Here is a 144179-nt window from a genome sequence, read left to right on the forward strand (position 1 = left end):
CGACCTATATGCCACACAGCCATAGTCTAGAACTGATCTTGGGCGACTGTGGCTAAGTGGAGAGCAGGGCCGTCCTTCAATCAGGGGATCGGCGGTTCGATCCCCGGCTCTGCTAGTCGCATGTCGATGTGCCCTTGAGCAAGACACTTAACCCCAAAGTTGCTCCCGTAGCTGTGCCTACGGTGTAGAAATGTAATAGAATCTGAATTGTAAGTCGCTTTGGATAAAAGCATCTGCTAAATGACTGTAATGTAATGATCTTATCAGACCCATATACAGTGGGTATGGAAAGTATTCAGACCCCTTTAAATTTTTCACTCTTTGTTTCATTGCAGCCATTTGCTAAAATCAAAAAAGTTCATTTTATTTCTCATTAATGTAGACTCAGCACCCCATCTTGACAGAAAAAAACAGAAATGTAGAAATTTTTGCAAATTTATTAAAAAGAAAAACTGAAATATCACATGGTCATAAGTATTCAGACCCTTTGCTGTGACACTCATATTTAACTCACATGCTGTCCATTTCTTCTGATCCTCCTTGAGATGGTTCTACTCCTTCATTGGAGTCCAGCTGTGTTTAATTAAACTGATTGGACTTGATTAGGAAAGGCACACACCTGTCTATATAAGACCTTACAGCTCACAGTGCATGTCAGAGCAAATGAGAATCATGAGGTCGAAGGAACTGACCAAGGAGCTCAGAGACAGAATTGTGGCAAGGCACAGATCTGGCCAAGGTTACAAAAGAATTTCTGCAGCACTCAAGGTTCCTAAGAGCACAGTGGCCTCCATAATCCTTAAATGGAAGAAGTTTGGGACGACCAGAACTCTTCCTAGACCTGGCCGTCCAGCCAAACTGAGCAATCGTGGGAGAAGAGCCTTGGTGAGAGCGGTAAAGAAGAACCCAAAGATCACTGTGGCTGAGCTCCAGAGATGCAGTAGGAAGATGGGAGAAAGTTCCACAAAGTCAACTATCACTGCAGCCCTCCACCAGTCAGGGCTTTATGGCAGAGTGGCCCGACGGAAGCCTCTCCTCAGTGCAAGACATATGAAAGCCCGCATAGAGTTTGCCAAAAAACACATGAAGGACTCCCAGACTATGAGAAATAAGATTCTCTGGTCTGATGAGACCAAGATTGAACTTTTTGGCGTTAATTCTAAGCGGTATGTGTGGAGAAAACCAGGCACTGCTCATCACCTGCCCAATACAATCCCAACAGTGAAACATGGTGGTGGCAGCATCATGCTATGGGGGTGTTTTTCAGCTGCAGAGACAGGACGACTGGTTGCAATTGAAGGAAAGATGAATGCGGCCAAGTACAGAGATATCCTGGAAGAAAACCTCTTCCAGAGTGCTCTGGACCTCAGACTGGGCCGAAGGTTCACCTTCCAACAAGACAATGACCCTAAGCACACAGCTAAAATAACAAAGGAGTGGCTTCGGAACAACTCTGTGACCATTCTTGACTGGCCCAGCCAGAGCCCTGACCTAAACCCAATTGAGCATCTCTGGAGAGACCTGAAAATGGCTGTCCACCAACATTCACCATCCAAGCTGACGGAACTGGAGAGGATCTGCAAGGAAGAATGGCAGAGGATCCCCAAATCCAGGTGTGAAAAACTTGTTGCATCATTCCCAAGAAGACTCATGGCTGTACTAGCTCAAAAGGGTGCTTCTACTCAATACTGAGCAAAGGGTCTGAATACTTATGACCATGTGATATTTCAGTTTTTCGTTTTTAATAAATTTGCAAAAATTTCTACATTTCTGTTTTTTTCTGTCAAGATGGGGTGCTGAGTGTACATTAATGAGAAATAAAATGAACTTTTTTTGATTTTAGCAAATGGCTGTAATGAAACAAAGAGTGAACATTTTAAAGGGGTCTGAACACTTTCCGTACCCACTGTATATAACTTTAAAAACAGACCTGTCAGCTCCTACAATTAAAACCTTTTTACATGTATTTACCATTTTATCGATATGTACATTCCAGGTGAGCCTAGCATCAAACCACATTCCAAAAAATGTGTACGAGTCGATCCTTTTTAGCTCCTTACCTTATAAAATGAACCAGAACATATCGTTACAGTCAATTTAGCATTGTATCCTCATGTTTGATGATTCTCCAGTTTTAGGCAATTTAAAAACTAAAAACGGTAGAATAATCAAGTAATGTAATTTAAAACAATTTTTATTATTTCATAAAAAGGATGGCATTGTGGTGAAACATGGTTTTCATAATTCAATAACTGCTCCCTACATGGTTAAAGAGTTCTTTAGAATCCTGTAAAGAATTAGCTTCATTATTCTTCTCCTAGGTTGGTTCCAAAAATACCACTTCTTGTTGAGGAGGTTGTTCCTCTGTACAGGGCCACTGACTTCAGAAGTCATTTCAGGCTCTCAAGAGGACAAGTGGAGGTCTGTTTATCTACAGCGTTTCAAGGCTAAATATAATCACTGATATTTGTCAGTTTGAATCTCTTCTTTGCTAACTAGGACCTTATGACCTCACTGGGACCCCACTACATGAACAGACAGCAAACCAACCTACCTGTCTGTGGACTCTGTCTAACCAGGAGTCATAAAGGGGTGTGGCAGACAGATTCAACATTTCAAAATCTACACTTTCAACACTTCTCCATCACTTCTGTTCCCTGGTCACTACACATCTGTCCCATCGCATTTTGTGGCCTACAGGGGAAGCACTTCACATGTCCCAGTTACACTTTGTATTTGGAAATCCAGCTGTTTCAGTCTGTGCTGTCGATGGATGTCACATTCCCGCTGTTAAACCACATTGCAACAATCCCATAGACTATTATAACAGTAAACAATTATATTCCATCATCCAACAGTAAACAGAGCTTCTGTCATGTCAATGTAGGTCACCCTGGTAGTTGGCATGATGCCAGAGCATTTCGCAACACCGATGTTGCACGGCTATTGGAAGAGGATCCTCAGGCCCTGGTCCCAGAGGGAATGTACATCATCGGTGATTCAGCTTATCCTCTGTTGAGACAACTGATGAAACCCTACCGCGATAATGAGCACCTAACCGCCAGGCAGCAGCGCTTTAACCAAAAGCTCACTGCAGCTCGTGTGGCCATCGAGCTTTTGGCATCCTGAAATCCAAATTCATGAGGATCAAATGTCTGCACATGAAAGAAGTGGCAAATATCAGTGTAACTGTCACAGCATGTTGCATTCTTCACAAGATTTGTTTGGAGTCAGGTGACCAACTTGATGAAGATGAGCCAGGTCTTCATGGCAAACATGGGATCTGGAAACAGAGCTAAAGTAATGATGGCCATCTAAATAGACACAAATAATGTTATTGCGGTATCATACTTGTTTTTACTCACTAGTTGTCAGTCGATCAGCAATTTCCCTGCTCATTTTAACTCGACAGGTGCCTTTATCATCCCTCATGATAATCGTTACTTTGTCCATAGTTGCAGGTTTAACCGAGGTCCTGCAGGGCCCTTTATGTACCCGATTACTTGAGGAGAAAAGACCACAGCTGCTTGAAATGGAGCAGATCTACTGTGGGAACAACAGATTGTGCTTCACAATGATTGCTGTTGTGTGTGTGTTGCTGATTTTCCAGATGATGTCGTTCAAGAATGTTTTTCTTATGCTTTAATGTAATAGTACAATAAATAACTAATACATTTAACAGAACTAATCATCTTAACGAGCATATGAGATGTTTATATTTTATATTTAATCTCACAAATGTAACAAATGTATTTTCAATATGTTGAGGTCACACAAATAGGATTTTCCAAAACAATAAATCTACTTTTCACAGTGGTCTTTAAGTTTGGATGTCTTTTTATGCATTTAACTATGTTATTATTATAATTGAGGATATAAGATTGGGCATATTTTAGTTCTTGGATGTCATATTTATTTAAACATTTATATAAATAAATATATGTGAAGATAGCGTCATTTCTAAATCATACAACCGTAAATTTAAGAAATGAAAAAACGGAACAAACAGTTCAAACATCACAGCTACATAAATAGGCTACACGCGGAGGAAAAGCAACACTGCAAGTTTCCATCAGTGACAATTGTGCTCTTCTTTTAATACGTTTTCTGATGCTTCACAATTGTTAATCGATGGACACATTTAGTGCTCTGACTGAAAAAATGTTGACATCAAGTAGGATGTAGGCTTTCTCAATACATATATTTATTTACAGATGCTAAATAAATAACCTTATATATAATTATTGGTATTACATTATTATTATCAGCCACATCATTGCACAAAATGAGACTAATAGCCAACAATCTAGCGTTAAGTATTGCAATTACACAGAAAATTAGGATATTCTATTTAGGTGTTGTTTGTTCTCAATCTAAGAGCCAATCAGCTCTTTGATCCGAAGACAGCCAGATGTTTCCCATCATGCCCTGGGGTCATGCAGTCGGTGGAGAGCAACTCTGCAGCGCCTGGCTCCAAAATCTGCGGCCGCCTCGCTCTCGTGAGATTATCGTTGCCCACGTTTTCATGACGAACAAGTCAGACGCAAATCTACCCGGCATGCATTGTGCATTTATGGTTTATGTCGAACGAGCCTAATGGTGTCTACAGTTAATCTTAATTCGATTTCTGACAATAATAATTATAATAATATTTATTTACATAGCCACCATTCATACACAAAATGAAACTAGCATTGCTTCACAATTGAAATGGAAAAAGTAAAGTAAGACATATAATATATATGTATATATATATCAGTGGCGGGCCGTGCATTTTATCCCTGGACCTTCACTGCTGAAATACCACCTTATAACCACATGATGGCACCACAGCTCCGGTTATTATTCGTTTCTTCGGCTGTAACTATATAACGTTACGTATTTGTATTAAACCGTTTGGTACGAGGTTTACAAACCGAACAATACGTTTGAATAATACTAATGCATTTGGAAAATACAGAAGCTTAAATTGTAGGAAATACAATGTTTCCTGCGCTCACGTAGGAGACAGCGGTCTGTGTGACCTCTGAACCGGAACAAAAAGAACCACAACAAAAAACAGCTGGGGCTCCACAAGTGTTCCGGGAGGCTAGGCTAATGAGAAAACAACAGCAGTAACACACATTCTGCTACACACTCAAGGGCCATTCAGATATTAGATGTAAAAAAAACGAACCAGTTGACTTACCAAATGCTGATCACATCCTCTTTTCTTTGTTGACAAAGATTAATGCCACGGTTAAATCCCAACTCACAAATCCATTTCTCCTCCTTCAGCCATTGAGTGTTAAAAAACAAAGCTAGGTAAAAAATAATTACAAAATCTGCACCAAGCAAAATGCAAAAAATATCATAATTTCATGAATATCTTTCAATATGAACTCTTACTACTCGACTAAGCCTCTGCTGTAAGTTTTGTTTCACGACAGTCCCGCGCTCGCCCACTGACCAATCACAGCACAGAATCTTACTGAAGCGCTGCTGCTAATGCTGACGTAGTTGTAGGCCTGCAGTCCGCTCTGGCCGTCTAAGAATCTCAAACTAAAGATCTGATTGGTTGAATACTATGCCAATCAACAATATCGTCCCCATTCACTTAAACTGCACATGGAGGCACTGGTGAGTCTGCAGGCCCGGGGCCTCTCTTCTTACCTAGAGACACAGAGGTGAGGTGAGGTGATTGGATAAAAGCTCTACTTAAAACAAGCTGCACTGGAAGCAGAGCAATTGAGGAAGATAGTAGCTGTGTAATGAGAAAATAAGATAATGGGAAAAATATTTTTATAAATTATGATACATGTAGTGTATTTAAGAAAGATTATTAAATTATAAAATAGCTATAACTTTGTGATTCTGTTTAGGCCAGCAGAGAAGGCTTTGCAGGCCCTGACGGCCCGCCACTGATTATATATATATTATATGTCAAAAAGCAACATTTACTTTATTTTTTGGTACGGTGAGAGGGCAGTCTGAGGAGAGGTCTGCCATACATGCAGTGGTGTATAAAGTACCCAAAAGCCATATTTGAGTAAAAGTAAAGATACCTTACTGGAAAACGACTCCAGTAAAAGTGAAAGTCGCCTATTAAAATACTACTTGAGTAAAAGTCTTAAAGTATCTGATATTTACTGTACTTAAGTATCAAAAGTAATTTTCTGATATTAAATGTACTTAAGTATTGAAAGTAAAAGTACAAGTAAATGCTGTTAATAAAAAAGCAAAGGGTCAGAATTTTGAAGTTTATTCTTTTGAAAATAATTGGGTTGGCTGTGATCCATCCAGGAGCAACAATGTTCAACATCATATATTGTACATAAGTATACTTTTGCATCTACTATGAACTATTTTGGTCGACTGCTACCATCATAACTCGATCTGATCATCCACCAAAAGACTCAAATATCAAAACATGATCAATACTAAAGTATTACAAATCGTAATGCGGCGCTCTCTCGGCTCCTGTCAATCATATGGTGTGGTGGCTAGCTAACGTTCAGTTAGCTAACGTTAGCCAACTAGTGCTGCAGTGATTATAGCTATGATGACTCAAATCAACAACATCTCACAACTGTCAACACTTCCTCAGCTCACTAACTCGCTAGCGATCTGTCTACTACACTAATTGTCTCATTTGATTTCCGATAGCTAGCGAACGTTAGCCTAACATACACCATGTATAGCTACATTAGAAGATCAGACACCTGTCTCCCCTCCTCCCCCGACAAAGATATACTCCAATCCTGTGGGAAACACTGCTAGATATCTTAACAGGTTTGTGATAATTATGATAACTAAACATTAACGTTGCGGCTCATGGGATTCATCTTAATTTACCCCAATGTGTTTCCTGTGGTTGGATGGGGAGTTTTTGAATGCCAATATTTCAGTAGCTTCGGGAAAGCATAAGAGGCACTTCATCCGGTACGAAGAATCTTTCACTCCAACATAAGAAAACATTACTCGCAAATATATGGCCACGGTGTTGGTCTTCATCACGACCGTCGTTTGTTGCGGGAGCAGCAGGTGCTTCCATTTCTGCTTCCATCATGAAATCAGTCATCGTAGAGTGGAATTCTACTTATGTAGTCGCTCGCTAGCGAGCATCCTGGGCATCACTGGGAATTAAAAAAACGCGGCTTTGAGAGCAGTTGTTTGCAATTGCGTAATAACGTGATTAACCAATGATTTAACTTGCAAGCTAGGTCCACTGATTCGCCAAACCTGCTTGCTTGCAGTCTGTGTTCCACCACAGTCCCCGACGTTGGTCTCATGATTCATTTTTTTTCTAAAGATAGATTTTATTTTGTAGCGAGTAACGAAAGTTTCAGGGGAAATGTATCGGAGTCAAAGTATCAGTTTTCTTTGCAAAATGTAGTGAAGTGAAAGTAAAAGTCAACAGAAATATAAATAGTAAAGTAAAGTACAGATATCCAAAAAAACGACTTAAGTACAGTAACGAAGTATTTCTACTTCGTTACTATACATCACTGCATACATGTGTGCATTATGTCAACTAACTAATCAGGGGAAACTTCATAAACAATAATCTTAAAATTCATCCTGAAACTAAATTGAAGGTAATGCAGAGAATATTTTCTTTGTTCCAGATAAAACTCTGACAGTAGAAGCAAATATATGTTTGCCTGTTTTTTTTTCTCATGTGAAGGTTCTTGTATTTTTTTAAGTAAATAATGGAATGAGAAAAGAGAGACCAGGCTAGAAATGGTGTTTTGTGCATAGCCGGTGATGTATATACAATCAGAGTTTGTGCCTTAGTGTCCAATTTTTCTTTTTATATTATTTATTTACGTTTTTTTCTATTTTTCTGCTCTTATTTCTGTATATATTTTTTATTCTCTGCGGTTGCCCCCTGGAATGATAGTTTAAATGTCTGTATTTTGCCATTTCTTACTGACAACTTGTGAGATTGTACATGATTGACACAGTTTGAATAAAAGAGAAAAAAATAAATGGTGTTTTGCTGACTTTCATGGGCCAACACTGACCTCTAGTGGGAAAGGTGACGATTACAAAGAAAAGAACAGCAAAATGGGTAAATGTGGCTGTTTGATGCAACTTTGCCTCCTTTGTGTAGTTGTGTCAGGTAGTGAAATTGGCTACTGATTGCCTCCTATGTCCTGACACCATTTCCAGCTGCTCCCAAAAAACATGAGGCTGGATAAAAGAAAAGACAAGGGTTTTGCTGAGCAAAACCCCCTAAGCCTGTATGAAATAAATAGTAAAATAATATATAGGCTTGAAGAGCATGGAGGTTGTTTGCACATCTGATTTTAATGTTCTCTACTGACTGACAGATCTATTAGTAGTTTAGTAGTTCTCATGCGGAAAAGTTCATAATTCCTAGAGACTGCATCGTTTCTGGTGAAAAGGCTTCTAAAGTATTTGCAAACTCATCTTGGTGCGAGCTTCAGAGACACTTAAGAATATAATAGATACTAAATAGAAAATAGATCATTTACAAGCATGCACAATAGTAATAACAGGATTAAGGACTATTTGAACACTGATTGTACTTGTCCTGCTACTGAATGACACATGCCAACTTGTTGATGTCATTTTCTGTTTGTTTGTGAGTCTGTTATTTGTGCTTTTATGTGTGAATCTTTTATGCTACTGTCTTGACCAGGACCGCTTTGGAAAATATATTCCAAATCGCAATGTGACCATAAAGAATAGATAAAAATATGGATAGCTAAAAGAGGTAGACTAAAAACTCTGTGACAAAACTGCTAGAAGTGATGAAATATTACATTTTCTGCCTGCATGAATAGGTCAAAACAACACTGTACCTGCATCCCAGACTGAACCGTATCTCAGCGCCGTCCTCCTGGAGCTTATCATAGTCCTTTGTTTCATCCTGCCTAGTGTGGTCCGCTGGGAGAGGAAGTGAAGGCACATTGGAAAATAAAATTTCAGTGGTATTCTTTTGCTGTTTCTTCAAATTATTTTTATTTACAGAGCTCAGACAAGCCTTAAACTAACACCGACTGAACAGCAACCCTGATCATAAGGGTCTCTGAGAACAACCTCTGCTGCTCCAACAGGGGGCGACGGCAGCTCAGGGTTCCTTGTATGAACACTGTCCCAACACTGACAAGCTACATGATAGCATTTAGTGAGAGTGGTTGAATGAAATTATATTTTTAACTACAAGTGCTGTACTAAAGTACACGAGGCACCATTTGCATTCATGCTACTTTACTTTGAGTCAAAGGTGAATAGTAATGAAGGAACATGATCCCCAGCGAGTACAAGTGATGGACAGCGTGCATGTTTTCTTATTCTTTCACAATCACTTTTGAACATTAACGGAGCTCTAAGGCACAGAGGAATAAGATATATCATACTTTGGAAGCACATACAATACTTGTTAGTAGGACACATTCATTGTTGGTTTGTGTCTTTTCATGAGGTTTGTTTGACAATAAGACTTTTTAAGAATGCTGCCAGCATTATTCTTTAAATTTACCTGGATAATGACCAAGCTCAGGAAGGTTTATTCCATACATGAACTCCCTTTTGTATATAGTTGCTTCTTTCTTCAGAGGCAACAACACAAATCAGAAGATACAAACAATCAGAAGATAATATGGAGGCAACTGAGAAATCAATTCTGTAATTGAGAGGATGCAGAGATTTGTCATTTAGATTAAATGTATTACAACCATGACCATTTAATCAGTGAGTTTTAATACTTTTGAATCAGTTGAGGCTAAATCATAGAGTATCACAGAGGTCCAACGTGTCCTACAGATGCTCTGTCATCTCTTCCACAGAACTTCTACAACCTGTAATTTAATTAAACTCCTGCACTGCTGCGGTACAAACATGCTGGCTGTTGAACCACAGTGCTGCTCCACATGACCGTATGACTACTATTCCTGTGTGTAATGTTAAATAAATGGCAGATGTTAGCAGTGATTGAAAATGTTGAAAATGAGACACTTTCACACAGAAACACTAATGCATTTTCACACTGTGGTCAGTCCACTCATTGGATGTGTGTGTGTGTGTGTGTGTGTGTGTGTGTGTAAATCCACATTAGGTCCGCAGTGGTCTCGGTAGTGTCACATCCTACCCACGATTTATAAAGGCTAGCTTGACACTCCCACCACTCCCTCTGCCAACCAGAGGAGGACTGTCACCTCCCAAGTCAGGACTTCACCCTCTTCACTTTCTCCTCACAAAGTGGCACTCATCATTTCCTGCTCGGAGCTGAAAGAGAAAGGTAAGGCCTGTCATCATTTCTTATCTGCATGTGCTGTTATGAAGAGAGACTTTGGAGGGTATGAGTGTCACCAATGTGATATTAGGTATCTGTACATTATGTACATCACAAAACATGATCTCAGCCTAATCACTATCAAAGGGATTTTGGTCATACTCTTGTCGGTGGTTGTGTGTTACTTTGGTTGTTGTTTCATTTACTGCTTAATCTGCAGCTTTATATATGATATCTATGCATGCATGTATCACCAGTGTTTCTAGTAGCCTCTTCTAAACTTCATGTTAACGGGGCATTGGTTTAGCAACAAGTGACCGGCCATCAGGACAAAGAGAAGACAAGCTAAATATACAGTATAACTGCATACATCAGCCTATGTGATTATGGGTGAGCGAGGTTGTCTGCCTTAGCGTGAGGCCACAGTCTCTCTCTGTGTGTTTTGGCATTTTAAAGCTATGCTGTTAGTTAAGTCTGTAGTCTGAAATAACTCGTCTTCCATTTGAATTACTCCATGTTCAACTACTGAATGAGTTGGAAAGGATGGAGAAGATGTTCAACATTGTCAGTGGAGCTTTTTTTGGTTTAGGACGCATAGTTTCGTCATGTAAAGATCATTTCATTGCTGAATATCAGAAAAGTTTGAAAGTAATCTGTTGTCCAGAGGTTTTACATGACAAGTAAATGGGAAAAGGAGCACTACCTTTGCAAAGGTGCACCAGATTCTTTTTATACTCAGAGCAGAATGGGCTCTTTTGAGAAGAGGGCTTAACATGGAGCACTTCAGAGGGTGAATATAAATGTTTTTTGAACATTTAAGCATGTAAACATGCCCTGAAACCAAAAATACAAGTATCGACCTGACAATGTGCATGTTATGTCCCGTTTAACAACACATTATCTCACCAATGTGTCAAATAATGCAGCTTGTTCAGTGGCACTAAGCTTCAAACTACGTCGCTCTACCTACCCCTCTAACGACATATATATATGCATATAGTGTCTTTTCAAAATAAAAGTACGTCTTCACAGGAAATTAGGTTTAGGCAACAATCTCCTTTAGTTATGTTTAGGAATAGAGCATGGTTCAAGTTAACTTGACTGAAAGACTCACAGGACTACCAAGTGACTACAGAGTGACAAACTACTCACTGGACTAATGGCTGACGTGACAAACTATCAAGTTGACTTTTAGTTTTGCAGGGGACATGTACAGCGGTCTTCTGGGTAAAAGTCCTGAGTTTGTATGACCCATCCACCAATGCTGCTTGTGGGTGGGTCGCATACACAAGCTAAATGAGCATCGCTGTCAGACACTGAAGAGCACTGACCAAGCTGCGCTATTTGTCACGTTAGGAGTGAGAACGGGATGCCTTTAAATGACCATATCAGTGTTTTTGCTAGCCCTATTTGTGACCATACATTCTACATTCTACCCTGATTCAGTCAAAAGGACTGTTTTAGTAATTCAAATAAACCTAACTTACTACAAAACAAATACATCATTAGTCATCCAAATATAGTGCAAATCTTAAAAGAATCTCCAGAAAGTCGGACTTAGCAACACTGGGCACACTTTTCCATTAATTGCAGCAGAAGATGGCTGAACGAGATGGAACCATCCATACACCAACCTTTGTTCACACTGGGGGGTTTTTATATGTGAAAACTAAAAATACACATCAAAAAGGTGGATGGAAACACACTTTAGCACTCAGTCAATCATTTTTCAATAATTGCATTTGAGATTGTGTTATACATTTTACTCACTCTTCAAACAGTCATTGGGTCCTTTAATGTCATTACGAAATGAAATGAATACAAGTTGTGAAATCACAGCATAATGTAATAAGATACACAACATGCTCTGGAAAATGATGAGTTACAATAAACAGACTTCAACATGCAAAAACTAAATGTAAAAAAATGTAATGTAAATGTAAATGTAAAAAAAGAAATGTCTTCTGAAAAGGTATTTGATTCAGTTTCACCACATTAACAAAAATATATCTTGTGAGGCCCTACATCTTATAATAATAATACAATAATAATAATACAATGCAATACAATGAATACAATGACCAAAGAATATTCTCAGGCATCAGTCAGGTACAGTGGATCATGTAAGGAATATACAGTATGGCAGTGCTTGAGTTGCTCTCTGCAGTCATCTTTGTTTCGTGAACCAACCAAAGGCGCTGAGCAATCCCAACAACATCTGTGCACAAGGAATGTTCTGTGATGCTGCAGCCAGCGGGGATGGTTGATGTGGTTGGTATGCTGCACTTGTGGTATGCCAAATGTGGAGTGAGGTTTGGAAGAATTCAGGTTCACTACCTGCCTATCCCCACTGTGTGTCTTTTTAATGACTAGCATGCTTTAAAATGAAAGAGCACAGAGGAGAGGATGTATAGATGGATGCAAGGAAGGATCTTTTCGAGGACACTTTTAGAAATCGTGAAACATTTGAAACATTCCCCTGTGGCATGTTGTCTCAGTGTTATTCAATGTGGCCTCACAACCATGTGGTTTGACTCCTGGTCCTTCCCACCATGTTCTCCTAGGTTTTCTGTTACACTGTGACCGATCTGTCCTCAAACAAACACCTGTATACTAGGAAGCACCGGATATCAATGAGTGACACATGTATTTTCAGGAGCAGAAATACTGTTTTCCTGGATCTCATATGATACTTAGAGAAACCTGTATTGGCACAGATACCTTAAGAGATCTGGCTGGACTGATTTATGACATCCACAGAATTGAATGTAGCGTTTGCTTGGAGCTGCCGTAGGGCTGACCATTGGAGACAGTTGGCTATGAAAAGTTTGTGCAATCATAGTCAAATTTCCATCCAAATTTAGAGCACATTTTAACCAAATTCTTAGAAAAGAAAAAGAGAATTAATGCCATTTCTAATGTGAATATTGGTACACAAATATAGCTGTACACATCAGGATGGACAGTCGGTGGAGATAATTCTCAAGATGCCATCAATCCACTGCAGAAAAAGAAGGCGCAATGCGATGATGGCATCAGTTTTCATCAATGTTTAAGAATTTCCTCTCAACTAAACAACAAAATACATAATTTTGTCATTGCCTTTGAAATCAAGCCATATTAGTTTTCTGATCTGGCATCCCATTGTCAGGTCTTGTCTTTACAAATCACAATTATGTGAAATCTCGATCATGTGAAAGTGTCTTGATCTGCCATCGCTGTGGTTAAGGTTTGGTTAGGTCTATACTCATTTCTATAAACAGCAACGGGACAAGATTTAGGTAGCAGAGGCCTGCTGGTTTCCGTTTGAGTCTTGTTTGTAGTCCGACTAGTATTGACCAATTACGTTTGAGCGGGATTTGTTTGCTTGCATGGTAACAGTTTGTATGGCGAGCAAAGACACAAGCTGCGTCTCCATGCACCTGTTTCACACACACTTGAGCATAAAAAAGACCTGAGAGGAAAATGGTCTGGAATCGAACAGAAAATTTCAAAAAAGTCCTGAAATCTAGCACAAATGTTTCAACGCTTGGCTGAGGTGGAAAAGTCAAAGGCAACAGATTTGGCGTGGAACTGTTGATGTGCATGAAGCATGTGACTTCAATATCCATTGAAGCTCTGCTTCGCTGAGGTGGATTCAAATCTTCACCTCATTGCCCCACAAAGATCTGATGTTACCCTCCTCACATTAATACGTGAAACAAACAGAAATGTCACTTCTCCATCCATCTTTTTTCACTGTTTTCACAGTTATAAGTTGGAATGGTGCTCTTTTAATCACGTCATCTCTTTTGTGCCCTCTTCTGCTGCTGCGGTATAATGATTTTCAGACTGCAGAATTGGCGGCTGCTTATCTCAATGAACCAACTCCTAATAATCGCATGACGGTACTGGATGGATGGAAAAATACATTTTGCTGATATTCTCAAAATTCGGTTAAAACTTGAGATACATTTGGATGGAAACTTAGTCACTGTAAATACTTTAAAAACTCCTTTTACAAGTAAGTTATCACATATATGGCTTGGTGAAACTGGCCTAATTTATCAACTTGAATAGACTCACTTGGGGTTAATACAGTTTACAAAGTACATAATAAAGTGAGCATTTGGCCCACTTTAAATCAATGGCTAGGAAATGGGACGATTTCAAAACATGTCACGTTCCCCACATGAAACACAGTAGAGGCCCATGCAATCATCCCATATTGAACACATATGGTTCTTATGTCGAGCACACAGACTGCAATTAGCCCCTGCGGGGCCCTTACTGTTCGCCTATTTCAAGCCCATCTTGCCCACATGCAATTTATTTGGAGGGAACATGTCCATGTTGACTGTGCATTTAGACACTATGATGACTAAGTTAGTTAGTGTTGTAGATTAATTCATCAAATGTAGGCAGTGATGCAAAAATATTGGAATATATGGATCATTTATATATTTATTTATTGTACTTGGTAAAGCACCTTCTACAAGCAGGAAACCATACTGAACAGGTTTTTTTGTATTATTATATGCACATTGCAACATTTACTTTATAACCAATTGTTTTGGGGTTAACCACTGCAAACACATTTAATTCACATGTAGAAGTATCTTGGTGTAATATGGTTCTATAATAACAAGCCAAACGAGAGAGAGCGAGAGCGAGAGCGAGAGAGAGTTACTGGAGCTGGGAGGAGACTTTGTAAAAGAAAGGTTGTGGTGGTTGTTCTCTCTTCAGCTGACTGATCCTCCCCTGTCTTTAAAGCTTTTGCCAGCACACTGCAGCCATCTCTGCCATGCTTACATTTCTGTTTTCCCATCCCAGCATAGTGCCCACGGTGTTATTTTCTCCGGCCCAGCCTTGTGGTCTGTGGAACCATGTTTGCGCTGCAAAATGAACACAGGGAGAGCTCTGCAGAACACACTAGGCTACTAAACCATATGTCGCATGGCACAATATGAAAACTCGCAAAAGCATTTTACAGGAAAGAGGAGGAGGAGGAGAGAAGGACAGTGGGGACAGTGGACAGAATAAAAGAGATGTGGTGATTTCACAAGGTAGTCATATGTCATATACAGTATGTGCCAACTCAACATTATAACACAGTCTATTCATTGGACTTTATATGGACTTCCAATATAGTACTCGTCTCATCCTGCTATTTTGTAGAAACACATACACACATAATAAATACAGTAAAAATACACAAGTGTATGTATTTGTTGTAAGGAATACAAAGTCTTAAGATTTCAGAAACAAGCTTTAGAACTTGCATGTGATTGTTTGGACGTGATATGGTTTAATCAAGAGGTAACCTCTGCTGCTGAAAAACGAAGCCAACACGCAAGTGACAAAAACTGCAGTTCATCTAATGGCCACTTGAAGCTGGTTCGAAACGCGAAACTCCATAGACCTCCATGTTAAAATGGCCAACTTGAACTGAATTTTGATAAAGCTCACCCGCTTAAATCATATTAAGGCTTAAAGTTCTGCAGAATGAAGGGTGTGGCCACTTTGAGTGACAGGTGGGTGACGTCTCAGGTCTCCCAGAGCTAACTGTCTCCTCTGCTGCGTCACCCGGGACCGTCTCAGCGCCACCGACAATCCGGCTCTTTGCAACTTTTTGGATAGCCAGGAGTTTGGATATGTCGTCAATGCTAAAATGGCGACGACCGGTGTAGTTGCCAGATATGCTTGGCTTGCAGGTCGGATCGGGGTGCTGGCCTTACAGATGAAGTGACGGTTGTATATCTATATATATATAGTGAGGTTTCTATCTTTCTGATGTCAATCATGTTTTATTTGGCATTGTCTGGTGTTATTTATTCTTTGTAATGTGTCTTTGTCTGTTGTATACTGTGTCGTCTGTATGAGTTTTTGGGTAGCAAATGAGTTTCCCCACTGGGGATTAATAAAGTTTTGCTAATCTAATCTAATATGTGGGAGAGAAAAAACTAGTACAAAAATGTATTTCGTACTAGTCAAATGACCACAGAAAACAGTTCAATGTTCTACTCATATTCTATTTCTATGTTGTAAGTGAACTGACATCCCTGTTACAGGTGTTAAGTTTGATTACCAGGGCAACTGAACAGAGCATATTTAGATTACATGAATGCACCAATTTGAAACATCAACAAGTCAACAAAACAGTCACGTTCAGCTTTGTGTTAAATTACTCTTCCAATGCCCTCCTCTAACCCCTAACGGGACCCAATTTGGTCCTAGAGGGGGGGGCGACAGAGTGTACACATGTAGTACAAAGTACTTCTGAGAACGCATCAAAGTGTTTTTATAATATATCATATACCAACGTAACTAAGAAATTCTGATAAAATGGACCATGTAAGCTATTTGAATCACTCAAAAACATATATATACACACAAAGTACTACCACAATTTCACCTATTTTTCGCCAGGAGACGGCGAGCTATGTTCTCCGTTACCGATACCAGCCACCACCTACGGCACTTTCACAGACAAATCGCATATCAAAGAGCTTGAGGACTCCACACTGAATCCAACAATATCTTCCAAATTCTTCTCCTTCAAACCATTAAAAAGTTACAATTCTTCTAACACAGCCAAACAGCAAAAGAATTTAAACGATTCGCACCTTGAAATGGTTTTCTGGATGAAAATCGCCAAAAAAAATAAATTAATCCTTGAAGCCATGTGCTGCCGGTCTCTCTCCTCTGTTCTGTGAAAAAACTCTACGAGCGTCTATGAAGAAGGGGTAATCTTTTCAGTTTTGGCCAATGGGTTTGACCCTTGGGGGCGAGCCTCATGTTTTTGTATTTTTATAGGCTTAAAATTCTGTCAATCAACTCAAAGAACGTATCATTACACTCCTCACACTCTTCCGGATTCAAATCTGTGTCACATGCGCAAATCGGCCAATCACAGTCTCTGTAAGGTTCAGACTGAAAATGTTAAATTTTTGCTGTGTTATCTTCATTCAGCATTAACCAGTAACATATACACTGATATGTACACATCTTAACAAAGCTCACATTTTGTTGTGTTATTATGCCATTTAAATTATTCAAATAGACCTTGTAGTTAGAGAGAAAAGCTCTTTTCAGTATGGGTATGACATTTTCGAGTAGAGGCCTCAAAATAGGCTTAGGGGTTAAATAGTAAAGGAACGAAGGAAACTAAACTAAACAGTCTGTTGAAACTAGAAAACTCAGGAACTAAACGGATTCCTGTTTGTAGTGGCCCCTAGAAGCCTTATTTAAAACGATTTAATTTCATATTGGCCATTACTTAAAGACATTATCTATCAACTAAGGGGTTTGGTCAGTTGGAAACGTTGAACTGATGGGGGCTAGAAAAAAATGTCATGACGCCATTATTATCCTTGTTTTTTTAACACTAATTTAGCAAGGTTGGACTTGACCGCTCTCCCACGGAGTCATGTTGCTGTGGTCATTGTGGAGCGCAATAATGCTACTGGCCCCTCTGGAGGCTGCAGAGGAGGACAACGTCCGAGCAGGTAGGGATCACTCTAACTATAACAGTGCTCGACACTCAACTCTTGAGTCAGAAATGTAGATAGTCTTTGCTTTTTAAGATGTGTCTTTGATTACTTTGTGTGTGTGTGTGTGTGTGTGTGTGTGTGTGTGTGTGTGTGTGTGTGTGTGTGTGTGTGTGTGTGTGTAGGCTGTAGCACAGCTGTAAATGACCTGGTCTATATTGTTGATGGCTCATGGAGTGTTGGCTTCTCTGACTTTGAAACGGCCAAACAGTGGCTTATCAACATCACCAGCCAATTTGACATCAGCTCCCACTACACACAGGTAATTTAAACCATATGAAATGCCTTGTGCTGAGATTGTTATTTCCATTCATATTTAGCGGTAATTTTCCATTAACTTGCAGTTTGATTACGGCCCGTCTCATTTGATTATTTTCTCCCGTTGAATCAAGAACACTGTCTTTCTGTTTTGGTTGCCAGCTTTGATTGGAAAAAAGCATAGCATTATTATACCAGTATGCCCCATTCCAAGGGCCACAGAGCTTCAGTAAATCTGCACTACACCTACATTAGTTTTGTTTGTGTCTGCTGTAGGTGGCTGTGATCCAGTACAGCGACACTCCTCGACTGGAGATTCCTCTGGGGAAACACCAGGGTGGAGCGAAGCTCATCCAGGCCATACAGAGCATCACCTACCTGGGAGGAAACACACAGGCAGGACAGCATGTTTTCTCTACAGCTCTTATCTGTCCTGATTTGCATGCAGGTATTATAAGAATACATAACAATTCTGAACTGTTGGAGGGCTCAAAAATAAGGCTCTTGCTCTTCACTAAGAGCAAGCGCCTAATTTAAAGCCTAATTTAAAAATTGATGAATTAATCACCTCAGGAACAAATTAAATAGGAAAAAACACAGCTTGGTCAGTTTGTTCACATGAATAAAATGTGTAAAATATGAATTCAACATTTAACTGTGAAACCATTTAAGAAATGATCAAAACAAGTACATTTTATCATTCATTCTGATTTTTCATAATAACAGAAATCTTTATTTCAAAGTTCAACCTTTTCTAAAGTCTGTTTTTATGCCACTTGTTAGTTCCTAATGTCACATATTTTTCACGTCGTCACTTTTCATTATGACACTTCAAGGAGAGAACCGGCTCCTAGGAAGAGCGCTGGGCTTTGAAGCAAATTTGACAAAGTAGCCAAACGGTGGAATTACAATTTCCGGTTCTGTCACGTGATAGATTTATTTGGGAAAGAAATGTCTGTGGATACTTTTTTTTTTAAGGTTAATCCACTTCCTTGGATGAACCTATGACTAGCCCTTATTTAAATCATTAGAGAACCAAATTTTTAGCAGAACCAAGTTTTTATAAGTTGCTAAAGAGAAAAACCGAGGGTACAGGCCATAAGATGTGAGGCATCAGCAGGAAGAATGGGAAAACACCCAGTATGCCTTTAATGTTTGGATTGCAGCAAGTATTTTGTGTTTTATAGCCAAAAGCTAATCTAGCTAGCAGGCTATGAGCATCAGCAGCTTTTTGGATGGTGAGAAGGTGGTGACACTGGGGAAAAAATAACAGAAGGAAAGAAAAAGTGGCTCTTTGAAAACACATCAAGATATAAATATTTTTTTGTAATTGAGAAAAATGTCACTATGAAATAAAAAAATCTCTATAATTAAATCGTATGATATTTAATAAAATTCATTTTTTATTCAAATAAAAAAAAATGTCATGATAATGAATGAGTTTGAATAATTCTTACTTATTTTTATTGATATTTTATTCATGTGATTATTTACACTATGTCCATACATGACCTGGTTGCTGCACTAATGACTCCTCTTGCTTGATCGGGGCACTTGCATGCAGAAGAATGACACAGAGCTATATACTGTATAAAATGTTCCAGTACACCCAGAAACAAGAAACTAATAAAGTGGAGCAGGCCGGTTGTGGAGAGTTTTTCCTTCACTCCACCAGCCCATCACTGTTCTCTGACTGTCTTGCAGACCGGCAGGGCCATCAAGTTTGCCGTGGACCACGTTTTTGCCTCTTCCCACAGAGCCAGCCAGGTCAAGAATCGCATCGCTGTCGTGGTTACTGATGGCAAATCTCAGGATGACGTGGTAAATGTCACTTTGCTGTGTTCAAGTGCTTGAGTGAAACCAAGTCAAGTTTATTTGGGTGGCCCAAATCATAGTGGCAGAGTCATATCGAAGTGTGAAATAAAGAACAAGAAAATACTATCCAGCATGGGGTCTTAACACTTTGGCATTTTGGTGAAAGCTGTAATATTGTTAATTGTATTTTTGTCATACTGTTTTTCAAACATAAACACTCTGTCAAGGGTCTAAATGGAATGCCTCTTTACCATCGGGGGCTCATTTTCACCACAGCCTATGTTTCTTTAGGTGGATGCCAGTATGGAGGCACGAGCTCAGGCCATTACAGTATTTGCTGTTGGAGTTGGCAGTGAGATCACCACCTCGGAGCTGGTATCCATCGCCAATAGACCATCATCCGCCTATGTCCTGTATGCCGAAGATTACACTACCATTGAGCGTATTCAAGGTTCCATGGAGCAAAAGCTCTGTGAAGGTTGGGATATTTAGTTTATCTATCTTCTTGACATGTGTATCAGGCATGTTCTCAATTCTCCTGGCTTAAAATAGAAATATAGGACTCTCACAGATGATACGATTACAAAGTCGATCATTGATCTCCGGCCTAAGGTGTTCTGGTACCAGGTATACTTATGAGCCACCTTATGTTCGAACATGGTGTTTGTTATGGCCAAACCATGGCTAGCACAGAAGTCCAATAATGAGACACCACTCGGGTTCAGATCGGGCAAGCCGTTCCTCCCAATCACCCCCTGCCAGGTTTCTTCGTCATTGCCCACGTGAGCGTTGAAGTCCCCCAGGAGAACTATGGAGTCGGCAGGCGGCGCCCTTTCCAGGACCCCTCCCACCGACTCCAAGAAGGCCGGATACTCTGAACTGCTGTTTGGTGCATAAGCACAAACCACAGTTAGAGCCTTGCTCCCCGCAACCCGTAGGCGCATGGAGGAGACCCTCTCGTTCTCCGGGGAGAACTCCAACACAGCGGCGCTCAGCCGGGGGCTCGTGAGTATCCCCACTCCCGCCCGGCGCCTCTCACCTTGTGCAATTCCAGAGAAGGACAAAGTCCAACCCTTCTCCAGGAGCTTGGTTCCAGAGCCAGTACTGTGTGTGGAGGTGAGTCCAACTATATCTAGCTGGTATCGCTCCACCTCTTGCACCAGCTCAGGCTCTTTCCCCGCTGGCGAGGTGACATTCCACGTCCCTAGAGCTAGTCTATGCTGCCGGCGATCGGCTCGCCCAGGCCTCCGGCCTGACCCGCCGCCCGGGCTGCATTGCACCCGACCCCGATGCTTGTCCCTGTGGGTGGTGGGTCCACAGGGTGGCTGCTCCATGTTGTTTCTTCGGGCTGAGCCCGACTGGGCCCCATGGGCGAAGGCCCGGCCACCAGGCGCTCGCCGACGAGCTCCCCTCCTGGGTCTGGCTCCGGGAGAGTGCCCCGGTTTCCCTGGTCCGGGCGAGGTGGCTGAAGACCGTGGGCTGCTTATCATCAGTGTTCTTTTGAACCGCTCTTAGTCTGGGCTCTCCCCTGAGACCTGTTTGCCTTGGGAGACCCTACCAGGGGCTACTGCCCCAGATAACATAGCTCCCAGGATCACTGAGCCACTCAAACTCCTCCACCACGTTAAGGTGGCGATTTGCGGAGGAGCGAATCGCGATGATAATCGTATCATCTGATCTGCGGCCGTATGTCTTGGACACTCAGGTGAAGAGAGGAGCAGAGCTGTCAACTGATCACCATCTGGTGGTGAGTTGGATCAGATGGCAGGGGAACCGGTTGGAAAGACCCGGCAAGCCCAAACGTATAGTGAGGGTGAACTGGGAACGTCTGGCGGAGGACCCTGTCCGGCAGGTCTTTAACTCCCACCTCCGGAAGAACTTCTCACACATCCCGAGGGAGGTTGGGGACATGGAATCCGAATGGACCATGTTCAAAGCCTCTATTGTGGACGCGGCCGCTAGGAGCTGTGGCCGGAAGGTCATCGGTGCCTGTCGTGGCGGCAACCCGAGAACCCGGTGGTGGACACCGGAGGTAAGGGAAGCCGTCAAGCTGTCTGGCCCGGGGGTCTCCTGAAGCAGCTGAGAGGTACCGGCAGGCCAGAAGGGCTTCAGCTGCGGTGGTTGCGGGTGCTAAAACTCGGGCATGGGAGGAGTTCGGGGAGGCCATGGAGAAGGACTTTCGGTTGGCCTCAAGAAGGTTCTGGCAAACCATCCGACGGCTCAGGAAGGGAAAGCAGGGCCTACCCCAGGCTGTTCTCAGCAGGGGGGGGAGCCGTTGAGCCGTTGATAAGAGCACTTTGAGGAACTCCTAAACCAGACCAACATGTCCTCTGCAGAGGAGGCAGCGCCTGAAGACCTGGGGGGCTCACCCATATCCCTGGCAGACGTCGCTAAGGTAGTCAAAAAGCTCCTTGGTGGCAAGGCGCCGGGGGTGGATGAGATCTGCCCTGAGATGCTGAAGGCGCTGGACACAGTTGGGCTGTCTTGGTTGACACGCCTCTTCAGTGTCGCATGGGGGTCGGGATCAGTGCCCATGGACTGGGAACCACCACCCCGGTCTGGTGGTTCCCATTTTCAAAAAGGGGGACCGGAGAGTGCTTGAATTATCGGGGTATCACACTACTCAGCCTCCGGGGGAAAGCTTATGCCAGGGTGCTGGAAAGGAGGCTCCGACCGTTTGTCGAACCTCGGATTATATCTCCCAGGCCTGGGAATGCCTCGGGATCCCCCAGTATGAGCTGGAACATGTTGCGGGCAAGAGGGAAGTCTGGGTCGGCTGTTTTCTGTCCTGGCCCCACAGTGGTGGAATGAACTTCCCACTGATGTTAGGACAGCGGAGTCGCTGCCCATCTTTCGGCGCAGGCTGAAAACTCACCTCTTCAAGAAGTACTACCCTGAGCCTTCTACTTAGCACTTATTTTATTCGTATTAGCTTATTGCACTTATTGTAATCGTATTAGTTCGTTGCACTTATTGTATTGCGGGTTTGCTCGTTGCACTTATTGTATGTTTGTTTCTGCACTGTACGTTTGCTCTGGTTTATGCTCTTAGATACTTGTTTAGCAAAGGATATGCACTTATGACTTCTGGTGACTAGTAGTTCTCTTGAATACCGATGTTGAATACACTTCTTGTAAGTCGCTTTGGATAAAAGCGTCTGCTAAATGACTGTAATGTAATGTAATGTAATGTAATGGGTCAGCCTGCTTGGCCTGCTGCCACCGCGACCTGACCCCGGATAAGCGGAGGAAAATGGATGGATGGATGGACTCTCACAGATAATGTCCATCATACAGGTTTATGTTTTGGCAATGAGTTTAATTATAAATGAGTGGGACTTCTGGAGCCAGGGGCTATTCATTCATTATATTCATTCTATTCATTATACTATGTTGTGACTGACTGAGCAGATATTATTTCACATTTTTGATATTGGCAGAAGTTTCTTCTCACTTAGCATATGAGCTTCCTTATTCAGAATGACTTATTTTTTTAGCCCTGATAAAACCTTTTTGCAAACTGATCTGCACCAAACAGCAAATAGATAATTAGCAAATAATGCTACTGTAGCTGTTAAAGAAAGTCAAAAATGTATCGGCTAACAGCTAAAGCAAGGTACCTGTAGCGAAAGAGCAAGATATTTTTCTCAGTAGTTAGTGGAGGCCAAAAGAGAGACAAAATGTGAGTGAATATTGGACAAAATCCAGCCAGAAACATGACTGCCAATGAATACTAATGTTGTCGTGCTAGATGTGTGAAATATACATAACACATTGATCGCCCAAAAGGTAATAAACCTTTTCAAATGTTTTCAATAACGACGTAATCATGTGCCATGTTAGCTTACATTAGGTCAACATGATCTCATTTCCCACTGAAAATGACAAGGCAGACTTGAGGAAAGCGCAGAAGGAAGCAAAACATAACTGCAGACATTTTGGCCCGATATAGGAGAAATGGGACGGATGTAATTAATAACATTAATAATGGCTTCATCTTTTTAGTTTCAGTGCCCGTTCCATGTTTGAATTATAGTTCACTGTTAAGCTGAAGCTTTGACTTATTTTAAATTCAACAACAAAAAGTAAATTAAATTGTCCACAAATACAAGTCAATAGCCTACACCACCAAATAACGCTGAATGAATGGAGCCTTTTTTCTTTCTAGAGTCTGTGTGTCCAACACGAATCCTGGTGGCATCTCGTGATGAGAAAGGCTTTGAGCTGATGCTGGGCATGAACATTCAGAAGAAGGCCAAGAAGATCGCTGGCTCTCTGCTTTCTGAGGCAGCTTACGCTCTGACTGCCTCCACAGACATTACTGAGAATACCAGGTAGAATGTTGTAATGTAATGACAGAATTAAAAACCTATCAATTTTCCCCCTTTTTCATTTCACTTAATCAACTATTGTTTGTATTTAGTAACTTGACCTCTTCCTTGTATTAGGGATATCTTCCCAGAGGGTCTCCCTCCCTCCTATGTTTTCGTAGCCACCCTGCGTCTAAAGGGGTCTTCTAGCAAGATGACCTTTGATCTTTGGAGGGTGCTGTCTAAGGATAAGGAGATCCAGGCCGCAGTGACACTAAGTGGGAAGGACAAAGCTGTCATCTTAACCACTACCAGTACAACAGAAAAGGAGCAGAGAGTCACCTTCAAAGCCGGCTTTCAGGTTGGTATTAGGATTGAGTTGGATGTCCATGCGAGACCAACATGGCTTTTGGCTGGGCTTTGATCTCCAAGTACTGTGTACTCTGTCTCTTCCAATCTCGGGTTTCCCTTCTTGTTGGTTTCATTGAATGAACCTGACATGGATGACTTGCAGAGAGCCAAACTATCAGTTATTTCAACATAATTTTCTTCTTAGTTCAATACACAGCTTGACCAGTGAAGATGTAATGTGATGGAAGCTAGGCGGAGGCTCAAAGAAAACATTTCCTTCTCTAAACCACTGGAGTCCCCAGTGGAAAGTAGTTGGTGCATGTGTAGTCCTTGGAAACGGCGGGCTGTTTGTTTTCCAAAAGGCAGCCACCGGCCTCCATCCTAACACACACCTAGACTCTAGCGTAGAGTGGTCATCAGGGTTGTAATTATGTTAGCACATTTAATTTGATGTGACACAAGGTAGAGGTCTGTGTCATTTGGAAATGATGGCTGTGGCTGACTCCCAATGAAAAAATAGCTGCTCTGTTTCTCTCTCTCCCTCTGGATGGTTGGAGCTTTAAAAAAGACTGTGAAGGGAAAAGGAAGAAGTCTTAATACCTTGCTGCTTAGAACTATTTGTGGAGCATTTAGGGAGCACACATTTTTGGTCTTAATGACAAAATTAAATTAGATTTAGCACATGCACACATAAGACTGACAAAAAAAAGTTTGACAAATGAATGATTGTTTTCTCATGCAATGTTTCAGTCTTATAAATGAACAGACTCCCAGTAAATATTTCTTTGTATTTGAGATAACCTTAAAAAACAAAAGTATTTATGAAATATCTGTGCCTTCTCTTAGACTCTGTACGATGGAAAGTGGCATCAGCTCAAAGTCCTGGTGAGACCACGTCAGGTGACCGGTTTCCTTGACGATCAACTGATCCAGGAAATAATGCTGGAACCAGTTGAGCCCATCTACATCAATGGGGAGACACAGGTTGCTAAGAGGCGAGGAACAGACATCACTCTGCCTGTGAGTATAAACATCGCAACTAAGAGGGGAAAATAAAATACGTTCCTTTATTATATTTTGCCTCAGAGGGCTTTACAATCTGTACACATGTGACATCCTCTGTCCCAGGACCCTCACATTGGTACAGGAAAGAACTCCCCCAAAAAACCCTTTAACGAGGAGAAAAAAAGGAGGAAACCTTAGGGAGAGCAATAGAGGAGGGATTTTCTATCAGGATGGACAGAAGTGTGATAGATGTCATGTGTACAGAATGAACAACATAACAGAGTTACAACACCTTCAATGCATATGACAGAAATGATTCATATAATGAGAGTAGTGAGCAGAATAATGATGGAAACATTACGACTACTAGTAATAACAGCAGGAGTGGATATAGAAATAATGGTATCGGCAATAGTAATAGAAATATGACTACTAATAATAATGATAGTAGCAGTGGATGTCAGGCAGGACCAGGGTCCCAGATATAACCACGATCCATGGAAACCTGTGAGGCGAGAAAGCACAAAGACTCCGGGAAATAAGCAGAGTTAGTAATGTGCATTAATGAAATATGAATTCATACAGAAGGAAAGAGAGAATAGGAGAGAGGAGCTCAGTTTATCCTTGGAAGTCCCCCGGCAGTCTAGGCCTATAGCAGCATATCTAGGGACTGGTCTAAGGCAAAACTGAGCCAGCCCTAACTACAAACCTGAGCCAGCCCTAACTATAAACCTGAACCAGCCCTAACTATAAACCTGAGCCAGCCCTAACTATAAGCGTTATCAAAGAGGAAAGTCTTAAGCCTACTCTTAAATGTGGTGAGTGTGTCTACCCCTAGACTGAAACTGGAAGCTGGTTCCACAGAAGAGGAGCTTAATAACTGAAGGCTCTGGCTCCCATCCTACTTTTTAAGACTCTAGGAACCACAAGTAACCCTAAATTTAGGGAGCGCAGCCCTCTAGTGGGGTAATATGGTACTATAAGCTCCTTAAGATATGATTGTGCCGGACCAATTAGGGATTTGTAGGTGAGGAGAAGGATTTTAAATTATATTCTTGATTTTACAGGGAGCCAGTGGAGATAAGCTAATACAGGAGTAATAAATTAATGACAACTTGATTAATTTTACTCTTTATTTATCTTAGCTCATCATTTTATTTTTCAGCGTCTGAAAGCATTGTGGGTCTTGGCTCATACATTTAGTAATTTCATTAATAATCTATTACATTTTACCCAAACAACATTTCCAATTTTCCTTACCACAATTACATTTTTCATTGTCCTTTTATTCAGGTGGAGATTCAGAAGCTGCGTCTGTACTGTGATCCTCATCAGAGTGAGAGAGAAACAGCTTGTGAGATTTACTCTGTGGTAAGATCTCTACTGTCTCCTGTATCTACAACACCCTTATGCTCCAAACTCATCAAATACCGACATATGGCCCTCTGCGTCTGATGCAGATGCACAGAGGCAGCTTTCAGCATCTGTGTGCAACATGCCGGGCTAACTCCAATATAAACCCACGTGCATTATTATTAGACGGTCAAGCAAGTTAGTCTACACTGGGAAGGTGGGAGTGATAGCACGTGGTCAGACAAACACGAGACTTTCATCCAGGAGACTGCTGTTTTTGTCCCTCGCCAAACTGAAAGTAAACGTTCCCATTTCTATCACGTCAGTCATTAGTCACATGAGTCTATAGTCACGTGACTCTCATGGGTCGTTTGTCATCCACTAGTCATGTGTCATTAGTCAGTCGAGTTAACGTTTTTTTTTTGCCTTAACCTAACTTCCTGTGAAGATGGAAGTTTATTTTGAAAAGACACTATGCATATGATGCCACGTCCAAAATTGACTCTAGAGGGGTACCTAGAGCATCATAGTAGGGCCATTGATCAAGAGTCAGTAATTGAGGAGTTGGGAATGAGAATGTGTTAGTATCCACTGTAATCTCCACTGCAAAGGTCACATTATGTACTTCTGTATACAGCTGCGTGTAAGAGGCCACAATGATGATAATGACCCATTCTTTTTTTCTTTTGTCCTCTCTCTCATGCTACACAGGATGATGAAAGGGTAAGTGGAGTTTCTATCCTGTTTTTACACACTTTAGAGACAAAATAATACGGAGCAGGGGGAGGGGGATAATATTTCACGAAAAACATAATCAAATTTTTCAAGAAAAAAGCTTGGATATTTTCTGAAGATTAATGTTTTTGTTTATGAACATAAATAAATACTAATATCATATATTTTGAACTCTGCGTCTCAGTGTTTAATGGTACCATGTGATGAGGTTGATCCAACCTTGCCAAGTGAAGCAATTTTGTTCCAAAAACAACGCTATTTTTCTTAGCTTTTACTTAGCCGTACTACGCCATCGAAGCAAAGGTAATATCACACCTGACTAGATTCTGCATCGTGGAAATTACTGGCAACTTTCACAAGTCACACTGTTGATGTGGTCATGTTGTTTTATCTACCTAATGTGGAAGCTTTGAGTATGTTTTGTATTGTAGACATTTTGTCTGTCTGTGTTTCCTCAGTGTCCTCTGAATCGAACAGCCACAGTGGAGGAAGAAGACTGCAACTGTGTAGTTGGACCACAAGGGCAGCGTGGCCTGTCAGGTCCCATGGTAACACACGCTTCATCCTATAAAATTAAGAGGACATTTGATATATGACTTGTCTCTTTCCCTTAGAAGTTGTAACACAGTACCCGATCTCCTTACTATGATGTAACTGTACTGATACAACCCCACCTATTCCCGAACCACCTTAGCTTGCCCCTTTCAATGCGAAGGAGCAGCGGCTGTACTCTGAATTCCCTCCAGATGTCTAAGATCCTTGCCCTATCTCGAAGGCTGAGCCCAGCCATCCTACAAAGGAAGCTCATTTCGGGAGCTTTTAACTGTGATCACATTCTTTTAGGCACTACCAAAAGCTCATGGCTATAAGTGAGTGTTGGAACGCAGATGGACTGGAAAACCAAGATCTTTTTCTACCGGCTCAGCTCCCTCTACACTACAGCAGTCTGGTGCAACGCCTGCATCACTGCTGCCGACATATGGAATTGCCTATCTATCTCACGCCCTACTGTACCTTCACTCTTGAACAAGACTTGCCGATAGATGAACTTCATTGTTTGGAGTGGACTTAATCCCAACCCGGAGCATGCAATCCACCATTTTTCAGCAGAGAATGATGGCCTCATACTTGGAGGTACTAATTTTCATCCCGGCTGCTTCAAACTCGCTGCAATCCGCCCCAGTGCATGCATCAGGTTACGCTCTGAAGGAGCCAACAGAACCACATCATCTGCAAAGAGCAGAGTTGCAATTTCGAGGTCCTCAAACCAGACTGGGCGACTATGGCTCAGTGGTAGAGCAGGGTCATCCTTCAATCAGAGGATCGGTGGCTCGATCCCCGGCTCCGCTAGTACATGCTAATTCATCAATGTATCCTTGGGCAATACACTTAACTCCAAGTTTCTCCCGTAGCTGTACCTGTGGTGTGTGAATGGGTATGAATGTTAGTTAGTCCTGATTGGCCGGTTGCAGCTTGCAGTGTATGAATGGGTGTGAATAGGTAAATGATGACATTTAGTGTTAAAGCGCTTTGAGTGGTCCGAATACTAGAAAAGTGCTATACAAGTATTTACCATTTACACTCCCCTTACCTGTCTGCGCCTTGTAATCCTGTCCATTAAAATCACAAACAGGATCTGTGAAAAGGGACAACCCTGGCGGAGGCCAATACCCACTGGGAACGTGTTTGACTTTGTGCAGACTATACAGACACAGCTTTCACTTTGGTCATACATAGTTATACAGGTTATCCCTCTCTGAGTCATCGAACGGTTTGCAAGAACTTCCTTGAGGACAACCGAAATTCCTTCACCATAGTCTCCCGGAACCTCTCCTACACCATAGTTCAGGGTTTTTGCTTTGGAAACCACCACAGCTGCAGCTCTTTTTGCCAAATGGTACATGTCTGCTGTATATAGAAATGCCTGGGCTAGCTAAGCCTGAAAGGCCTCCTGCTTCAGTTTGACACTCTATTACCACTGATGTCCACCAGCAAGATCTAAGATTGCTGCCACAACAGGCACCAATGATCTTCTGACCACACGTTCCAGGTCCCTAGAGGCAGTCTGCGATTCCAGAAGTCAGCACGCCTAGAACCCTGTTTTTGCCTTGTGCCTGGCTCACAATGCCTATCTCTTAGAGGGGAGGGCCTACAGGGCGGCAGCTCCATGTAGTTATTTTGGGCTGTGACTGGCCAAGCCAGCACTAAAAGGACATGTCAGGGAATCACAAGAGTTAATATGGTATACCATCATAGCAGGCATCCAATAGTTAAGATCATTTTTGTCTGGAACAAAATGTTGGAGAGACTGACATATCATTGCCAGCCTAAAATAATATGCATTTATTAAAGCCTTTGTCATTTCTGCCTCAGGGTTTCAGAGGGGAGAAAGGGAGGGATGGACCACCAGGACCTGATGGTAAGCCTGTAAGTGCTTATCACTTTTTTATTTCATCACATTTTTATTTTTCATCATGTCATACTGCTGTCAACAGTCTTCAAGATACAAGTTGTATGCACATGATATAATCAGCTTATGTTCTAATTCTCACCAGGGTAATGATGGGAAACCTGGGGAATCCGGCCCTCCTGGATTACCAGGGATGAAGGTAAAAAATAAATTGCATTACGACAGCTTCAACTCGCCATTATGCTTTCTTTAAAATGCATTATCCATCAATTTGTCTTGCTATGCCGACACTGTTCAGTTTTATGTCTTTTATTAAAACAAAACAAAACAAAAAAGATCTTTATTGGCCTTCATCAATCGGCAATTGGTATTCCCATATATCTCTCAGGTCATCACACCAACAACATCTCCAGGTTTTGCCCTGTTCAAAGTTCACTACTTGCATGTGGTCATCGAACTTTCCTTGGCCTTCGATAATGGCGAGGTTATGGAGAAAATACTCCATAACCAATGGCGTTTTAACATGTTTTATAGCATTTATTCATTTTATTGAATTAGTTCCAGACTTTGATTGCATGCTCTTACCTCCTTTCTTGCCTTGGTTGGGCAGGGTGAAGGTGGCCCAGCAGGACTAAGAGGGGAGCCTGGTCTAAAAGGCATCACGGTAAATCTTTAAAGCAGTTGTATCAGTGTTGTGGCTTTCCTAATCTGCTGCCAGTACTGATAGTACCTGATTCTGCTGATACTGCCCAGGGAGACTGAGGGGAACCAGGCTTATCAGGAGAACCAGGACCCCCAGGACCCAACATGAGACTCCCTTAATACAATAATGGTTAAGACAGAAACTGAGCAAATATTGACGCAGTGCTAACCAGACTAATACATCAACACTTTTTTACTGTAGCCTACTAGTTTTTTGCAAGACACAGCTTTGGTTTGAGGGAGCAGACGTCTCTGGCCAGCCCCAGTTGGCCGGGCTACCTAACAGAATCATAAAAACGTGTGTCAGCACAATCATAGGGCTTGGTTAGTTTAGTTTATTAACTGGATCCCCATTAGCTGACGCCTTAGCGGCCGTTAATCTTCCTGGGGTCCACAGAAAGGACAAAACATAATACATACAAAACATGACGTGAAACAAACAGTTAAAAATAGTACAGTCAGATGCATAGTGCAGTCAAAGACTAGGATGTATATTGTCATAACCGACCATATATACACAGTACATCCATAATTTATACAAAGAAGGATCACGAGACTACAAAAGCAATGGAAAACGTCAAGTGGTTAATGGCTTAATGGCCTGAGGTGAGCCTTTAATTGTTTTTTAAATGACAGATTATTACCTGTATGAGTTATATGAGGAGGTAGTAAGTTCCAAGCAGTAATTGCACAAAAAATAACTACGTTTGAGGAGGTTTGTTCTTGGGGCTGGAGGTATCAAGTGACCTGAGCTAGCATTCCTTGTGTGATGGTTATGTCTGTTACACATGTACATTGTGTATTGTAACTGATTGAAGAAATATTCAGGTGTCTGATTAAATACTACGTTTCTGAAAAACATGAGAAGGCTACAGTGGAGTTTAATTTCCACTGAGAACCATGACAGACGAGAGTGCATGTATGCTGTATTAGTTCTCATTGAACACTGGAGTGCTAATCTGGCAGCTCGGTTTTGAACCAGTTGTAGTTTATTGTATTTATGTCCTTCTTAGTTGCTGCGGACCATATGAATGGACAGTATAGCAGGTGACAAAAGACCAAGGACTGTAACACCTGACAAACAATAGAGAGTGTTAAAAAAGCAAAGCACTTTCTAGTCATAGCTATGCCCCTGGCTACTTGAAGACTCTTACTCCAACATACACAACCCATTGGCTGTGAGTTGTCTGTTTTTGATAGACCTGGTGATGCTTTTGTCTTACTCATGAATTTGGGGTAGCATTGTAAAGCTTCCTGGATAAGAACCCGTGTCAAATATTGTGCATATTTAGTATATCTTCATTGATTCATTAATATACATTATATATATATATATATATATATATATATATATGTGCACTGTGCAGTATGTAAAAGTGGAAACTAACCAGTTCTGGCTACCAAACCCAATGTGCCCCCATATCAGGGGCACTATTCACAGGGACATAGGGACAATTCACTTTTTTTGTCGCACTGTTTTTGCCTTGAACTACTGGTCCAATCAATAGGGTAATTTTAACACAGATTACATTAGATTACATTACATTACAGTCATTTAGCAGACGCTTTTATCCAAAGTGATTTACAATTCAGATTATATCACAATTCTACACCGTAGGCACAATTTTGGAGTTAAGTGGCTTGCTCAAGGACACATCAACATGCGACTAGTGGAGCCTGTTGGGGGGGATCGAACCGCCGATCATTGAAAGACGGCCCTGCTATCCACTTCGCCACAGTTGCCCCACAGACATACAGAGCATTCATTATGATCATCTTGTTCCAATGATGAAGTGCTTTGTATTCCTGTTTTCTGGCATTACACCTCGTCTACCAGGTGGTCCTGGAGTGGTCCTTAAAAAGCATTTCCTGTGTCGCTTCAACTGAGTAACATAATGAGTGATAGATGAACATATGAGGCCAGATTTTCTCTTTTAACAAAGAAAGTATAATATAGTGGTTTCCTTTTCATCTCATATGATGATTTAATTATATATTAATAATAAGATTTGCCTTTAATGTAAAGCAATACCACAGTGGATGTACCAGCTCATATTGGTTCTAACATGGATACTATTTTGGGTTTGCGGTGAGTTTTAGTGTCCTGAGGTCTCATTTGTAAAACAGTGCGTAGGATTCACACAAAATGTTTGTGTGCATACAAATTAAGACATGTGCATATGCCAAATAATATTCAGAATCATGAAACCTTTTATACATTTATAAAAAACACCTGCTAAAACTTAATTTCCTTTTATATGTTGCAAATCAACTTGGAATTGTCCGCATGTGTAACCGCCTCATATCTCGCCCTCTACACGCCCACATGGTCAATGATCAATACATACACTTAGTCCTTTAGCAGTGCCTGTTCCATCATGCAGCATTATGCAGTATGTATATGTTTACAGCAATCAGAGTGATTGAAGTTGCCAAACTAATCGCCACAATCAGGGTATGCCCCTCCCTGGGATTTCATTTGAAAATGGAAGTTTGATAGGTGACCCAATTCAATAATTAATTGATGAAGTTGAGGGTGAACTTGGCCTGCATTATGATTAGGCTTGATAATGAGGATATGGAGTGTAATGATTGTGTGAGAGCTGTCGCAGTGTAGACACAGTCGTGTTTACTGCAGCGATTTTACACACAAAAAAACATATGAAAACTAAAATTATACATGGGGATATATGAGCTGTATAAGACAATATTATATATATTGAAAACTTCTGACACTCTGTTCTGCAATTGTTTAATGCTAATTGGTGTTGTCTTAGATTTCTACAACCCATGATGATAATTTCAACAGCTGCTCACTGCACAGTGTCAGCAGCATACAGTCTGCTCTCTGCGTCCGTTAGGGCTCACTAGCACAAGCCCAAAGAAAACTGCTGGTTTGAATGTTAGTGATAAAGTGGATCTATAAGTAGCCAATGATATGGAAGTAAAATTAAAAGTGTGAGCCCATAACACTTAATTTCTACATTCTGGCTTCAATTCACCTCCTCAACATACGTTGACAATTTCCCCCGTCTTCATAATGTGAAAACGTATGTGTTAAAGTTTACAGAAAGTTGAGCACATTCTTTCATCAAGTTAATTTTTATAGATCCCGACTTTTGATAAATGAGACCCCTGATGAATTAAAGAATACAAAACAATGACTACGGATTAGATAAAAAAATGTAATATATTGAATATCAGTACCAAATGTCATCACATTTCTTTTTATACAGGGTCTTGCTGGTGAGAGAGGTGAGCAAGGGCCTCCAGGAGAATCTGGACCAACGGTAAGATCCAGCTCTATTTAAATGTTCTGTAATTAAAATTCTGAAAATGTATTTAGCAACAAACAACTATTTGCTGTGTAAAGATATAAGTAATGTCCACCTCAGCTGAGAATGAAGTCGCTCTCCTTCTGTGTGTGTTGTTATCCGAGCTTCTCCTTTGTTTACATAGATGATTACAGTAATAGTATTGAATTTGGCTGCCGCTGCTCCAGTTTTCCTCTGAGAGTGTGTTTATCGTCCAACCAGGGGGAGCCAGGATTACCAGGGACTGCTGGACTGATTGGGACACCAGGACCAAAGGTCAGTGCAGACTGTTCCTACTGTAGTGACAATTATGTGGAAATACAGACATTACACTCATTGATAGTTAAACATTTAATTCCAAAACCTTAGGGAATGATACTGTATGCTGCTACAGGCTCTTTGGGGAAAACCTTCCCCCAGATATTGGCACCTTGCTGCAGGGATTTTCAGCCAAAAGAGCATTTGTGAAGTCTCACACTGAAGTTTTGGTGATAATAGCTAAAGTTGGAAGACAGAGGTGGAAGTAATTTTTCGCCTCCCACTGCTTGCATAAATGTGACTGCTGGACTGTTTATGAACATTATATTCGCACAGAACAGCTAGTGAAATAACTGGACAGATGTTTGATGTCTTGTGTGTGATGGGAACAATGGGTGAGTGAGAGAAGTTGAACTAGGCAGGGTGGTAATATGTGTATATGTACATTTCTGAAGTAGATTTAGAACATTTTCAACCTGTGTGGACGTGTCTGCCTTGAGCGAGTTTGCTTATTGTCCCACTTGCATCTTTCTATTGACTCTTTAAGAAAGACTGTCTGCACTGTTATTTGCAAGTGATCAGACGGGATTTTTCTGTTTAGATATCACCAACCTATCTGATGAGTTTCCATGGTAATGATATAGGCTGAAGATGCAGCTTTCCAACATGGAGGCATTGCCCCCTCTTGCTGTTGTGGAGGCTGGGATACCTTGCGATGTTGTGGGGAAGCAGCAGCAAGCAAAAACTATTTATTTCAGTGTCTGTTTGTCTCCTTTTGCTCCATAGCGCTCTGCTAGCAGCATGGACTCTGCTCAGCACTTCCACACTTTGATATCTAATTTGAGCATTGATAGCATCTGGATTGACAGGCATCTGTAGAAATCTGATTGGAATAGCATTTCAAACCACCTCCAAATGTGGTTTGGATCTAATTTTCAAATTTTCATTAGTGCTTTACTGCCCAAACTTACTAAGTTAGTTACTAAGTCAAACAATAACTCGGAAAAAACTCTCCACTTCTGTCAGTTAATTAAATTTACACCAGTGCAGGAGCACACGCCACATTCATAGTGTATATGGGATATGTGCTTGATGTAACTGGAAAAGAGCAAGTGGCTACATGAAAGAGCGCATGCACACATCTGCAAGCATGTGAGCATGCCCACCAGCTACAAGTGTGCAATGCTATTTAGAGTTTTCTCTGAAGTCCTTTGAGTGTTGTTCCACCAGTTTGACTCACAGCCAGCCAGCTCAGTAATTTGGACTGTTATCAAAATAAACTTCTTTCTCCCACATATCTGCTCTACTCCAACTGGAGGGTGGTGGTACTCAGGGAGCTGGAACAGCACACAGCTGGAGCACATGTGTGGATGGGGTGGGAGTGTGTGTGTGTGTGTGTGTTGATAACTGGGTCTGGGAAACATTAAGCAGATAACCGTTGTGACCAGTGTGTTCTGCATTTACCCATTCAACCACTCCTCAGATTTACTCAGCATTTTCTAAATACATTTTGGGGAAAACCAAATGGCGTCCATATTGTTTTGTCTTTTTAAAATCAACATATCTACAAAGCTTTAGTTTGAACATGTCTGCAGAATGTTCGCTCTTTATGTTTGACTTGTTTGTTCTCTCCTTACAATAACAACTACCTGATACATGGGGTGACTGTGGCTCAGTGTGGCTCAGTGAGCAGGTCGTCCTTCAATCAGAGGATCGGTGGTTTGATCCCCGGCTCCTCCATGTCCATGTGTCTTTGGGCAAGACACCACTCCCGTAGGCTGTTCCTGTGGTGTGTGAATGTTGTGTAAATGTTAGATAGTCTGATGGGCAGGTGGCACCTTGCATGGTAGCCCCTGTCATCAGAGTAGGAATGGGTGGAAGATGATATGTAGGGTTAAAGCATTCTGAGTGGTTAGAAAACTAGAGAACGCTATAAAAGTACAGTCCATTTATAATATTGAAGATCCTCTATCTCACACCCTTACCTATTGTTACTCTTAATGAACATAATACCTTCTGCTTCAATACATGGCGGGTAGAGCTCTCCCTCCCAGTATAATTAAAAGTGGCTGTTGGCATGTCTGTAGGAGGATTGTGTACATAGGGTGTGATGTGGAAAGGTCAGGGACACAGGAGACGGTGGAGCATAGGGCTGGTAGTCCACAAGCAGATCCTGTCTATCTCTCTGTGTCTTTGCTGGTTAAGTTTGAACAACTAGAAGCACATGTATGGCCCTTTGAGAGTTACTGTGGGGGAACTACAGGAGGCTCTCAGGTGTGTGTCAGTATAAAGCCATAGTCCTGTTGTTTATCATGGTTAAGAAAAAAACATGTCTCTTTAGCTGCTAAATAATCCACCATGTTCACCAGCTAATCTCCAACTTCATCTGTTTGCTGCTTGGTGGTTAGTGTACAGTCTGTCTCTTCAGCGTCAGTTTATTTCACTGAAAACAGCTGCCTGCTGCTGTGTGGAACAGCACTGATGAGATAAGAGTGAACCAAAACAATAAAGTTGTAGGCTGTAAAAACCCAAACAGTGCGCTGAAAGACGCTAAACCTACAGAGCTGAAGGGGAACTGTAAAGCCTGTGATAATTCTCCGTGGGTCTGTCTTCATTACCAACCCTGTCTCCTAAAAATGACATCCCCATAGAACTGAGCTGTATACTCAATTACATTTAGAGGGAAACATTTTCTCACAGATTACAGTCACTATAACAGAACAGAAACCAGGGGATTAGGACAAATACAGGGAGCAGAAGGGTTATTTACACTGATTTAATAAAATTAACTTCCAATACAAAACTTACAAGCCAGGTGAGTCCAAAAATGATCAACTGAAAACCCAAAGACCAGAAACTGGCAAAATGACAACCGAAAGAGGATCAGGACAACTGCACAAGGGACACAAACAGGAACATAGCCGACAAACAGACAACCAGCAGACAAGAGACAGGACTATAAATACACAAGAAACTAATCAGACAACAGGACACAGGTGGGCAGACACAAGGGCAGCCTGAACGCTGATTGAAGAGCAATGCTGACGAGACTAATACAACACAGGTGATCACAGAAAAAAGGAGGGAAACTACAGAAAACTGAACAAGAACAGCCTGCTCATGCCTTCTTTGACCAAACTGGACAGTTATGAATCACTGAAGCAAACATGAAGTATTTTGAGTGCACATGTTAGCTTTTCTCTAATATTTGTTGAAGACTGACACGGACATTTATTTTGGAGAAAAGTGAATATAAATACACCACAGGTGAGCTGAGAGCGTCACAGGTCTAACAAGGTTTCAATTCAGCTCCAACAGAAGAAACCAGTTGGACTGAGTTGTGAGGTCAATTTGAAGTATTTCAGGCAGAAGCTCAACATCACTTGGCTCGATCAAAACAACATGCTGAACATGTAGCTCCAATAAAAGACTTCCACAGCTGCGTTAGTGAATGTGAGTGTTTGTCAGGTCGTTCTGTTGACTGGTGGAGGTCTGGCTCAGCGATGGAAAGGATTTTTTTGACGGCTTTGTTTTAGAAACAATCAGGTCTTAAGCTTCAACTTCAAGTACTATCATGGTGTTTCTCATGGATTGGAGCTACACACGACTTGACGACAGATGACTTGTTGTCACATGGCTGAAGTTTCACACTTAGGTCACCTGACACAAGTGGTCATATGAGCAGGCCCAGGAAGTGCTTTACCTACCGTGCTCTGATATGGTTGACTGTTTTGAAAAGATCTTGAGGTCGATTGGCAGTCCAGTGTGATAAGGGTACAAAAATGGTGATATGTATTTATTTTGTTGGCTTGAAATTACTTACATTTCAGTAGGGATTGTTGAAAATCCACCACTTGTAATTTTATACCAGGAATACTGTGAACATGACCTCAGCGTCCACTTCACCATGACGGCGATGAAGCCTCACATCAGGGCCAGGGAACACTGAGGTCATGTCCTCTGTTTTGTTTCTGGGAGCCGAGAGATTTTGATGACCTGATGAGGAGTTTACATTCTACAACTTCCACATGGAGGTTATGTTTCAAGGATGATTCTTCAAAACAGCATTTAGACCACCATGCAGCATTAAGCCAGTTACCATAGAACTGACAGGGAGAGAACACCCAATCACAGTAAAGTAGTAAAAAAAAAAAAGATCCAGATGTTATCTGCTCACAACCAAATGTGGTCTCCGCCTGAGGATACAGATCATTGACTGTAAATAATTTCTGTCAACCCATCCATGACAGCTCCATTGAATGTTAATGAGCCCTTAGCTTAGATATACTCTATAAGCCTTAAGGCTGTCAGCATGCTCTTTAATCACACACTCCCACACACGTAAAACTGCTCTCTTTCATCAACATCAACTTTCAATTTTACTGTTGCATTTGATGTTTCACACTCAAGTCAAACAAGTTAAAAATGATCATCTTTGTGGTTGGTGTTGGTCTCTTATTATCAGGCACTGAGTTTCCTACATCCAAATTTATGGATTTTCACATGTCACAGAGAGATATAAATACTGTATATCACACATCCCTATAATTACCAGTAGTATAACTGTTACCTGTAAGAAGACATTTAATAAGATGTTTTTGTCTTCAAATGGGATTTTTTTACAAATCAGAGGGAAGATACTGGGTTTATTTTTAATCCCTGTGCTTGTAATTTAGTGGTAAGTTCAGAGACCTCCTAAATACATATGCAAGTTACAGCTTCTCCAGCCTGCAGGCTATCACACCTCATCAGTTGTTCAACACAAGTACCGATGTACAGAACTTATGGTTGAAGACGTAATACAGATGTGGTAAACACATTAATACATTGAATGCTCACTTTTGCAACAGATGAGAAAATTGTTAGGGTAAAACATATTTCTTTGGAAGCACAGAGCTCTGGGTCAATATGTGTTTCTTTTTAACCTTTTAGACTTAAAATCTGTCCGTTTGACTCTCAGAATAGGAGCAGGATATTTTATTAAAACAGTTTAAAAATATGATTTTTGTGTCTCTAGTTAAGAAGAGAGGCCCCAGGCCTGCAGACTCACCAGTGAATCCATGTGCAGGTTAAGTGAATGGGGACGATATTGTTGAGTGACATAGTCTTCAACCAATCAGATCTTTAGTTTGAGATTCTGAGACGCGCCAGAGCGGCCTGCAGGCCTACAGCTACGTCAGCATTACTGCAGCTCAGAATCTAGGTGCAGCTCTGCCATAAGGTGCATAGTGTGCTGTGATTGGTCAGTGGGCGAGCACGTGACTAAAGTGAAACTTATGCTTGCTAGCGGAACTTAGGTTGTAGCAGTCAAGTGGAACAATATGGAAGAACCTATGGCAAATTATGTTTTTTTTTACCTAGCTTTGTTTTTTTAACATCAAATGGCGGAAGGAGGAGGAGAAACGGATTTAGTGGCGGAGTTACTGGGAACGCTTTTCTCAAGAAGGACATTTCATGACAAACTGGACAGTAAGAAATGACCCCACAGCTAGCAGCCCTGACCCAGCCAGGAAAAGGATTTGTATTCAGCGTCGGAGAAGCATTGCACATGTTATGGCTGTGAATGTGTTTCATTTTAACTGAGCGTCGGTACTTTTGGAGAGACTCGAGTGAATCTACAACTCAACGACCACGTTCGCAGGGAAACAGCTCCACAACCGCAGCCCACCCTTCACTGGTCCACGGCCAAAGACGACGACCGAACGGCGGTCGGAGACGACGACCGAACGGCGGCGGAAGACCGATGACGACCAGCGAAATACAACTGGGGAGGCTCGACTGGCGTCGATGAATCGAGAAGGCCTTCTTACTGGAACTGATGTACTGGGATTAAACTCTTCGTCAACAAAGAAAGGAGGATAGACAGCATTTTGTAAGTGAAGTTCGTTTGTTTACCTCTACTGTTCACTTGTCTATCGTGGCGTTTTTATGAATAATATTTGAATGGCTCGTGCTCGTGTGGTGGAATGCGTGGATCCGCTGCAGGTCTGCTGGATTGATTTGTTGCTTTGTTGTCATACGAATATATGCGACTGCTCTTGTGAGTTTGTCATTGTGTTACATTGATTTGGAATGTATTGTCCGATAATGACGCAGCGTCCCGTCATGCTCGTATTCATGTATCTGCACTCTGCACTTCGTGTTTTGTATGATAGGTGTTGAGCTTCATGTAACATTTTATTTCATTTGTCAAATGTTGCAGTGTTATGTGAATATGCGGCTTTTACACGAAACAAGTAATAACCCGTAGCTGTGACATCATAATGAGGTTATTAGAAGTGTAGAACAGCACTGAAGGCCCAGGTATAAAATCCACGGCCCGCCACTGCTATATACAAACTATAATATGAAACTGTAGAAGTTCATTTTTCTGCAAACAAAAACTGTCCCCATCGGAATAATTTGAAACTATGTGAAAATCCGTCTGTGAGTTCTTTGTATCCATAACATTATCCATGTTTGTTGTTTTGCATTTGTATTTGTATTTGTAAAAAATATTTTTAGAAATCAAGATGAAAAGTGGGAGGTTGAGGTTGAGTTTAGTTAGTTGAGGTGAATGTGTTGTGCATGTGTTGATTTCCACAAGAAGCTCGGACGGATAGAAGAAGTAACTGAATAAACATCCAAACCATTTTGAAAAAACAAGCCGCATTGACTTCTCTACACAAGTCTCCTTATCTATTAAACGTGAACACACACATCTTGTCCTGCATCTTAGTTTGCTGAATTAGCGACCAAACAAACAGGAAAAGTGCACTGCTAACGTTAGCCAATTAGCTGCTCAGCTGCAGCACATTAAACAGGATGTAAACATACCTGCACATTTCACTTGGGCCTGCTTGGTTGCTGATATGGTCCTTACTCTACACTACCACTGGCTACATCCCCAGTTGGTGTACTTTGTCTCTCATTCCCCTCCTGGGGTCAGCCTGCCAGCTGCTGTCCATTTACCAAAGACAGGGACATGCGCCTCAGGCAGCTAAGATGAAAAGGTGCATATGTGATAGTTCCCCAAAGAACTTAATAATAAAGAAATATACATTTACAAATTATTTTTCACTACAAAACTAAATGTGACATCACTTTGACTTAAAAGTGCTCTTAAAGTGCTCAGTCACCTAACATTGTATATGATCAAAATAAACATATACCTACATTAATTAACCTCTTGAACCCGAGAGTGGGGTTTTAGAGGGGGGGGGGGGGGGGCTTTAGAGTGTACACATGTAGTACAAATCACTTTTGAGAACGAATGAAATGATATTTTTAAATATTTCAAAAATGTACATGACGAAGAGATTCTGATCAAATGGACCATGTAACCTATTTTAATCACTCAAAAACATATATATATACACAAAGTACTTCAAGGTACTACAAGTATTACCACAATTTCACCTATTTCTCGCCAGGAGAAGGCGAGCAATGTTCTCCGTTATCGATCCCAGCCGCGATCTACGGCACTTTCACACACACACTTCATATCCAGGAGCACGAGCACAACAAACTGCATCGAACTATCCCCTCCAAATTATTCTACTTTAAACCGTTAGAACGTTACTATTGATCTGCCACAGATATCAACTCAGCCCATCATCATAAACATTGAAACGCTCCGTACCTTTTAGATGTTTCCTGGATGAAAATCGAAAAAAAATATATATTTATCCATTACGAAGCCGTCTCTCTGCTGTGCTGTTAAAAAAAACTGAGTCTCTACGAGCTTCTATGACGAATGAGTAATAATTTCAGTTTTGGCCAATAGGTTTGACCCATGGGGGCGGATCACAGTTTTCGATTATTTTATTGGCTTAAAATTCTGTAAACAACTCAAAGAACGAACGACTACACTGCCCAGAGTCTTCCGGGTTCAAATCTGTGGGAATTGCGCAAATCGGCCAAGGTGTTAGGTTCAAATACATCACGTTAAACTGAAATTCTGACGAAAATGAGCCATATTTTACAAGTTTTCATATGGCCCAGGCTCTCACAATGATGCCAAACTTCTGTATTAGATAGATTGAACACTATTAGTGATAAAAGAAGTGAAATATAAAGTTAGATAGTATTTAAAAGTACAATAAAACAACTATATCGGCTGCTTCCAAAATCAGAATTGACGCTGGCTGACCAAAGCTGACCTGTACACCGGCATTGATTTCTCAGGCATACTTCACTCTATCAAAGCCAATTTTTGGACTGCTGACATGTTGTGATATGATTTTAGTGAGTTTAGGCCTGCCTGTGCATCATTTAAAATCAATAAAAGTGCTTTTTAGGCACACAAAAAAAAACGAACCTGAAAATGTTCAATTTGAGCTGTGTGTAACATTCGTTTCAGCATTTACCAGTAACATATACAATGATATGTACACATATTAACAAAGCTCACATTTATTTGTGTTATTTTGCCATTTAAATTATTCAAATAGACCTTGTAGTTAGCGAGATAAGCCCCTTTGCATAAGGGTAGGACATTTTCGAGCACAGGGCTAAAAATAGGCCTAGGGTTCACCTTGGATTCCCCTCCAAAAAATATCCACTTTGAGAACAATACATTAAACTGACAACATGTAATAACATCACTCATTAAGCTATTTAATGAGGTGATTAATGATGGAGATATTGGAGGTGCTGTTTTACTCGTGTAAAAGTGAGGCACATATGGAACATTCCTTGACATGTACTGAACCCCCACCCCTAAACAAACACACAGGATGTGCTATTTATAATGATGGAGTGCGCAGACATGCTGTCTGTGGTCATGACATAATTTGAGGTTAGAATTAATCAGCCTGGCTGCCAGTCTACTTTTTTTTTGCTCTGTTTTCTGTTATGGAGGGTGGACAGCCTGTAGTAGCTGGCATTTGTTTTTGAAGGTTCCACATAGGAGAGTGAAGGAGCATGGTATAACAAGGGGTGACAAATATATGGTCTATAAAGTCTGCTGAAATGAGCTTTTAATATTAATTTCAGTCGGAGACTACTACTAGTACTAGGACACGCTTTCAACCGTTTTTAGAGGGACTCGTTCTTTGGTGGAAAGTAGTAATTTCACACATTTGAGCGAACAAACCCTTTAACTTTCCAGGACATGTTGAAATGGTTGTGTTTGTCCTAAATATGATTTGCTGGTTAGACACAGTGCATAGTCAGCAACAAAAGGTTTGAGACCAAAGATTTGAGATACACGGCCGATAATCATCCCTCTGGATGTATTCTTGTGAGATGCCCAAACTACATCAACTGGATCATTTCTCTCTCTGTCTTCTTGTTTCCTTTCTGTCTGCACTATTTCTGCTAACACTGACAAATTGGCCTATCGATCTCTTCTTCTTCCAACTCTCACTCGTGAACAACCATCTGACACACTTGAACTCCCTCACTTGAGGCAGCAACTGAGCAGTAGACACTGTTTAGTTTGATCCCATTTTAAAAGGATCTTGTCAGACATGGACTTTTGTTATTGTATTGTTCTGCTAACTGTCTTTATCTTTTATTGACTTTTCTTTTAGATCCCCAACCAGGATTCATTCAAGTGTATTTAATCTCAGAGATGTCTAGCAGTCACAGTCTCTTCAGCCTTTAACAGTATGTGGCATGGTGAAGTAGCAGCATAGTCTGCTCACAGGTTAGTCTGGTCTCTGTGCACTTGTCTATTTTCTCTTGTTCTCGTCATCCAGAAATGTATGTCATCTTGTCATTCATTGGGCCGTGGTGGGCGTCTTGGCTGTGTAATTATGAGGTCTGTTGCTCTTATGGGTTCCTGTGCGTATAGTGCGGCGAGACACTTCAAAAGAAAACAGACACAGTGGAGAGCTAATTCAGTTGTTTCCTCACTGCCAACATGCAGAGCTCTGCACTTAAAAGAGTGAATTCAAAAAACTGCCTTGATCCTCATGGTGACATACTTACAGCCCTGCAGAGACCTGAACCAGGACTATAGTTAGACCATAGATAAAATCCAGGTTAAGAGGAAGACCAGGTTCAACGAGAGCTGGTCCAAAGGGGTAAACGGCAAGAGCCATTTGACTGCAATCACCTCACCGGATTTTGTTTTAGATGAACCGATTAACAGACATTATCATAGATTATAGGTTGCCGTGTTAGAGGGTGTGACAACACAAGGCTCTCCCCATCATGACTCTCTCCCAGTCTAGAAGTTCCGTGGAGAGTTTCCCTCAGGAGAAACGTACTGCCGTGTGGGACATGCAGAGTTTCATATATGAATATACATAAATATCTATATATTCAATTCACATTTCTTGACATTTTGAAGATCTGATGGTCATCATGTTTTCTGGGTCTAATAGCACATCATTTACGTCACTGTACTTTATTTTCTACTAAGCCGCACAATGAGGTGTTCAGTAAGAGGTACAGCCACATTACCCTCATCATCGCTGCCCATCACTGTTTGCGTCTGAGTTTTAGAATTTAGTTGATCTTGATGATTTTTTGAAAGATATCTTTGACATCTATCTTTGATTGTTCAGGCACCAAAACTGTGGACATGGAGTATGGCATGCAACAAAGGCCCCAGACTGGAATTGAAGTGTGGATATTATGGTTTATGGTATGCTCTGTTATGATGAGTGTGATTATATTCTATATTTTTCTTACTGTCAACAAATCCCATGTGCCGTCTTAAACAGCAATAATGTATCCTACTAACAAGCATTATGTGTGTATCCAGAGCCTGATAAATATTCTTCCTCTGTGTTATTGAGCCACACTTTCAGTGGGTACCATGAACATACACACTGTCATTTATTTTAACTCTTTCCCACATAAACCATCCTGCTGCCAAAATGAGTAGTAACCCACCTTTGAAAATAGTCCCCAACAAATGCACTGTTTTTTCATGTTTGCTAAAAACTACATTATCCATTTTTTGGGGGATAAATTATTAATCTTTTTCTTTAGTAAAAGTATATATTTACGATCCATTTATAAAAGACTCATGCCTTCAGAAGGAACCAGTGGCTTGGGGGTTAGGCCACAGACAAAGTGGAGTAGTAGAAAAGTAGAAAACACATTGTCCATTCTGTTTCTTTCTCTGAATTTACTGACAAAAGAAAAACTAAATGGCCTTTAAGCACTGGGACGTGTGATCATTAGTCTAAAGCCAAGGTTGAAATTGTCTTTCGTTCCCGACAGCAATCAATAAATCAAATGCTTACAAAAAAAAAGAAAAGATCCCGTATGACTGTAATAAGCCTGTAACTATTGAATGGCCTACCTGTCTACCTGTGCTGTGCACTCATTGCGCATCAATGGAGTCTTCCACAAGGTGCTAGCTTGAGAGCTGTGTAACAATAGCCATGTTCATTGTTTAGGTACACCATTGGAGGGAGGCTTGAAGGGACAGGCTGTCAGTGTTGCTGACTTGGCAATATTCTCACCAGATGTAGCCACTTTTGGAGCTAGTGCTGCAAGTTGACAAGAGTTGGCACACTGGACTGGGTTTTTGGTTTGGATCATTTGAAAATCTGGCATACTGTTGCTGGTTTCACCAATGATACCGACTCCTTTAATTGATGGCTGAAAAATCTTGTCAACTAAAGATGTTTTTTATGACGATTGTTGATGCCACGAAAGCCAGAGAAATGGAGAAGTGGTGTGTATGTTGACAAACTACAACACCAAGTTTGATATATGCATGTGACTTAACAAATAAATGGCTTGCAGTACCAGAATACATTTTACAGCTTGTTTCACATGTTCATTGCTAGTTGCGGTGTGTTAGCATGGTACACACTGGAACATGTTCACATACAGCTTGAGTCCCACTATATTCAAACAGAGGGGTTTCAGAGGGAAACCAACAAGTGGTTTTGGTGTTGAGGATGGTTAAAACTTTATTTGCATGCTGTGTTGTGGCTAAAAATGTGTTTGTTTGCTGCTGTTCATTTCTGTGTTAACGAGCTCCCGCCTTGCAAAATCTCCACACCACAGAATTCGCCTGGTGTTTGTGCGTCAGTATCACTGCCACTGATAAACTCACGACACGCCATATTCAAACAATTCCCTAAGATGCAAGTAGCACGGATTAACCACTTTCCCCTGTGTGTGACTTGATACAAGAGGGAAGTTTTACAGACAAGCAAAAGTAGCACATTAATGTGCATGAATCTAAACCACTGCAATCTCACTCCACAGGTATATGTTTGCATAGTGTACTCTGCTTTTACCAATAGAGAGGACAACTTCATTGTTACGCTTTTGTTTAAAAATGTGTCCGTCTTTGATGAGCAATTCATCCCCGGCTCCACTAGTCGATGTGTCCTTGAGCAAGACACTTAATCCCAAAATGCTCCAGTAGCTGTCTCTATGGTGTGTGCATGTGATAGAATCTGATGGGCAGGTGTCACTTAGCCCCAGCCATCAGTGTGTTAATGGGTGAATGATGACATATAGTGTGAAAGCGCTTTGAGTGATCGGAAAGACTACAAAAGCGCTATACAAGTACAGTCCATTTACCATTTACACAATTGGAGAAGCTTCAGAATTTTATCATGCAGCCAATGCCAGGTCAAAAATATGCCTGGAGAAAATTGTTGCATGTATTTCAAATGCAAAATAATCTGATTAAAAATTATATTTATTGTTTTTTTTACTTTGTGCAATAACAATAACTTTACTGTTATTGCACAAATGCAGTTAAGCATTTAACCAGTAGTGCAGAAAGCAATACATTGCAGAGTAATGTTTATATGTATAGTGGCATATATAGAAATGTGAATATGCTGAGACATATACAGCATGAACAGCATGAAAAGTGTGTAATAAATGGACTACAATACGTATGAACATGTTACAGTAGGCAGTTGTGTGCAGAGTGTAAATAGAAGTAATGATGGCATAGATATGATACAAGGTGGTATAAATCTAAATAATGAATACATGTGAGAGTGTACATCGTACAAGTATGCACAATAATACACTACATGTAAGAGTTTATATAGTGAAAATAAGTAAATGTTTGTGCAGTAAAGGGCTTAACTGATAAATTCACTCACAGGATAGAATCAATTATTTGCATTTTCTTTACGTGATATAAGTACATGTAGGTGAATCATATTTAATATGTTTTTCTTTTAATCATATTCTCTACTCTACAAGACTCTTGCTATCCTGTTGAACTCATCACCAAACCCCTCGTAAGGTGAAACATACTGACATGTCTGTTGTGTCTTCAGGGAGTGAAGGGAGTCAGTGGTGCTGCCGGAGCTCAAGGCGCCCTGGTGAGTTGATTCAGAATGCTGCATGAAGTGAGTGATTTTCAAATGTATACATGTGATATCTGTCAACTGGTGAAGGTTTCAGTTATTTGATAGTGAAGTTAAAACATCACTCTGTGATGAATCTGCAGCAATTACAAGTCAGAGAAAAATGATAAAGATCAATCCATTAATACCGGTTATTAGAGCATAATTCACAAAGTTACAGCTCCTGTTAACTCAGCATTCTGTACATATAACAAGCTACTGGTTTTTAAATGCTCCAATAAAGGACAAACATGAGAGCTCAGATTCATTGGTGCTTTTACACATTGCTGTGTGTGCTAGTAAACTCACTGCCCACACACACACACAAACACACACATACACACTGACAATACACAAGTGCACACACTAGGACACAGAATGGACAAAGCTGTCCTAAGCCTTTGTGTCTGCACACGGGCGATGAGCAGTCAGGCTCCATTAAAGCCGGAGTGGGGAGTTTAATTTTTGGTGTCATTGGGCAAAAGTTCCAAAATGATTTTTCAGCATATTGTAATTCAATTGGTCTGAGAGAAAACTAGACCTCTGCACCTTTTCTTAACTCTGTTTTCAGGCTTTAAAAAAAAATCTAGCCAGTGACAGGAGACCTTGGCCAATCATCAGGTATTTTCATAGAACAGATGCAATGCAATTGGTTCTGCAAAAGGAGATGCCAATGCATGTCCCTCAAACAATATCCGCCAAAAAAACCAACTAAACCTGATTGAAAATAATATTTGACCTTATTTCCATATAGAACAAACAAATATATATCTGAATATCCTTTGATGTTTGTTAAAAAACATATTTATCATAACTGCTGAAGGCCATGACAGGCCAATTGGAAATGCCATCATATTAAAGGGGCAGCACAACCACTTTTACATCTTGTGTCTGCAAGGGTCAGATCTCATCACTCTCACACCCCACAACAACATCCTCACTCTTTATAGGAGGCAGTGTGTAAAGCACACATACATATATGCACAAGAAAACTACATACACACGGGCCTGTTTCTCCTGTCTCTTCTAATTACACAGCCTTGAGTACTAATGTCCAGACACCCAGTGTCTGGATGTAGGTTACACAAACTGTAGAATGCAGTGGACACCCATGTTAACATGTGCATGTGTTAACATGCAGACCTCTGTATGTCCACAGTAGCAGACAGTATTGCGTGCAGAGCAACTCCAGACTGCATCCAAAACCAAACCCTCCCTTCCTAATCAAGCTGATGTTTAGATGGAACACTGGAAACAAAAAACTGTAAATGCAGGTTTTATGATTGTAAATAATTTGACTATACTACATCCTACTGCTTGTTATTGCCTTGTAACAGAGGCTGCATTGAACTGTCTTTGTGTTCATTCAGGGTGTTTGATTGTCACACAAACGTAGACACAAACAAGCAAACAATTCTTACATGTTTGTAGTTACAGAAGTATCCCTGAATAAAAGATGATGAGCAAAGCTGAAAATATCTGAGCAAACATTATAATATTACTAGTGTAGCTAGTCAAAGCTGGTTTAATCCAGGGAATGAGATCAGTTGTAACGTAATCCAGCATCCAGCGGCAAAAGTGATCTGTAGTCGATGAGCCGCAGCCTGTAAAGGCCGGCTGGGGTCGACATGATTGACACCGTCTGCAGCCCCGCCCCCGCTGTTGCACAGAGCACCACCACTCTGTTTGTTTTTTAACATTGAATGTGTCGCGTTTCCAAACTGTACTAAATTTGACAGAAACACACCCTGGGGAACTTCGTTCTCCAGATATGTGAAGGACGCACACAAAAAGTAAAAGAAACTAGTGCCACACAGCGCCACAATGTATGCTTCCGCGTGTTGTCTCTGTCTACCAAACTTCTTCTACAGACGATCAGTTGCCTCAGGTTTCACAAGTGTCCAACCTCTGAAAGCATGTCTTGAAATGGGGTATGTGCATATTGCGCCAGCTGGACAATTGATATATATAATAATATATATATATATAATATAAAACTTACTTTGGCCACTTGGGAGCAGTACAACAAGTTCTAATCACAACATTTCATTTTTACCAGCTTCTAAAGTCGATATGCGTGTTAGCAAACTATTAACAGACTATTTACTGTTGTCTGTGGAAGGAGAAGTACTCAAAAATGTTTCTAAAATGTTTTCCTCCCAATTTAAACCAGATTTTCTTCAGTTTGCATAGGTGGAGCCAGAGGAGCCCCCAGCTTAGAGTGCTATGTCTATACTCATAGAATCAGGAGTTACAATATGTAACTAATAATCTGTATTGATAAGCTGTCAAACTCAACTTTAAGGCCCACATTGATGAAAAGACGAAAAAGTGCTCAGAATAATGGAACGTTTGAACATCTACATTACAGTTCCAAAGCAACTGAGCAAACAAGATGAAAAAGACTGCGTGATATGGTCGAAAGCACCAGAACAAGCGAGTGGACACATGGCTCTGCCAGCTATATCCAGCAATGTATTTACTGATCCAATATCAGTAAATACATTGAGGCATGAACACACATGGTTACAACTGAAAGTTTATATCCAGATTATTAAGAATGAAGATAAAATACATCCACTGGGTTGAAAACATGAGATGACATCATTTAATCTTTTCAAACCCATCACTGTGTCATCCACAGGGTGTCCAGGGACCTCCTGGCGAAGTGGGCCTAAAGGGACCTCAGGTAGAGTGTGACCTGAAAATGACTTTTCAGAATTATTGGTGTCTTGAAGCCCTTTCCACAGTTGTTGTTTTCTCTTTATCTTGAACGCTTTTGTAGGGAGAGGGAGGCTTGCCTGGGCCACGAGGACTACCTGGAATAAACGGGACACTGGTTAGTATAACATCATCACTCTTTCAGTTTTCTTCATCATGCTGCAATGATTCAGTTTCCCAATATTGACACCTCATTTATTTTTAGCAAAAACAATTGCTGCAGGAATCACATCTTGTATTGCTGCACTAGAGGATTCTGCTAGTTTGTCGGGCAACACATTCTCACTTCCAGCTTGCAGAATACCGCCACTTGGTCAGTGGTCCACGCTCTAGGTCCTCCTCTAGTGTCAGTTTTGGACGTATTATGGACTAACTTTTATTGGACTTTTTCACTCGTTGTATGCATACAGTCTGTCGAAATAAACTTGCAGTGTAGGTTTATGGAGTTTTTAGGTTTATGGAAGTTACATGACAAATCTATGGCAAAATAAGTCACCAATGACTTGTTTCACAGGGGACATAAATAGCGGTCACCTGGGTGAAAGTCCTGTGTTTGTTTGACCCATACATGCACAGTTGCACACTTTATACTGAGTCTGTTGTTCTGACCGTCAGATAATGATGTGGATGGGTTTACATTTTAGTTAACTTGAAAGCCTGGTGCTGGTCTCATACAGAAGGGGTATGTGCTAAAAGATGTCTCAGTGCATTGGTATCAGCATAGTCTCAGTATGATCTTTCATCTATCAGCGTCTGAAACCCCCTTTCTGAATGATGAATCAATGTTTTTTGTAACTTTCTTAAACAGACAATCATGCCCACTTAACACAGCAATTGACCAGGAGTGCAAAGATGTGAAAATCCGGCATCGGTTGAACTTCTCTTTAAACCCTCTCTCTTAAAAAATGTTTGTGTGTACAACTGAATGAACACCTTTGAGGAAAGTTGCATTGCCTCCATTTCCATAGTTATTTGTTTGATATTAAAAACATGTGAGCAAGACACAGAACTTTTGGAGAGAGATTGGGGAGGCAGTAGGTTTTCAGCCAATAGTAGAGTTAGCAATGACAAGGACTGCAGGTAATTTGGCATTCTAAATTGGGAGTAGACAGGAAACAAATACCCAAAAAGTCAAACGAAATGTTAACTAATTAAAGGCTATTGACTATAGGCCCAATTGGCAGTTGTCAAATTTCGCCATGTCAAATAAACCAAGAAAAAGGCCCATACAGGCCCATTGGAAAGCCCATTGGCTTTCTGACCAATAGTCTGCCCTCCTTAAAGACCTTCAATTGTTAACCCACGGGATTAGTGTCTTGCATGCAGGGGTGCTGTGGTTGAAGTGGCAAGCTGCAACAATTTCCGGTGCACAAACGTTTTTAATCCGTCATTTATCGCCAGCTCCAGTGTATGTGCAAAACAGGCAACTAGGTCCCCAGTTCACCCGTCCGGGAGAGTTCAGCAGCCACAATGTATTATGCATTGTCGTGGATACATGCAGCCACTTTCACAGTAATACTCCACTGCATCAATTAGTTTAGCTGCAAAGTTGGCAGCCTGGCATAACATTAGCAAGTGCCCGGTCTAGAAAGAGAGAGTGTATGACAATGAGTATGAAGTCAGTAGTAGTTTCCTTCCAGCATTTTTCCAGCATTAATTGGTCAAAATTGTTATTGTTGGTTATTGGTTAAATGGATAATTATTAACATCCCTAAAACTGGTGGCTTGGCCCACATTTAATCCATAGGGGATCAACATATTTAAAGCATATTACAAATTGTTACCTATAAGTGAGTAAGAGGGTCCACCTGTTTTCACATTTGTCTTTGAGCACTGCAGTCGTATCTGCTAGACTACAATTCACATTACCGTCTCTGCAGTCAGCACATAATGAGATCATTAATTCAGCCCAGGCACCATATGAGTCCATTTGATTTACTTAGCAATGCCATTAAGGTGGTGAGTGGCTGTTAATTTAGAGCCAAAGTCAGATGAGTGTGTGTGGATTTACGGCTGTACACACAGTCAGGGCACCCCCCTCTGGTAAACAAGATTACACAGGGACAGATGCAATTACTGCAGAGCATTGTGAATACACAGACCTCCATGGTGATCCTTGGAAAGTATGTTTGTAGCTCTACTGTCCTCTTGTGGTCAAATTGAGACAGTACAGATAGATGGAGTGAAGAGTACAGTGAACACTGAATGGAAAGGCTTGTACTGTAACTCAGGACACATTTGCATTGAGGAAATGAATCGGTGGACGGCCATGGATCAACAACACCGAAAATTATTCAGAATATTTTCTGTATCCTGATCCAATATCAAAATATGAAACATAAATGGTTTGAATACAGATTTGATCATTTCAAATTTGGGTCTATTTTTAGACTGCATTTGGTTCATACTTTTTCTGTGGCACATAAAGTTTTGATAAAACAAACAAACAGCTAAAAGCTGGTATAGCCTGCTGCATAGATCTAAGTGCACAGAGGTCCACAACCACAATCTTCACCTCTTAGTCTTCATCCTCAGTAGAACAGAGCACTGCTCTATACAGACAAACACACACACACGCACGCGCACACACAGAGAGAGAGTGCAGAGGAGGAAATAGGATGATTCACCCCTTGTATTTTGTATCTTGGCAACCATACAATGACTATACATAGAGGCCAAAGTTATTGTCAGTTGACCCAACCAGCACCACTCAAATGTGCATACTCCTGGTTTGGCTCCTTATTCATCAATAAACGTTAAATGGTATTTCTTTGTCGCTTGAAATTGTGTATTTGAATTGCCTATATTATCAATGTGTTTCCCCAGCAACTCATCAACTTTAGTATTGGATTGATACTTTTACAAACTGAAAGGGCTTAAAATGTTCAGACACAAATCATTCAAACCCCTTAAAATAATTTCTAAATTGGGAAACTGTGTCTGGATCATAACAATATCAATAAAATGGGCTCCCACACACTGGATAAATGCTCTTAAAAATGTAATATTCACCATGTGACCAAGGAGGTCTATGTACACCTGATTCAACCCAGATGTGAACCCCAGCTTAACCCTCATCAGAACTCCATATCAATCCAATATCAGTTAATCAATAGGTTGCAATCAAATCTCTGAATAAAGGAATGTGATAAATATATAAGACAGTTTGGAAAAATACATAATCCAACATAACTGACCATTCATTAAATTCCTCCCCCAAACAGTGATTGTCCAATTATAACTTAGCAAGCATAACTTGACACAGCAGGCCTGTTGAACATTGGAGTTCTCCCAGGCACCAACCTCCGGTTCTGGGGCGGCCATGGCTCAATGGGTAGAGACCGCAAGGTCGGCGGTTCGATCCTTGGCTGCTACATGTCCTGAACCCCTAACTGCTTCTCAGCAGCCCACTGCTCCCAATAAGCTAGGGATGGGTTAAATGCAGAAGGCAAATTTCGTATATGCGTATATGTGCATATGTATATGACAATAAAATCCTAACTTTTTCTGCTGAGTGAAGCCGATGCAGAAGTGCCTTAAACTTGCATTCTCTCTACTGGCCAGCAGGGGGCGACTCCTCTGGTTGTATAGAAGTCTATGAGAAAATGACTCTACTTCTCTCTTGATTTATTACCTCAGTAAACATTGTGAACATGAGTTTATGGTCTCAATCTCTAGTTTCAAGTCTTCTTCAATACAGCATGATGTTCATTTAGTACATGATGGTCCATTTAGAGTGATTGTGATTGACAGGTCGCTGGCACTACCAGAGATGTATTCGGTGTCTCTATGGCAAACTCGAGGCTTCATTACGGCAGTCCACAAACCAATGGGTGACATCACGATGACTGCGTCCACTTCTTATATACAGTCAGTGAGTTCTCCAAAACACAAGAGCTAAAGCGAGAGGAATGGATTGCAGCCTGTTTGTCTCCCACATTAGCTGAGATTGTTGGCATTTCCAGCTAACTAGTTTACTATCTGATGTAGCAGCTGAGAGTTACTTCAGAGGCCAAGGGGCACATCACTAACTAACTGCATTTGCGCAATATTATCTATGTCTATCAAGTCACATTATGCCTTTAGCGAGTGGAGAGTAACACTGGCCATCCCTGACCCATCTAAAAGTGACAGTGGTACCTAGAGCGTTGTAGTTTAAACATAGGGCCACTGTTGGGAGTGAGAATCAATACTCCGTGACATAGTAACGCATATCTGTGGATATTAAATGTAGAGTGGCGATTGATATGTATTCAACACTTATATTGTGCTATAATATTTCATTTATGATGGGTACCCATATTGTTATTGTTTGGCTCGTATTACCTGTTGTCCCCTCAGTCAATCCGATTACTGGACAGTGGATGTATTTGCGTGTGTTTCTCTGGTGAAGGCACGTAGGAAGATAGAGCTGGGCTCTGGACACAGCAGAATGCTTTGTTGAATATGCAAACTAGCGTGTGTTTGCACGCTCAAAGCTTGCAAGTGTGGATGTGCATGAATTTGTTTAGGAGTGTGTGTGTGTGTGTGTGTGTGTGTGTGTGTGTGTGCATTTGTGAGTGGACCTGAGCCATCTCATTTCTCCCTCAGTACCTCCTGACTAAGCCGTCACGCACTCTGTCACATTCAGCCCAAAGCACTGTGTCTGTCTCTTTCATCTCATTCTCTCTACCCCTCTCATGCCCTTCCTCCCTTGTCCTTTCCCTCCCCTCCCTCTCCTTTTCCTTGTCTCCTTCAATATCTCTCTTCGTCCAGGGAATCCAGGGAGCCGAGGGGCCTCGGGGGCCGCCCGGAGAGATCGGCCAAGATGGTCCCAAGGTCCGTACATTGAACGTTATAATTAGTTATTATGCTAATAGACCGCTGCTCCCCAGCTGCTCGGCTATTCTCAGCCTCTCCTAATGCTGCAACCTCCCTCCCTGTTCTCTTGATGTTCCCGTAGAGAAAACTATGTTTTGCTGAGAGGGAGGCAACTTGTTTGAAATCAAATTGTTGGTGTTTCTAAATATGATATAAATGCTAATCTGTCATGGACATTCGATATTTGGACATTAGGTGTGTGTACACTTGTATTTCCCCCTTGAAAGAATACATTTGACTATTTTTTGTAAAGCCCTCTGAGGCAAATTTGTGATTTTGGGCTATACAAAATAAATTGAATTGTCGTCTACGAGATACGACTGCATTGCTCAAAGACAAATGTGGAAACAGGGGGACTGTCTTACTCAGTAATAGGTAACAATTTGGAATATGCTTTAAATATGTGGATCCCATAAGGATTAAATGAGGACCAAGTAGGCAGATAGCAACCAAATGAAACTTCTCCCGTGTGCCAAGCATACTATGCTATACTTGAAGAATCTGAATTCTTCTTCCACCACTATTGAAACTACATTGTATCTTTATTGTACCTCCCAGTGGTGGAAAGTAACTAAGTACATTGACGCAAGTAGACTATTTTACTTATGTAACATTTTGGGGCACTTGTACGTTACTTATTACAAATTTCTGCTACTTTATTCTTCTACTCCACTACAATTCAGAGACAAATATTGTACTTTTTGCTACACTACATTTATTAAAATCACTTGCTAGTTACTTTTTTAAATTAGCAATAAAAAATATATTCAATAAATACAACCTTGTATAATAGGTACAGGTAAAGTTAAGCCATCATAAGATGGGCAATTTACAAACTAGCAGTATATAAAGTTATTAAAATTAGCTCCACCTTTACCAGCTGAAACATTAAGTACAATTTGGAATGCTGGACTTTCACTTGTAACAGAGTATTTCTACACTGTGGTATGACTAGTTTTACTTCAGTAAAATATATGAGTGCTTCTTCCACCTCTGCTGATATTATTGTAGCTACTACAGACTCACTGGACTCACAACTATTTTGTATCATAATTGTAATACAATAAAATGTGAATAAGAATTGTAAATCCTGCTTTTGGCAGCACAGTTAGAAAAGCTGTCACCACCACTGATGCCTTGTGTGATTGGCCCATGCTGTTTAACAGGGAAGAGACAAGCAACATGACTGGCTGAGAGTACGGTGATTAATCACCACATACTATGATCTATTATCCCCTTCAGAAGAAACTTCTTTGTGCATGCTGTGCTGCAGCTACACTCTCATGTGCTCTCATCGACCTGTGTGCCGCGCTTTGTGATGGATGAATTAGAGCGCTACGATTTGTGTTACGGATTAGATTTAGGGACGGGTGTAATCAACAGACGGCTCTCAGAAGTATCGTCAGACAAATGTCTTGTGTGTTTTATTCAGGGGAAGTGTGGAGATCCAGGGGTCACTGGTCCCGTTGGTCCACCAGGCCAGAAGGTGAGTGGAGCAGCGGATTATCCGCCACATCACATTGGTTCCTTTCACCTCTGTCTTCACTGCTCTCCAGCACTGCATCCTGCTGTCTGTTTTCATTTCTATGTCTTTCTGTCTGCCTCCTTGTGTTTTCTGTAATACCTACTTTATTTATTCTTACGCTAGATAATTACAGGCATTTACATTATACCTAGTGTCGCTAGATAATTGTTTTTTTTTAGTTAGAATGGGGACAAACAGGAGGTAGCCTAGCAGCAGGGGGAATCAGCTTAGCTCTGTCCAAAGTGAAATAATACATCTATAGACACTTCTTAAACACACTAATTACTATGAATTCATCTAATTTGTTTAATCTGACCAAAACATCAATTTGTGAGACAATTTCGTGTCAATTTTCAGTTTCTTCGCAATTTCTCTCATGGAATAGCTTCATTTCTAACAACAAGAATAGACTGGCGAGTTTCACATGAAAGTTCTCTTTTTCTGGCCATGTTGAGAGTATAATCCAACCCACAAATGTGATGCTCCAGATACTCCTATGTAGATATTTCATTAAAAACCAGACGTTTCCACCTAGAATAGTCATTAACCACATTAACAATGTATAGTGTATTTCTGATTAATTTAATGTTATCTTCATTGAAAGAAACAGTGCTTTTCTTTGAGAAATAAGGACATTTCTAAGTGACCCCAAACTTTTGAACGGTAGTGTATGTGCTGTAACTATTTCTTGAGGAGCAACAGTGTATCCATCCACCCAGCACTTCAGTGCAGCCTCTCTGGCTGTAGTGTAGATACAGTTGGTGAGCACAGGTCGTTGGTCTCTGTACAGACAGGATGGTTCCTCACCTCATTGACAATACGACTTTTGAAACAGTTTCAGCATGTAGCTGTTGCCCCTGATTCTCCGGCAGCTTTCAGTGCATGTGAACGGGCCCCACTGGCTCACTCACGGCTGCCGTTCAGCCGTCACCATGTTGAGAGCCAGAATCAGTTTAGGTCATTTCTTCCTCTCTCTAGCTGGTCCCATGTTGCTGTACAGTTTAATAACTCTCCACACACGCTCTCGGCCACGGTTGTCTGTCTCTTAGCCTTCCGTTGCCAAAAGCATGCTCAGTATTTGCACCTTCATGCCCCCAGTAGCAGTTAGTCTATACTGACGCTCGCAGCGTTTGAACATTCAACATGGCGGTCGGCTTAGTGAGGGCACTACTAATTCCCCCCCCGGTGGATCAGGGTGCCATCAGGCTGACAGCTTTGGCCTTTTCTCTTTTCCAAACCAACTTCATTCTCCGTCTGTTCCCTCTCATCCTGCCAGAAAGTTCTTATTTCCCTTCGGATCCTGCTGATGAGTGACGGCTAGACATGTTGTGAGAGATGAAAAAGTCAACCATTGTGGTTTTAAATAAGAATCTGAGTTGTCTCTGTTGTGCTATTTAATTAGGTAACCATGGTTATTTTAAAGGTGACATCATTCGAAGCCTATGTTATTTAAGTTTTTTGAAAACGAGTAATGAGTAAAAGAAAGCTTGAAAAGTTTTCACTCAAACTTCTTTATAACACATATTGAACCAGCCTTGAGTACTGGCTAACAACATTTTCCTTAACTGCAGCAGCCTGGCAAGTTTTCACAGGGGATAGAATAGACAGTCACCTACACACACACACACACACACACACACACACACACACACACACACACACACACCTGGAAACTCAAGGTTAATATTCTCTTTTATCTGCTTCCTTGTTGGATTTCAAACAAAGACATGAAGGTTTTCCACCGCAAATGGCCAGTTTGAGGACTACAGCAGAATATGACATCAATAATCTTTCACCTCTACAGGGATCAACAGGGGAGTCAGGTTTTCCTGGGCTGCCGGGTGCCACAGCGCTGTCGGGGTTCAAAGGTCACAAGGTGAAAGTCAACACATATTAGCGTACATGGACCATTTCACATAAAATACCAGGATGCTTTTGTTTGGACTTAACGAAGTCTACAATTGGCAGACTTTATGAATGATTTATAGCTTTGACTGTGATGGGTTCATTTGCATGTTTTACTGTAGATGGTGACAGCTTACCATGATACATACTTGTTAATGTATTATTCATTTTTTGCTTAGGTGACATGATTAATTTTAATGGTGCTAAAGGTTGTCCTTCACACTTGAAAAGCAGTACTTCCAGGCTCATAAATCCCATCCACCCTGACCCTGATCAGTCTGTTTGACATGCTGTGTTTAGTTTTCTCTACAGTACGTATGTTGCAGACAAAGTGATGCTATTTTTCTCTGATGATTCCTCAAACAGCTTGCTGTTATTTGGACGTCACACTGTCAGTGTCATAAAAACAGAAGCTGAAATTCCTGTAAGTGTGACATGTTCTAATGTTCTAATGTTCCCCTTTAGGGGGAGAGAGGAGAGACGGGCTCTAAAGGATGCCAGGTAGGACACCTTACACTTCACACAGTTAACTGTTCAGTCACACCATTTCTGTATTAAGAAACAAAACTTTATTGAGAATTACTAACCTGCTATGAATTATGGTATCAACCCATTGTTGGTAAAGCAGACTGACCAGCTGATGAGAGAGTGATTCTAGAGAACAGGGTCAACGGGAGTAATCTGCTACTGGAATTAACACAAATGTCAGTGTTTAATAGTTCATTTAAAATGACCTATTATATTATATTCTTTTAATATATTCTATATCTATGTACAGCATATTTACAAATAAAATAAAATAATACCTCATTTGATCAGGAGATTTGAAATTAGGCACATTATGCCACTCGGCATGTTTAAACATTATTTTTGTGGTTATAGCTATATTGACTTTTGTGTGTACATGACATTGCTGTCGGGTGGGACAGAGCTGGATGAGTGGGTGTAGCCAGGTGATGGCTAGCATTCACCGAACAAAAAGTACCGATATATGGAAGATACTACAACATTTTACAACGTCTGTAAGAAGTAGGCGTCACACATGTTTATTCACTTAACTGATCACTTACATTTTCTTTCATTGTTTCATCTCCCTAAATAATGGTCTTAATGGCCTCAAATAATTCTCCAGTGTCATAGATGCAAAATAATAAAAACAGTCATATTTTAAGACACTGACTCCATATAATATATACACTCCATCTCACATCGGTGAAATATCAAACTTCTAAGAAACAATACAGAGGACATGCTTGGTGACATTAATGGCTACTATTGTTGTGCTGATTAAGAAATATTGTTTTTTCTTTTGCTAGCATATGTTATGGGGTTATGTTGCAGTGATTTGCATCAGCCCTTTGTGGTCATTTTGATACATGGTATGTCAGAGTCCAATGTCTTCTGAGTGTGAGTGGAAGAAGCAATCATTGCTTTTTGTTGTTGTTTGCTTGGGCCTATTCCAGCATGAACACATGAACACCTTAACATTGTAACAACAAGATGGGCCCTGTTGTACTTTTACTATTGTGAACAGAGCATCAGTCACAAATGATGAGCACTCTGATTCAGTTGCTTCCTTTTTACGCGCACTAATGGAAAACAGTGTGAGAGCTCTCAGGAGCAGAGGAAGGAGAGCGGTGTGTTACAGTGCTGCAGGAAAAGCCACACCAGAGATGACACGTCAGGTTTGTTAAAGGTCACCAGCAGCCAATTCTCCCTGGGTCTCTCTTACTGGCTGATAGTGGTAATCATGACCTTTTCTCTCTACACACACACACACACACACACACAGAATGAAGATATGGACCGGCACACTATAATACACACACACCTAAATCGCCATTATTGCACACATTCAATCTCACCCTTACACACACACACACACACACACACACACACACACACACACACACACACACACACACACACACACACACACACACACACAAACACACACACACACAAAGCCAAACCAGCACGTTTGTAAACAAACTTACAAAAACATTTAATCATGATGTATGTCTTTGCAGGGGGAGCAAGGCAGAGATGGAGATCCAGGGACTCCCGGTGCACCTGTGAGTGTAGAGTCACACTGCATCCACTGGGTGGCAGCGAAGCTTGTTTCAATATGTTTAACAGGGATCCTGGGTTTGAAATATGTGTGCTGGTGTGCATCTGTGCAGTAAGTTACGGGGACCAAAAAAGCGCACACGGATGAGGAAGAACATCTTCAGTCATCACTTACAAGGAGCTAAATTGTGGTTAGAGTTGTATTTTTTGTAAAGTCTGTCAGTAGTTAATAACATAAATCCTCTAATCCAAGTCACCATAAAGACTTTATATATATATATATATATTATTAATATATGATAATAAACTCTGAAAGTGACTTACAAGGTATTTTACAATATTAAAATCAGACAGCATATAAAAACACAAATGCAATAAAGTATTAAATAGAAAACGGTGTAAGCAAATAGCTGACACAGCAGGAAAGCACACAAGACTAAAACTGACTAAATGAGAAGAGACAACATACAGATGAGAGAATGTAACAGCATGGAAGCTGTGATTTAAAACATAAAATAAAATAAAATGTATTCTGAAAAAGTAAACTTTCAGCAGGGACACGAAGGAGGTAACTGACGAAGCTAATCTGTTTAGGAGAGTTGTTCCAGACTCTCAGGGCCCTTAAAGCGAAGCCACGCTTTGGTGCTTAGACTCAACCTCAGAACAACCGTGAGGATCACAGTGTCACGGTTCAGTCTTGGCAACAGTGAAAAGGATCCAGTGCAGACCAAGGCTGAATTACAGGCATTTAACGTGTTGTCGAGTTATCATGAAGTGAAGTTTGTGACGTGTTAGCGTATTTTACTTAGTTAATGTACTTATTCTCAGCCCAACCACGGTGTTTTTCCTAAACATAACTAAGTGATATTGTTATTTTTGTTGCCTAAACTGAACTTGAAATAGTTTGTGTGTACACATTACGAGCCACCACCACGTAACACGCTGTTTAGAGGTTGTGGTCATTTCCATTATTTCTGTGAGAACACGTTGATGTGCTGGGCGCTGTGACTTCCTGGAGTCCGAACTTAAAGTCTTTCAAACCGGCTATACCTTCACATGTTAGTGGTATAGATCTTCTCATGAATTATTCCTTAAATGTGGGAACAAGTGGCAGGTGTGAATTTCTTTTTCAAAAAGAATCAAAAACAGGTGCGCAGAGATGGATCAGGTGAGCGGAAAGAGCACAAGGGCGGCTTGTGGAAAGATGAGAACGAAATATTCCTCATGAATAATTTCACAAGGTGAAATAAGGCTTCATAAGGTGTGAGAAGCAGAATTGCAAAACGGATTCAATCCACATTGGTGTTATCATCCTCATCAATAATTGGTGATGAGCAAACAATGATATAAATTGCTGATCTGCAATGTCCAGCTTTCAAGCCAAGCTTTGTAATGTTCATGTTTTAATGGGAACGACACCAAATGAGGAGCATTTAAGAATTGATGAGCAAGTATTGATTACTGAAGCATCGATCTTCACGTCCCTAGATGGGGTTTAGACAATACATCCAGAGTGTGTGTGTGTGTGTGTGTATGTGTGCGCTATATTGCATCATGTTGAGACAGAGTTGTGTAGTCTTGTCTGTGACACTTGAGACAGATAAAACAAGTACATTTCTCAGTGTGCCATTTATTGTTCACGCTCTGTAGTTCCACAGTGTTGAGAGCAGCCCAGCCTCCATGTGACACACTCTCAGGGCTAAATGCATCAGCAGTGAATCACAAGTGTGTCACTGCTGGAATGACATATTTTTGTCTTTAGACAGACTTCCTGATACTTACTGGGTAAAATACATATGAGCCTACACTGCAGTTCAGGAGAGTGTTCTGTTCTCCTGGTTTCCCTCCTCGTTGACTGTCTACGGGGGGCTGTGGCTCAGTGGGGGAGCGGGTCGTCCTCCAATTCGTTAGGTTCAATCCCCAGCTCCTGCAGTCCGCATGTTTGAGTGTCCTTGGGAAGGATACTGACACCCAAGTTGCTCTTGAAGGCTGTGCCATGTGAATTACTTTAGATCCTGATGGGCAGGCGGCCCTTTGTATGGCAGCTTCTGTTGACATGTAGTGTGCAGCTTTGAGTGGTCGCAAGTCTATTTACCGTTTAGTGATATGGCATTCAGATTACAGTGTTAGGAGATCATTACAGATTGAAACAGGATCTTTGTAACAAACCTAGCTTGGCTAAGCAAATGTTTTGTTAGTTGGCAATACAATCTCATCAGTAGATGGAGTTTGCTCAGTTTCTATTGGAACTGAAGATATAAATAATTCAACTTTTCATGATTCTGAGTATTGCTAGGATGTATCATCCAAGTTGACTTAAAAGTCAAGGTTGATTGTGCATTTTTAATGATATACATAGAATATGACATAGAGGGAAATAATCACACACATACTGACATGCCTCTGGTGTAGACAGTCAATCACAGAAAAGGGTTACTGAAGGGAAAACTGACTGGGCCGACAAAGAGATATAAGGCCTCTGGGCACCGGAACTGGCTACCATTACTGCTTTTGGTTATCAGTGTGGATATTTAACTTAACAGTGTTTTACATGTGACCCTCTCAAGAGCCTTAAGCTTGCAGCTGTGTTTATGTTGAGCATGTGATTTGCATATTAAGCTCCAAAGGGCGGGTTATTGTGTGATGTTTCCATGCCTCGTTTTCTGTGTTAATGTCTCGGTATGAAAATTGCTGCGATCAGATGTCTCCAGGTTATCTCTAATGTGCATCAGAGGACATTTAAAGCTGAACCTTTAGCACCACTCAGCTTCTTTTGAGTTTTTGAGTAGTGGGGGGTGATGCGATTAAAAGCATTCTGTTGTATCTCCCGCGTTTGAGACTGTATGTGTGAATAGGGCCTTCAAGCATGCTAGCTGGGTGGAGCAGCATTTTTCTTTTTTTTTAAATGGTAGACTGGAAAAGAGAGAGGGGTGCAACAGAGGTCCCAAAGTAGAACAGAAACAGGGATGTAACCATCCAGCTACAAAGGTGCTTCAGAACAGTTTCTGTGCTGTGGGCATCACAATGCTTTAAAAAGTACTCCCCGATGATACTCATGCATGTCGTTGGACAAAGTTTTCTCAAAGCTGACTGAGAGAACAAAGGTTCATTTGTTTCCTACAGCACCAGGGTGGTTGAAATCACTTACCAGTAAAGAAGAACGTGAGGATGGAAAAGAGGAAGCATTTTAGAGGAAGCGGAACACATCCAGAGCTTTTTTTAGCAAAAATAAAAGGCTTTAGAGAATGTATTACAATGACCTATCTAAAATATTTTGTGAGCCACCGGTTTTGACAGAAAAGAGAACGGTTCTGCACCAGCAATGCAGAGCAGCGAGGTCCTCTGACATACTAACTCAGCCTTTGATATGTAAGCTGAAGTTTCTAACTGACTCTCTCGATTCCCCCCCCCCCCCCCCCCCCCCTTACTCCTCTCTTTTCTGTCTTCCATCAGGGCGAAGTGGGACCCATGGGAAGGAAAGGAGAGGTTTGTCAAATTAGACTTTGCAGTATTAGATATAATCCATTCTGTCTTATTCTGAAGCGCAGTGAGAGGCCCTGTCAAGCCTGCACTGCTGCTATAGAAGACTTCCAGAGCCAATACCTCCAGGACTGCGGAAATCTGGCCCCCCGGGCAAAACTATACATCACAAAAGCCCTCTTTTCTAAAGGCGCACACATCTGAAATATCAAACACATACTGTACTGTCTGCAGAATCACAATTTATGGAGATATAGCCTCCCTCAGTTGTGCTATAACATTTGTAGGATATCATCTGATAAAAGTCCACACTGTATTAACATGTGTTTTGATGATTAACAAAAAAACTTTGAAATGCTGTGTATAGATTTCATAGGTATATAAGACCACCTGTTAATCCCGCCCACTGCTTAGTTACTGTTGCTATGCCTCTAAAGCTTTCCATTCTCGCACAACAGACTTACCACTTGAAATATTTAGTCTTTTGAGAAATAATAGTTGTTCCATAGACTGGCGTTGGGAAAGAGATGTCTGTAAGTCAGCAGGTAATTTTTTTAAATAGTAAATTAACCTCCCAGTGTGAACACTTTGATTGAGCCAAGATCGAGCGGCTGGGAGGCGGGACTAAAGGAAACATTAGTGCGCTTTCCCACGGGGATGCAGAAGATTGCTGGAAGATAATTTAACACTCGGCAGTTGAGCCACTTTGGCTTCACATGTCACTGAGCATCTTTTATAAGAATGAACAGGAAGGAGTCCGCCTCCAACGCTCTCCCGCTAACGTTAGCTCACTCTGTTTGTGCGGAAATATTACATAGTAGATGTGCTTGTTGTGAACAATGATTTTGTATACGTTTGTAGCCACACAACAGTAACTTTACTGTACAGTAGATAGCTATCTAGTTAGCCGGGCATGCTAATGATTGCAATTTACATTAGAGCAGACAAATACACTGATCTTTAGACAGCTCTTGGCTTTGGGAAGATAAAAAAGAAGACACAGTCCTCTGAACTCTTTAAATACTGAATAGTTATTACGACAGAAAAGCTTGAAGTTGTTAAGCAATGTCCGGAAATGTTTAGGGCCGGGGATCAAATGATCCTTATGTGTGATATAACGTAATTTAGTCAATAAATACCTCAATTTCATATTCCTTCTGTGTCTTCAGACAGGAATGATGGGTGACTCAGGCCACAGGGGGCCTGAAGGAAAGAAGGGGGACATGGGCCACACGGGTACTGTTGGTCACAGGGGATTTCCTGGTCACGACGGGTTGCCGGGCCAACCAGGTCAACCGGGATATCCTGGGAAACCTGTGAGTGAAACTTTTTCTGACCATCTCTGAGCGAATAAAAGACAAATGGGCTGAAGGAAGCCATCAGTGATTTCCTGCCTGGATTGGGGCAGTTATGTTTGGGTTTAATGGGAGCGTTGCTGTCAGTTTGGGTGGGCAATGTGAAGTCAGAGAATTGTTGAGAAGATCCTGTAAATCTGCAGGCACACTCAATCACAGGTTGAGCCTGTTTTCCCAGTCCCACAGTGGATTCAGCTGAATCAAAGTGTAACTGTGTGTTGCAGGGCAAGCCTCCCTCAGATGAATATCTTCTAAAGCTCTGCACTGATGTTCTGCGTAGTAAGTATTTGTTTGTTTTAAGCCCTGGTCTGAAACTCCCTCCCAGCACACACCAAATGCTGCCAGCTACAGCTGTCTCAGATGTAGTGTAGCACATTTCACATAATTCCTTTGATCGAGTCACACGGGTTATAATGAACTAGGTTTAAACCAGGATATCTGGTGAATAATTGAAGTAATTATTCTCTCTGTGAAGAGTAGCGCAATGTTAAATAACCCAACATAAAATGGTATATTCAGTTATTTACCTTTGTTGACAAGAATGCAAATGTAATAATCAGTCCTACATCCCACCGTCTTTGTAGTTTTTAGCCTCATACCAAAGCAAAACTATGGAGCTTTCCATTTTTACATGCCTCCCTGTTTCCATTTCCTCTGTCTGCAATCATCATAGCTGCTCCCAACAATGATGCAAGAGGATGGAGGAATCACATCTATCTATAAAGCAAGGGATCTCTGTGTGTGTGTGTCCTTCGCATATCTTGAGAACCGCTCATCCGGTCAACTTCACACTTGGCGGGTGTATTAGTGGGGACTCAAGGATGTGCAGTGGTGAAGTTGAAGAATTTGGACATGTGATACATTCAATATTAATAAACCTTGAATACAGTGTACAGTGGGCTTATAGAGCATTTTTGCTGAAAACAGCTGCTGCTGCTGCAGTTTACAAAGTTAAAGGTTCTCTAAACGGAATTCAGAGCATTCGGCAGCTAGCAGCTAATGGTGCTAGCAGCACGAACAATACAAACAACACCAACAGTGCTGACAGAGCTAACAGGGTTTTTCTGGGGGCAAACCGATGGGTGGCACTACACTTCCTCCACGAAGCTGTCGGCCAGATGGGCGCTATGGAGAGCGAAGGTCATGAGCCGGCCCGGCTTTGTAAATGAACATCGAGAGTAAGCCAGAACAGTAAAGTTGCAGGCTGTCAAACTAAAACACTCCATAGAGCTGAGGAGAATTTTTGCTTTAAAATGTAGTCATTTTTTCCATTTTATTTTGTCATTTTGTTCAATTAGTAATATAAATACAATTATTTGATGAATGTAGATTTGGAGAAAATCACAGCATGCCTGATCCACATAGATTATGTCTGTTGCTCCAGAACTGATTATAGCTGAAGTCAATCCAAATCTATAATTGGTTTGTGGATTGATGATATAAGGTTGCTGCTGTGGATGACACATATTTGAAACCCACTTTCCTTAAATGAGCAGAGATGAACTTGATAAAGAACAATGTCCTTTGAGGAAGAAAAATCTGACGAAGTTGCAAAAATGAATTTTCATCCTGATTACACGCACATATGTTATTCCTGTCGGTAAAGGTAGTTTGCCCAATTTACAATGAATATATTGGCCAATCAATGGGCGTAGCTCTAATTGGAAGATCCTCTATGATGGTCGACCTTGATCAATTTTAGGGTAATAGACCGGAGGAGCACAGATAAGAGGGACCATATTTAGTTGACTGGAAAGGACACAATATCTTTGTAGCAAACAGGCTCCTGATTGGCTATGGATTCCCATATTATGGCAACAAAATCCCTTAGGGACAGTATTATATGGTCAGACTCTGTTATGAAAGTAGTTATCACATAATATTTAATATATTACTGGATTACTCAGCATCTTCTGGCTGTGCCCTGCAGATCAGCTCCCAGCACTGCTCCAGACTTTGGCCCCTCCAGCTAGGTGTGAGCCCTGCCAGAGCGTGAAGGGACCTCCGGGAGAGCCAGGAGCACCAGGAACCAAAGGCTCCATGGGTACTACAGGCTACCCTGGCAGGAGGGGCACTCCCGGTTACCCTGGACCTTCTGGAATGCAGGGCCCTGCAGGCCTCAATGGTGATATAGATTGATTGTCTTTAAAGGGATTAATCAAGTTCATGTTATCTGTATTCAATGTATTTAAGCCAGTGGTGTCTGACCATCTGTAACGGCAGTCTCCTTACTCTGATGAAAACAGGATAATAAATAACACAACTTCATAGAGAAGAGCGAGGACAAATTTGACTGTTGCTTTCATCAACAATTAAAATCAAAACAGTGTCAATAACTAACAAATTGGATGTGTTGATGTTCACTGTACCCCATAAAACAAGATCATTAAACAAGCGAACATCAGTGAAAGTCAGCCGAGCAAAAGACAGCAAATACTAAATGCAAACCCATCTCAATGAGCTGTCTTTGATTTATCACCACTTAAGACAGGCAGTGGCTAATCAGCTGAGAAAGATGCCAAACTGTACCACTCCTCTACTGTGTAACAGTTCCACTATTTAAGACAGGAGAACAGGAGCTCTAGAGCAGTGGTTCTCAACTGGTCTAGCTGCGGGACCCACCATCACCCCTTAATGACAAGGAAATCGAGGAACATTTTCAACATCTCAAATGTATTTAATGAAAAGATGGTACAGTTTGAACCTGAGCTGAAAATGTCCTCTGCAGTCGTAGTAGTAGGGAGCTCTCTTGTGCAGAGAAATTGTTCCTGTCAGTCCCCGTCCCACACGTTTCACGTAAACGAGTAAAACTGCTTTATTTGTTATGTCTGTAGATTCGTCCATTTGTAATGCAAAATGACCACTGTCCTTAATTCGAGCTGTGGTCTGTTGTTTGATGTCATCCGACACGTCTTCAATTCGTCTACTTATAGTGTCATTTAACAGAGGTATAGGGTTCAGTTTATCCTCTGCTGATATTAGCATTACAAGGCATTAACGCCAAATATTGTTAAGGAGTGTGATTAGACGGCACTCCATTGCATAAAAAAATCCCATTCAAAATAGAAGCACAGGATTATTAATTTATTTTTTTCAGGCAAAGGCTGAAAACGGCTCTAGAGGTATCAAGCTTGAGAGAAGAGACTAAAAGCTGGGCTTGGAGACAAGAGGTTTATCTTAAAGTCTGTGTCTCAAATTGGAGGCATGGAGTTTGAAAGAGATGTACATTTAGGATATCCTGGCCTCTGCTGCATTGATTTTTTATCCGTTTATTAGGACTCTAGCGAGTCTCCAAACTTAGTATCAAAATAAATCACTGCAGTACCCCTTTAAGCCTGGTTGGTTCTTTATGAACCACTCAGAGAACAGATTCAGTTTGAAATTCTTATGCTTGGGGAAGTGGCTATACACTAACAGCATCCTGCTGGCGACTGAATACAAAGGCTTTATAGCGATGCCCACGGCTCGGGTGATGGCAATCTTGATTGGCCTGTCTGGCATTCCATCATTTTTGTGAGGCTGAAATATCTCAACAGCGATTGCAATGACATTTTGTACAGACATTCAGGGTGCCCAGAAGATATATTCCTACTGACTTTGGTAGTCCCTTGACTTGTCCTTTAGTGCCCCGAGCAGGTCAGAGTGTTCTTCTTGTAGACGGATTGGCACACATTTTGTACAGACATGCGTGGTTCCCAGATGATGAATCCTAAATCACGTTAGTAATCCCCTGACATTTCATCCAGCACCACCAGAAGGTTGACTGTCAGTTTTTAGTGAAAAGTCTCTTGCCATTCCATTTAGTACAGGTATTCATCTTCCTCTCGGAATGAATTGTAAGTACTTTGGAGATGTCATAACTGTTTATCCAGCGCCTTCATTTGGTCATATTTGTAATCTATCCAATACTTTGGTTTACAACCAAACATCTGAAAAATGAATGACATTTCCATCACTCTCAACTGTACCTGTACCTGTAACTGTAACTTTGTATTTACTGCTAATAAGTAAATGTTAGCATGCTAAAGTAAGATGGTGAACTTGGGAAACCTTATACCTGCTGCTAAATAGTTGTGCAACGAATCATAACACTCCCGGTTCGGATCACGGATCAGAGTCACAGATCGGATCAGAACAAAAGAAAAGTGTAGTAATAGTGTTTTTTCTTCTTCCTAAAAACAATCAATTCAAATGATTAGGAAATACAAGATTGTATTTTCATTGAATAAAAAAAATCTTTAATCTTTAAATCTTTAAATCTTTAATGATGTATTATAAGCTAATTAGAGCTATAGTGTAAACAGCTCATCATTCATCTCTAACATCTATTTATGTTGTTGTGAAAACATCTCCTTCATACAACTAGATTTATTCATGTTTCTCACTAACACTACATTTTACAGATTACATGTGAACACATCATGATAACGTTACAATTTACCTTCACCCAATACTCATTTTCACTGAGCAGAGCCTGAACACATCATAATGTAACTGAATGGAACCTTCGTTTGTTAGCTGTTAGCAATGCTGCTATCGTTAGCTCTCCACCTGTCAATTTAAACACGGATTAGTTGTTTAATAATGTAACATTATCAGAGATCAGAGACTAGTGAAACATAAATGATGTTCTGATCACATATTTTAGTGAATATTGATAACGATAGTCAGTTAAACTTTATTTCACACTGCAGTGATTATTGTTGTAACAGTGTAATTAATCCGTGGTTCACATGTGTGATGAACCGTGAGGGAGGATCTGTACCAATCACGGATTAACCGTGATCTGTTACACCACTACTGCTAAACATCAACATATTAGCTTTGTCATTTTGTCTGAATGCTGAAAGCATTTAGGAAACAACATTAAACTAAACCTGTTAAAATTCTGTCTAATGGTTCATTGTGCACTGAAGCAACAGTGTCCATAATTTACATAAATGTTACCTAAAACTTCAAATAAGTGCTTCAGATAATTGGGTTCCTGCAGCTCTCAATCTGACAGCTCATCTATAGAAGCTCTAATGCTGTTATTTTTAAAAGTAGACATATTATGTCCCCAGGTGACATGGGACCAAGAGGGCTCAAAGGCAGCAAAGGAGAAGGTTACCATGGACCTCCGGGACCACCTGGACAGCCAGGTATGTAAAATGCCCATCTATAATATTTTCTGAAATAATATTCTCTGTCTTCACCCATTAAGCTATTTCAGCAACCTGTTCTGGCATCTGGCCTGTCAGATCAGTTTTAAAATTTTTAACAAAAATGCATCGAGGCTCTTTGTAGTGTTGCATTTTTAATAAATGTGTGGGTGGACCCTGTTGGTACTTAATTTTCAATGAGTACTTTTAGTGACAGCTTGGTAGGTGAGGTGAGGGAGATGTGAGGGCAAGTAACAGACAGTGCTGTATTTCTCTGGAAGCTATACTAGCTTATTAATTCATGAATAGATGTAATTCATCATCCATCTTTTAGTTTGACTGAAAGATGAGCTAATTTAATAGAACTTTCTTGCCATAAATGAGGCAGAAATACCAGGAACAGCTGTATTTTACCTTATTTTCTACAGGGATTCAGGGTCCTCGGGGCTTCGATGGAATCGGCCATCCAGGAAACCAGGGTATTCCTGGAAAACCTGGACCACTAGGAGAACCTGGTAAACGGGGCCACCCAGGGCTTCCAGGGGTTTGTGATGTTTCCATGTGTTATCAGACCTACAACCTCAGGGAACATTACAGCAAAGGACCCAACGTCTGATAACATAGTAGCGTGGGAAGGGCTGCTATGAAACAAACCCAAGCGTTTTGAGGAAGCGATTTACTGTATCCCTGATTTACAGAGATGTGTGTGACTGTTGATTTTTTCATGACAAAGTGTGTGTGGACAGCTACACTGGAGGCAGAAATAACCTTGTTAGTTGACTGAAAGTAAACAGTTCATCATTATGGAATTCATGCTTAAAGACGGTCAGCAGGCTAGCCACCTAGCTTACTGAGATACCAGGCTAACAGGGCTTTATACAATTTTAAACTAGCAACGTTTCAAAAAACAGGTTTAGATAGTGAGGTTTCAGTCAGATGAGAACCAAAATAGTTATAACTGAGTTGTGTTTATTTTTGTGTGAACAGCAAAATGACATTAAAAATAGCTACCTCCTCTTTTTCCTGATGTTGCTGCTGGCTTTGCTAACAAAATAAGATGCTTACAGGCCAACATAACCAGCAGGCCCGTCACATTTCAATGCAACATGCATGCACAGAAAATTAAACGAATATTAAACAAATTAAACAATATTAAATGAATTAAATAAAAATAAGTCTTAATGCATTGTAAACAGCCTAATAAGACCGTAGGCTTTTCTATGTGAGCTCATGTGGCAAACAATGGTATGAGACCTCTGACTGAGAGCAAAACTCAAGTAGACCAAGTCTCTTTTAATTCATTAAAAAAATATTTTTGCCCACTAGGAGCCCATATCCATCAAAAACTGCATATAACTGCATATTATTAACAGAAGTGGACATGAGTTAGCACTCATGCTGTGCTTGAAAGTGCAGTTCCCATGGCTTCACAAATGAGGTTCATATCAACCACTGAGATTATTCCTGTCTTCAGTGCGATTGTGTCTACAAATGATGTGAGAGGTACAGTCTACTCCTTGACAATGGATGGGGACATGTCACAATGAAAGAACACACAATGTCGACATGATTATCTTGTGAAAGGTTAGCTAACAGTTAGATCAGGCAGTTTAGTCAAAGAGAAAAAACGAATAAATATCACTCCAACTGCAACATTGCTAGTTTGCAGTGCATCATCAGTCTGCTGGAGCACCAGCAGTTGTGCTAATCCATCACTGTCTGTTTTTAACCAATTATTTCTTTCTTGGTTTGCCAATATTACATAGACTCATTTTGCATTGCTTTTCTGTGTGTGTGTGTGTGTGTGTGTGTGTGTGTGTGTGTGTGTGTGTGTGTGTGGATTACAGTGAATTCTTAGATATTGGTCTTATTCAGGCTTATATTTTGTTTCATATTGTATTCAATTCAGTAAGTAAGGGGAATTCAGTAAGAAGCTTTTTGCTCAAACTTTATCCACTTCCTCCCGGTCTGGATAAATTCAGTAGAATTACATTTTCACAGCATTAAGTCCATCAGTACAAAAGTCATGTGATACTAGCCACTCTCTTCTATAGAAATATAGTTAGATCGACAATGGTTAGTTAAAAGTGTTCCGGGAGTTGCGAGTCGCCATTCCCAATGGTTTATGGGGTAATTATGTCCATCTTACCTTTTTTCTGTTATGATTTTTTTTTGCTTCAAATTATGTTTTATGGTCACATTAATGTTGTCATTGGTTCCATGCTTAGAACTCTTTATAAAAAGTTGAGCTCAATTGGTACATCTGTAAGTGATGATGAAAAATTAGGATGATTACTGTGTGTCCGAAATCTCAATTTACTGCTCACTATAGAGCATCTATAATATAAGGACAGTTGACTGAGTGGTAACAGCCCTTCTGTCACCAAGTAGCACCTCTTTGAGACTCGTCTGTGGTACTGTTGCTGCTGCTCTGTGCAGTGTGCTGGCGTATGATTGGTTGCCTGGATACGCTTCAAAACATTTTGATTTCTATGATGTATTACTCTCATTCAGTTCAGCAGCTGCTTCCCCTGCTTGTTTTTCAGTTGTTTCTTTGACTGTCTCACCATGTTTACTTTTGTGAAGTTATACAGTTGGCCCACAATGTGACAGGGTAGATTTATTTTTGCTATTATCTATCAATGCTTTTATGTGACAGCATTTTTATGATGGCATGTTTAGAGCTGGTTGGGTAATTCAATCTATGGGCTGAACTACGCAGTGGGATGTAGGGTTAGCGAGATAACTTCAGGGTTAACCCTTGGTTTTCAGTTCAACAATGGAGATTCACTTCTAACCGGGGTAGATCACCATGGTAACTGATGCTGAACACCTACCCTGCTCTAGAACAGGTTATATTCCTGATAAGAAATCAACTGGTATAAAAGTACCACCTACTGACTATACATACTCTTATCATATATTCATATCATGTAGTTGGTTATGTGTGTCAGCATCTTGAGTGTGTGCGAGTCTCATTTGTGCTACTTTGCTTTGGTTACTTTTATGTGTACTGTGGATGATTATAAGATACGAAAGGAAACCTTTTTACCGCTTTGAATTATGTGCTCGCTCACAGACAGATTGAGAGACGCTGGGTTCATTAACCCAGTTGAGAACCAGCTTCGTAGGACCATTAAGTGGGATTGTGGTTGTTAAGGTTAGTTAAGCCAGATAACTAAAAGATAGCCTGGTTTTGTTGAACTCACTTCATAGTTCAGGCCCCTGGTCTATGAAGCCAGATAGAGCTGCTCTGTCAGATCCAGATTTAGCAACATTAAGATGCTAAGGTGTTCCTCTACAAGAATAAGCAGAGAAACAATCTGTTGGCAAGGAGCAAAACAAGATATTTCTCGATTTTATTGACACAAATTTACAAGACTGTTTTTCCATCACCATTTACAGAAAGTATCGGTTGTTTTATGGGAAATTGCTCCGACCCAGTTTCCCAAGAAGATAGACTCAATATTTCATCTATAGCTAGAACTGAAAAACATGTCATAGACTTAGAACCTTTCTAAACACCTTGTAGAGTAACAAACGGGTTAGAACCGCTCTCTGGGGTTCAAATGTTTGTTACTCTCAAACTGTAAAAACTGTAAACTGTCAAATAAAGCTGCTGTAAGAGCATTGAGCTGGAGTGTATGAAGTCATTCAAGTCTTAAAATGTGAGAGGAATTTAGGTGTGCATTGGAATTTTAGAGTGACTATTCTAGTGTTTCTTACTATTGTTGTTTTTGCCGTGAATCTTTTTTCAAATTGTTGATAGAAATATGATTGTAATGCATGAAGATACAATACAACTTTGCTGTATGTTGCCAAATAATGCATTTTGCTTACAGCTTTTTCAGTACCTTCTTTTGCAACCATTAAGGTATTTAAATCTAGTGATTTTACACAAAATAAAAGTCTAAAGCTATAGCCAGCAGCACATAGAGGCTGCATTGTTTGTCACATCCAACAGTACTAAATAGATTGATGACTACTTGATGATTTTGCTATTCCTAGAAACTTTCCCATTGTGTAAAATCCCAAGATAATAGCAGTAAAATAATAAAAGTTCATCATTTGGGGACCATGAATGTGCTAAAGAAATGTCTTTGCAATATGTACATTACATTTTAAGTTATCTTGTGTACAAAGTTTTATTTTGGCCTGAGGGGGCAGCTGGATGAAACGTAATGGAGAATGTCATGGGTTCATCCCCAGAGAAACATGAATTTGACATCTCCCAGCTATGTTTTAGATGTAAAATGTAAACACCGACCAAATATAAATGTCACTAACTTGGAGTTTGCATGTTCTCCCTGTGTCTGCGTGGGTTCGCTCCAGGTTCTCCAGCTACTCCCTCAGTCCAAAGACATGCAGCTCAGGTTAATTGAGAACTCTAAATTGCCCGTAGGTGTGAATGTGTGAATGGTTGTCAGTCTCTATCTGTCAATTGATATCAACCCTGGGATAGTCTGCGATGTCAAATAGGATCGGCTCCAAATCTGCTGCTTCTACTTTTAATCTGTTGTAAGTTCCCCAACTTTATTGAAATGAAATACTAAACCCAACAACTCATGGGACACAATAATGAGAAAATACTAGTGTAAGGTTGGGTAACCCATGACTGTTGGTCGGTGACAGGACAGGGACTACAGCATCAGTCACATGTGTTGCACAACCAACCACCCACTCTACCCTCTAACCTAAAAATATTTGCAGCACTATATCACTGTCATGCTACTTCAGCTTCTGCTACTGAGTAAGCTCCAGTTTTTCTGCTTAGTACAGTCTCACATTTAATGCTGTGACTGAGTCTTAAGGTGAAACACGGTATCACCGGTATCTTGAAACAGCATTCTGTGTATGATCTGTCAATTCTGAGAACTGTCCGCCACCACAGCGGTGTCACACTATCAGTAACCATTTTCACTGCAGAACAGTCTACGCTGTGTGAAAGCTGATTTTCAATTGCAGATGATTTGTCATCTTTAGCATTTTGACCTGAGTTTTACTAGGTTATTCATATTAGTTTTGGAGATTACAGTGGTTAAACAAAACCCTCGTTATGAAATTACACATGTTTGCATTATGTTGTCTATCCTCTGTATTTGTAATATATTGAAACATATTGAAACATACATTATGTCTAATATCCATAACTGCTGGAAAATGCTGTTATTTTTATATATATTATGTACTATTTGCAAATACATTGTGTTAATGTTTTGGTTGTACAATTATTTTATGTTGAAATAAACCTTTATTATGCAACACAGAATTTTCACTGATTTCTTGATTGCTGTTTTCATGAATATCAGTGCAGGTTTATTCAAAGGGATATGTCACACAAATCGGATATCAAAATGAAGTTTGACAAACACTTGGCTTTGCTCTGTCTTCTTCGATCCTGTCAGCATATTATACACCTTAAAGATTCTTTGATGCTTTGTTGTCAATCCAACCCTGAGCAAGACCAAGCAATTGGGACGGACCCATCCAAGCAGACACTGGAGCAGTATATTTGTGCTTTCAAAAAGCAAATGGACCAACTCATAATAGTAGATAATGGGATTTTAGCATGAATTCAAAAGCTAAACTAGGATGATATCCATCTGCTGATTGTCGATAAATAAGCAATGTTTAAAATTATGCATATTATATGTATATTATTGGGTAACCGTGGTGACATGTATGCTTGCCAGCATGTAAGTGCAGAGATGTCTGCTGATTAGACAGCCAAAAGCTGATACAACTCTGGTCTGTTGTGTTTGTAACCTTCACTGGGCACTTCATCATGTATCCTACTCTGTGCACTTCATCATGTATCCTACTCTGTGCACTTCATCATGTATCCTACTCTGTGCACTTCATCATGTATCCTACCCTGTGCACTTCATCATGTATCCTACTCTGTGCACTTCATCATGTATCCTACTCTGTGCACTTCATCATGTATCCTACCCTGTGCACTTCATCATGTTTTTACTATTTTGGGTCACTCTTCTGTGACCTGCTGTCAAATACTTTCTTCTTGTTTTGCATATAAAAAGTTAGTGTGTCACGAACTGGACCAGAACTAAAAAGGCAGCAATGTGTCATTTTCCCCATTGTAGTTCAGGAGCTAAACTATAGCTGTTTAACACCCTTGTCTGCAATTCATTCAATAATCTTATTTGCAATCGTTTCATTTTCCCCATTTTGTATTGTAATTGTATTTGCACAAAGTACACTTTCAGTGAAAAAAATAATTACAAATCTGCGATATCTTTTCTATAACAATATATTCCCCATGTGGTTTTTCATTCTTGCAACCATGGCCAGCCAATGAGGGTGTTTACACTTTCTCGATAAGAAACTGAAATTCATGTACTTCAGTGCTGTATAAACAGGATATATATAAGCTGAGCACAGACACACATCAATCCACTGTGCAATAGGCATTGCTTTTACATAATGCACCACTTTCTTTGCAGGACAGTAATGTCGATGAACATTCCACTCAGAAAATTGATCTATGTTAGTGTGCATTCTAAAATATAAATATATTTTGCCATTTTTTCTGTATGGCGGCAAAGAATCATTTGTCCGTGGGTCAGGCAGGCAGGTAAGCACAGATTTCAGGGTAAAGAGTTTAGGTTGCAGGTACAGGTCCAAGGTTACAAGTTCAGATAGTTTGAAAAGCAAAGGAGTTGGTACTGAAGAGCTGAGGGGAAAAGGGATATAGGTGAGCATGTGGGCGGAGAAGGTTAGGGGATGGAAAAGGCTATAAAACGGTTACTGCAGGGCTGATTCGGAAACATGCAGGTTTTTAGATTAAACCTTCACTGCACAACATGAGACTAATAGCTAACAATTTAGCGTTAAATATTACAATTACACAGAAAAGTAGGATTTTCTACAAAACGTGGTGTTTGTTGTCAAATCTAAAAACCAATCAGCTCTTTGATCAGGCGACAGCCTGACATTTCCCCATCATGCCCTTGGGTCTTTGCAGTCGTTGTGAGGACATCGACGACCACGTGTTCATGACGTCAGAGCAAGTCGGGATCAAGTCGGACACAAATCTAAACAGCATGAATTGTGCTCCGATCGCCGGTGATCGATTCTACGCAGGACTGACTCATCTCCAACGAGCTTAAGTTGTGGGAAGGCAGGTAACAGGCAACCCACCATTAGGACCCAGGACCTCATCTGGGCATTTCTTCCTGAACTCAGACAGACCTGAGAGAGCAGCTGAGGCCAGCCTTTGTTTGGTGACTGATTTGATTCCAGTAGCCTGCATGTCTTCAACTGGGGAAGGGGACTGTGTTCCAGTCTCGGACGTTTTAAACAAAGACACTAGAGGAGCCATCACTGTTTTTCCCAGACTTATTACATTTGAGTGTGCCTTTTAACTAATCAATTGAATGGGCCATTTTCTGTTTCGTTTTCTTATGGGGCTTTGTGCTGTGCTGAAGGGGGGATCATGTGGTAGAGTAGGCATCTTGCATGTGTATTTTATGATGTGGTTTGAGTCGCCTTAGCATGCTGTGAGTAAGTACATTTGATTGGGTTCGTGTGCAGTGGTGGTTTATTCATAATTAGCCTTCATATTTTGTAAAAATGTCCTCTTTTTACGCATAACTCTACACTGACCTCCCTGATGGTGCAGCTTAGTCGAACATTGTTCACTCTCTTTGCTTGTTCATGTGTTTTAATTTATGTATTAATTGAATAATGTATTCCATCCCTCCTTTATTATGATCTGCACCAGTAGTCTCTGGTTCCAGTTTATTCTGGGTCTTGTGCATTGAGTATCACTGAGTCACAAATGATTTGGCTACAATTTTAACTTTTGATTTAGTGTAAATGAGCTGTAGATATTCAGTTCATATTTGTTTTTTCAGACCATCTCACTGTAAGATACTCATGTAATCGCCTTCATAATGAAAGATCACAAATGCATTGTTTAAAATGACAACATTTTAATGTTTAACTGCACTTGCAGCAAGTACAGTATGTGTTATAACCGATTTGTGTATTTTCACAAATTGTGTTTTGGGATTCCCATCCTGTGAGGCAGCTTTGTCAAGTTTGTACTTACCGGCTATTGTAAATCTAACTCTAAGGACATCAGCTGGTGTTTTACAAGTGACTGAAATGAGGCTGAGAAATGACTGAATTTGACAAAACACCCAGCTTGTGGTGGTATAAACTCAAAATAAAAAGAGCGCTTTATGATACATTATTGTAGATTAACACGCAGTTAATTGACAATTGCTGTCACACTCAGAACAGTGGATGCGCACTTCACAGTCTTTAGCTTGGTGTGTTGTCAAGGTGCAGCATTTAAAGCGTCTAATATTCTCTTTTATAAAAACTTCGTCGAGCAGCTTTTCCCTGAAGCTCCGACACTTTCTGAGGGGTTGTGGCCTTTTGTGGATGGGACATTGTCTGGGTCCTCATCAGACTTGTATTTAAGGTCTGGGGAGGAGAATATCTCCACAATGGGGGTTACCCTTCTAGATGTTCCGAGGAAGGCTGAGGCCTGGTAAGTTATCCTCGCACTTAGCCGCTTCTACTTTACGGAGCAGATCTGCAAGTTCCTGAAGCCACTGGAAGTCCTTTTCTAACAGTTCAGAGCCATGTTAGGACCGGCTAAGAATTGACAGCTGACTCTTTTGACATCCCGCAGAGCCACTTGGTGAGCAAGTCTAGCTCCTCACTCGGGTTTCAAGTTCAAGCCCTCGATGGCATTGCAAAAGCCAGCTTTCCAGGACAGATCATTTTCTGGTCGATTGTCAAACATCTTCAATAAGACGAGGCCTCAAGGGGCCAAGTATGTGGCAAGGTTGGAAATATCTGAAGGGCATGACAAACTGTTAAAGAAAATTACTGAGTCTTTACAAAACAACATTAAACAATATACCTTGGAGTGGAGAGCCACAGACAGGGTAAATAAGTCAAAAGGTATTGAGAGAAGGACAAACATTTTGGTCTTGCTCTTTTTTAATGGTATGTGTAATATGAAATATATAGAACAGGGGTATTCAATTAAAGTTCAACGAGGTCCATTTAGAGAGAATTTCCTCATGCAAAGGTCCGGAACATCACAATAATGTCTAACTTGTGCTATGAATTAGTCCCATATATATTGAATTAGCCAACAGTTGTATTAACGTCTGTATGTAGTCAACAACTGACTGTCAAATCAAATACAGAACATTCAATTGAATAATATCTCAACAATATTTATCATCAGTTTTCAAATTGAAATGGATGAATTATAAATAATACATACTCTAATAATAAATACATATTCTTCTCTCACTTCAAATAGAAATAAGGGCTGGATTAAAGAATACAATATGTAACAGAAAGCTGTTAAAAAAATTTGACTCTTAAAATAAAGTACTTCATTTTAGAAAAATAATTTCACTATATTGTCCTGCAGCTTTAAATTCAGTTCATTCAGGTGTGAAGTGATGTCAACCAAGAAAACAATGGTATTATATTATTCTCATCTTCTAATAAGAGAACGTTGTGTTCTGTGGTTATTAAACCACTTGTTTCAGCTCTATTCTCTCTGTTAACATCATTGTTGGACAGTGAATTCATGTGTTAGGATTCATATTGAGCTCTTAGGTTGTTTATTATCTGTGACTTCATTTCTTCAAGTTGTCTCAGTGCTTTCGGGTCAAATTGTCACATGTGACTATCCAGCTGCAGCCCTGCAGAAGCTTACTTTGCTAGCTTTTAAAGTTGCTGGTTGCTATGCAACATGTAAACAGTTAAATTAGTACAAATGATGTAGCCACAAAATGACCGAAATACACAGGAGGGTGCATAATAAGCCTTTTTATTAAAGAAAAATTAAAATGATAAATACATTTTTGTAAAATGGACTGCAATTGTAGCACTTTTCTAGTCTTCCGACCACTCAAAGTGCTGTAACACTACATGTAGCTATTCACACATCTTCATATACTGATGACAGGGACTACCATGCAAGGTGGGTTAAGTGTCTTGTCCAAGGACACATTGACATGGACTAGTGGAGCTGGGGATCGAACTGCCGATCCTCTGATAGAAGGACACCCCTGCTCTACCACTGAGCCACAGTCGTAGGGTCATACAAACAGAAGGAAGAAAAAAAAGAAGGAAGGAAGGTATGAAGGCAAATCACTGTCAAAATCCGAGAGCGCAAATGAAATGTATTTTACTTTGACGAGCACTTTTACATCACTCCGCGAGCAAAATTCACTTTCGAGCGAGCAAAATTCGCTTGCGAAGCTTAAACCTGCTCAAAACAGCAGATTTTGGCTCGCGGAGTGATGTAAAAGCACTCGTCAAAGTAAAATACGCGCGGCTCTCATTTGCACTCTGGATTTTGACAGTGATTTGACTTCATAGGAAGGGCAAGTCTGCAAGTCTCCCTGGTGAAATCAGTTTGCTGTGGCATGCCAATTTAAAGTTCCACATACCTGGGCAGAAAAAGAACAAGCCACCTCTGAGTGCTTTTTTGAAGAGGTATCCAATGCTGGCACTGAGAGAGCCACAGTCACCAAGCCTAGCAAGGTCAAGCAGTTTCAACAGGCTGAATGTCAATGCCTTCTTTGACAACATTGCAGAAATTCTCCAGAGGCAGCAGTCCATCAGGACCAGCAGATATTTGGAACTTTGACAAAACTGTAGTGACCACTGTTCACAGACTGGACAGGGTAGTTGCTAGACGTGGTTTCAAGCAAGTTGGGTCGCTAACCTCTGTAGAAAGCGGACCCTGGTAACAATTGCCTGTACTATCTCCGCCACAAGGGACATTATCCCTCCCTTTTTTATATTCCCTCATGTCAACTACCACAACCTTATTAATCTTATCAATGGACCACCAGGGAGCAAATCCTTATTTTTCCCTTCCTTTTGGTTATGCTTTCCTTTCCACCCCACTGCTTCCATCGGCTTTAACCTTAGACAGGAATGTCTATTGGCCACTTAAAAAGCACATCAATACAGCATGTGATGCTGAAACCAAGGGGAAACTATCATTTATGACATTCCTAGGATTGTTGCAATCGTCTATCATCTGGCTGCAACCCATCTGAATATCCAGGCTGGCTTCAGGGTAGGTGGGGTTCATCCTTACAACAGGGATGTATTTTCAGGAATATGTCTTTTTGCCAATCTATGTTACAGATCGCCCCATCCTAGCCGCAGCTTCGTCAGTACCCAGCTCAAACCCAGTCGCACCAGAACCCAGCTCAAACCTAGCTTCACAAGGCCTCAACAGAGGACTACCAACTTCAGAAGATGTCCGGTATTCCAAAGCTGCCCACGAAAAACAACTTATCGAAGGTGAAGAAAACGTAAAGGTGCCATTACTCTTATTGTTGTCCTTTCGCTGTTGGGGGTTGTTCAGAGCGGACGACGGAGAAGTAGACCAGGCTGATGGCCACGATTTCACCGGTTGGAAAGATAATGTTACGGTCAAACTTTTATTTTTTTTTTAAGTTTAAAAAAATGTTTAATGCTGGTTCATTTCAGAAGGTTTGGGCTAGCTACCTGAATGGATAGCTCATGTTATGCATTAAAAAACAACTCTTCTCTAGACTCTAAACTAAAACCTCTTTCCCCCTCTTTTCAACCGGCTGAAATGTGAGCTTGAGTTTTTGACAGCTTTCTAAGGGACTCTGCTGGGTTCCCAAGGTCACAACCTTATCAGGGAGCAACTAGTCTTACCTTTTTCAAGCACACTTGATAAGTTTGTCTGTGGTCTTTTGCAGTACTTTGCTATTTCATGGCCTTGACTCCTAACTAACAGCACTATTCCAACATCAAGATGGTCAGTACAGTTGTCCATGTGATTTGACTGTTTGACAACATGTGATGTTTACAGATGCAGCTGTCCTGTCTGCATGAATTCAGCTTTACAGTCTCAACTGAACACTCCAGGGAGGAGACAGAGTGATTTGGAGGGAGTGTTGAGACAGAAAGGAGTACATTCAGCCACTCCCTCTCCCTTATACACACTCACACACACATCTGTGATACTTCCGTCCCCTATCTGGCTGACTTATCACGGAGTGACTTGAACTCACTGTGAGTCAGACAGCTCTGGCCCTTAGAGTCAAAGAACAAGCAGAAGCTTCCCTTCTGGCCAGACGGTAAGTCAGCTCAGCTTGGTGCTCATTCCCTTTAACGTCTGCTTTTATTTCCTGTGTTTCTTGCATGTAATAACAGCATTATTTTCCATCTCTGCTCATTTGCATGCTTTCACATGCAGCATTTATTAGCTCTTATACACATTTCCTAAAGGATTACCCATTTTATATTTTCAAATTCATACTGACTGCATCCTTCTGTGAATGTTTAAGACTGCATTTTTGTTTCTGACAGATTTTCTTGCCAACATTTGAGATGAAGATGGAACTTTCAACATATGATTATGACTACAGTAATGAGAGCGATGAACAGACACCAGTCCCACCGTGTAGTTTGGAGCGTGTCAACTATCTGGGAGCTCAGCTATCTATCCTCTTCTACTTTATGTTTCTCTTCAGTGTCTTTGGCAATGGGCTGGTCCTGGTCATCATCCATCGGTGAGTGGACCAAGTCAATTCAAACACTGAGAACGTACTTCAGAAGAAATTTGTAAAAGAATCTGTCGCAAGTAAATGGTAGTTTGGTTTTGCCGTTTAAAGCGATTAGAGGTAGCAAGTGTTGGCGTGGCACAGTTTAATTGATCAAAAAGATTTAGTGATTTACCTTCTAGAATACATACATTTACTGTACTATAACCTGTGATTACATTTCTGTCCTGGTTGATTTAGCAACCCCTGTGATCACAAGTGCAGTTTAATGCTGCATCAAACAGTCCTTTAGCAACTACGTTGTCAGAAATATAAAAGAGGAGTTACATGTTTATAGAGCAGCCGTACAAAGTAACCTTTTAAATGATTGATGTCAAAAAAAGATTACGAAGTTAGTCAATAATCACACTATTTCCATCATGGCATAAGCAACTATGATCTAATAGAAGTTGGTTACCTTGTTGTCAAGTTGGAGGTGAATCTGAAACACTAGGTACTAGAGGTGTGTAACTCTAGCAGTGAGTTTGGCCAAACTCTGCATGCTAATATTCATAGGCAAACAAGCACTGAGTCTACTGTCTGAGTCTATGAACACATCTAGAGACTCAAACTTTGGAGTGTGATATGGCCATTTCCTTGAGACCAGTGCAGAGCTGGTACAAATTGAACTTGAAAACGAATCAGTAGAAAAGTATTGTTCATTCATTTTTGACAAGCACTAGCTTACTGTGGTTTGTGCATTCTTGTTACATTACTCACTTGAAAAAAAAAAATGATGAACAATGCCAAATGTTTTGTAGACACATTTTTGATAGCGGTCAGCAAAATACCTGTTTCCTGTGAGTGCTTCACAATAAAAGTCACCCAATATTTGACCAATTGAATACGTTTAATGCATGTGAGGCAGCAGCTGCATATTTGGTTCATATTAGCAGTTACTTAATCCAGCTCTGAAACAATTGTGGGACAGTGAACAGTGAGGCTTGTATCAAAGAGCTCAAACAATACGTTTTCCACATCCTTTTTTATGTTTCTGTATTTTGAATGCCAATTAGGCTCTATTTTGGATGCATGATGTACTCTCATACATGGGGTAGAGAGAATATCATATCATATGTGAAAAATGTCATTCAAATACAGACGATTCTATCCGTATTGTCATCTCCTCCAGCCAGAAAAATCTTTACAAATATTCTACATATTTGAGTCCATTATTTGATTGGACATTTGGGAGTCAGAATGGACGGACCAGGCTTTAGTTCTAGACCATTTGGGGCACCGGAGGATATGACTGGAGATGTCATCAGGTTGTCAGGAAAAAGACACTGGGAGAGTATAAGATGAATTCATACAGTTTTTTATTCTTGTATCTAGAAAGAGAGGAATACATATCTTTGCGATAAGTAAAGTTTCTCTCTGTAAGCACCCTATCTACTTCCACTGTGACACTGTCTGCCAACTCTTCTCTTTCCAACTTGGTCTCCAGCACAGCTCTCTACCTCTGTGAACACACAAATAAATCTGGTGGTCATGGAAACACAAATGACAATGTCAGAGATGAGCTCAGGAATGTCTCCCTGGTCTTCAGACTGACAGAGTATTTACTGCAGTATATTATGGAGGGTTGAAGAGATGCTATGTCAGCTGCCTGTTCATCAAAAATAATGAGTGAAAACTGGCCTCATTTTCTGTTTCACATTTAAAAAGCCATTTTAAAAAAATCAACAAAAGTTCTGCCTTTTTAACAAAAGGCATGACTGAAATTATGTTCAATGGATATTATTCTTGATGCATTAACCTCTGATAATTACGGTTATGATTCACTAAAAGTGGGGATATTTTCTTCGTGTTTCAGTTTTTTTGCTTCCATCTCAGTTTTTTTAATTTGCAGTATTAATTATGTGTAATTATGTTCCTTAGGGCTAAAAAATATGGAGACAAAAATTCCCCAGGAACAAAATTGTAATGATAATTCACACTTGGAGTTAGTTGTGTTTTAAATCCTTGGGGACTCCTAGTGGTAGAGTAAAATCAACACCGTTCTAGGCAGTGTAAACCCCCCCCCCCCCCCCCCCCCCCCCCCTTTAATCAAACGCAGGGGAAAGCTGAATTTGCTAAAAGCAAGATGTAGACTGAGCAAGTTTTACCAGTTTTATCTTATTCCTAATTGTACTTTGTGACACAGAGAGGTGACCGACATATAATGTCCATGCATTTAAAAAGAAATGGGACCTAAAGTAACTCTAAAAATATTAAAATGTTTTTGACCATTGGATTCTGGCCATTTGTTACTTTGGCGAATTTCTAAAGTACCCAAGAAACCACTAAGGGTGTGTATCTTTTTCTTCCTCTCAAGACAATTGAATGTGTATCTCAATACATTGTCTGCGATACAATACATACAAAAATCTTACAGTTAACCATGTTACAGTTTACTACGGTTTGATACAGCACTACTTTGATCTGATCCGATTCAGCTGTGATTCGATCTCTCTCTCTCTCTCTCTCTCTCTCTCTCTCTCTCTCTCTCTCTCTCTCTCTGTCAGCTCAAACGTACAGATGATGCGTAAAATAAAGCTCAAGTGGGTTACTTCTGACTGTATCTGATTATCGATGCGTTTTGACCAATTCCGCTCAAAATGTCTTCAGATTCAGAGTTTTGTATCAACGTGGCTGTATCTTAAACTGTTTGTGTGACCATTAGGCATTTAGTCTTTCTTTCTATCTAACCACCTCCTAGGTTTGAAAAGCTGACCACTGTGACCAACATTTTGCTGCTGAACCTGGTGGTGTCCTCCTTGATCTTCATGAGCAGTCTGCCCTTCATGGGAGTCTACTTGCAGCTCTCCTACTGGATCTTCGGCAAGGTCATGTGCAAGATTGTTGGCACCGTCTACTATCTGGGCTTCTACAGCTCTGTCCTCTTCCTAACCCTTTTGACCTTCGACCGACACCTTGCAGTTGTGTACTCCTTGGGCGGGTTGAGATTGAGGAGTCGAAGTTATGCGGCAGTCTCCTGCGCTGTGGTGTGGCTGGTCAGTGGGCTGGCATGCATCAGGCCAATGATTCTGCACACCACTTTTAAATATATAGAGAACACAACGTACTGTCAGGAGTTCCCTGGTGAAATACCTTCTATTAATGTTGAGCTGCTGAGAAACTTTGGATTTTACCTTCAGCTTATCCTTTTCTTGATCTTTCCTCTTGTTGTTATCATCTACTGCTATGTTAGGATTGCTATCACTGTCATGTCATCCAAGATAATTACCAAGTTTAAGACAGTCAGGTTGATATTTGTCATTGTCTTGCTATTTTTTATGTGCTGGACCCCATTCAACATTGTAATGCTGATGCATGATGAAGCCACTACCTGTGAGGGAAAGCAGAAAACGGGTTATGCTCTTGAAGTCACTCGTGTCATGGCCTACACTTACTTTTGCATCAGTCCCATCTTCTACACATTTGTTGGGAAAAAGTTCCAGAACTATTTCAGACAGTTGCTGGTGAAACATTTCCCGGGGTTAAAGGATATGTCTGTCAGTCAACAGAGTAGAACCAATATGTCTACAAAAAGTACACGAAACGAGCTCCAGTAGGGGAAGGCCTTTGTTTTTCAGGACTGCCATGTGTTCAACAAACCACTGGTTAAAAACATACAGATACAATCCAATACCTAAGCCTAGGCCACTTTCATAATGTTGCTAATTTCACCGTTCTTAAAGCTCATGTCACCTCTTCATTTGACATCAGGATATAGATGATAAATGTAGACTACAGAGGAAAGCTGAGCTCCTGGAAAAGATGGTTCCCTACAGAAAAATACGCCACGCTTGCTTGTTATATACAAATCGTTTTGCCCTTTGAAAACTTGGGGAATTATAATATAATGTTTCTTTCTCTGAACTGATCAGCATGACGCTGATTTACAAGCCTTGATCTTTTAGCTTTTTTTATTGCAGTAGTTCATTTACAAATTGTTTTTGGTGACTTTCTGCCCTCTAGAGGTCAGAGGTTGATTAGTGAAGCTCTAAATACAACATATCCTCATACAAGACGCAGCGAGTCTCAAACTGCTGCATATGGTTTATTTCCCTCCGTGGAAACTACAGAAAGACATACAAAATAAATGTATCATTCATAGAAAAATTAACAACAATACTTAATAGCTTTTCACATTAGGATTTCACAGTACAAAAGTGAGTTAGATATAACTATAAAGATACACAGTCGCCAACTTTAGAATGTTCCTGAATTTTGTCTTGGACCCTATAGTGCAAAAGTCTAGTGGAAAAATGCTTATCAATGAATGTACTGTACATGTTGCCCGAAGCTAACATGAAAAATGCATACAAAGCTAGCCATAAGAAATGCAGAAATTCAAATGATATAAACACCCACCAAATGACCCCTGAACAAAAATAATTTTAAATTTGTACAGTGATCAAATTCATTGCTGCTCTAATTGGATGACGTTGCACGCTGTGCAAATGAATGGAGCAGAATTTTTTTTTCATCAATTTCAATAGACAACTCGTACATACAAATAAATAGTTAAATAGTATGTATATACAACAAATTGTGTTTGGGATGAAATAACTACAGAAGTGGCGTAACGTAAGTACGTCAATTCTATAACAAATAAGTCAACGTTCGCGGGCTCTTCGCGGGCTCTCCTGGGTGAAAGTCAGAACGTAAAAGTATGGTATGGTTGAGTTTATGTGACTTAAAAACTTGGTTATGAAAAGGAAAGATTGTATTTACAATAAAAAACTTAAAATAACAATTGGTGTAAAATTACCAAGCTTGCATTCCCGTAAGAGATGCTATTTACACCTATGCACCAGCACAAAAGCCGCCCCCCCCCCCCCCCCCCCCCCCCCACACTCCTTGTATTGACACTGAATGTGCTCACCATGAATACAGTTATTAGGATTACCATCCACAAACCTGTCTCAAAAGTAAAGGTGGATTTATTGTTCTGCCGTAGCTATGCGGTAGCTAATGTGCGCCTCTTCAAAAATATAACAATACATTGCAGCCACAGAGAAACCACATGGAGAACTGTAAATGGTTAGCTTGAGCCGATCGTGTTTTCTCCTTAAAGTTTCCATTGCCAATAGAGGTTATCAGTTAAGAAAGTAAAGTAATGTAACTATCCAAGTGTGCTTATCCACAACAATGACTCGAGTGTTCACACTCGTTCAGCCATTTTCCACCTGGCCATGAACCTGCAAATTACTGCTTGTGACTATAATTGTTCTGATTTAGTTTTTTTATATTTTAGAAGTGTTTATTATCAATCCTGTCCTTTGTCAAACACTTTTTGAATGATGTAAAAATACAGCGGATTATGATGTAATGTCCTGTATCTTGTCTATTCAAGTTTTGGCTGATATGAAGCAAATTGTACAAGAAAGCTGGATCAAAACAATTGTTTAATAGTTGGTTGTTTTTTCTTTGAGTTGGCTTTTGCATTAGCTTGTGTAAATCTAAGCTGTTTTATTAAATCAAAGCTTTGGAACAATGGACTGTTTCTGTTTTTTGCATTCCTTTAACTTGTTTCTTGAGAAGACTTTTTTTAAACAGTGCTGGAGTAGAAAAGAGAAGAGGAGGTTGCAATACTGATGTGGACAGGATCCCCTCATATAACCAAGTCTTGAGTCATTGACATATTGCTGAATTTATTTTCAACACACTACCTGCTAACAATGTTTTCAGTTGTAAAGGCTCAGTTCACAAATTTACATTTACATGGAGCAGATAGTTTGTTTCATTTGTCCAATATTTCAGATATCTGTCTCTGATATTTCGGCCTCTACCTCATGAAAACATTTAATGTATTAGTTTGTAGTTCTAAATGTAAAACTTAGGTTCATGAACTTAAACCAGCAAAACTACTGACATCAGCCTCAGCTGTACTTTGTGTTTGGTACTAATCAGCGAATGATTCCTATTTCCTGGCTGCTGTTCGAACCAAAACTAATACCAATTGAACTTGCAAAACAAATCTGTAGAAAATGCAATCTGCAGCTTTAATGAATTTACTTTTATCATAATTTAGCTCAGAGCATAGCTCTGCAGCTAGTTAGCTCTAAATTGCCCAGAATATGTAAAAGTTCTGTGTTGGATCTGTTCTTTGTTCTAAGATTAGAGAGCAGATTTAGCCTGGACGTGAAAATGATACCAAGACCAAACAAAAGTTAGCTCATCATTTCACCACCAATGGTTGTAAACACCATCATTTTACATTGATTTTGGTCGTAGCATGTGTTCTGTTCTCTGGCACTGCTACATTTCACCCTGTATGAAGCTCTGTGATGAATTGTAACCCAGGCTTAAATTTCTGCCATTATTTCCACTGAAAGAAAAAAATCAAGCTGTCAGAAATGAATAGGGGCCTCAGCAGAACGTAATGCTTTCAGGTAGGAGCTCTTTCTCTCCATTTTCCTCTGGTACGTCATGTCGAGGCCAGAGTAAATTTAGAAGTCTGACATTTTTGCAAAGAAGATTATTCGATTAAACATGTTTTGCAAACGGAAGGAAAGACGAAGTGTAGTGTTGTGCAACATAAATTCAGTAGAACCTGAGGGAAATTAGCAATATGTTTAAGTGCTAAAGAGGACAGTTTTAGACAAACAGTCCCTTGTTGTAGTATTGTATAATCCAATATACTCCCACTAGTTTGAATAGCAGCTTGGCGACTGAGTGTGACCTGCATGTGAACAACAAGCTACCAGCTCACTGTTTCAGCAGCTTCTTACTGCCTGCTAGGGAGGTGACAGCAATGATTCATGATATGAAACACACACACACACTCATCCAGCAGCTGCAGCGTTAGTGTGCAGTGTTCACACACTAACAGAAAGAGGGACGACATCTTGTAAAAACACGATCAAAAGTATTATTAGGAAAAAGCATCTACGGTATCACAAGTAAAAGTACAGAGAAATGGTCCCTGGGAGTGTTATGCTGTTATTTATTAAACCAAAATATTATTATTACTTATGCATTGATATTTGGGACACATTTAACGATATTGGTAGTTTTAACTTCTTTATCTAGGGCTGCACCTTCTGGTTATATGGTTTAGTCTGACCAAAAGTCCAAATCACAAAACTATTAAAGTAAAAGCATCAAATATGAAAAAAGTTTCAGAAGGTGAGAGTAGAAAAGGTTAAAAACAACAAAATAATATATATACTTAAAATATATAAATATATATATATATATGTACAGTACATAGAATAATGTGTAGTATACAGGCCGTATAGGAGTGCAATGCTAAAGTAATATTATCTTTTAGTTTTTGTTTATTCACTGTTATTCATTGTTTGTTATTGTAACTGTGATATTGTAAGGAATTTGTTAATATGCACTGTTGCAAAAATGTGTGATGTTTCTAAAAAAAGAAGAAAAAAATCAAATTTACTAAATAAATAGTCCAATCTTTCAAAGTTGGGGTCTTCCTCTATTACTTTGATTGAAAAACCTCAGAGACAAACAAAATAAGTGTGGCCACTGTGGCTGCAAGGCAGTGTCACAAGCTCTCTTGACCCTCTAGTAGAGCACAAGGCACAATCATCTAACGTGATGCCTTCCAGCTGACCAGTGCAGCAGCCACACCACTGCCTTCACTGCCACTCAGTCAGCCAGCAGGCAACTCCCGGGCCTCCCTTCCCTCCTGCGGGCCCAGCAATGCCCCAGATTGGTGTTGATGTTGGCTACCTGCGGGGACCGGCGGAGCAGCCAGATTGAAGGTGGCAGTAAAGCTGGATCTGGGTCTGACCGCATCGGATTGGTCGCTGCCGGAGGCCCCCCTGGAGTCTGAGCTGAAGGCATTTCTGGTGAAATTGCGTGATTTTGTCCGATTCGTCCAAAATCGGATCGGATGGCATCGATGACACTAAAAATAACTATATTTAAATAGTAAATCTTGTCGCTGATGGTCTCATTTACTTTATGTTTGTCATATAGAGGCTTCAGTATTACATTCCGACTATTTCATAACCAGTTACAAATTAAGTTGCATGTGTTTTTTTTATTTATCTGATTTCCGGCTTCCGTCTGATTACTGCTGAGCTCTAGACGTGTTGACTTGGTGCTTATCTCAACAACTTATTTTGACATTTCCTCCATGAGTGTATCTGTAACATCAGCGTTTGTGTGGTGTAATTGTTGCAATAACCAACGACAATAACACACAGAATAACACAGAATAACACACAGAAGCACCAGGGTGAGTTATAACAACGACAAACCCTGGTTCACAGCGGAACTCAGACAGCTAAGGCTGCACAAGGATCAGGCATTTAAGAGTGGGGACAAGGACTTGTATAAAGAGTCAAAGTACAGGTTTAGCAAGGCGGTGAGAGATGCTAAACGACTGTACTCTGAGAAACTTCAACACCAGCTCTCAGCAAACGACTCTGCTTCTGTCTGGAGAGGCCTCAGACAGATCACCAATTACAAGCCAAAGGCCTCACACTCCATGAATGACCTCCGCCTGGCAGACGAGTTGAACGAGTTCTACTGTCGCTTTGATGGACAACGGGGCAACCCTGACTCCATCCCCCACAGCCCCGTCAACCAGCCCCAGACCACCAGGTCCCCCTCCCGCAGCCCGGCAGGGGCCCATGCCTCTGTATCACCCATCCAAGTGTCCCCCCAACCCCCAGTGACGACTCTCTCTATTCTGGAGAGGGACGTCAACAGGCTTTTTAAAAAACAGAACCCCCGCAAAGCAGCCGGCCCGGACTCTGTCTCACCCTCCACCCTGAAGCATTGTGCTGATCAGCTGTCTCCGGTGTTTACAGACATCTTCAACACCTCCCTGGAGACATGCCACGTACCAGCCTGCTTCAAGGCCTCCACCATCATCCCCGTCCCCAAAAAACCAAGGACCACAGGACCTAATGACTACAGGCCCGTCGCCCTGACCTCTGTGGTCATGAAGTCCTTTGAGCGCCTTGTCCTGTCCCACCTAAAAACCCTCACCGACCCACTCCTGGACCCCCTGCAGTTCGCCTACAGAGCCAACAGGTCTGTAGACGACGCAGTCAACTTGGCCCTTCATTTCATCCTCCAGCATCTGGACTCCAACCTACGCCAGGATCCTTTTTGTGGACTTCAGCTCTGCCTTCAATACCATCATCCCGTCTTTGCTGCATGACAAGCTCTCCCAGCTGCACGTGCCCGACTCCACCTGCAAGTGGATCACAGACTTCCTGTCTGACAGAAAGCAGCACGTCAAGCTGGGAAAACACGTCTCAGCCTCCCGGACCATCAGCACCGGTTCCCCCCAAGGCTGCGTTCTTTCCCCTCTGCTCTTCTCCCTGTACACCAACAGCTGCACCTCCAGTCACCAGTCCGTCAAGCTCCTTAAGTTCGCGGATGACACCACCCTCATTGGACTCATCTCTGGTGGGGATGAGTCCGCCTACAGGTGGGAGACTGATCATCTGGTGACCTGGTGCGGTCTGAACAACTTGGAGCTCAACGCTCTAAAGACAGTGGAGATGGTTGTGGATTTCCGGAAGAACGCAGCCCCACCAGCCCCTATCACCCCGTGTGACTCCCCCGTCGACGCGGTGGAGTCCTTCCGCTTCCTGGGCTCCATCATATCCCAGGACCTCAAGTGGGAGCTGAACATCAGCTCCATCACCAAGAAGGCTCAGCAGAGGATGTACTTCCTGAGGCAGCTGAAGAAATTCAACCTGCCAAAGACAATGATGGTGCACTTCTACACAGCCATCATTGAGTCCATCCTCTGCTCCTCCATCACGGTCTGGTACGCTGCAGCCACAGCCAAGGACAAGGCCAGGCTGCAGCGCATCATTCGCTCTGCTGAGAAGGTGATTGGCTGCAATCTGTCGTCCCTCCAGGACTTGTTCGCTTCAAGGACCCTGAAGCGAGCAAGAAAGATTGTAGCCGACCCCTCTCACCCTGGACAAAAACTGTTTGTGCCACTCCCATCTGGCAGGAGGCTGAGGTCCATCAGGACCAAGACCTCCCGACACATGAACAGCTTCTTCCCTTCCGCAGTCGGGCTCATTAACAGAGCCCGGGACCCCCACTGACTGTCATCCCCAGGATAAATTCCTACCGGTCACTCCCCTGCATCCCTTCGATCCGTATTTCACTCGACACTTTTACACTACACATCTTACTTGTTTATAGTTCTGTTATCTGTTATCTGTTCGTTGTTTACAGTCCTGTTATCGGTTCGTTTGTGCACTTTATTTTATATTTTATTTTATATTTCACTTTATTTTATATTTCATCCTTATTCTGTTTCACTTTATTTTATATCTTACTTTATTTTATATCCCAATATTAATATTATTTTGTTTCTACTTGCACTGATTGTTGTTGTTGTTGTTGATTGTTAAATGTTAAGCACCTTCCCGTCATGTCAAATTCCTTGTATGTTCAACATACCATGGCAATAAACGGTTCTGATTCTGATTCTGATTCTGATTCTGAACATAATTGCACTTACTTTCTGGTACTGTTGTGGCATAACTACCAGCTCACCCTGCAACTCTTCCCACACGACAAGAGGAGGAAAGAAAAGAAGAAAGAAAACTTGCCAAAAATGTTGTAGAACTTTGCTCTCCGAGGAGATGGGCAGAAGAAGGAGATCTCTCTTGCTTCACCTTCATATTATGTTTCATTTTTACTTTTTAATAGAAGTGTCAAGAAGCTCTCAGGGGTCCTCCACTTGTGGGGAAAGAGAATTAATTGGAGGATTAGAGCTACATAAACCCTCTACCCTGTCTTGACTTATAACATGGCTTTAGGGTCTGCAGTACTTCTTCTCCTGACTGCTGACTGTGTGTGTGTGTGTGTGTGTGTGTGTGTGTGTGTGTGTGTGTGTGTGTGTGTGTGTGTGTGTGATGGAATCAGATTAAGAGAGACAGAGAACCAAAGAAAGAGAGCATTCATCAATTCGTCAGAAATTGTGAGATTGATTAGGTATTACTTTACTATATTTACATTACTCTGATATTTCTGTTGCAGTTGTGCATTTTATTTTTGTATTTGCATAGCGATAACTTGTCTCCTCTAAATGTGAAGCAAGTAAGCTTTTGCCATAAATGACTGTGAGCAAGCTATTTTGATAAGCACTGGCCAGAAGTGGAAGTAATGAATCACATTTACTTTGAAAAAAGACGAGGTAAGTACACTACAGGCCAGCAAGATGATGAACATCATGGCTATTATTTGTTTGGTGGGAGTTTTTTTCAGTATGGATTTAATTTAGTAATAATAGTAACATATTCTGCCTGGTGAGGTGCTCTTCCTTTGATCTGCGGAGGGAACTAAACCATATCACCTAATTAATAACTTGCTAGCTATCTTGCTAACGCCAGCTGCGAGTAAAATCAGCTATGCTTCAGGAAGCTTAAGCTCTTTGATGGTTTGAATTGAATGTTTGGTAGCAGGTGGCTCTGATTACAGGGTATTCCTCCATGGAAGAACATATATTCTTCTATAGAGGACAATCTGGCAGGTGGCCTTCGGCTGAACCCTTCATACTACGCTCTCGCCATCTTGTTTTTACAATGCTGTGAGGGAGGTCGCTCTTGATGCTACAAGCGACAAAAGCAACAAAAAGGCCAGGTACATTCTTACAGAGTCACTGTTGAAGTGTTGCTATAGCACTCTTTGATATAATAATTTTTTTAGATGGAACGGAACAGGGTGAAACAAAAATATATAATTGGTTGGCTCTACCTTGAGTCATTGGACTGCTGAAAATGTTGAGACCATCTCAGCTTTAATTTGTAGCATGTCACGTACGCCCCACAGCGACAAGTGTCAGGTGTCAGTTTGTAGCCTCATGCCAGCGGATTCCATTGACAATGACATGTAGCCTGGTGCTGTAGCTCCTAGTGGGAACGCCGAGTTAAAGTTTAAATGCAGGGAGGGCCAACAGGTTCAAAGGGAGGAAGCCATTACGTCCTTATGTCTTTAGATAGCAAATAGTTGTTTGCTGTTATATTAATGTTCAAAATCCCTTATGTAGAACATTGAAGTATTTTTTATTCAAAGTATTGCACTTCGCTACGTTTCAGGTTACATCTGTAACAGAGTAAAAAGAAAAGTTGCATTAAAAAGTGCTGATAACTTGAGTTGTGTAAGGGTGGAATAAAAGGAAGGAGCCGAATCAACCGCAGAAGAGGAGAAGCTGTTGGTGTGTCTGCAGACCTCCATGTCCGGAGAGGTGATGCATTCTGTCAACTGTTTTAAAGCAAATAAACATCTAAATCGCTTGATCAATAAACCTGTTAAATATGCAAGCAAGAATTGTGACTTCAGCTCACAACTGCTGGTTGACACAGTAATGCAACACTCTTTCAGGAATGTGAGTTTTCCCTGTTCACAGCAGTCAATAGCAGAAATGCTGGTACATCTCAGCCCTCACCAAGATGTGACTGGACCAAGAGAAGTGAAATCTGACCGGAAGTTAAAAACTGGGGGACACACATGCAGGTGACAAGTGATGTGCTACACATTCATGTCACTGGTTTCATACTATACCACTGATCTACGAGTCAACATGGCTGTAAACAATGCTTGTTTCAAGAAAAAATGGTTTTGCAAATGTTTTGACAAAGGAATGCATTCAACACATTGCCCTCAATGCATTTCATAAGAAACCCTGCATGTAAATTTAACTTAGTAAAGAACTAGACAGGGCATCTGTAAGATTTATTTTTGTCATGTGACAAGAGTTCGTCATGTGTTCCTGTCGGCAGCAACTAGTTTGATAATCACCAGCTGGGCACGCAATGAGCTTCATCATAGTGTCCTTGTTATTTTTGCTGTAACATTTGGAGCAATGAAGTTGGATAATCGCCTTCATGCTTTGAAGGCTTTGCTCCCAGTGAACCAAATTATATATATTACCCCTTCACTGTGCCCCCTTCTGATGTAATTTGCACCCTCCAACCCAGCAGTGGGAACCACTGTCATGATCTAAGGCAGAATGTTGTGAAAGTTTCTCAGCAAAGCAGTGTTTTCCACAAGCTTTGGACAGAATTGCAATCATATGAGATTAATAGGAGGATATAAACATTGTAAAAAAGATGTATGCATATTTAACGGACACAAACTGAACATACAGATGGATATTAGTATGCTGCAGGAATAGTTTGAAAAGTTTCGATGGACGTTCGAACTAGTCTCCATTGGAATCCCTTGTTCCTGACTGAAGCCGTCCACAGCTGCTTCACACTAAATAAGATAGCTACAAACAGACACCATTTCAGCCTGCCTGGGGTGACTGTTGGATACTTAAAGATAGATTTGGGGTGGAATATAACTGTAAGGTTAAAGGGAAAAAAGTCAGATATGTAGTTACTCGTCTGTTTATATCCAGACGAGTGACAGCCGTTTTTGAGGTGAGGACGGCTTGTTCCAGAGTGTGTCATTTTGACAACCATTGGCTAGTTTACAATGCAATTTAATATGGACGTTCATGATATCCAGAGCATGTACAACTTTTCACATATGAAGAAAGACATATGATGGATATGCGATGCATGACCTTTCCTCTAGCACCATTCACTTGACATTGCTAAACAAAACGAATGCTCTGTATTCTGTTCCTTTCAAATCCGGAGACTATTGTAGCCTAAAGCAATGATGAGGAGCAGGTGATAGAGGTCTACTAAGCTCAATTCTTTCTAACACCAAACTCTAAACTAGCCGTCTTCAGACCAGTAAGAAAACTAAATACGGAACCTTTTACCAGGGAAAAGTAATGAACATGCCCCAACACGCTTGTTGTTCCACTAATAATTAATCAGTGACTTTTTAGCTAATTTTCAAACACCACTTACAGATAGCCAACTTCAATAACTTTATTAGTTGCAAACCATGACAACAACAAATTCCCAGTCATGTACATGCTAATGTCACCTGACTTCCTCATTTGCGCCTGTCATAATTCCTACGGCTGCTAGAGGGCGCTATCACTTGGACGTAAACAAATGTCGTTTTGGGTCACTAGCTGAAATGAATGATTTTGTTGCTATTTTTGGAGATAGTCACTCAGAGGGGATATTATATGCTTAGAGCCATTATTTAGCCTCCATGGAATTCATCTTTATGATGAACTATCACTTTAACATTAAAAGACAAGGGTAGTGTAAATATGACTGTGTGTTTCAGTGACTAACAGAGAAAGGCATATACTTGGTGGAAAGCAGAGAACATCTTTGGAATGGTAAGACCCGACAAAGCATGGTTGGAAGAGCTGGCAATTAGAATGAGTTGATCGCAGATAAGACTTATTAATGGTCTCCAGCAGCGAGGTGTTGGCTCCCAGAGGGGCCAGCAGTGCTGCCAGGTGAAGCTCTGTGCTCAGCACGGTGGACTAGTCATTGCTGGAGTCTGAGCGGAAGGAATTTCTGTTGAACCTGCAAATTGTCTGGATTTGTGGAGAATTAGACCAGATGTCAGGCATTAAGAATAACTATATAGAAATAGCCAATCTTCTTGTTCATGGTCTTGTTTACTGATGTAGGTCATAAAGAGTCATCAGTGTTAAACTGAAACTGTTTCATAACCAGTTAAAAGTTCCATGTAGTAACTTTAAGCTGAGCTCTCTGATTTGGCTTCACTTGCTATATCTGATGTAAAATCCAGTTCGTTCGACCAGTGATGAGATATCCTGAAGAAACAAGACAACTTATTTTAAATTGTACATGTATTTGACTCTCACTATATTAAGTGTTTACTAAGTTTCCTTTTCACACTGTTAATTCAAATTGATGCAATTACAATTCACGTTATATTTATCTCGGTGGTTTTTGCAGAGCACTGAGATTAAGTCTTCACAGCTGAAATGTCCCCTATCTTTTTTCCATTGAAAAGCACTTAGCCTCAGATAGAAATCTGTGCTCAGTTAGATATTCATGCTATGTAGCTTGATTGTATCTCCTATGGAAATCTCACAGTCTGCTTTGGCATGCCTGCAATAAACACAAATTGTTTATGTGTGCTGCATCTCATCTGTGTGAACATAGCCAGATAAACGATCATTCCCACTGCTGTGCTTTCTTTGCATTTTGTGGGCCACTTCCCTTGAAGTCTGCATTTCAAGACCAAATAAATCAGAACATGTCGACAAGGTTGTTTCTTTTCCAAAGGCTGCAAAACATGCATAAAAAAATAGTTTTACCCAAATAAGGACACAAATGGCTTATGCTTTTCTGGTGTTTGTTTATTTTAAGCACAAATTGAAAATGTGCACAAAAGAAAGTGTATGAAAATACACTCAGTGACAATGAATCTCTGAGCTGATATGAAGCGAATTGAATTTCCAGATTGATTTGCATTTTCCAATTCTAAAGACAGCGCTAAAATAGTTTCATAGTCACAAAGAATCCAAAAGAGGGAGCAGGGAAGCAAAAATGAAAATGAAGTATATGCTAGAGTCTTGTGAGGGCTTCATCCTCTCCCAGGATGCATTGCGTGGTGACTGAAAGTTTTGGACTTGCTGCAGACTTCCAGTGAGTCTCGATGCTTTCCTCACTTCCTTAAAAAGGTAGGGTTGGTATTCTTTTTCAAAACATTTTTGTTAAATGTGTGGAATTTTCTTCCACAAGCTGCTAGCTCGACATGTGCGAGGCATGTGACTAACGCAAGCATTAGTTTTTCGAATTATTTTCAATTGTGTTTAAATAGGGGGGGCTGTCGCTCTGAGTAGAGCGGGTCGTCTTCCTATCAAATTTACCTCAGAGGGCTTTACAATGTGTCCCACATACGACATCCTCTGACCTTGGACCCTTTCATCAGAAAAGGAAAAGCAGAAAAGGAAAAACTCCCTTTAAGATGGAAAAAAAATGTGGGACAAAATTTTGTTTGTAAGTTATTAACAGTAGAATAGCATCTAATTAGTATATTTTGGGTCTGATATGACATTGTACTTGATTTCTAATTAAAATATATTATCTCTAATGTGTCAGTGTGTATTATGATCTCCTATTTGGTTTCTAATGAGTATACTATGGTATAATAGTGTCTAAGTAGCCTGTATTTCAACGATTCAAGGATAATTTATTGTCATTATACAACACAGGAATGTACAGCGAAATGCAGTTGTAACTCATTTGCTACACAGGAAAAACAAAACAAAAACAGTCTATTCCTGGGGTGCATTTTTACAAATTTCATCAGGAGGAATACAAACAGCAGCAACAAAACAATTATCTGTGCAGATAATATGTCAAAGATAAAAAATTGTCTTATAAAAGATTTTGGGTCTAATGCTGTTAGGATTCCCGTCTGTGTGCTCCTCTGTTGTTTTCCCCTGTCTGTTGTTATTGTTATGTAGGGCCATGTGCTTATGTTTTGTTTTTGTGTCAGCCGGTTTTCACCCCTGTGTTCCGCCCACAACAACGCCCCTCGCCGCAGCTGTTACCCATTCCGGTGATCGCCACCTGCTGTGGTTAAATACCACATGGTTTCTCCGACGCGCCGTCAGTCCGTCCAGTTACCAGTCTGGTCTCCCGTCCGGTACGTAAGTCGGAACTCCAAGACACTGCATATCTAACCAATCCTCTGTTTGCTGTTTCCTCTGCCGCTCAGCGCCGAAGCCCTGTGTCCCTTTCACTTTCTCGGACCCCCCACACAGTCGTGCCGACCTGGCCGTGAGAGAGAGCGGTTGAGTTGCCCTCCCGTCTCCGAAGACTACCTGTACCGGCATCGGTCGAGTTTCCCTCCCGAGTCCGGTGGCGAAGGAGTGACCTTTTGTCCACCGGACACTTTGCCGTGTTTTGTTTGTTTTACCTTGGTTTAACCTCCTGCATCTATAAATAAAGTGCTTTGCTGGATGTAACCTGCTGTGTGGCGTGCATTTGGGTCCACCTCGACATCATCCCATAACAAATGCAGCATTATATGCGGTTTCTGATTACATCGTAACTAGGGTAGGCTATAGCTGTGTTTGTTCACTGACTAATAAAGAACATTACTTCTAGTTTTGGTTTAATTGATATTGATTTGATGCAAAGTCCAGCTTATCTACATCTTATTACTGTACCGCAAAATGAAGGTCGACCAATAAAACTAAGAACGAAGTAAACCTACATTGGAAGTTTATTTTAACAACACACTGTATGCATATAACAAGCAGAAACTGACTTGGCGTCCATGACACGTCCACAACTGTCGCTAGAGGGGTACCTAGAGCATGATGGGCCACTGCCCAAGTGTCAGTATTTGCCGAATTGGAAGGGAGAATTTGTTGAACACACTCACTCACACATATTGGCAGTTTAAAGTGTTCTGTGAACTATTGACTTTGTATGTGCGAAATCGTTATTGAATATCAATGAAAAATAGTTCATGATTCATAGTGAGTACATAATAACCCTAATAACCCTGTCACCTTCTGTCCAGACAAGGTTGTATAATGTCAACACCTGAATCCGTCTGTCTGTATTTTCATGCCTGTTTTTTATCTCTTGTGTATTACCCAAAAGACTTTTCATCTTTTGAAATGACTTCCTGTTGACTTACTCCTCCTCTTGTCTCGGTGCATCAACTGCAGGCATTCTGTCGTTTGTGTTCCTTGAAGATGAAATGGAAAACACTTTATGTTCATTCAGATTTTATGTTGTGAAGTAAATAGTCCCATTTTCTCACTTCTCTATTTTATGGAAGCTACCTTGAAATCCTATTCTTTCTAATAAGTGGTTTCATAGAATATGGAGGGTGTATGTTAACACTTGCAAAAACTTGCATAGAACTGTAAAGCACTTGCATAACCATAAAAACCAAGAGACCAAATCAATTAATTCTATTTTTACCACAACTACTGTTTGTTCCAGAGGACAAACTGAGGCTTTTAATTTGTTTCTATACAATTCAATAGGAATTAAAAAACTCTTGTGTTGTCTTCCAGTGTTTAATTATCAGTCACACTTAAAAACAAGCCCATGTAACTTCTGTTGAGCTGTGGCCAGTGCTAATTCCTGGATAACAATACTTTAACATACTGTAGCACAAGTTCAGAGTAGTCACCAAGTCAGCAAACTCCCCAGTAACACTAGCTAACGTTAGCCACCATATGCTACTGACAGTACCAACAAGTGATTTCAGTTAGCTTAACTTGCTATATTAATGGTGTCTCATTGCTAACATTTATCCTATTTCAAGATACAATCCGCTCAATTTAGCTAAGAGACTCATTGTCACTCCCAGCTTGTCAAATACCGGCGCTTGGTCAGTGCCCCTCGGGGTCTGACACGGACACACTGAGGTACTCTTTAGGTTTTGTGAAACCAAGTTAATGTTGAGTTATTTTATCCTAGTTTCATTACATAACTTACATACTTAACCGACACCAGTTAGGTAACAAATATACTTACTTTACCTATTTTTTAACTCAAACCACAAATATGTGTTGCAAAATTAAACCTCCAAATTAAGTCAACATACTTTCGAAGTTTATTTTGAAAAGACACTATGCAATCATGACTGTCCCTCACTCCAAACTGATGCTAGAGGGTTACCTATTCGAGTTGTGAGTGAGAATATTTTGGATTAGAAGGTATAGCAGCCGGTGAAATATGCCACAGGTCACTGGGAGGATCAGATGCAGCATCCCACCCATTTAAAATACAGCAATAAGGCTGCAGTGGCATTGAATGGATCAATGCTCCATTCTTTTTCTGAATAGTTCCACTTTTGTTTTATCAGAGGAATGAATGCTCTTTATTTTGTTTAGAAGTTAGTCTTGCTTCAAATGGAGCTAGTTATGTGTTTTTACTTTTGCTGTTTAACAGTACATGTCTATATATTCATACAAATGTGTTTTCAAACCTGAAATCCTCTCCGACTGGGATCTGAAAAGTGACACTACAGGAGACACTTTAAAGCACCCTTTCAGTCTTCCAACCACTCAAAGTCACACACATATTCATACACTCATAGCAGAGGCTACGATACAAGGTGCCGCATGCTCATCAAAATCTAAATTAGCTCATTCACACACAATGGCACAGCCTTTGGGAGCAATATCATGCCCAGCACTAACACTAACCTTTTTATTTTGCATGAAGGAGCTGTATTCACAGCCCATTGAAATGCACAAATGCTTATATTTTTCATATGCTTTAATTGAGCCATGGTGTTGTCCATTTGGATTACTGGTTCATTAGAAATAAGCCAATAATACACAGCTGTACCAGATGATTGGATTGCCATCTGAGCTTGTTGCAGCATTACTATTTACAACTTAACAAGCAGAAATAGCATGTCTATGTATAATCCCATTATAGTTTAACATGCCACATTAGAACACAACAGAGGTCTTAGACTGAATGGGATACACATTATTATTAGGACTGATTTATAAATACAAAAACATGTCCACTAATTCAAATGTTAATTATCTTTTCAAATACAGTTGATAATTAGACAAAGATTATCATTTAATTTATCATTTACTTTCACTCCCAACTCCATAATTAACTATCTTTGTGTACACATGGTTAAGGAGCTGTAGGATGTTCATTTTAGACGGATGTGCCTTGAGCACCAGAACCCATCCACTAGCTGAATACACCTTGCCTTGTTTGTTTGATTCCATTTCACCACAACACCTGAAATAAACATGAATGCATGACAATGAAACCTGTATGTCATATAAGGCCTAGGGACACAGGGCTGATATATAGGCTGTATATAAAGTCAGAAAACCATTGACATTTACATCAATGGTGAATCAAGAGCCACCAATTTACTTGACCTGCTGTCTTTGGTCTGTTAATGAAGCTGGAATAAGCACTCTCCACAGAGAAGGCCCCACTGAGACATTCTGCTAACCAACGCGTTTTCTCTCCCAACTGGTCAAATGCCAGCTCGTGGGAACTTCCGGTTCAGCATGTGAGAGGAACGCAAGCCCAAGAGGTGGCACTTTGCTTTTTCAATACTTATCGTCAGTTCTTGCACAAGTGCCGCTTAACACTACCCCGTGTTATAATGTTAACTTGGAACTGTTTAACCTTATTTTTTTCAAACAAATAGCTTACAAGCTATGAAAAAAGCCAACAACTATACTACTGCTATCCACGCTGCTGTGGATAAGGGCGCCGCCATGTTGGAAGAGCAGCCTGACTCTGCCAACAAATAGCCTGCAGATCTGGAAAGACTTTGCTCTAAGCTTATCACAGATGTAACACTTTCCACCATGATAAAAGAAGCTTTGAACACAGCTTTCAGACCTTTCTGTTCTTCTCTGTATCAATTAGAACTGGAGGAAACAATAGTCATTGATACATTTCTCTGCAATTTTGACAACCTATCAATAAGCCCAGAAACTGTATGTGCACTTAATGCACCAATAGTAAGAAATAGTTTGAGCTATTACAGCTTTGCAAAGCAGTTAATCTCTGGCCTTGACGGGTACGCTACTGCATTTTTTTGAAAATTCTGTGGAAATCTGGCCTCCATAGTTCTAAATGTATTCAACAGTGGCGGGCCACGCATTTTATACCTGGGCCTTCTGTGCTGTCCTACTGTGCTGTCATTATCACAGCTACGGTTATTCGTTTCTAGGGGTGTAACAATACACGTATTCGTATTAAACCGTTCGGTACGAGGCTTACGAACCGAACAATACGTTTGAATAATACTAGTGCATTTAGAAACTGCAGAAGCTTAAATTGTGGGAAATATAATGTTTTCGGTGGACTGCGCTCATGTAACAGACAACAGGCTGTGACCTTTTGAACCCGGAACAATAACAAAAAACAGCTGAGGCCCCGCGTGTGTTCAGGGAGGCTAAGCTAAACTAGCTTAGCGGGGAAACAACAGCAGTTAGCTGTTCCCTACTGATTCAAACAGAGAATCAAATGTCCGAAATAACCCCACGATGAAGGGATGCTTCGTCATTAACAGACAAGTCAGAATCAATGTAATTAACACAATGACAAGAACAAACTCATAAGAACTAGTCACATATATGTATATGACAACAAAGCAACAAATCAATCCAGCAACACTGCAGCGCTAGAGCCATTCATATTATTCATAAAAACGACATGATAGACAAATGAACACAGTAGTAACGCTACTAGGGTTGGGTACCGAAACCCGGTGCCAATATGGCACCGGTACCTATATGACCAGTACCTACTGGACCGAAACCCAACGCAGATTTCGGTGCTTCCTTTCGGTGCCTGAGCCGATTGAAATACTTTTTTTAACACTACTCTGATGACTCCGTCCTGGCAGCAGGTAACGATAGCTACCGTTTGTATAGCTACAGTAGCTAGTTAGCCATCAACCTTTTAACAGAGAAAATGCCGAAAGGTAAACGGTCAAAAGTGTGGCTGTTTTTATTTTGAAAATCCGTTGCTCACTGGCAGCGGTGGAGGAATGGAGACTACTGGACATCGCTGCGGTAAAGTCAGCAGACACTCAGGTCTCCGTGGTCAACTCAGCAGACACTTACATGTTAGTGACCTATACGCTGAAATTCACGGTAAACGCATTCAAACGGCACAGATCGGGAGCGAGCGAAGGACTTTGAAAGTTAGCGGAAAGATTTAACGTGAGACAACATCCGGTTTCTTCAGAGGAACATCCGGTTTTCAGAATAAGATGCCAACAAAGTATGAATTAAATTCACATTAAGTATAAAACATGCTACCTGCATCTCGTGAGTTAAAGGGAAAATACACCTACATTGTGCGTAAGTGTGTCTTTATTCTTTGATCGCTGGGTAACCATCATCACCTCTGAGTTACAGCATTATATTGATGAACAGTAGAGCTGCATTCACATGCTCTGACTGTCATGAAAACACAACACACGCATTTTGGTGCTGAAACATTTCACATGAAGTCACACACTGAGCACAGATAGTGAAGCGATATAACTGCTACTGTGTAAAGGGAATACTGCTGTTAAAAAGAACCTTATTTGTTTAAAGTGTTTGCAAACCAAATGTTATTGCACTTTTGTTCATATAGCAGTACTTTTAAAATAAAAGTGCACAATACACTACCTTTGAATTAATTATTGAACTTTGCCATAACAATGAGATTAATCGCAAAAAATCCATGCGATTAATCGCGATTAAAAATTGTAATCGTTGCTCAGCACTAATATGTATAGTATACTTTAAACAGTTAAATATATTGTTAAATTTGAAGTAAAAAAATTTGACTTGGCAATGAAAAAAGTATCGGTTCAGGCACCGTTTAGGCACCGGTATCGTTTTAAAAGTATCGTTTTAGCACCGGTATCGGAAAAAACCCAAACGATACCCATCCCTAAACGCTACTGCAGATGTAAAAAAACAAAAGCAGTAAAGTTGCTGTTCACTTAAAGACAAAGTCCATCCTCCTTTCTTTGTTAACAAAGCCAATGAGTGTTAAAAAAACAAAGCTAGGTAAAACAAAAAAAGAATCTACACCAAGCAAAACGCTAAAAATGTCATAACTTCTCTTACATATGTTTCAACCTGAACTCTTACTAAACACTAAGATCTGCTAGCTAGCTTTCTGTTTGACAAAAGTCACGCTGGCCCACTGACCAATCACAGCGCACGTTAATGCAGACGTACTGTTGGGGAAAATCTAAATGACTAATGATAAGGTGTGCTTAAAAAGCTTGGTGTCCTTATGTGTCCTTGTTGTGTGAACTTCCTCTGACATTAGGCGCCACAGTTACAAGCACTGCTTGTAATGGTAAATAAAGTTGTAGACGGTGTCAATACTTCATGGCATCTTCCGATAATCAAAGTGACCATTGATCTAATGAGTGACCCTCGATATGGCGTCCTGCTAGACTTAGCGGGCTTCCTTTTGTCAGTCAAGAAGACGACCACTGTCTATTCTTCTTGGGTGTCAAGGCTTGCTGAGAGGGACCTCTCGGCAGGATGCTCTGAAGTAGAAAGATAACAAAGAACTGTGGACCTTCATTGAAGACCAAATGTTCTAGTGAAGTTACAAACCCTTTGTTCTTTTGACGCCATATGTATTGTATTGTGTATGTGTCACCTCCTGTGACAGAATGCTAAAAACGTATATATACCAGTGTCTCAGAGCCAGATCTCTGAGCAGTCTTGGCACGTTGTTGTATGTGTTCAACCCTGTCTCCTTCTTTGCAAAGAATAAATGTTAACTGATTAATGATTTTCCATCGGTCTTGCGTGCATTTTTCTAACACGTACTTAGGGTGTTAGGCTACCTCGGTACCACTGGCACATCAAAGAATACGCCCAACATGTCAAACTTAAGATCTGATTGGTTGAAGACTATGACAATCAATATCGTCCCCATTCACTTAAACTGCAAAGGCTCTCTAGCGGGCATCGGGCCTCTCTCCTTACATAGAAAAATAGGGGCTGAATCTGATTGGATAAAAGCTCTACCTAAAACAAGCTGTACTGGAAGCAGCACCGCAGGCTGGAGGCAGAGCAACAGAGGAAGACAGGAGCTGTACAACGAGAAAATAAGCTAATGGGAAAAATTATTATATACATGTAGTGTAAATTGTAAAGTGTAAAAATTATTAAATTATAAAATAGCTATAACTTTGTGATTCTGTTTAGGGCAGCGGAGAAGGCTTAGCTGGCCCTGACGGCCCACTAGTATTGAATGAGTCCATGAAGTGGGGTTCTCTGCCAACCACTCTAACACAAGTTACAATCTTTTTATTACTTAAAGTAACTGAGAGGAACTTTTAACTACTTATTATTTAACAGTCTCAATTTAATACTGGCTCTTTATGACCCACGTAAGTAAGAGACCATCAGCGAGAACATTGCCTATTTCTATATAGTTATTCTTAATGCTTTTCATCTGTATCACCGGGTCGGATTCTGGTGAAATCAGCTCCGTCGAGAGGCAGAGAGCAATAAAATGCGAGGTTTTCTAAAGAGATTCTGGTGCTCAGAAAGACACTTTCATCCACAGGGACGGCCAAAATCAACACAAAATGAAAGTACCTTCGAGTAACTTTATAACAGGCAATAACTGCACAAATTGCAGATTTCCAGCTTTGATTTACTCGTCTCTAACCTTTTCCCCATCTCAAAGTACATTTTTCTACTTATAAAATGTGGTCTCAGTTAAGTTCAGCAACACTTTAAATTCAAAACCCCATCTGTCTTTGCCCCACTATCAAGTAAAGATAAGATAGACTTTATTGTCCCAAAGGAAATTTGTCTTGGAAACCTACATACAGTGTCTGCTGTTAAAACAATACAAATAACATATTGCATACATACATTACATACACAGACTGTCGCCAGTCCACATACCCGCACACACAGTACCTACAGTACATGCAAAAGACTGCAACCAGCCAACAAATACATTTCACACTGCCCATTGTACAACACACCTGTAGTGTATAGTTATGATAATAAAAATGAATACAAATCGGTGCCTGATAGTGTGAATATTTTGCCCCATCAAAAGGGTATATTTTCACATAAGTGGAATCATCTTATGACACTACATACACATACACTGATAAACAAAACTATCCTGTGTCCTGTACCATACCCATTTTAGTAAGGCAAGACTTACCAAGACCCATCAGCTGCAACCCACTGGATAATTTTTTCTGAACCGTCAGAAAAAAAAGGGGGGAAAAAAACTGCAATTTCCCAAAATGCCATACTTTCCTTTGTCAGGTGATAATGAGTTTGTCTTGAATACATTCAATATGTTAATATGATTAATATTAAATGTAAATGTATTTTTTCATATTGAATATACTATTTTCTGACATCAGGACATTGAAAGCACCAGGAGTATTCCTGGTGTCCTGGCCAGCTGATTGGCCAGGATTACCAGGCCATACTATTAATAAAAAAAACAGAAAAAACACCAAACAAAAGAAAGTTGCAGTTTCAACAACTCCTTATTCCAATGAATGGCATTTCACCTTCTAAGCATCTCATAACTGAACCTACCACCTGCCCAGAGCCCTGTGCTACCAAGCAGGATTTGGAGTTAGCTAGGTAACTTCAGGCTTAACCCTGGATTGTCAGTCCTACGACTGTAGTTCCCTTTTTACCGGGATAGATCGCCACGGTAAATTATGCTGCACACCTAACCTGCTAAGGAGATTATGTTGGAGATGAGAGAGAAACTCATACAAAATAACTGCCTACTGACCAATAAAAGCTTTTATGGGATCGTAAAATGATACCACATAAATACGACAAATAAAGTAGTAATCCAGGCTAAGAGCAACACAGTTTAAACCAAATGCAAATGGAGAAAGGACAGCTGGCAACAAATTGCTGACTGTGTGAATGTTTAACATGCTTCGATCACTTTCCTCATCTGAAGATCTGACTATAATTACATGTGTGTATTTTGATAAATTAATGTGTTGCATAGATGTATTCTTATGGTGTGTATGACAACATTTTAGCCATATTCTTTCAGCTGCAACCCCGGCAGCGTGAAACTGACTTGGGAGCAAATTAAAATAAATAGGGGGAGTATTCAGAGGGGAGTTTCACTAATAAAAATAATCTCTTTCTCATGAACACACTAATCACATTCACACAATTACACATTTACACCTGGAGGCTGTCCAGTGCAACCACAGTCTGCTGGCCACTGAGCAGCTCTACTTGTTGTCACCCCTAGAATATATGCCATTTGTCAGGATAATGAAATAATGATTATGTCAGAAGTTATTCTTCTAGCAACACACCATGATGTTCTTTTAAAAGCAGACGTTGCATTGCTCAGAAAAGAAAAGCAACCTTCAATATGACACACTAGAATGTCAGATTAGGTCTGTGCTTGGGCAGTGATTGTAGTCTTAAAAGTAGGTGGTTGAGGTTTAGAGCCACTTTGTGAACCATTATAATTACTGACTTGTGAAACATTTATAGCCATACTCTATCATCATTTTTAACTTAATTCCTTATACTGTTATGTATAGTCACATTGTCTGAGTCAAAGCCTAATGTGATGACTTAATTCATGACAAAATAAATGTTTCAACATTATATTTTAACAATGAAATTCATGAATGAAAAGCTGTAACAAATAAGAAGTGCACTTCTACGACTTCTACACAGCCACTGAACAGCACATGACGTTACAGGATACAATAAAACCCTAGACTGCACAGAGAAATTCAAGGTCAAATTACATGTCAGTGTCCCCTGGTTTAGTGCCAGGTGCATCAAGTCAAATCCATCACGCTATAACAAAGATCATCGAATGTGCATGATGTGTATACGTACAAGGTTTTTGTTACAGAATAAAAGGGATATCTACTGACGGAAATGTATGTTTCTGAAATGAAACTCACTAATCACAGAGTCCTCAAATTTAAATACATGAACATATAAATTGAAGTAAAACTGTGCACGGATGCATGCAGCATAAAATAAATTGGTAAACTGTTGAGATACAAAACAAAGTCGGGCATACTAAATATACCATGTGCACAACAATAGCAAGATTTTACTGCTGTGGGGGTAGTATTCCATCTTTGGTTCTCGATATACAGCAGGAGATGGCTAATTAGACCAACACATCAGCTACTGTGGGTGCAGCAGGACATAAGCTGCTGTGGATTGTACTTGGTACATTTGTGACACAGACATGAACTGCCTTACTAAGATTTAAATGTGTCGACATACATAAATAAATGTTATTGGTGTTGAGAAAAACATTCTCTCACGATTGTGGAAAGGCATTCTATATGCTGAAAGTCCCCAAAGTAGAGAGGCAACCAGCAGATGGCTTTAATAAAAGGACACAGGGTTTCCCACTAGTGCCAGCTGATATTCGTGGGAAGCACATTCCAATTACAGCCACAGGAAACTACTGGCAGACATATGGGAGAGGCAAGTCCATTGAACTTCTAGCTGCTATGAATCACTTCTTCAGGATAAAATCTGTTTACACGCACCAGAACATGAGAATGATCTCCATTTCCTGTATTAATAGTAGACCTCATGGTTTGGTAGTTGACTAGGTGAGTACATTGGCTGTCCAATTCTCTATTGTCTAATTTAGTATTGGTGAGGGTGATCTTTAATGTGGTAAGCAGTAACACAACAGGTTGCATTGGTTCAGCCAGCACACTAATCCCCCTAGTGGCTGTAGAAAAGATTAGAATATTATCCATGTATTTGTAATAACAGAGAACTAATACTTTATTGTATTGATGAATAATAATAATCTTGTAGTCCTCTTATTGACAGAATAAGACACCAACGAAAAAATATTTATAATAACACCAGACACTCTCTAACGGAATCAGTTAAATATGCACTTCTGTTACGTCATGTAACCAAACCACCTTCTGCTGTGCGTTCAAGATCAGACTGGAGACGTTACCACTTCATCGATGAGTGACATTTGTGACCTTCCTCAGTCTTTATCCTAAGTTTGTAGCCTAAGTTTTAAACAGAAAACAGACATTTTATGTTGTCATATTTACAAATGACATACAATATAGCCAACAGCAAGTAGGACACTTTCAGCTCCCTGGTTTTCTCCCTCCAGGCAGCTGCCACCTTATACATTTTTACAGTGAAATGAGGAGGTACAGTATGTACTGTGGATAACTCCTCTTCAACTTCGTCAGATAGGACATGGTAGATGAAAAGGCGTAGGATCATATTAGAGACCATAGGGTAGCCTACTGTAGGTCTATTAAGGTTTTGGATTAGGTTTTGTTGCCTTCGGAACCATGTTAAGGAAACTTATTCACCCCTTTAAGTAAATGATTGTGCCGTGCATTTTATACCTGGGCCTTAAGTGCTGTCAGTTAAACAACCTCCTACTAACCTCATTATGACGCCACAGCTACGGGTTATTATTTGTTTCTAGGGGTGTAACAATACACATATTCGTATTAAACCATTCGGTACGAGGCTTACAAACCGAACCATGCATTTGAATAATACTAGTGCATTTGGAAAATGCAGAAGCTTAAATTATGGGAAATATAATGTTTTCGGTGGCTCTATCTGGCAACCCAACCGAAACGACAACATTGTACCCTAAACTAGCTTAGCAGGAAAACAACAGCAGCACACAAGCTACAAACTCCCCGCAGCGTTTAGCTGTTCCCTACTGATTCAAACAGGGCTAAAGCAATCGCCACACAATCCCCATTTCTCCAGACCATAATTCTTGCTTTGTAAAACAAAACAAAACCCCAAACAGAGAATCAAATGTCCGAACCTAACCCCACGCATGACGGGATGCTTCGCCATTAACGGACAATGCATATAGTCAAAATCAATGTAATTAACACAATGACAAGAACAAACTCACAAGAAGTCACATATATTTACAACAAAGCATGACAAATCAATCCAGCAAACCTGCAGCGTCAAAACACGTATTCCGCCACACACTGAAGAGCACGAGCCATTCAAATATTATTCACATCAGAGGGAACAATATTAACTATATCATAAAAACGACACGATAGACAAATTAACACAGTAGTGATACAGTAGTGATACTGCAGATGTAAAAACACAAAAGCACTTCACTTACCAAAGCTGCTGTTCACTTAAAGACAAACTCCATCCTCCTTTCTTTGTTTACAAAGAGTTTAATGACGCGGTTGCACAGGACATCTGTACGGTTCAGTTCCAGCCAGAGGTCGTCCTGCGAACGTGTTCGTTGAGTTGTAGATCCACTCGGGTCTCTCCAAAAATGTTCAAAAGCACCGTAGCTTGTAAGTATCCTGTCGTGCTATGGTGTTGCTGCCTTGGTTAGCCAACTCAGGTTAGCGTAGCATAGCTCCAAACACCAGTTCAGTTGCAAATGAAACGCATTCTTAGCCATAAAATGTGCAACGCTTCTCCGACGCTGTCAGCCAGGAATCCCGTTCGTAAAAATCCTTTTCCTGGCTGAGTCAGGGCTGCTGGCTGTGGGGTTGGCCGACCCTTTCTTATGATGTCCAGTTTTTCTGGAAATGTCCTTGAGAAATCCGTTTCTCCTCCTCCTTCAGCCATTGAGTGTTAAAAAAACAAAAATAGGCACAAAAAAAAAAGAATCTACACCAAGCAAAATGCTAAAAACGTCATATCAATGTCATAACTTCTTACATATTCTTACAAAAAGTTTTCAAAAGCACCGTAGCTTGTAAGTGTCCTTTTGTGCTATGGTGTCGTGTTGCTGCCTTGGTTAGCAAATCCAGCGTAGCTCCAAACACCAAGATGCTCAGTCGCAAATAAAACACATTCCAAGTCATAAAATGTGCAACACTTCTCCGACGCTGTCAGCCAGGAATACCGTTTGTAGTTGCTGGAGTGAAAGTGGTGCACAAATCCTTTTCCTGGCTGGGTCAGGGCTGATGTCCAGCTTTTTTTTAAATGTCCATCTCGAGAAATCTGTTTCTCCTCCTTCAGCCATTGAGTGTTAAAAAAACCAAAATAGGCACAAAAAAAAAGAATCTACACCAAGCAAAATGCTAAAAACGTCATATCAATGTCATAACTTCTTACATATCTTTGAACTTGAACTGTTTCTACTAAAACTAACTTCTGCTAGCTGCTTCAGCGTCACAACGCTAGCCCACTGACCAATCACGGCGCACGTTATTGCTGAGCCAGCCGCACGTTAATGCTGACATATTGTAGACTACCTCGGTAGCTCTGGCACGTCAAAGAATACGCCCAACATGTTAAACTAAAGATCTGATTGGTTGAAGACTATGACAATCAACAATATCGTCCCCATTTACTTAAACTGCAAAGACTTTCTAGCGGGCCACAGGCCTCTCTTCTTACCTAGAGACATAGAGGTGAAATCTGATTGCTAAACTCTACTTAAAACAGGCTGCATTGGAAGCAGCGCTGCAGGCTGGAAGCAGAGCAACTGAGGAAGACAGTAGCTGTGCAATGAGAAAAATAATTAGAATACATGTAGTGTTTGTGAAAAATTATTAAATAGCTATAATTTTGTAATTCTGTTTAGGGCAGCAGAGAAGGCTTTGCTGGCCATGACGGCCCACCACTGTCAAAACGTATGAAATGCCTAAGTGTTAGATGGGGGCAACAATCATTCTTCAGATTTGACATGAAATATTGTGTTTAGTATATCGGTTTCAGTGGATGCCACTATTTATGACAGCAACAGAGGAAGGAGAGGATCTATTGACTCATGCTCAGCAGGAGTTCATGTCTCAGGGTTAAAGAGATTAAGACTGGAAAACTAAACTGAAAAGTTTTTTTGGGCTGGATGTGTGAAAGCTGTCAGGGCATTACTGTACAGCAACACAGAGCAAATGAGCAGCTCTGACTCAGCTGCTGGGAGGGAGGCCGTCAGACTGTATGAAGCGTTCTTTTCTTTTTCATTGAGTCAGTCTCTGAGCCGTTGAAAACCTCAGCTCCAGCTTTCAAAGCACCCAGCTGTCATGAAGGTAGGTGAAGGCAGCACATCCAGGACAATGAAGATATTAAACATGCTGGGCACAGACAGAACTTCTGCTGCCAAAAGGCAAGAACTCTGACAGATGCAGGAGCACTTAGAAGACAAATTAAGAAAGATATAGATGCAACCATAGACTTTATATATGGGTGACACGTCCCCACTTCCTCCCAATGTCCAAAAGTGAAGCCAACTATGGATACGGGAGCTGCCATCTTGCACTTTTGATGTATTTTTGAGCCAGAGTCTGAGCAGGAGTGATTGAGGGCTTGAGCCACAGTATCAATGTCCTGCCCAAACACCCTGCCTGAGCCAATCATGAGCTGAGCACGGCCTCAGCGTGAGCCACCTAGCTGCTACGTTAGCACCACAGTGGCCGTTTGGCTGCAACTGACCATATATAGGGGGCAGAACCTACACTGCAGCCAGCCACCAGGGAGCGATCAAGATGTTTTGGCTTCACTTTTGGGAAGCTGTCATGTTGCCCATCTTTATAGTCTGTAACTGTTAAAACAGCAAATGGGTTTGAGACAGCTGGATAATTTTTCTGACAAATCTATTTTCGGATGAATGTTGTTAACCACATTGATATAAGTTGCAACAAGAATACATTTGAGCTGTCCATAGAGAACCAGTCCACAGAGAACCTACTTCTGCCCACTGCAAAGCCAGTAGACTGCTCTCAGCATGATCAAGAGTTCCACATCTCACTTTGACACTTTACTTCTCTGTACCGAGCTCAATGTCTCATCAGGGTCACATCAGTGGTAGATGAGCTATTTCAGTAGTGCAACAAACTGACAGATGGTCAGACAGAACCCCTTAAACCACGTCACCCTGCTTGGGGTGACAGGGGTCAAAGGACTGCTTTACCTCACACAAGCTGAAACAGGTGAGAACGCTAATTTAAAACCGTAACTGAAATTTAACAGAAAAGGCTTTTTTTGTGCTCTACACATACATGCTATTTTAGTTCTTTTCATGGGCTAAAGGTTTTTTCTGTGTCATTTTCTCCTGCAGACATATTCATCCCTCAGAGGGAGGATTAGAGTGTGAGGGGACTAAGCTCTTCAAATATTATCCATCCATGATCCAGTGATGTGCTCTTAAGGTGACACTTCTGGGTCCATATTTTTGTGTCTTTACAAACACGCTTGCTCGCAGTCACTGAAGCAAATGTTGCTGTCTATTCCCATTCCATGCATGCTGCACCTCTGTGGTTTCAACTTCATCTGAGTTCAAAGTATCTCAATATTTTGTCCCTTTTCTGACACTTATTTTGGCTTTCTGCAGTCACCAGTCAGTATTTAAATTAAGTAACTTTCTCATGTAGTTATGTTGATGATGGATCTATTTGTATTGTAGTTGTTGATAAGTGTGCAACGCTTATGGTATATTCTAGAGCATTTTTGAGGTCCCTTAATAATTCAGCAAAACCCCCGAGACACACCCCCTACTAATTTTGTCATGGACTTATACATACATAGTTAACACTGACAAGTAGATGGCTCATTGCACACAATAGCAGTAGGGCCCTTACTTTTCTGCTGTGGTAGCCAAGGTTACAAAGAAGTAAGTGGGCTGTGAAGACTAACCTTTAGTAAGTCAGGGTTGTGGTGGGGTGGGATGGTATGCTTAGGTAGGAGGGAAGAAAACCTGGTTGCTCCCCCAATTTAAAATGTTGGGGAACACCTGTGCTTTCAGCTGGCCCTTGTTGATTTTGACTTTCTTGAACACTGGCAGTAAACTTGGTAAAAATTAATCTGGTTGAAAAGGTGTCTTCAGAATTTCATCAAGGTTCAGTAGAGGGCCTCAGGGGTGGTGCTCCCTTCTTTCTTTTGAAACTGTGGGAGAGGGCTCTCTCGATCTCTCTCAACCTGTCTCTTCTCTCCACCATTTCCCCTCACCTCTCTCTCTCTGCTCTCTCGCTACTTTCCATATTTACTCTCCTCTCATTCTCATCTTTATCTTCCACTTCAAGGTTTCCAGAAGGTTTTTCTTCCCGTAGTATTTTTTACACTGTGGTATTGCTCTTTTTAGTAAAATATTTAATACTTCTTCCGCTGCTGCATACACTACAAGTGATCCTACCATCTTTCCCTGAATTGTGGCAGCAGACTTCACATTGTAACCGGTTGTATATGGACCCAAATGCAACACACAACATTCCAGGGATCGTTGGCTTTTATTATAAACTTGCAGGTATGATACGCCAAGTCCTTGGCAGAGCAGCAGGCAGAATTAATCAGTCAGGAACAGAAGGCTGGTGGGTTTACCGGGAGTCAGGCGAGACAGGTAGAACAGGGGCAGGCAGGATCGGTAACAGGAGATCAGTCCGTGATAGAGTGCTGGAGAGTCTGGCATTGAAAAGCGAAGAACAATCTGGCAATGTGTGTCTGGGAGGTAGGAGTCTATATAGTGGCTTGATTAGTGATCAGAGACAGGTGAGTGAAGGGAGTTAGACCGACAGAGTGAGAAGGGTATGGAGCTGAACTGTGACACACATGGCTTTCCTCATTCCTTGTTACCACCCCTTCTGACCCACTGGATGGCACAATCTTCGCAACCCTGTTGAATAAGCGTGTCACACAGAAAATAAATAGCAAAGACCATGTATCTAAACCTAGGTCTCTCTAGGTGAGTGAAGCAGAGACGCTTCACTTGCTGCTTCAGACTGCTGCTTGTCTGACTTGCTGCTTCAGACTGTGTTCTCCCGTTTCATGGTGTCCTCCGTACCGTGGCATTCAGTGGACCTGTGGGGCTAGCCCCTCTCTCACAATATAATATGTATTGTACATTGGAAAGTATGGAGTGTTACTGTATTTAGAACACACACATTTGATGAGTAGTGGGGCTGACAGCACGTAGCCCCTCTACAAGCAACATATTTCTAATTTAATTGGCTATCTGTGGGCGCCAACACTAGCTTGGAATTGACTGTTCGGCAAGAAGAGAGGATACTTTCTTAGCGACCGCCAGCGAATTGGATTATAAACTCGAGCACAGGTTTAAAACCCTTTATGTTTTTTGAATTAACCACTTGAACCCCAGGCCTATTTTTAGCCCTCTGCTCGAAAATTTCATACCCACACTCAAAGGGCTTATCTTGCTAACTACAAGGTCTATTTGAATAATTTCAATGGAATTATAACACTAACACTTGTGATAGTTTGTTAATATGTGTACATATCAGTGTACATGTTACTGGTAAATGCTGGATGAATGTTATACACAGCTCAAATTGAAAACTTTCAGGTTCGCCTGAAATAAAAAGCACTTTTATTGATTTAAAATGATGCACACGAAGGCCTAAACTCTCCCAGATCATATCACAACACGTCAGCAGTCCTTTTAAAAAAGAATTGGCTTTGATAGAGTGAAGTATGCCTGAGAAATCAATGCTGGTCTACAGGTCAGCTGAGGTCAGCCAACATCAATTCTGATTTTGGAAGGAGCACATATAGCTGTTTTATTGTACTTTTATATACTATATTTCACTAATAGTGTTCAATCTATCTAATACAGCATCATTTTGAGAGCCTGGGCCCTATAATAACCTGTAAAACATGGCTCATTTTCGTCTGAGTTTCAGTTTTACGGATTGTATTTGAACCTAACACAGCCTGTGATTGGCCGATTTGCGCATTTCTCACAGATCTGAATCCGGAAGAGTGTGGGCAGCGTAATGATACGTTCTTTGAGTTGTTTGACAGAATTTTAAGCTAATAAAATAATCGAAAACCATGATCTGCCCCCATGGGTCAAACCCATTGGCCAAAACTGAAAGTATTACTCATTCGTCATAGAAGTTTGTAGAGACTCAGTTGTTTCGAAGATTTGTTATACTTTATTTGTACACTATAACAGATTCTTTACAGCGCTAACCTAACCATAATCATAACAACAGTCAGCTAGTGATTAGCATTAGCACTTAGAATGTAGTAAATAAGTAACATAGACCAAGCCCAGCAGTTTGTGTGCTTTTTTGTTTTGCAACTGTAGCATCATGCTGAAACTAGCATGCTAGCTAGCCAACTAGCCAATGCTTCTTCCACACTGCACTCTTGTCACAGCGTAAGCTCATTGCTGTAATGCAAAGATTTCAATGCCTCCATTTTCCTTGTTTACCTCAGTATTTTCCTCACTACATTTCTCTCTCTATCAGTCCCTCATATCTCCTTGTACCACAGGCCTGTAGGCAGTCAGAACTGTGTGGAGCACTACTTGGGGCTGCAAACACATCACCTCCTCAGGCAAAGTAATTATTTGGCTCTTTTATTGTTGAATGCAATGCTGACGGTCAGCCTAAGGGGAGTCAAATATCTTTTTTGCCATAAAGTTTCTTGGAGGAGACTTAACAGCTGCTAGCTCCTCAGAACACCAGTTTCCAAATTACCCGAGGTGCTGGACGCAGGCATTCAGAGAATGTCAAACTTAAAGCTGCAAGTTTAAAAAGCTTCCAATACATTCCTGCAAAATGCACCAAAGAGAGAGCTTGAAATTCAATTTGGTTGTCTGCAGGTGCAGTTAATCAAAAGATGTCTCATTTAAGGTCACATTTTGTGACAAAGCTCATAACTTTGCACTCATATGTACCAGTTATTTTGAACCAAATTGGCATGTCCTGATGAAGTTAGCATAGAGGCTGTCATAGCATCAGTTACTGGAGAGTATTTATTCATTGAAAGGAGAACAAGGTATAACTGTAAAGACTTTTCTATATGGAAAAGATGTTTTTGCTCTTTTCCAGATAAACTTCAGAAAGAGTTTGAATGACGAATGGGTCATCCAATCACCTGCCAAGTATTTTTTGAAAGTGCACGCCTTTACAATAAGTTTTCCAAAGATAGCTTTTTTGAGATGGCTCTGTGTAACAAGGTTTACAAATCATGTAAATGTTTGCCTTGGGTCTCTGCTTGGTCTCTTTTCTTCTCCCATTTCAAGACAAAGTCAAGCAGAGCAGAGGTTCACATGGCCTGCTCAGTCCCTCTTGCTCTCAGCTATTGCATTGTTCCCTTTGTTTGCTAAGTTAGATTTAGCATACAGCATTCTTCACTCATTCATCAACACTTTGCTCTCAAGCTAGTTCATAGAAGAATTGGGGCTTGTCCATTTGGTTATTGAAAAGGACCTGTACTTGTTTATGTTTGATTTGTAAAGGGTATTTCTGCTTTTGGGAAGTGCAATTAGTCAAATGTGATGGGCTTTGATTCTCACTCTTTTGGTGGAAGAATCAAATGTTCTTTTGACAGGTTTATGCCTCCACATCAGTTATCCACGGTAGGATAACAGCATGCCAGCAGAACTGGGACCAGCTGACCACCTGACTCTTAAAGAATCATGAATGCATGAAAGAATAATCCGTCTTTCAATCAGCAGATTGGCCATTTGATCCCTGGTTCCTCAAGTCCATGTTGATGTTTCCTTGGGCAAGACACTTAACTTTAATTTACTCCCGAAGGCTGTGCAACAGGATAAAACTCCTCATTTACAATATTACTAGAGTTGACAACCTCCAACCCACAAACACACACCTAAACTTAAAGCCATGTTGAAGTATCGAATCCAATCGAGAAATGTCCAAAAAGACAATTCACCCAAACCTATAAAGACAAATGGTGAACAACAGGAAAATACAGCATGACAAACAGATTGTATTTTCTCCCACATACTGCTAAATCAATATTTCATCTAGCATCCCTCGAAGGGGAAAGAGAACACATGTTTTCCTTTTTTCTTCAGCTCGGCAGCATGTACTGTCTGGATTTTTTCTCAATATGTTTATACAAGTATTCAAGTTAGGTAAGGTCTGTAACTTTGGGATATGGATTGTCTGATTGGGCTGGGTGGGTCTGGCTTGGATGCAAAGTAAGGCTGGGCTCAAGCTGTGACTGGGGTAGCAGTCTCCCAGTCACCCTCTTCTCTCTCCTGCTGGTGTACCAGGGTCACAACAGGACATCAAAGGCACAAAGTCAGAACCAGACTACCTGGGACACAAAGTGTCAAAGCAGGGGTACAAAGGTTTAATATGTACAATAAACATTAGGACTTGAAAATTCACGTGCATTGCTCCTACACGAGACTTTCGGATGGTAGCTGGATTTACATAAGAGGACACGTCTTTGAAGCACTACACCTTAGCTGTTTGGTGTCTTTCTTCCAGTATACAGGGATTGGACAATTAGAAGGTTATGTTCAGTTTAACTTTTTAATGGTTTGAATTGAAAACTGAAAAAAAAATGTAATTGCTTTTTTTATAGCAGATAAATGTCCAGGATGTAGCTTTTCAGTACATAAGTATGTAATGCAGGTAAAATCTCTCTGACCACTTATTGTGTGGCTCAGTCTCCTCAGCAAATGACAACTTTTTTTTTCTACAGAACATCCGTGATGTCTGACGATTCTAGTTTATTGTTGAGGTGAACATCCAGGTACAGGCGACTGTTTAAAAAAAAAAAGTTAAAACTATGAGGCCATGATTCAAAGTCTAAGAAAATGTACATTTGGGAAACTGTCAAGTCGAACCCTGGTTGGACTGAGTTTTTATTTGGACAATTACACCCCTGCAAATACGATTTAAGAACCTTAGTGTGAAAACTGATAAAGAAAGAATTACAGAATTGGTTGGGGGAGGAGCCAGGCTTGGGGCTGCGTTGACCAACACTACACCCAATGCTGCATTCACTGTCACTAGGGGAGCATTCCCCACCACACAATTAATTCAGTCCAAGTGGAGCTCTTCTTTCCTGCACATCTTTGATTGATATTATGCTATTAAAGTGTGCAAGTTTTCACCGTGGTCAGCACTCTTCAACACTGGTGTGCGTTCCCTCACTCTCTCATCCTTAAAACGCTCCAAATAAACACAGAAAAGACACCTTTCTTAGACAAAGATATTAAACCATTTACAAAAGAAATAAAAGTATAACAAAATAGCTTGCTTGCAAAATCAAAGGAATATTGAATGAATATGGTATTGTGACAAACTTCAACAGTCTACAACAACCCTGTTACACACATTTTTCAGGTTTCTTGACAACAGACAAGTAACATGTGGCTTCTGGTTTCCCTTATTGTACTCACCAAGTAGGCTGCCACAAAATAAATAATACGTTTTCCCCCTTTGTTAGCAGCTGAGCAAAAACTAAAGCATATCTAAACAAATAGGAGAATGAAGTAGGAAAGATTATTCTTAACTGAATTACATTTAGATTTTTCGGGTTTTACAACGACCTGATCAGGCCGCTGAAAACCAACAGCAATCAACTGAATAAATCCCACTAGGAGGAGTTTAGGGAGGCTGCCGTTGGTTCATAACACATTTAAAGTGAAATGCACAAAACACACAGATCCATGAATGCGGGGAGGAACAAATTAGTCTGCACACACATTGCTACACAGAAAAGCACACGTACACACTCACTTCTTATGAGTCCAGGCAGTGAATGCCGAAGCATCTTGGCATGGTGATTTATTCATTTGCTTCTAGCAATAACTGAGGATATTGTTAGCGCCCCACCCATAAATCTGTGTTATTTTCCCCAACATAGAGATTTGGAGAGCAGAGGCAGTCAGGGGAAATTGAGATGATGAAGCACGATCTTGACTTTTCTATGAGGAGCCTGCACAACAGTGAGCAAGAGAGGGTGTGTGTGTGTGTGTGTGTGTGTGTGTGTGTGTGTGTGTGTGTGTGTGTGTGTGTGTGTGTGTGTGTGTGTGTGTGTGTGTGTGTGTCGTAGCCTACCAGCCTGTCTGAACAGTGAAGCCGGAGTGTTCCTCAGCAGCGAGCGTGCTGGTGTTACGGTGGAGAGGACGGTGCTGCCGGGCGACGGGCCTGAGACCAGCAGTCAGGAAAAAAACAATACTGACAACTCTGATATTATTAATGAATGCTGGTGGTGAAGGGAATATTTGGGCTGATAGGTTTCCACCACACAGAAATACTTTTTGTTGTATTTGAGCATTCATTTTTTTAGTCAAAGTCGTCACAGTTCCGTTGTTCTCATACTGCACACTCACTAAGATAGCAAGCCTGCAGTTTAAGTACTTCAAAGATCCTACAGCATCGTCCTCCTTTACTGGGACCCCAAAAAGAGGAATTTTAGGAAGCTTTCAATTAAAAATGAATATTTATACTAAGATGAGAGTCCACAATACCTTTTACATTTGAAATATTAAGCAGAGCATCCTTTGTCGCAAAATAATATGGACCAAGTCAAAGAAAAGTCATATTACAGTATGTCTAAAAAGTTTAAGCATTGTATATTGAAAAAAGTCATATAAAGTATGTCCAAAACGTTTTTGCCAAATCCATGCAGCATAGCTAAATTGCAGCTAGCTGGCTAACCTTAGCTTGCTTGCTCGCTAACGTTGTAGCTAGCAAAATATGAATTACTTCACAAGCTAAAAAAGTCATAGTTTAGCTTTAGCATGTCGAATAAAGTAATAAATAAGTCACAGTATAGCATATTGAATAAAGTCATAGTAGGCCTATATTATGTCAAAAAAAGTCATAGTAGTAAAATGTAAATTGGGTAATAGAAAGACTTATTATTATTATTTGTCTTAATAACTATTAACCACCAAATACTTCAGTTCAAAACAGTTTTAAGGTCTTAAATCCATCAACTGACTAATTCCCAAACTCAGGAGCAGGTGAGATTGGATGTTGCTATAGTTACCATCAAGTACATGGGATGCAATATATTAGCATTTGAATATGAATTTGCAAACATAGACAGCTTAACAATGTTAAAAGGAGAATTTGTTGAGTTACTTGCAACAGCTTAAACTTTTGTTCTGACTTGTGACTCTGCAAAGCAATAGACACATTTTATTTGTAATATACAGTGTTATTTCATTACTGCTAACGGGTCATAATGTGTGGAGTTTTGTGAAAACTGTGCCATGGAAAACATAGTGAACGCTGGACTAGCAAATAGTGAATTCATAAAAGAAGACATTATCTGCCCTTGAGAATAGAATAGAATGCTGGATGGAACACGCACTGTTCTCTGACTCGAATAAATTAGAATGTTGACGTGTCATCTTATGTATGAAGCCAGGTTAATATGCAAATTAAACTCAGTATCTTCCAAAACTTTACAGAGGACAGCCGGACAGCTCTGAGGCTCTGAGGCTCTGAGGTAGGCCGTGGGAAAACAACTGCTCATAATTTATAGTACAGTTTTATTTTATTTGACTGTGGTCAGACTTCCTGGGGGGCTCCCTGTTGACGTGAAGGTCTATCATCCGGCTAGTTGGCTGAGGCTTTTCAACCTATTACAGTCGGGTGTTGCCCTTTCATGTAAGCAGATTCATGCTCACTGTGTTGAGCTGTTTGGAGAGTGTCCTGCAGTATATGTTAACAACTACATTCTGGATAGTAGCCCATGGCTTCTCGGAACCAAAGGTGACGGTGAGCGTTCGAACTGTGGGGAAGACTCGGTAGCGCTCTGCCAACTGCAGTTGTAGAAATGTTGTATAGTATGGAAAAAAAACAACTCCACAGAGGACAGCTGGATAGCTCTGAGGTAGGCCGCAGCATATTTTCAGAACTGCCCCCAGGTAGTAGCTGGCTTCTCGGAGCCAATGCTGACGGTGAGTGTTTGAACTGGGGGGAAGACTCAGTCGCGCTCTTGAGTCCTGCCAATGATAGGTCACTGTGTGGCTTACTTCGCTGCGTGGGGCAAGCCGCAGGCTGCCGTCAGCAGAGTGTAGATGGTCGGCCAGTTTTCAGTGCTACCTGGGGGCAGGAAGTCTTTGTGCCAGTCTGCCTCAGAGCTCACTTCAAGCTTCCCGTGGGTCTGATGTAGGATGCTGTGGTAAGATACTTGCACCAAACTCCTGTCGTGTAAACCAGTAGCATATCTGACCTGTAACTTTGGATTCAGAATAGACTTTGACTGCTACCACTTTTTGTTATTTGGCTCAGGATGTTTGGTGCCACCATACTGATTTTAGGATTACCAAATCCCTCCTTGAATATCAAATTGTTCACATTGATTATTAATTTAGTAGAATAAAAAAGAGCTTAACTTACAGGAGAGAAAGGGAAATGTAGACATCTTTATTTGAAAAATATAATGAAATTAAATGTATTATAGTCGTCATTATATACATATGAAGTTCAAGCTCTGCATTTAACCAATCCCTAGCATATTGGGAGCAGTGGGCTGGGTTTAGTGTCTTGCTCAGGTATACTTCGGCACAGGACATGTAGCAGCCAAGGATGAAACCGCCGCCCTCGCGGTTACCGGACGACCCCCTCTACCCAATGAGCCACGGTATTTATAATCACACAGTTGTAGAAATGTTGTATAGTATGGAAAAAAAACAACTCCACAGAGGACAGCTGGATAGCTCTGAGGTAGGCCGCAGCATATTTTCAGAACTGCCCCCAGGTAGTAGCTGGCTTCTCGGAGCCAATGCTGACGGTGAGTGTTTAAACTGGGGGGAAGACTCAGTCGCGCTCTTGAGTCCTGCCAATGATAGGTCACTGTGTGGCTTACTTCGCTGCGTGGGGCAAGCCGCAGGCTGCCGTCAGCAGAGTGTAAAGATGGTCGGCCAGTTTTCAGTGCTACCTGGCGGCAGGAAGTCTTTGTGCCAGTCTGCCTCAGAGCTCACTTCAAGCTTCCCGTGGGTCTGATGTAGGATGCTGTGGTAAGATACTTGCACCAAACTCCTGTCGTGTAAACCAGTAGCATATCTGACCTGTAACTTTGGATTCAGAATAGACTTTGACTGCTACCACTTTTTGTTATTTGGCTCAGGATGTTTGGTGCCACCAGACTGATTTTAGGATTACCAAATCCCTCCTTGAACATCAAATTGTTCACATTGATTATTAACTTAGTAGAATAAAAAAGAGCTTAACTTACAGGAGAGAAAGGGAAATGTAGACATCTTTATTTAAAAAATATAATGAAATTAAATGTATTATAGTCGTCATTATATACATATGAAATTCAAGCTCTGCATTTAACCAATCCCTAGCATATTGGGAGCAGTGGGCTGGGTTTAGTGTCTTGCTCAGGTATACTTCGGCACAGGACATGTAGCAGCCAAGGATGAAACCGCCGCCCTCGCGGTTACCGGACGACCCCCTCTACCCAATGAGCCACGGTATTTATAATCACACAGTTGTAGAAATGTTGTATAGTATGGAAAAAAACAACTCCACAGAGGACAGCTGGATAGCTCTGAGGTAGGCCGCAGCATATTTTCAGAACTGCCCCCAGGTAGTAGCTGGCTTCTCGGAGCCAATGCTGACGGTGAGTGTTTGAACTGGGGGGAAGACTCAGTCGCGCTCTTGAGTCCTGCCAATGATAGGTCACTGTGTGGCTTACTTCGCTGCGTGGGGCAAGCCGCAGGCTGCCGTCAGCAGAGTGTAGATGGTCGGCCAGTTTTCAGTGCTACCTGGGGGCAGGAAGTCTTTGTGCCAGTCTGCCTCAGAGCTCACTTCAAGCTTCCCGTGGGTCTGATGTAGGATGCTGTGGTAAGATACTTGCACCAAACTCCTGTCGTGTAAACCAGTAGCATATCTGACCTGTAACTTTGGATTCAGAATAGACTTTGACTGCTACCACTTTTTGTTATTTGGCTCAGGATGTTTGGTGCCACCATACTGATTTTAGGATTACCAAATCCCTCCTTGAATATCAAATTGTTCACATTGATTATTAATTTAGTAGAATAAAAAAGAGCTTAACTTACAGGAGAGAAAGGGAAATGTAGACATCTTTATTTAAAAAATATAATGAAATTAAATGTATTATAGTCGTCATTATATACATATGAAGTTCAAGCTCTGCATTTAACCAATCCCTAGCATATTGGGAGCAGTGGGCTGGGTTTAGTGTCTTGCTCAGGTATACTTCGGCACAGGACATGTAGCAGCCAAGGATGAAACCGCCGCCCTTGCGGTTACCGGACGACCCCTCTACCCAATGAGCCACGGTATTTATAATCACACAGTTGTAGAAATGTTGTATAGTATGGAAAAAAAACAACTCCACAGAGAGAGGACAGCTGGATAGCTCTGAGGTAGGCCGCAGCATATTTTCAGAACTGCCCCCAGGTAGTAGCTGGCTTCTCGGAGCCAATGCTGACGGTGAGTGTTTGAACTGGGGGGAAGACTCAGTCGCGCTCTTGAGTCCTGCCAATGATAGGTCACTGTGTGGCTTACTTCGCTGCGTGGGGCAAGCCGCAGGCTGCCGTCAGCAGAGTGTAAAGATGGTCGGCCAGTTTTCAGTGCTACCTGGCGGCAGGAAGTCTTTGTGCCAGTCTGCCTCAGAGCTCACTTCAAGCTTCCCGTGGGTCTGATGTAGGATGCTGTGGTAAGATACTTGCACCAAACTCCTGTCGTGTAAACCAGTAGCATATCTGACCTGTAACTTTGGATTCAGAATAGACTTTGACTGCTACCACTTTTTGTTATTTGGCTCAGGATGTTTGGTGCCACCAGACTGATTTTAGGATTACCAAATCCCTCCTTGAATATCAAATTGTTCACATTGATTATTAACTTAGTAGAATAAAAAAGAGCTTAACTTACAGGAGAGAAAGGGAAATGTAGACATCTTTATTTAAAAAATATAATGAAATTAAATGTATTATAGTCGTCATTATATACATATGAAATTCAAGCTCTGCATTTAACCAATCCCTAGCATATTGGGAGCAGTGGGCTGGGTTTAGTGTCTTGCTCAGGTATACTTCGGCACAGGACATGTAGCAGCCAAGGATGAAACCGCCGCCCTCGCGGTTACCGGACGACCCCCTCTACCCAATGAGCCACGGTATTTATAATCACACAGTTGTAGAAATGTTGTATAGTATGGAAAAAAAACAACTCCACAGAGGACAGCTGGATAGCTCTGAGGTAGGCCGCAGCATATTTTCAGAACTGCCCCCAGGTAGTAGCTGGCTTCTCGGAGCCAATGCTGATGGTGAGTGTTTGAACTGGGGGGAAGACTCAGTCGCGCTCTTGAGTCCTGCCAATGATAGGTCACTGTGTGGCTTACTTCGTTGCGTGGGGCAAGCCGCAGGCTGCCGTCAGCAGAGTGTAGATGGTTGGCCAGTTTTCAGTGCTACCTGGCGGCAGGAAGTCTTTGTGCCAGTCTGCCTCAGAGCTCACTTCAAGCTTCCCGTGGGTCTGATGTAGGATGCTGTGGTAAGATACTTGCACCAAACTCCTGTCGTGTAAACCAGTAGCATATCTGACCTGTAACTTTGGATTCAGAATAGACTTTGACTGCTACCACTTTTTGTTATTTGGCTCAGGATGTTTGGTGCCACCAGACTGATTTTAGGATTACCAAATCCCTCCTTGAATATCAAATTGTTCACATTGATTATTAACTTAGTAGAATAAAAAAGAGCTTAACTTACAGGAGAGAAAGGGAAATGTAGACATCTTTATTTAAAAAATATAATGAAATTAAATGTATTATAGTCGTCATTATATACATATGAAGTTCAAGCTCTGCATTTAACCAATCCCTAGCATATTGGGAGCAGTGGGCTGGGTTTAGTGTCTTGCTCAGGTATACTTCGGCACAGGACATGTAGCAGCCAAGGATGAAACCGCCGCCCTTGCGGTTACCGGACGACCCCTCTACCCAATGAGCCACGGTATTTATAATCACACAGTTGTAGAAATGTTGTATAGTATGGAAAAAAAACAACTCCACAGAGAGAGGACAGCTGGATAGCTCTGAGGTAGGCCGCAGCATATTTTCAGAACTGCCCCCAGGTAGTAGCTGGCTTCTCGGAGCCAATGCTGACGGTGAGTGTTTGAACTGGGGGGAAGACTCAGTCGCGCTCTTGAGTCCTGCCAATGATAGGTCACTGTGTGGCTTACTTCGCTGCGTGGGGCAAGCCGCAGGCTGCCGTCAGCAGAGTGTAAAGATGGTCGGCCAGTTTTCAGTGCTACCTGGCGGCAGGAAGTCTTTGTGCCAGTCTGCCTCAGAGCTCACTTCAAGCTTCCCGTGGGTCTGATGTAGGATGCTGTGGTAAGATACTTGCACCAAACTCCTGTCGTGTAAACCAGTAGCATATCTGACCTGTAACTTTGGATTCAGAATAGACTTTGACTGCTACCACTTTTTGTTATTTGGCTCAGGATGTTTGGTGCCACCAGACTGATTTTAGGATTACCAAATCCCTCCTTGAATATCAAATTGTTCACATTGATTATTAACTTAGTAGAATAAAAAAGAGCTTAACTTACAGGAGAGAAAGGGAAATGTAGACATCTTTATTTAAAAAATATAATGAAATTAAATGTATTATAGTCGTCATTATATACATATGAAATTCAAGCTCTGCATTTAACCAATCCCTAGCATATTGGGAGCAGTGGGCTGGGTTTAGTGTCTTGCTCAGGTATACTTCGGCACAGGACATGTAGCAGCCAAGGATGAAACCGCCGCTCTTGCGGTTACCGGACGACCCCCTCTACCCAATGAGCCACGGTATTTATAATCACACAGTTGTAGAAATGTTGTATAGTATGGAAAAAAACAACTCCACAGAGGACAGCTGGATAGCTCTGAGGTAGGCCGCAGCATATTTTCAGAACTGCCCCCAGGTAGTAGCTGGCTTCTCGGAGCCAATGCTGACGGTGAGTGTTTGAACTGGGGGGAAGACTCAGTCGCGCTCTTGAGTCCTGCCAATGATAGGTCACTGTGTGGCTTACTTCGCTGCGTGGGGCAAGCCGCAGGCTGCCGTCAGCAGAGTGTAAAGATGGTCGGCCAGTTTTCAGTGCTACCTGGCGGCAGGAAGTCTTTGTGCCAGTCTGCCTCAGAGCTCACTTCAAGCTTCCCGTGGGTCTGATGTAGGATGCTGTGGTAAGATACTTGCACCAAACTCCTGTCGTGTAAACCAGTAGCATATCTGACCTGTAACTTTGGATTCAGAATAGACTGTGACTGCTACCACTTTTTGTTATTTGGCTCAGGATGTTTGGTGCCACCAGACTGATTTTAGGATTACCAAATCCCTCCTTGAATATCAAATTGTTCACATTGATTATTAACTTAGTAGAATAAAAAAGAGCTTAACTTACAGGAGAGAAAGGGAAATGTAGACATCTTTATTTAAAAAATATAATGAAATTAAATGTATTATAGTCGTCATTATATACATATGAAATTCAAGCTCTGCATTTAACCAATCCCTAGCATATTGGGAGCAGTGGGCTGGGTTTAGTGTCTTGCTCAGGTATACTTCGGCACAGGACATGTAGCAGCCAAGGATGAAACCGCCGCCCTCGCGGTTACCGGACGACCCCCTCTACCCAATGAGCCACGGTATTTATAATCACACAGTTGTAGAAATGTTGTATAGTATGGAAAAAAAACAACTCCACAGAGGACAGCTGGATAGCTCTGAGGTAGGCCGCAGCATATTTTCAGAACTGCCCCCAGGTAGTAGCTGGCTTCTCGGAGCCAATGCTGATGGTGAGTGTTTGAACTGGGGGGAAGACTCAGTCGCGCTCTTGAGTCCTGCCAATGATAGGTCACTGTGTGGCTTACTTCGCTGCGTGGGGCAAGCCGCAGGCTGCCGTCAGCAGAGTGTAGATGGTCGGCCAGTTTTCAGTGCTACCTGGGGGCAGGAAGTCTTTGTGCCAGTCTGCCTCAGAGCTCACTTCAAGCTTCCCGTGGGTCTGATGTAGGATGCTGTGGTAAGATACTTGCACCAAACTCCTGTCGTGTAAACCAGTAGCATATCTGACCTGTAACTTTGGATTCAGAATAGACTTTGACTGCTACCACTTTTTGTTATTTGGCTCAGGATGTTTGGTGCCACCAGACTGATTTTAGGATTACCAAATCCCTCCTTGAATATCAAATTGTTCACATTGATTATTAACTTAGTAGAATAAAAAAGAGCTTAGCTTACAGGAGAGAAAGGGAAATGTAGACATCTTTATTTAAAAAATATAGTGAAATTAAATGTATTATAGTCGTCATTATATACATATGAAATTCAAGCTCTGCATTTAACCAATCCCTAGCATATTGGGAGCAGTGGGCTGGGTTTAGTGTCTTGCTCAGGTATACTTCGGCACAGGACATGTAGCAGCCAAGGATGAAACCGCCGCTCTTGCGGTTACCGGACGACCCCCTCTACCCAATGAGCCACGGTATTTATAATCACACAGTTGTAGAAATGTTGTATAGTATGGAAAAAAACAACTCCACAGAGGACAGCTGGATAGCTCTGAGGTAGGCCGCAGCATATTTTCAGAACTGCCCCCAGGTAGTAGCTGGCTTCTCGGAGCCAATGCTGACGGTGAGTGTTTGAACTGGGGGGAAGACTCAGTCGCGCTCTTGAGTCCTGCCAATGATAGGTCACTGTGTGGCTTACTTCGCTGCGTGGGGCAAGCCGCAGGCTGCCGTCAGCAGAGTGTAAAGATGGTCGGCCAGTTTTCAGTGCTACCTGGCGGCAGGAAGTCTTTGTGCCAGTCTGCCTCAGAGCTCACTTCAAGCTTCCCGTGGGTCTGATGTAGGATGCTGTGGTAAGATACTTGCACCAAACTCCTGTCGTGTAAACCAGTAGCATATCTGACCTGTAACTTTGGATTCAGAATAGACTTTGACTGCTACCACTTTTTGTTATTTGGCTCAGGATGTTTGGTGCCACCAGACTGATTTTAGGATTACCAAATCCCTCCTTGAATATCAAATTGTTCACATTGATTATTAACTTAGTAGAATAAAAAAGAGCTTAACTTACAGGAGAGAAAGGGAAATGTAGACATCTTTATTTAAAAAATATAATGAAATTAAATGTATTATAGTCGTCATTATATACATATGAAGTTCAAGCTCTGCATTTAACCAATCCCTAGCATATTGGGAGCAGTGGGCTGGGTTTAGTGTCTTGCTCAGGTATACTTCGGCACAGGACATGTAGCAGCCAAGGATGAAACCGCCGCCCTCGCGGTTACCGGACGACCCCCTCTACCCAATGAGCCACGGTATTTATAATCACACAGTTGTAGAAATGTTGTATAGTATGGAAAAAAACAACTCCACAGAGGACAGCTGGATAGCTCTGAGGTAGGCCGCAGCATATTTTCAGAACTGCCCCCAGGTAGTAGCTGGCTTCTCGGAGCCAATGCTGACGGTGAGTGTTTGAACTGGGGGGAAGACTCAGTCGCGCTCTTGAGTCCTGCCAATGATAGGTCACTGTGTGGCTTACTTCGCTGCGTGGGGCAAGCCGCAGGCTGCCGTCAGCAGAGTGTAAAGATGGTCGGACAGTTTTCAGTGCTACCTGGGGGCAGGAAGTCTTTGTGCCAGTCTGCCTCAGAGCTCACTTCAAGCTTCCCGTGGGTCTGATGTAGGATGCTGTGGTAAGATACTTGCACCAAACTCCTGTCCCGGCCCCGTGTGTCACGGTGTGTGTACATCTCACACTAGTCGGGAAACTTGTCAGAATACTCGCATCTGATTGGCTGAGCTGCATCACGTGATGTGATTTACAACGCATTGGCCGGTGTTTGGCAGTATTGTAGTCTTATCCTTTCAGCTGTATCAGACTGTGTGGGAAAATGGATAATGAATCACTCTATACTCTCTTATCACATTTTAATCATATATTCACTGGTGCATGTCAGCTTCTTGAGTCTTACTGCTTAGAATTATGTTTCACACTGAATATGTTGCAGATGAAAGAAAAATTGTTTCATACACACCATAAAAATACATCTACAGCACATTAATGGAATACACACATGTAATTTCCTCGTGTACTATAAGAAGCAATGATTTTATAAATCTGTTAATTTAAACACATTCACACAGTCAGGATTTATTACCAGCAACAAGCTTCCTTCATTAGTCAGTTTTAAACTACATTACTTTCAGTTTTTGGCTTCTCCATATTTGTCTAATATTATAGTTTTCTCTTTATTTGAAATATGCACCGCCCTGCTGACAGCATATTTGTGATTGGTCAGATGCTGCAAACACCGGCCATCTATGTGAACCCTATAACCAGATTGAGAAACCCTGGGTTGATTTACCGAGTTGATTACTGGCTTCGTAGGACCGTTTAGTGGTATCGCGTTGTAGGGGTAAAAAAAACTATATATATAAATATAAAAAGATATCTTTGGTGTGTTGCATTTGCTTGGTTCTACCAAAAATAGGAAAACATGGCTTACACCCCACAGGATTTAAAGCTAGGGTTCAGAGTAAGGGGATTACTTGCACATGGTATTGTGATATGGTTCCATTGACGACTCCATGTATATCACAAATCCTTAAATATAAAAATAACTCATTGGAATCGGTTAATTCGTTGTTGAAGAGGTTGTTTTCTCATGTTTGATACCTGTGAAATTGATTTAAAAATGTTTTCACAGAGCCATAATGTTTAAAAGAAAGAAAAGGATACGGCCTGCTGATGATGCAAAATCACACATTCTGTCTTCGAGGGACAAGTCGTGGTTTATGGAAAGATTTATTGATCATAACAAAGGTATGGGGACTTCAGGTCCTTTAAGGGCCAGCATTTTACACAATTGCATTTCTCAGTACTATTCATTTACATACACGTATTGAGGCTACAGAAACAGCCTTGAAGCTGCTGGTTTTGTGAAATCCAATACAGCCAGGTATACATAAGTAGACATGCCTATACCTGGCTATACTGTGTGTTTACACATAGGAGCTCCTATGTTGGTTTTAAAGGCAGTAAGCTATAATATCATTTTGTTATGGTAATACTACATTGAATTCAAAAGCTGTGTGCAATACTGTATGTGAAAGGTTAAGATGACTCTGTTTCTTCTAATTAAATGTATATTTATACATGTCCTCATAGGAAGAGGAGTGTTTGCTACCCAGCCGATCGAAGCAGGGGATTTTGTCTTGGAGTACAGGGGGGAACTCGTATCATTGGAAGAATACCGATCAAGACACTACTCGGGGACACAGAGTACATTTCTGTTTGAATTTGAATGTCAGAAACGTCACTGGTGGTAAGCATATTTGTTCTGTAGAGAGAAGTTCTATTTCTACGTAAGATCTGAAACAAAGATTTGAATAGTTGATGGATGAATGAAAGCAGGAACAATCTTTTAGTCACACTTGTAAATCGTAACTAAATCGCAACAGTTAATGACAATGAGTCCATTTTGGTTTCTAACTTAAGCATTCACTGATAAGTCTTGACTTTTTTAGTTAAAATAGCTTTATCTGGAACAGGACTTTCTCTCAACAGGTTATATCACATGTTGTACAGTTAGTTATAATGCTATATATTTTAAATGGCTCTCATAAAAAACCTGTGAAGATGTAGAATTATATAATAAAATATGAAGACTTTATGTATAGACTTTATGAATTTTGATATTTAAGTTGTACATATTTGAATAGCTAACTTTCTTATACCTTTTTAGTATTGACGCATCCAGAGAAGATGGATCTCTTGGAAGATTAGTAAATGACAACCACAAATCTCCAAACTGCATCACGAAAAAGATCATAGTAAACAACAGGCCACATTTGTGCATGTTTGCTGTGAAGAATATAGAAGCAGGATCTGAAATAGAGTATAACTATGGTGATTCAAAATGGCCATGGCGTCAAAAGGTGAGTTGGTTGGATAAGTATACTGATGCATTTGTTTGAGAATTTAAAGTGTATTAAAATTGGCTGACTAATTCATCTGGTGTATCTATGGGAGTCAGTGTGATCTCTCAGATCTATATTAACTTTTGCTTTTTATCTGAATTCCAGGTGACAAATGATCAGACTCCTGCTGTGGCAGTAGAGACAGAGATGTTCCCTTCAGATCTGTCCTCCCCTGAGGATTTAACCAGAGATGAAGCTGTGGCCCAGGTAAAGGAGTCACACACTGTCATCACAAACTATCTCTGTTGACCTGTACAATATGTAGTTCTATTATCAAGACAGGAAGGTGTCAGAATTGTGTCCCTGATAGAGCTTCTCCATCAGGAACACTCATTGGGTTATGTGATAGACTTGAGATTCAGGGATCAGACTTGATCTGAAACAGAGATCTAGTCTTGCAGCCATAGAGCAAGTTAACCTCAAACACACACGTTTGTTTCTAGTCTATCCTTCATGGGGCCCTCCTGTTTTTATCTCACTTTAACTGATTTTGAAGTTAACCTCACACACACACACGTTTGTTTCTAGTCTATCCTTCATGGGGCCCCCCTGCCTTATTTAAACTATAAGGTACTTTACATCATTTTAACAACACATTTCAGGATCTAAACTCAAGTTATTACAGGTGTAATTTTACACTTTGTAAACTGTTGTATCTTTAAAAAAGGATATCTTGAATGAGAACCAGTGCAGCCCCTAATATGTTGTTGTGAGACATGTTAGACTTCTACAATATACCATGCCTTGCACTTAGCTTTAAGTAATGTGATGTTTCAGTCATGGCCTTCACATGAGTTAACTTTTGTAACTTGTGAGTGTCTCCACATAATGAACATAATTTCTATAAGTTCTAAATGCATTCTTTCTTTCAATCTGAATTCCAGGTGACAAATGATCAGACTCCTGCTGTGGCAGTAGAGACAGAGATGTTCCCTTCAGATCTGTCCTCCCCTGAGGATTTAACCAGAGATGAAGCTGTGGCCCAGGTAAAGGAGTCACACACTGTCATCACAAACTATCTCTGTTGACCTGTACAATATGTAGTTCTATTATCAAGACAGGAAGGTGTCAGAATTGTGTCCCTGATAGAGCTTCTCCATCAGGAACACTCATTGGGTTATGTGATAGACTTGAGATTCAGGGATCAGACTTGATCTGAAACAGAGATCTAGTCTTGCAGCCATAGAGCAAGTTAACCTCAAACACACGTTTGTTTCTAGTCTATCCTTCATGGGGCCCTCCTGTCTTTATCTCACTTTAACTGATTTTGAAGTTAACCTCACACACACACACACACGTTTGTTTCTAGTCTATCCTTCATGGGGCCCCCCTGCCTTATTTAAACTATAAGGTACTTTACATCATTTTAACAACACATTTCAGGATCTAAACTCAAGTTATTACAGGTGTAATTTTACACTTTGTAAACTGTTGTATCTTTAAAAAAGGATATCTTGAATGAGAACCAGTGCAGCCCCTAATATGTTGTTGTGAGACATGTTAGACTTCTACAATAGACCATGCCTTGCACTTAGCTTTAAGTAATGTGATGTTTCAGTCATGGCCTTCACATGAGTTAACTTTTGTAACTTGCTATGCACTTAGCTTATTAGAGTAATGCAGACACTTGTCACAAAAACGTTTTTTACATTAACCAACTTTCGTAATGTATGAATACCTCCACATATATGATCACTATGTGCTCCTAATTAGTACCGATTATGTTTTATTATTTTTAGGTGTTTACTGTCAGAGAGTTTCCCCTAGTGGATTATCCCGACACTGATGAGACCGATGAGGATTCTTCCAAAGACCATCCTCTAACTCGACATTGTGATAAAGGTTTTGGAAAGGTAAGGATGACCGAAAACCTCAGATACTTTGAATGCCATTTAAAAAGTTGTTGCTATATTTGTCCAAAAATCCTTTCTCTGTGATCTAATGTAAATAAAAAATTGATAACCATACCTTTACATAACTCAATTCTTGCAGATGGATAGAGTATCACATCTTTCTGATGCTCTGCATGATTCAAATGAAAGTATAGTGGACGATACCGATAATGAGGATTCTGTAAAAGACCATCCCACATGGCAATCAGATGATGAAGTTGTTCCAAAGCTGAGGACAAAAAGCATTCTGGTATGCCTCTGACACTTAAATACCAATAGCTAGTTTATAGGCCATTTCCTCCTTTTACCTTCCACTTATATTTGATTTTAAAAGAATGTGAACAAAAATATGACGATACCCTGACATAACTCCCGCAAAACTTTTTGCAGATGGCTAGAGCACATTTTTCTGATGCTCTCTATGATTCAAGTGATGACAGTACAGAGAGCCCATCCACTTCTAAATCTGAAATCGCTTTACAAAGACCAAAGAGAAGCTGTTCCCGTCCTGTAAGTCTCCTTTTTACTTCATGTCATCACTTAAAGGGAGCGCCACCAAACTCAATACCACTTTTAGTAACTAGAATACCAGGCATGCATATAAATGATCAACAATGTATGTCTGTAGCTCTTGATAGCCGATTTAAGTAGTAATTATTTTTATTATTTTCAATTTTGTTTCCTCAAAATATTTAAGTAGATTAATATCCTTATAATAATAATAATAATAATAATAATAATATGCCCTTTTCTGCCTCACTCTAAATTTGACACATTCAAATTGTTTGGAATATATTTAGTCCCAAAGTCTAACAGTATTTCTCATATTTGTAAATTTACTTGGACTGAGTACTCTGGAATCACTGCCCCCTATAGAAGGGAACATCATCCCAACATGCAGTAGACAGTTAAGAGTGTAGTCAGTATTAATCTTAACACAATAATTTGGAGGTTGAGTTATTAATTTTGATTTTTCTTCTTCTAAAGATTCAAGTGAGTCTCTCAGGATCAGATGACTCCAGTGTAGATAGTGAAGAGGAGTATATTCCAAAGCCCACGGAGGAAAGCACAGACAGTGATTGCAGCTTGGAATTATCGCTGAGAAATGAAAAAAATAAGGAAATTGCATCAATTAGTCAGAAGAGATTCAAGTCTAATCAGAGCAGCTTCAAGTCTTCCAGTCAGAGCAGCTTTAAGTCTTCCAGTCAGAGCAGCGTCGAGTCTTCCAGTCAGAGCCAATCTCCATTCAGTCAGTCCAGAAGCTTTACAACAAGTCATGACTCCACCCAAATATTTACTGATAGTAGAGCTGATGCAGATGAAGATCAAATGGCACAGACATATACTAACAAGGAGGCGAGTGTTCCAATTTTCCTTGAAAAAGAGGCATCTGTCTATGTCGATTCAGTTATGAAGAAGGAGGATGGTACAAGAAGATATAACAAGAAACATCACTGCTTGTATTGTTGTAATGTAGTTCAGAAAATGTCAAGACACTTGACACGTAAACACAATGACAAGGTTGATGTTGCAAAAGCATTAAGTTTTCCAAAGAACTCAAAAGAAAGGCGACTGCAATTAGACTATATCCGAAATCAGGGGAACTTTCAGCATAACACTGAAGTTTTGGAGAGACAGAAAGGCAAACTCATTCCATGCAAGCAACCGAAGAAAAAGACTGAAGGAGAAGAATATATGCATTGTTTGTACTGCTATGGGTTGTACACAAGAAGAGTAATGTGGCGACATTTTCAGCTCTGCAAATTGAAGCCTAAGGGATCATCTAAACCAGGTAAAACACGAGTCCAAGCATTGTGTGCTTTTGCTGAACCTGCTCCAATTGGATTTAGCGATGCCTACTGGAAGTTCTTAAATGATATGAATCAAGATAAGATTGCACTTGCTGTGAAGCAAGACCGCTGCATTCTTGATTATGGATACAGACTGTTTAAGAAAAATGAGAAGGTAATCAGCCAACACCAACACATTTGACAGAAGCTGAGAGAGCTTGGTAGATTTGTACTGACAGCAAAACAAATTACACCTATGAAGACAATCAAAGAACTCATAAAACCAGAAATGTATGGTCATGTTGTCACTGCTGCAAGATGCCTTGCTGGATTCAGTGATGAAACTGGCAGATATCAACGTCCATCTCTCGCTCGCAAAGTTGGACACAGCTTGCATGCTTTAGCCATGTTTATTCAGTCTGAAGGTTTGAAGACGAGAGACAAAGAAGCAGCACAAGATGCTAGGGAATTTGCACAGCTGTACCAAGAAAGTTGGAGATTTGACATAGCAAGCCAAGCGCTTACTCAACTTGACCAAGCCAAGTGGAATTCTCCTCAACTCTTACCATTCACGGAGGATGTCCAAAATCTTCATTCTCATTTGTCTGAGAAACGGCAGCAATTCTTGAATGCCATGAGAGAAGAGGTTTCGCCCGCAAAATGGAAAGACCTGGCTAAAGTTACTCTGGCACAAGTTATTCTGTTCAATCGCCGGAGAGAAGGAGAGGTATCAAGAATGCCCTTATCTTCATACCTATCGAGAGACAAATCAGAAACACATGAAGATATTAACTTGGCCCTCACTCCACTGGAGCAGAAACTGTGTAGCCATTTTGTCCGGATAACTGTCGTAGGAAAGAGAGGAAGGAAAGTTCCTTTTCTCCTCACCCCACTCATGAGGGAATCCCTGGACATTCTGATCGAGAAGCGAGAACAATGTGGAGTGCTGAATGATAATCAATTCTTGTTTGCCTTGCCACATTCTGTCCATTCCATCAGGGGTTGCGACTGCATCAGGCAGTTTGTTCACGAATGTGACAAGGTAAAGAACCCCAAAGCGCTGACCTCGACCAAACTGAGGAAGCACATTGCTACCCTTTCAACTGTTCTCAATCTGAAGACAACAGAACTTGATCAGTTGGCAGATTTCCTGGGCCATAACATCAATGTCCACAGGAAGCACTACCGCCTTCCAGAGGGCACCCTACAGCTAGCCAAAGTTAGCAAAGTGCTTCTGGCATTGGAACAGGGACGACTAGGCGAATTTAAAGGAAAGAATCTGGATGAGATTCACATTGATGTAAACGGTATTAAGTTCAATTATATTTTATTTATTTATATTTTTTATAGTAAATTTAAAAAAGGATAACATTGTAACATTGATAACAACTATAGTTGCGCATGGGGCAAGGATGCTGCGCGTCATGTCTGCTGCCCGCAGCAGAGACCATTCAAATTAACTGAATCTGCTACACTCACAATGAAAGCCACACTGCTCATTTCTATTTTCACATGCCTGGTCTATGTGCGGTTACGTGTCACTGCAGGTTAAAACTACCTAGAACTGTGTAAAACCCGAGTGCTATTGGTTTTAAAAAGGATTAAAAAACACATAACTCATCTTACCAGAGGCAATGAGACCCAGCAGACAAAAAACACCCTTGTGGGTGTTTTTCCATTTCACATTAAAGTAAATCAATTAAATCTGTGTATCCATGATCTTAAAGTTAAAATGACCCAGTTAATTAATTCAGTACCAGTTAATATATAAACTCTGTATAACCACTTGGTAAAACTCAATATGCATACAGTAAGGCTGGTACACAATCGCATGCTACTCTGTAGCAGGTAAAAAATATGCTCTCTGCCCAACATGACGCTTCTCATCCGTGCCCCATGTATTTCAGCCATGAAACTCTTCAAGAATATAAGTACTTGACTTTAACTCGCCTTTTGCTAAGTCACGCCTCTTTGTTTATTTTCACACCTGACATGGTGAATTGAGGTTTCTTTTTTGACCAAGCCAGAGTTAGTGGATAGATAAACCAAGGCAGTATTTGAGTTTTATTTTGTTTCTGTCGAGTTTTACGATAAAGTGAAATTAGTGTTTTTGTTCAGATATTGATATTATCAGTCCAGCTGTTGTACTTTTGTATGTTCTTGATTTTTATTATTGTTTAATTGTTGAACAGTTTCAGCTTTCCAACAGTTAATATTCTATCAATTTACCATTTCAGAGACTGTTGACATGGAGACTGGGAACATGGGGCAAGACGAAATGGGAGGTATGTGTGTGTGATCGTTTTTTGAATTGGTAATGATCTGTCAGTGGTATGTATATATATATATATATATATAGTGGTGTATATTTAATGTCACTGTATTGGCACTTTATTTGGGCCATTGGATTACTGCAGGTTTCCCTACTTACTGTCCATTGGCGGGAATACACAATTGATTAACAGGATGATTCCAGTCTTTTTTCATGCCAGCCTCTATTTTGTATTTTCTACGAGGTCAGTAACAATACTGTTAATTCAACTCTTCAAGGATGTTGCTAGGTTCACATCCTGCACTCCTGAAGAATTAAAATCTTGGACGCATTAAATTCACGATTAGTATAGTACAGTTTTATATTGTTTCCAAATTTCGACAATATATTGGTAGACAGACAGCCTAGACTCCCTCTTCATGCAGATCAAGATTAGCAGTCACAACTGTAGTGCATCACCTGGAGATCATCTTGCATACACTCCTCCATTACAATAGATGTACATCTATAAAACAGCAACTGTAATTTGAAACTAAGATTCTATTGTGAAGTCAAACAGGGGTTTTCTTTTATGTAATAAACAATATGAATAACTGAAAGGAGGTCAAACTAGTGTTCGGAGGGGAGCAGGGCGGAACCAATCTACCTGGAGGTTTATATAAGCAGAGACGCAGTAACACGTCGTGTCGCAAACAATACGGTCCGGCGTCGGGCAAGCACCGGACCGACGTGAATCAGTGTGGAGATCTGCGATGCCACTGCATGACTGACGAGTCCGAAAGGTTTGGAGAGGCAGCCGGTTTTTTACCTAGAGACCTAAACGGCTAGACGGCTAATTGGCTAAATGAACTGAACGGCTAGATGGCTAAGCTGAACTGAGCTAAAACTGACTAGATGGCTAAGCTAAACTGAGCTAACTAAGTGAACTGAACTGAACTGAACTGAATTGAACTGAACTAAGCTAAACTACAATGCACTACACAACGCCACACTGTGGTTAAGTTTGATGAACTGCAAACCTACCAAAATAAAAAGGAGGAAAAAGAAAAAAAACTGTTTGGTCATTTGAGTGAAATCCAGTTGGACCCTTCGAGCGGACTCGTCGATCCCTTTCAAGTAGGGAAAATGCACACACTAAGAACATAACTTGACAGTAAAAAACCGCAAGACCGGGGAACTGGGAAGTCTGGAAAACCAGGAGAAGAAAATCTAGTAGCTTTTAGCTGGAACAGCAGGAGAAATAAACTGGAGTCCTGGGGAAGGAAGACAATCAACTAAAGATACATGAAAAAAGAAGAGTATTACCTTCTCGCCTGAAATCAACCTGCAAATTGAAAGTAAACATGGCGGATAAAGCTGCTGGGAAAACAGTCGAGGAACTCAAGGTGGAGCGAACCACAGCAAAAAGATTATTTACACGTCTGGTCAACAGCATTACCAGGACTCATGAGGACATGTCTGAAAAGGAGCTCAGAGACAGTTTCAATAAACTTAAAGTCGAAGCTGAGAAAGTCATGGGAACAAATGAAGATGTGGAGGCTGGATTCATTGCTGAACTGGAGGCGGAGCTGGATACAGGGGAATATGCTGTATTAACTGAACAGCAAAAAGCCGACCTGGCAAGGACTTCCAATGAGTGTAATATGAAATTAAAGGAGACCAGAGGTCTGATTCAGGAAGCACTTTGGGTCAACTTTGGGAAGAGTGAATTGTCAACAGCATTTCAAGCAGCAGAGGGCGAGTGTGACCGTGCTGCTGCCGTGCGGCCCGATTGTAACCAGGAGGCCTATGAATTCATGCTTAACCACCTGCAAGGACTGGTAAAGACCGCAACAGAGGCGCACAGTCGGTGGAAAGTATGGATCCCCAAAAGTGAGCAGGAGGACTTTCACAACTAAATATGTGAAAGGCCTATCTATTGCAATGGAGGAGTGTGCAACATTGTTTCCAGGTGATGCATTAGCATCACCTGGCATGTTAGTACTAGTCCGGTTCTGCATAATGGGAGAGATATTTGTACCTATATAGTGTTATAATACTAACAACTATGGAAACAATATGAAATTACTCCAAACTCATTGTTATAAATGTTTAAGAGACGCACATGTCATATACTCAATTATATTATTCTATTAAATCTAGACTCTTAAGCTTGATAAAAATGCAAATCCAGCCATCTTTTCTGCAAGCTACGTCATATTTTAAGTCAATATTTCTCTCTTGAATATTTGTATAAACTATTTTTTGTACCCAGATGCCAGTATGCCAGAAGCAGACGAAGGGTCAGAAGAAGAGGGCAGTGTGACATCCCTGCAAGTAGACTCCACAGTGTCTGCCGAAAACACGAGGAAGTCAGCAGAAAAAAGAGGTGAGCAGATTAATGGTTTGAGTGTTTCACATGGAGCATTTCATATGTTGACTTCGCTCCTCCGCGAATCGCCACCCTCCTCCGCGAATCGCCACCTTACCGTGGTGGAGGAGTTTGCGTGGCTCAATGATCCTGGGAGCTATGTTATCTGGGGCAGTAGCCCCTGGTAGGGTCTCCCAAGGCAAACAGGTCTCAGGGGAGAGCCCAGACTAAGAGCGGTTCAAAAGAACCCTGATGATAAGCAGCCCATGGACTTCAGCCACCTCGCCCGGACCAGGGAAACCGGGGAACCCTCCCGGAGCCAGACCCAGGAGGGGAGCTCGTCGGCGAGCGTCTGGTGGCCGGGCCTTCGCCCATGGGGCCCGGTCGGGCTCAGCCCGAAGAAACAACATGGAGCAGCCACACTGTGGACCCACCACCTGCAGGAACAAGCATCGGGGTTGGGTGCAATGCAGACCGGGCGACAGGTCAGGCCGGAGGCCTGGGCGAGCCGATCGCCGGCAGCATAGACTAGCTCTAGGGACGTGGAACGTCACCTCGCTAGCGGGGAAAGAGCCGGAGCTGGTGCAGGAGGTGGAGCGATACCAGCTAGATATAGTTGGACTCACCTCCACACACAGTACTGGCTCTGGAACCAAGCTCCTGGAGAAGGGTTGGACTTTGTCCTTTTCCGGAGTTGCCCAAGGTGAGAGGCGCCGGGCGGGAGTGGGGATACTCACGAGCCCCCGGCTGAGCGCCGCTGTGTTCTCCCCGGAGAACGAGAGGGTCGCCTCCATGCGCCTACGGGTTGCGGGGAGCAAGGCTCTGACTGTGGTTTGTGCTTATGCACCAAACAGCAGTTCAGAGTATCCGGCCTTCTTGGAGTCGGTGGGAGGGGTCCTGGAAAGGGCGCCGCCTGCCGACTCCATAGTTCTCCTGGGGGACTTCAACGCGCACGTGGGCAATGACGGAGAAACCTGGCGGGGGGTGATTGGGAGGAACGGCTTGCCCGATCTGAACCCGAGTGGTGTCTCGTTATTGGACTTCTGTGCTAGCCATGGTTTGGCCATAACGAACACCATGTTCGAACATATATGGTTCATAAGTGTACCTGGTACCAGAACACCTTAGGCCGGAGATCAATGATCGACTTTGTAATCGTATCATCTGATCTGCGGCCGTATGTCTTGGACACTCGGGTGAAGAGAGGAGCAGAGCTGTCAACTGATCACCACCTGGTGGTGAGTTGGATCAGATGGCAGGGTAACCGGTTGGAAAGACCCGGCAAGCCCAAACGTATAGTGAGGGTGAACTGGGAACGTCTGGCGGAGGACCCTGTCCGGGAGATCTTTAACTCCCACCTCCGGAAGAACTTCTCACACATCCCGAGGGAGGTTGGGAACATGGAATCCGAATGGACCATGTTCAAAGCCTCTATTGTGGACGCGGCCGCTAGGAGCTGTGGCCGGAAGGTCATCGGTGCCTGTCGTGGCGGCAACCTGAGAACCCGGTGGTGGACACCGGAGGTGAGGGAAGCCGTCAAGCTGAAGAAGGAGGCCTTCAGGGCCTGTCTGGCCCAGGGGTATCCTGAAGCAGCTGAGAGGTACCGGCAGGCCAGAAGGACTGCAGCTGCGGTGGTCGCGGGTGCTAAAACTCGGGCATGGGAGGAGTTCGGGGAGGCCATGGAGAAGGACTTTCGGTTGGCCTCAAGGAGGTTCTGGCAAACCATCCGACGGCTCAGGAAGGGAAAGCAGGGCCTACCCCAGGCTGTTCTCAGCAGGGGGGGGGGGGGACTGTTGACCCGGATGGGGGACATCGTCGGGCGATGGAAAGAGCACTTTCAGGAACTCCTAAACCCGACCAACATGTCCTCTGCAGAGGAGGCAGCACCTGAAGACCTGGGGGGCTCACCCATATCCCTGGCAGAGGTCGCTAAGGTAGTCAAAAAGCTCCTTGGTGGCAAGGCGCCGGGAGTGGATGAGATCCGCCCTGAGATGCTGAAGGCGCTGGACACTGTTGGGCTGTCTTGGCTGACACGCCTCTTCAGTGTCGCATGGGGGTCGGGTTCAGTGCCCATGGACTGGCAGACCGGGGTGGTGGTTCCCATTTTCAAAAAGGGGGACCGGAGAGTGTGCTCGAATTATCGGGGTATCACACACAAGCTTATGCCAGGGTGCTGGAAAGGAGGCTCCGACCGTTTGTCGAACCTCGGATTCAAGAGGAGCAGTGCGGATTCCGTCCCGGCCGTGGAACAGTGGACCAGCTCTTTACCCTCGCAAGACTACTGGAGGGGTTGCCAAGTTGGAATCAGGAAAAGGGAAACTCGTGGATCAAACATGGACGATTTACTTCTGCCAAAAGCTGTCCTTTAATCAAGTAAAATGTTAAGTTAATGGATAGAGTGCAAGATTGACCATGCACATGTAGCTTTAAACCTGCATTCGACTAACGGTGTCAGAATGCTTCAAACAAAGACGTCATTGGATGATTGAAACCTCCTCTTTTCTAGCTGATTTCGGATCCTGCGTCCAACAATTCCACACAGCGATTGACCAATTGTGTCCTTGTGTGTGTCCTTATGTTGACTGGCTTGAGTTGAGCAATGCTAAAAAGGTAAAAGTAATTTCTTTGGCAACTTGCTCATGGAGTTATTCATTT

The 144179-nt window shown here is 41.1% G+C and overlaps 2 protein-coding genes across 2 annotated transcripts; both read left to right on the plus strand.

Moving 5' to 3' along the window:
* Window positions 1-17651: 17651 nt before the first annotated feature.
* LOC306712018 (collagen alpha-1(XXI) chain-like) lies at window positions 17652-71226 on the plus strand (the record flags this gene model as incomplete). The annotated part of the gene is made up of 22 exons (XM_079181112.1): window positions 17652-17730; window positions 17898-18034; window positions 18307-18426; window positions 19735-19851; window positions 20137-20323; window positions 24013-24178; window positions 24293-24515; window positions 25352-25525; window positions 26804-26881; window positions 27575-27586; window positions 28057-28146; window positions 29972-30025; window positions 30154-30207; window positions 47485-47529; window positions 50198-50242; window positions 55030-55092; window positions 56567-56620; window positions 59030-59065; window positions 65284-65350; window positions 67400-67594; window positions 70533-70610; window positions 71039-71226. 22 exons carry the CDS (start codon window positions 17652-17654, stop codon window positions 71224-71226), a joined length of 2262 nt encoding a protein of 753 aa, XP_079037238.1.
* An 11774-nt stretch (window positions 71227-83000) lies between these two features.
* On the plus strand, window positions 83001-86763 carry LOC306712019 (C-C chemokine receptor type 3-like; the record flags this gene model as incomplete). Its single annotated transcript, XM_079181113.1, has 2 exons — window positions 83001-83176; window positions 85908-86763. The coding sequence occupies 2 exons, from the start codon at window positions 83001-83003 to the stop codon at window positions 86761-86763; spliced, it is 1032 nt and encodes a 343-aa protein (XP_079037239.1).
* Between the last annotated feature and the right edge of the window lie 57416 nt (window positions 86764-144179).

This window comes from Pholis gunnellus (assembly GCF_910591455.1).
Source record: "Pholis gunnellus genome assembly, chromosome: 20".
In the NCBI taxonomy this organism is placed as follows: domain Eukaryota; kingdom Metazoa; phylum Chordata; class Actinopteri; order Perciformes; family Pholidae; genus Pholis; species Pholis gunnellus.